This window comes from Balaenoptera musculus, chromosome 21 (assembly GCF_009873245.2).
Source record: "Balaenoptera musculus isolate JJ_BM4_2016_0621 chromosome 21, mBalMus1.pri.v3, whole genome shotgun sequence".
Lineage (NCBI taxonomy): Eukaryota > Metazoa > Chordata > Mammalia > Artiodactyla > Balaenopteridae > Balaenoptera > Balaenoptera musculus.
The window spans coordinates 29,937,826-30,078,395 of NC_045805.1; the positions used below are offsets into that span (position 1 = coordinate 29,937,826).

The 140,570-nt window shown below is 50.7% G+C and overlaps 5 protein-coding genes and 1 pseudogene across 13 annotated transcripts in view; 2 read left to right on the plus strand and 4 right to left on the minus strand.

The window, feature by feature from the left end:
• The first annotated feature begins 15,863 nt into the window (after positions 1 to 15,863).
• ADGRA2 (adhesion G protein-coupled receptor A2) lies at positions 15,864 to 50,293 on the plus strand. 5 transcript variants are annotated; one of them, XM_036838775.1, is made up of 19 exons: positions 15,866 to 16,541; positions 28,605 to 28,676; positions 38,229 to 38,300; positions 38,570 to 38,641; positions 38,783 to 38,854; positions 39,161 to 39,324; positions 39,721 to 39,934; positions 40,571 to 40,735; positions 41,223 to 41,517; positions 41,970 to 42,119; positions 42,248 to 42,409; positions 43,134 to 43,394; positions 43,541 to 43,757; positions 44,402 to 44,610; positions 45,391 to 45,518; positions 45,796 to 45,919; positions 46,364 to 46,509; positions 47,161 to 47,250; positions 47,505 to 50,293. In XM_036838775.1, the coding sequence occupies exons 1-19, from the start codon at positions 16,279 to 16,281 to the stop codon at positions 48,772 to 48,774; spliced, it is 4,146 nt and encodes a 1,381-aa protein (XP_036694670.1). In that variant the 5' UTR covers positions 15,866 to 16,278; the 3' UTR covers positions 48,775 to 50,293. The 5 variants fall into 5 exon arrangements, with proteins under 5 accessions (XP_036694674.1, XP_036694670.1, XP_036694671.1 ...); XM_036838776.1 differs by having other exon boundaries at positions 15,867 to 16,541; positions 43,134 to 43,358; XM_036838777.1 differs by having other exon boundaries at positions 15,868 to 16,541; positions 41,319 to 41,517.
• Positions 50,294 to 50,404: 111 nt separating this feature from the next.
• Positions 50,405 to 55,091, minus strand: BRF2 (BRF2 RNA polymerase III transcription initiation factor subunit). The gene is made up of 4 exons (XM_036838780.1): positions 54,848 to 55,091; positions 54,066 to 54,125; positions 52,580 to 52,901; positions 50,405 to 51,750 (listed from the first exon to the last, which is right to left on the minus strand). The coding sequence occupies exons 1-4, from the start codon at positions 54,999 to 55,001 to the stop codon at positions 51,012 to 51,014; spliced, it is 1,275 nt and encodes a 424-aa protein (XP_036694675.1). The 5' UTR covers positions 55,002 to 55,091; the 3' UTR covers positions 50,405 to 51,011.
• A 7,207-nt stretch (positions 55,092 to 62,298) lies between these two features.
• Positions 62,299 to 93,826, minus strand: RAB11FIP1 (RAB11 family interacting protein 1). 5 transcript variants are annotated; one of them, XM_036838870.1, is made up of 7 exons: positions 93,089 to 93,826; positions 77,820 to 78,265; positions 76,163 to 76,958; positions 73,353 to 75,149; positions 72,474 to 72,582; positions 65,217 to 65,465; positions 62,299 to 64,197 (listed from the first exon to the last, which is right to left on the minus strand). In XM_036838870.1, the coding sequence occupies exons 1-6, from the start codon at positions 93,463 to 93,465 to the stop codon at positions 65,247 to 65,249; spliced, it is 3,744 nt and encodes a 1,247-aa protein (XP_036694765.1). In that variant the 5' UTR covers positions 93,466 to 93,826; the 3' UTR covers positions 62,299 to 64,197; positions 65,217 to 65,246. The 5 variants fall into 5 exon arrangements, with proteins under 5 accessions (XP_036694765.1, XP_036694764.1, XP_036694766.1 ...); XM_036838869.1 differs by having other exon boundaries at positions 62,299 to 65,465; positions 93,089 to 93,825; XM_036838871.1 differs by lacking the exon at positions 93,089 to 93,826 and adding an exon at positions 92,800 to 92,909 and having other exon boundaries at positions 62,299 to 65,465.
• Positions 93,827 to 109,095: 15,269 nt separating this feature from the next.
• Positions 109,096 to 115,227, plus strand: LOC118887812 (annotated as a pseudogene).
• Positions 115,228 to 118,967: 3,740 nt separating this feature from the next.
• On the minus strand, positions 118,968 to 123,848 carry GOT1L1 (glutamic-oxaloacetic transaminase 1 like 1). Its single transcript, XM_036838968.1, has 9 exons — positions 123,647 to 123,848; positions 122,807 to 122,988; positions 121,928 to 122,039; positions 121,560 to 121,669; positions 121,256 to 121,348; positions 121,012 to 121,162; positions 120,359 to 120,524; positions 119,427 to 119,569; positions 118,968 to 119,165 (listed from the first exon to the last, which is right to left on the minus strand). The coding sequence occupies exons 1-9, from the start codon at positions 123,750 to 123,752 to the stop codon at positions 119,014 to 119,016; spliced, it is 1,215 nt and encodes a 404-aa protein (XP_036694863.1). The 5' UTR covers positions 123,753 to 123,848; the 3' UTR covers positions 118,968 to 119,013.
• A 15,936-nt stretch (positions 123,849 to 139,784) lies between these two features.
• Positions 139,785 to 140,570, minus strand: part of ADRB3 (adrenoceptor beta 3) — a 6,440-nt gene continuing 5,654 nt past the window's right edge. Inside the window, exons 2-3 of the mRNA XM_036838632.1 lie at positions 140,534 to 140,570; positions 139,785 to 139,813 (exon numbers count right to left, since the gene is read on the minus strand). The exon at positions 140,534 to 140,570 is cut by the window's right edge and continues 1,365 nt beyond it. Coding sequence (XP_036694527.1) covers positions 139,792 to 139,813; positions 140,534 to 140,570 — 59 coding nt within the window. The 3' untranslated portion in view covers positions 139,785 to 139,791. The remainder of the gene's footprint in view (positions 139,814 to 140,533) is intronic.

The following is a 140,570-nucleotide window of genomic DNA, read 5'->3' on the forward strand; positions in this document are numbered from 1 at the left end:
CTGTGCTCTCTGCCCCCCTTCCCCCAAGTGGGGACCTGGAGGAGGGAAGGTCTGGTTTGGATGAAAGCTCAGTGTCTCTAGCTGATGGTGCTAGGCAGGCTGCTCGGAGGGCCAGGCCTGATGGTTTCAATGTGTGGGGAAGATACAGCCAGATCTGCAGAGGGGGCCCTGCCAACGGCACTCCTCAGCTGGGCTGGCAGGCTCTGGGGAGAGGCTGGCCAGCTGGGCCACAGGCCCTCGGGGCTGCTGTCGATCCCCCAGGGCTCTCCACTGACACCTTTGTGCCCAGACAGCAGCCGTTTGGTGTCTGGAGCTCCAGCCACATTGATCTACCCTCCGGCGCTGGCTTCCTGCCTCCTGCTGGCTTCCACAGGGGGCATCTCCTCCCTCGGAGAAAGAGGGGGTGTTCCTCCACTGGGGGGCCTCTGGGTGAGCCCAGCCAGCTCACTCTCTCCCTTTTTTCCTCCCTGCATCCTACATCTATCTTTCCCTCGGATCCCCCCGCCCACCTTTCCCCCACAAAGCACTGGTGATGGCAAGGACCTCGAAACTGAGGACTCTTGAGCATCTTCGCTTTACTGCTTTAGCCATCCATGGGCAGGAGCTTGCTGCTGCGGGTGCCGGGACTTTGGGGCCCGCGCGGATGGTGGAGGGCAGCCCCTCTGGCAGGAAGAGGCTTCTGCCCGGGTATGGCCCGCTTCCCGTTCCAGATGTGCGACCAGAAGGTCCACAGGAGAGCCACATTCTTCCCCTCCCCGGGCCTCACAGCGTCTGTGTGTGCCTGTGTGACGGGTCGAGGGCCTGTCTCCATCACTGAGCACGCTGTCCGGCCGAGGTGGGCGCCGTCCCCGGCGTGCTCCACTCACCTGTGAGGTCCAGGCCCGCTTTGGCAGCCACTGTGCCGTTTGGCGCCCTGAACTGAGGCCCAGAGCCTCCCTCTGGCGGGGTGGGGAAGCGGGAACAGGGCTCTCACTGTGTCCGCTGCAAGGAACCCGGGCATCAAAAGGATTTTATGCAGTAAGTTTGGGAACACACTCCCAGGGAGAGGAGCTGCAGGAAGATGGGCAGAGGAACCACGCTGGGGCCGCGGAGCTGTGGGCGCACACACGCGCGTGCGCAAGCACGCATACACACGCACGCACACACGCACACGCACGCACGCACACGCATGGCCACGAGGCTTGCTCCAAGACTGACGCCCGTCTATCTGGGTCTGAATCCCAAATCTGGTCCTCGCCAGCCAAATTCCCGTGGGCCAAAGACTAACCCCCTTGGTGCCTTGGTTCCCTCATCTGTAAATAGGGCCTCATGGTGTCCTTGTGACCGAACCTGGCACATCGTAGGCGCTCAGGAAGCATCAGGGACCAGCACTGGACCCAGCCGGCTGGGCTTTGCAGTCTGTTGCAATCTCCACGGAGCATCGGGGCAGAGTGCTGATGGACGGAGCAGATAAGGACTGTCGGGAAAACTGCCGCCTTCCTTCAGAAATGAAACACGAGCCTCTGAGGCCGAGGAGGAAGGGGACCCTCCGAGAGGCAATCAAAGCTCGGAGTGCCCGGCAAGCTTCCCTCGTGGGTCTCTCACCAAGTCCTGCTGACATAAAGGGGCTGGATGGGAGCAGTGGAAGGGCCAGCTTCCCCTTCACAGGCTGGCCGAGCACGGACACCCAAGCCTCCCTTCCAGTCCCCCTAGCTCGAAAGGAAAGGCCCAGCTGGAGACTGGGGCACAAAAACAGCAAAATCAGCCCAGAGTGAAACCAAAACTAGACACTGGCTCACACACCCTGGGCGTCGAGGCTCTAGCCACACACCCTGGCTCTCTGAGTGCAGCCCCTGGACAGGAGGCCCAGAGCGAGGGTCCCACTACTGCATTTCTCCCCTCCACCCCCATGGGCCTTGCAGGGCCCCAAGGCAGCCTGACAGGTCTTAGGGAATAAAGCCCACCTCCCGCAAAGAAGCCTGACCTTGGCCTTCCAGAGAGAAAGAGAGAGAGATTGGATGTACTGTACAAAGAGGACAGGAGAGGAAAGGAGAAAGAAAAACACAGAGAAGGGGAAAGAAGCAGAGGGAGGTGACAAGACAAACGGCAAAGGGCCAGCTCCAGAACCCCCAGCCCCTGCCCCACCACGGGCCAGCCAGGCACCAAGAGGACAGCTGCCGCAGGGAACTGGGGTTCCACGCAAAGACTGACTTTTCCAGCAAACTGGAAATCCACTCTGCCAGGCTGTATGTGAGTAACGTTTCTCTGAGGCTCCCCTGTGACTGGAGGGGCTTCCCACGTGCTGCAAGCGGCGGGGAGTGACCCATGGGAAGGTGGCAGTAGTTTTGGGAGAGGGCAACAGTGGCCCAGAGCATCAGGCGTGGGAATCTAAGGACAGCTCCTGAAAGCTGGATTTGCAAACCCACGGTCACGCAGGGATGCTCTCCCAGGTCCGAGGCCTCCTGCCCCAGCTGCTCTTACAAAGAGCAGAGAACTAAAAGCAGGACCGGGTAACAGCTGCCTCTGGCAGCAGGACTGGAAAGAGGCCCTTGCTTTCCATTATAAGCTCTTCCGTGCTATTTCATTTTTTCACCATATGCGTGTATCTCTTTGATAAAAATAATTTTTGTAAATAGTGGTGAGGGCTGGAAGCAGGCTCAGCTCTAGACAAATGCTTGAGGTTTGCCTTGACCTCAGGCTCCCTGCCTCACGCTTTGCAGAGGGAGAGGCTCCACCTGGCCTAACACCCCAGGGTGACCCCAAACACTCCAGGCTAGTCTGGGTCGTCCTCCACCTCTCCAGCCACCCAGAATAATGCCCGCGACCTCCTCCAGCAGCTTTTTGCTCCTCTTCTGTTTTCTTCAGCGCCGCTTCAGGCCTCCCTGGGGTGTGATGGGCACAGATGTGTGAACCTCGGTGCTGGGGCGGGGAGACCAGAGACTGACACCCATGCAACTCATCCAACACAGCGCACGGGGGCAGGTGCAGCAGGTGCAGTGAGTGAGAGGGGCGTCCGGAGAGCTGGGGCCCAGCCAGGCTGCTCCAGTGAGCGCCCCTGTTACAGCACAGAAAGGAAGAAGACCAGCGAGCCCCCCCGCCACACACACACACACACACACACACACACACACACTTGGCCAGAGCTGCTTCTCCTCCCTCCAGGGCCTGAATACTCTGACCCCAGTGGGGCTCAGGGAGAGGGGTGCTGGCCTGCAACTGGGCCCCATCCTCTCGACTGCCTCTGGAAACAAAAGGCTATGGATGGAGCAGAGCAGAAGCAAGAATAACTACAATTCTGCAGCCTATGAAAGGAAAACCACATTCACAGAAAGATAGACAAAATGAAAAGGCAAAGGACTATGTACCAGATGAAGGAAGAAGATAAAACCCCAGAAAAACAACTAAATGAAGTGGAGATAGGAAATCCTCCAGAAAAAGAATTCAGAATAATGATAATGAAGATGATCCAGGACCTCAGAAAAATAATGGAGGCAAAGATAGAGATGATGCAAGAAATGTTTAACAAAGACCTAGAAGAATTAAAGAACAAACACCTAGAATAATTAAAGAACAAACACCTAGAAGAATTAAAGAACAAACAAACAGGTGAGCAATACAATAGCTGAAATGAAAAATACACTAGAAGGAATCAATAGCAGAATAACTGAGGCAGAAGAACTGATAAGTGACCTGGAAGACAGAATGGTGGAATTCACTGCCACAGAACAGAGTAAAGAAAAAAGAATGAAAAGAAATGAAGACAGCCTAAGAGACCTCTGGGACAACATTAAATGCAACAACATTTGCATTGTAGGGGTCCCAGAAGGAGAAGAGAGAGAGAAAGGACCCAAGAAAATATTTGAAGAGATTATAATTGAAAACTTCCCTAACATGGGAAAGGAAATAGCCACCCAAGTCCAGGAATTGCAGAGTCCCAGGCACGATAAACCCAAGGAGAAACACACCGAGACACATAGTAATCAAATTGACAACAATTAAAGACAAAGAAAAATTATTGAAAGCCACAAGGGAAAAACAACAAATAACATACAAGAGAACTCCCATAAGGTTAACAGCTGATTTCTCAGCAGAAACTCTACAAGCCAGAAGAGAGTGGCATGATATACTTAAAGTGATGAAAGGGAAGAACCTACAACCAAGATTACTCTACCCGACAAGGATCTCATTCAGATTTGATGGACAGATCAAAAGCTTTACAGACAATCAAAAGCTAAGAGAATTCAGCACCACCAAACCAGCTCTACAACAAATGCTAAAGGAACTTCTCTAAGTGGGAAACACAAGAGAAGAAAAGGACCTACAAAAACAAACCCATAACAATTAAGAAAATGGTAATAGGAACACACATATTGATAATTACCTTAAACGTGAATGGATTAAATGCTCCAACCAAAAGACACAGGCTCGCTGAATGGATACAAAAACAAGACCCATATATATTCTGTCTACAAGAGACCCACTTCAGACGTAGGGACACATGCAGACTGAAAGTGAGGGGATGGAAAAAGATATCCCATGCAAATGGAAATCAAAAGAAAGCTGGACTAGCAATACTCATATCAGATAAAATAGATTTTAAAATAAAGAATGTTACAAGAGATAAGGAAGGACACTACATAATGATCAAGGGATCAATCCAAGAAGAAGATAAAACAATTATAAATATATATGCACCCAACATAGGAGTACCTGAGTACATAAGGCAACTGCTAACAGCTATAAAAAAGGAAATCCACAGTAACACAATAATAGTGGGGGACTTTAACACCTCACTTACACCAAAGGACAGATCATCCAAACAGAAAATTAATAGGAAACACAAGCTTTAAATGACACAATAGACCAGATAGATTTAATTGATATTTATGGGACATTCCATCCAAAAACAACAGATTACACTTTCTTCTCAAGTGCACATGGAATATTCTCCAGGATAGATCACATCTTGGGTCACAAGTCAAGCCTCAGTAAATTTAAGAAAATTGAAATCATATCAAGCATCTTTTCCGACCATGACGCTATGAGATAAGAAATCAATTACAGGGGCTTCCCTGGTGGCACAGTGGTTGGGAGTCTGCCTGCTGATGCAGGGGACATGGGTTCGAGCCCTGGTCTGGGAGGATCCTGCATACCGCGGAGTGACTGGGCCCGTGAGCCACAATTGCTGAGCCTGTGCGTCTGGAGCCTGTGCTCCACAACAAGGGAGGCCGCGATAGTGAGAGGCTCGCACACCACGATGAAGAGTGGCGCCCACTTGCTGCAACTAGAGAAAGCCCTCGCACAGAAATGAAAACCCAACACAGCCATAAATGAATAAATAAGTAAATAATTTTTTTAAAAAATCAATTACAGGGAAAAAAATGTAAAAAATACAAACACATGGAGGCTAGACAATACATTACTAAATAACCAAGAGATCACTGAAGAAATCAAAGAGGAAATCAAAAAATACCTAGAGACAAATGACAACAAAAACACGACGATCCAAAACCTATGGGATGCAGCAGAAGCAGTTCTAAGAGGGAAGTGTATATCAATACAAGCCTACCTCAAGAAACAAGAAAAATCTCAAGTAAACAATCTAACCTTACACCTAAAGGAACTAGAGAAAGAAGAAGAAACAAAACCCAAAGTTAGTAGAAGGAAAGAAATCATAAAGATCAGAGCAGAAATAAATGAAATAGAAACAAAGAAAACAATAGCAAAGATCAATAAAACTAAAAGCTGCTTCTTTGAGAAGATAAACAAAATTGATAAACCTTTAGCCAGACTCATCAAGAAAAAGAGGGAGAGGACTCAAATCAATAAAATTAGAAATTAAAAAGGAGAAGTTACAACAGACACCGCAAAAATACAAAGCATCCTAAGAGACTACTACAAGCAACTCTATGCCAATAAAATGGACAACCTGGAAGAAATGGACAAATTCTAAAAAAGGTATAACCTTCCAAGACTGAACCAGGAAGAAACAGAAAATATGAACAGACCAATCACAAGTAATGAAATTGAAACTGTAATTAAAAATCTTCCAACAAACAAAAGTCCAGGACCAGATGGCTTCACAGGTGAATTCTATCAAACATTTAGAGAAGAGCTAACATCCATCCTTCTCAAACTCTTCCAAAAAATTGCAGAGGAAGGAACACTCCCAAACTCACTCTATGAGGCCACCATCACCCTGATACCAAAACCAGACAAAGATACTACGAAAAAAGAAAATTACAGACCAATATCACTGATGAATATAGATGCAAAAATCCTCAACAAAATACTAGCAAACAGAATCCAACAACACATTAAAAGGATCATACACCATGATCAAGTGAGATTTACCCCAGGGATGCAAGGATTCTTCAATATATGCAAATCAAGCAATGTGATACACCATATTAACAAACTGAAAAATAAAAATCATATGATCATCTCAATAGATGCAGAAAAAGCTTCTGACAAAATTCAACACCCATTTATGATAAAAACTCTATAGAAAGTGAGCATAGAGGGAACCTACCTCAACATAATAAAGGCCATATACGACAAACCCACAGCAAACATCATTCTCAATGGTGAAAAACTGAAAGCATTTCCTCTAAGATCAGGAGCAAGACAAGGGTGTCCACTCTCACCACTCTTATTCAACATAGTTTTGGAAGTCCTAGCCACGGCAATCAGAGAAGAAAAAGAAATAAAAGGAATACAAATTGGAAAAGAAAAAGTAAAACTGTCACTGTTTGCAGATAACATGATACTATACATAGAGAATCCTAAAGATGCCACCAGAAAACTACTAGAGCTAATCAATGAATTTGGTAAAGTTGCAGGATACAAAATTAATGAACAGAAATCTCTTGCATCCCTATACACTAACACCAAAAATCAGAAAGAGAAATTAAGGAAACAATCCCATTCACTGTTGCAACAAAAAGAATAAAATACCTAGGAATAAACTTACCTAGGGAGACAAAAGACCTGTACTCAGAAAACTATGACACTGATGAAAGAAATCAAAGATGACACAAACAGATGGAAAGATATACCATGTTCTTCGATTGGAAGAATCAGTATTGTGAAAATAACTATACTACCCAAAGCAATCTACAGATTCAGTGCAATCCCTATCAAATTACCAGTGGCATCTTTTACAGAACTAGAACAAAAAATCTTAAAATTTGTATGGAGACACAAAAGACCCCGAATAGCCAAAGCAGTCTTGAGGGGAAAAAACGGAGCTGGAGGAATAAGACCCGCTAACTTCAGACTATACTACAAAGCTACATTAATCAAGACAATATGGTACTGACACAAAAACAGAAATATAGATCAATGGAACAGGATAGAAACCCCAGAGATAAACCCATGCACCTATGGTCAACTAATCTATGACAAAGGAGGCAAGGATGTACAATGCAGAAAAGACAGCCTCTTCAATAAGTGGTGCTGGGAAAACTGGACAGCTACATGTAAAAGAATGAAATTAGAACACTCCCTAAATTGGGCAATTGGGATTGACATGTATACACTGATGTGTATAAAATTGATGACTAATAAGAACCTGCTGCATAAAAAAATTAATAAAATAAAATTTTAAAAAAACCATTCCATAATACCATACACAAAAATAAACTCAAAATGGATTAGAGACCTAAATGTAAGATCAGACACTGTAAAACTCTTAGAGGAAAACATAGGAAGAACACTCTTTGACATAAATCACAGCAAGATCTTTTTTGATCCACCTCCTAGAGTAATGAAAATAAAAACAAAACTTAAAAAATGGGACCTAATGAAACTTAAAAGCTTTTGCAAAGCAAAGGAAACTACAAACAAGATGAAAAGACAACCCTCAGAATGGGAGAAAATATTTGCAAACGAATCAACAGACAAAAGATTAATCTCCAAAATATATAAACAGCTCATGCAGCTCAATATTAAAAAAACAAACAACCCAATCCAAAAATGGGCAGAAGACCTAAATAGACATTTCTCCAAAGAAGACATACAGATGGCCAAGAAGCACATGAAAAGCTGTTTAACATCACTAATTATTAGAGAAATGCAAATCAAAACTACAATGAGGTATCACCTCACACCAGTTAGAATGGGCATCATCAGAAAATCTACAAACAACAAATGCTGGAGAGGGTGTGGAGAAAGGGGAACACTCTTGCACTGTTGGTGGGAATGTAAATTGATACAGCCACTATGGAGAACAGTATGGGGGTTCCTTAAAAAACTAAAAATAGAATTACCATATGATCCAGCAATCCCACTACTGGGCATATACCCTGAGAAAACCATAATTCAAATAGAGTCATGTACTACAATGTTCACTGAAGCTCTATTTACAATAGCCAGGACATGGAAGCAACCTAAGTGTCCATTGACAGATGAATGGATAAAGAAGATGTGGCACATATATAATGGAATATTACTCAGCCATAAAAAGGAATGAAATTGGGGCATTTGTAGAGACGTGGATGGATCTAGAGACTGTCATACAGAGTGAAATAAGTCAGAAAGAGAAAAAGAAATATCGTATATTAATGCATATATGTGGAACCTAGAAAAATGGTACAGATGAACTGGTTTGCAGGGCAGAAATAGAGACACCAATGTAGAGAACAAACATATGGACACCAAGGGGGGAAAGTGGAGAAGAGGTTGGTGGTGGTGGGATGAATTGGGAGATTGGGATTGACATGTATACACTGATATGTATATAATAGATAACTGGTAAGAACCTGCTGTATAAAAAAATAAATAAAATAAAATTCAAAGCAAAAAAAAATTGCTTAGAGATAATGGAGATAAATCTAAAATACAGTCAGCTATAAGAGTTGAAAATAGATGCCTCTGTGAAAGCGGAAATGGGGGAAAAGGTAGTGGACTGCCTTCTGTTTTCATAGAAAACCTTATAATACTTGTTATTTCTTTAAACCATGCATATGTATAACTTCTGTTTTTAAAAGAATATAAGTTTACTGATGGCAGGGACAAAAAAAAAGAAAGAAAGAAAGAAAAAAGGATGGAGCGGCCCCTGGGTCGCGGGGGGAGGTCCTAGAAGAACAGATCACAGACCCCAAGGAGCCCCGGAACCAGATGGGAAGCCAGGCCATGATGGGCACGGCCGCCCCAGCCCACCAGAAAAGCCCCTCCCCCCGTGACCTGACGAGAGGCCTCCGGGGTCCTGATCCACCTGGGAGACCCGGAGCAAGAGAGATGCAACTGTCCTGAGCTCTGAGGAGCCACGCAGCTCACCGCGGGGCTTCAGGGGCTGGCCAGGGAGAGGCGGGGGCAGGAGGTGCGCCCCCACCCCTCCCACCCTCCCCCTACTCCCTCGAGTGACAGAGGTCTGTCCTATCCCGGCCTCCCTCCTGACCTGGCCAAGGCCTGATTGTCCTCTGGGCAGCTTAGCCATTACCTCCTCAGAGGCCTGTCCTGATCGCCAGTGGAAACTAAGGGCCTTCCACCCCCATTATTCCCCCTAACGGCCCCCTTCCCTTCCCAGCACTCATCACGGTGTGTCATTATAGACTCATTTATGTCCTACTTTGTTCCATCCCGGCCTCTCCTGCTGGACTATCAACTCCATGACGCAGCAAGCTGGACCCCGAGCTCCGAGCACAGTGATGGGCCAAACTCTTGATTCTTTCCCCAGATCTGATCCTTCCTGAGTCTTCTCCAGCTTCGTAAGTGGGGATTCCATTCTCACAGCCTAAGCCAGACACCTAGGGGTCATTCTGGACAAATCTTTCTCACCCCACTCTCTGTGTCAGGGATCCCGCTGGACTCACTTTCCACCCACATCCAGGATCCAGCCTCCCCTCCACCTCCTTCACCACCTCCTCATCCACTGGACTGTCGCACTGGCCTCGGAGGTGGTCTCCCACTCCCCGTGCTCCTCCCGCCAGAATCATCCTCCGCCCAGGAGGCAGAGAGGAGATGTAGAAGTCCAATTCAGATCAGACCACTTTTCTTTTCAAACCCTCTAGGTTTCTCTTCTCATTCAGAATAAAATCCACATCCTTCCTGTGGTCTTCAATACCCAACATGATCTGGACACGAGGTCAAGGGTACTGTGAGGACACCGCCCTCTTTCTCTCCCTCTCCCTCCCTGTGCTGCAGGGAGCGCTCTCCCACGGTGCTGCCATTTACCATGGCCTCGGCATGGAGTGCTCTGTCCCCCAAAATCCATGGACCTGTTCCCTCATTCCTTCAGAGTTCTTCTCCAAGAGCCCTTGCTCAGAGAGGTCTTCCCCATCATTCTTTTGTTTTGTTTTTTATTGAAGTATAATTGATGTACAATATTATATAAGTTACAGGTGTACAATATAGTGATTCACAATTTTTAAAGATTATACTCCATTTATAGTTATTATAAAATAGTGGCTATATTCCCTATGTTGTACAATATATCCTTGTAGGTTATTTTACACATAATTTTACCTCTTACTCCCCTACCCCTATATTGTCCCTTCCCCCTTCCCTCTCCCCACTGGTAACCACTAGTTTGTTCTTTGTATCTGTGAGTCTGCGTCTTTTTTGTTATATTCACTAGTTTGTTTAATTTTTTAGATTCCACATATAAGTGATATCACACAGTATTTGTCTTTCTCTGACTTATTTCACTTAGTGTACTACCCTCCAAGTCCATCTATGCTGTTGCAAATGGCAAAACTTTATTCTTTTTTATGGCTGAGTAGTATTCCATTGTGTGTGTGTGTGTGTGTGTGTGTGTGTGTGTGTGTGTACACAACAGCTTCTTTATCCATTCATCTGTTGATGGACACTTAGGTTGCTTCCATCCTCCCATCATTCTTTGTTCCCTTACCCTGTTTAATTTTGCTTCATTGGTCTTATCCCCACCCACTAGATTATACATATTTATTGATTTATTTACATATTATCTGGTTCCCTCTGCTATAACATTAGCTCCATGAGACCACAAACTTTACCTTCTGTGCACTGACTGCTGTATCTTCAGTGCCCGAAACAGTATTGGGCACATAGTAGATGCCCAATAAATGTTGTTTAAATAAGTAAGATCTCAGGAACACTTTGTTGAACAAGTTAATTAAATGTCTCTTCTATTTGTTGGGCACTAAAACTGGCTGGGAATCATAGAAATAAGGAAAATAATAGCCTCTTCTGGGATCTTCCATCCTAGTGGAAGACTCAAATATGTAAACAGTGAACTATAACACAGGACAAAACTAAGCAGGTATCAATAACAAAAACAGCAGCAGGCCGTACTAACATTTACTGAGTACGTGAATGTGTCAGGCTGGCGTGTTTTCTGACTCCAATCAACTCTCCAATTCTCCAACACCTACTGGGTGTCCTATAATTTAATTCGATTTTGACACTGACTGCTTGGCACAGACCATGCAAGCTAAGGGCTCTGTCCCACAAGACTGCCTCCACTTCAGATGCCATTTACGAGTCCTAGGTCACCCTCCTGGCTTTAAATCAGAGATTTCCATGACCCCTCTTCAAGTTCGATAATTTGCTAGAACGGTTCACAGAACTCAGGAAAACACTTTACTCACATTTGCTGGTTCGTTATAAAGGATACAACAAAGGAACAGCGAAATGGAAGTGATGCATAGGACAGGCTATGGGGATAAGGGGCGTGGAGCGTCCGTGCCCATCCTGGGTGTGCCACCGCTCCAGCACCGTGACTGTTCAGCACCCCAGAAGCTCTCTGAATCTCAGTGTTCAAGAGTTTTTATAAAGTTTAATCTCCAGTTCCCCCATCCTGTTCCCAGAGGCCAGTGGGTGGGGCTGAGACTGCCAACCCTGGAATCACTAGGTCTTTCTGGTGACCAGCCCCCATCCTGAGGCTAAGAGTACCACCCTCGTGAGCAGAAACTCCGGTGTGTCCCAGAGAGGCTCCAGATGAAGAACAGAAGATACTCCTGTCATTCAGGAATTGCAAAGGGTTTTAGGAGCTGGGGGTCAGGAACAAAGACCAAATATATTTTTATAGTATACCACACAGGCACCGTTGACATATAACTGACATCATCATCACAGTCCTCTGAAGTAAATATTCTTTTTTTATCCCCATTTCACAGATGAGAAAACTGAGGCCTGGGTAAATTAAGTGAGTTGCCCAGAGTTACGTGATCCATAAAATGGAGAGCCCAGGATTTGAATCTTCAGAGTCTCATGCTCTTAGGCACGACACTCCTAGTGTAGGAGGTTATCCATCATCTGGGCGAATATGAGCAGATTTCATTTAAAGGGGAAGTCATATTTTCATGGAGACAGAGATTAAGACCCCCTCCTATGAGAGCGTCTAAAGTATACACAGGTACCCTGTATGGGGTGGAGTCTGATCTCTGAAGGGAAGCCCTTTCAGGCCCAAATATTTATCTCGGCCACAATTCCTATTCATTCCTTCCGGTTGAGGCATGAGTATTTCTCTGTCATGAACGCCCAGTGTGACTGTTCCAACAGGACAGGCAGCTTAGCATAGTCCCCACAGGGAGGAGAGGACAGAGAGCTCAGAGGACCACCCAGGAGAGCCATGGGGGTGGGGGGAGGTGGGAGAAAGGGGTGGGGTTCACAGGTTCTGTGCCTCCGTGTCCTTCTAAAGTAAGAGCTCTGGAGGGCTGTCACGTTTGCATGATGGATCCAGTTATGGGCCATGAGCTCATCCACTGTTACCCTGGGTCTGTGTTAGGATCCTGCCTCTGGAAGATGAGAAGGCACAGAGGGAGCCGGGAAACCTGATAATTAAATGTGAACACCCCGGGGTGGGGGGCACCCTGACAGCCAGGAGAGGAGACCAGGGCCTGGAGCTGGGCGGTGTTAGCTACTGCCGGCTCTGATTCTATACGTGTTTTTTTGTTTTTTGTTTTTAAATTTATTTATTTATTTATTTTTGGCTGTGTTGGGTCTTCATTGCTGCGTGTGGGCTTTCTCTAGCTGTGGCACGCGGGCTCCGTAGTTGTGGTGCATGGGCTTAGTTGCTCCGCGGCATGTGGGATCTTCCCGGACCAGGGCTCGAACCCGTGTCCCCTGCATTGGCAGGTGGATTCTTAACCACTGCGCCACCAGGGAAGTCCTCTATACGTGTTTATAGTCTCTCATAGTCTTTCGAGAGAGACTATTTTCTTCTAGCTGAGGAATGGAACTCCTTGGAAAGCTTTTGCCTTCCTTGACTCTGCTAGAAGAATTAGGGCTGGGGGTCCTGGTTCTACCACGAGCTATGGTTTGGGGGTGGACATCTGTAAAGGTTCAGCTCAGAGAGGGCCAGGGAATCAAAACGAGAAAACCTCAAGGGGAAGTGAGGGAATTTCTTGGGGTGATTATTGAGAGTCCCCTCCTCCCCTAGAAATTATAGAGCACGGCAGTTAAAACTGGACTCTGGAATCCAGAGTTGAACCAGAGTTCCTGGTTCAAATCCTGGTCCCATCACTTCTGAGCTGTGTATCCTTGGGCAAGTTACTCTTAAGGTGCCCCTTCCCCTCTTGTCTGTTAAAACAGCCATCCTCACCCTGTTGTGAGGACAAAATGAGCTAATTCTTGTAAAACATAGTCACAGGTGCCCAGCAGGCAACAGGCGCTCAGTAGGTGCCAGCTGGCCTGATGTGCAGGCTGTCCTGTGCTAGCTCTGCTCTGCTCTGGGCTCAGAGGGAGGGGACACCGACCGTGGCCCCATTTTCCACTCTCAGCTGTCCCCAGTGGAGGGTCTGGTCAATCGTGGGGTAAGAGGCCGCGGCCACTCCTTGACAAAGGGGAATGGATCAGCTTTGAAGTTGGAGGCGAGACAGACGTTGGCAGCTAGCACCCAGCAAAGGCCAACTTCTTTAGAGACGGCATAACGGATGTGAGTCCCCCAGGCCCTTAAGGGGACAATTATGGTCTAGTCGAGTCAGGTCGGTTACACTTCTGTGCGAGATTGGACTAAAGCTTTTGGTAAGCCCCCCTCCCTTGCTTCAGGCAGGATTAATTCAGCCCATCCCTATATCGTGGTAACTTATCCATAATTCAACGAAGAGTTTATCACACGAGATCAGGGCCAGGGTCAAGCTTCCTAACCAGATGTCGTGAGGGTGGGAATTAAGCCTGAGTCATCTTTCTATTGCAAACAAACTTCAAAACGTGTAGCCACTCATTCATTCCAGCCTGCACCTCTGAGAACAGATAACCAGGAAGGATTTTTATGCGAAAAGTTTTGAGTGGCTCAGAGAAAAGAGAATTTTAAAAGGAATCGGAGGAAAAGTTCCCAGCCCTGTCTCTTTATCTCTCAGCGATTTGGTTTCCTCATCCGTGTTTGTAAAATGGGGCAGTAACCCCTGCTCCACTCACCTTCCTGGATGGGTATAGAGACCAAAAGTGATGACCAGCAGGACAGGACAGTGTTTTGTAAATGTCTCCACCACGCACCTCATTCCCACCTGTGGGGAAGCATCGCCTCATTAAGTGTCATTTGGCCCTGATTCAGCCTCAGAGAGCCGGTGTTTCAGTGGAATTCCTTTCCATACTCAGAGTGTCTTCCATTTGCAATCACTGTTGATTTATCTTCGAAAGCTGAAGGAACCAGAGCCTGCAACTGGGAGAGACTTGTGGAGCCAGAAGAAGCCAGTGTCTGGGCTCCGCGTCTGCCGCCCACGCAAGGGAAAGAAGCCATTCCCAGTGAAGGGGGGTGGGGACCTGGCTGAAAGGCCACCGTGCTGGACAAGGTGCCGCACGCACCAGCAGGGCCAAAGGCACAGAAAGAAGGTGGCAGTCACCCGGAGGGACGACTTTGGTGGCCCAGTGAAGGATGGGGAACAGGAGCCCTGCCCAGGGATCCCTCAACCCGGGCAGCCTGCGTCTCCACAGCAAAGGTGCTGTGGCATTAAGCGGCAGAAAAGGCCGCCTTCATGGGCAAACTGAGGAAGCAGACACACTGGGCCACACTTCACTGTTCCCTCTATCCCCAGCCCGGTTCCCAACTTGCATTGCAGCCCATCTAAGACCCAAGGCAGTTTTCATACCCATCCGAGTGCCCCCCATCACTCACTCATTCTCAGGCCACAACTTGCAGGCAGGCAGGGCCTCATTTTGACCCCCGAGATTCGATACCCCAGGATGTTAGGGGCTGTGCCCTTTGTCAGCGCTGCGGAGAACGGACCCTCCTGACTCAGCGCTGTGCTCCTTCCACACCCAGCGGGAATCCCTGCTTTTCCCTCTGTGTTCCCCTCATTCCCACCTACCATCAAACACACACACACACACACACACACACACACACACACACACGGATGTGGAAAAGGTAGGCAGCCAGATCTGGCAGGCCTGCCTCGGCCTTTGACCCCTCCTTGGCCGAATGACATGCACCCCCCGCTGGGCGAGGTCACCCAGAGGGTCTGAGCCTCCTTAGCCTCCGCCTTGTCTCCTGCAGTGGCTGGGGCAGGGCTGTGAGAGCGAGCCCCGGCTTCCAGACTGGCCCATCAGGTCAGGGGGTCAAGGGAAGCCGAGTCTCAGCAGCCCCAGAGCGGCGAACGAAGTGCAATATAAAACATGGCCATCTCTGGCCAAGCCCGCGGGTCAGTGAAAGCCCCAGAAGCATCGGGGGTGCAGGCTGGACGGCACGAGTGAGGGAGGGTTTTGTGGAAAGTGATGGCGGTTGCCTTTGAGGTCTGAGGTGGGTTATGGAGAGGAAGATTCCTGGGTGCGGGGAGAGAGGCGCGAGGGAGAAGTCTAGGTTCAGGGCGGGTGCAGGGGACACGCGGGGCCTCCAGCCGGCTGGCCCGCTCTTGCTCCGAGGAGGGCAGCGGCCTGGCTGCGCATCGGGAGGCGCTAGGGCCTCGCGGACGGACGAGCTGGCGAGGGGAGGGCGCCCTCTCGGGAGGGCGGGCGGGGGCTGGCGGCGGCGGGAGCGGCGCCGAGCCGAGTTGCCTCCATCCATGGCACGGAGCGGCGGCGGCGGCAGGAGCCCGGCTCGATCCGCTAGGTCACAGCCCCGCGCAGAGCGAGCAGACGACGCGGAGCGGCCCGGCCACAACCGGCCCGGGAGCACCGCGCAGACAGTCGGGCCGCGCCGCCGGGGGCCGCCCGCGCTGCGCTGACAGCCGCGCCCGCGTCCTCCCCGCCGGGGCGCTCGCCGGACATGCCCCCGGGGCGCGGCGGCGGGGACCCCGGGGCTTGCCTCCGCCCAGGGCCCCCCGCTCCGCCCTCGAGCGCCCCGGGCCCCCGCTGAGCACGCCTCTCGCACGCCCGGATCCCTCCGGCCGGCGCGCAGACGGGCCCCAGCGCTGTCGGTCCCCGCGGGGCGATGGGCTGATGGGCGCCGCGGGACGCAGGATGCGGTGGGCGCCCGCGCGCCTGCTGCTGCCGCTGCTGCAGTGGCTGCTGCTTTTGGCGCCCGAGATCCGCGGCGCGCCCGGCTGCCCGGTCCCTATCCGCAGCTGCAAGTGCTCAGGGGAGCGGCCCAAGGGGCTAAGCGGCGGCGCCCCCAGCCCGGCGCGCAGGAGGGTGGTGTGCGGCGGCGGGGACCTCCCGGAGCCTCCCGAGCCCGGCCTTCTGCCTAACAGCACCGTTACCCTGTAAGTATCCTGCTTGGCCGGCCCGGCTCGAGCCCCGACGGGGGCACGAAAGGAGACCAGACGGGAGGGGTGGGAAATGGGGGACAGAGTCGATGTGCCACTTCAGAGACTCTAGGACAGGCCTGAGTCCAGAAGCCGAAAAGGGAGGCTTGAAGAGAAGTAAGGGAAAGATTAGGGCTCCAGGGATGTGGAGGGCGGAAGGAGCATTGCGGGGCGGGGGCTCCCCAAAGTGAGGCACCGCGGGCGCCCACTCACCTGCACAGGTGACAGGGAATGCGCGCTGGCGGGACGCCCGCGCCCCTTGAGTTTCTAGCCAGGGCTGGTGTTGCGGACCTTCGGGGGGTGGGATGAGGGGAAGGCTCAGGGGAGACCGACGCCCGCGGCCCAGTAGATGGCTGTGGTCGTTACCACCGCGGACGCGTCCCTGGCCGCACTGGAGGAGTCTCCCGGCTTCATCCAGACGGCCTGGCTCCTCCAGTGGGGGGCGCCCCATCGGGGCCCGGAGCCCGCCAGCCCCGCTTGCAGCCCGTCTCTCTAGCGCTGGCGGGAGGGTGGGCTCGAAAAAGTCTGTCCTTGGGGTGCAGGCGCTTCTGGTGTGAATGAGACCCCGGCGTCCCGATTCCCACTAGGGCCCCTCTCCCGCCGTGCGCATCTGTGAATTGAGCTCTGCTGTGGATCCTGCATCCCTCCCTCTTCCTCCCCTCCTCGGATATAAAGACAAGTGAACTTTGGCTGTTTCTCGATTGACTTCGCGAAAAGAGTGCAGAGAAAGAAACCTGGCCGAGGGGAGGGAGGGTGCCTCCCAGCCTCCTCCCGTCATACCCTTTCCCTCCTCAAGCCCGGGCCTTATTAAGCCCTCACTTTGCTGGCAACCAGCGCGGCCCGTTGCGCCCGCAACCCGACCCCAAGCCTCCTCGATGGGGGTCCGAAGTCCCCGTAACTGCAGGAGAACTAGCGACCCCTCCCCACCGCAGAGATTTCCTGCGCAGACCACGTGCTTGGAGCTCCACGCACGCCGTGGACCGGAGGGTCGGGCCCTGGCGGCGGCCCCTTCCTTTCCCGTCCTGGATCCAGCCTCCAAGCCGCTTCCCCTTCCCTGTCCTCCTGACCCCAGCGGCGACCGTTTCCCCACGGCCCCTTGCCCAGAGTTGGAGCTGGCTCACAGTCTGTCCGATTGTGTCCAGAACAATACAGTAACGCCTCTGGTTGGGTGAGTTCAGAGGCTCCCCGCTTCCTGACAGGACACGACTGGTCAGCCTCTGACGTTGTCCGCCTGGCCTGCATTTTCCCCAGCTGGGGTGGGTGTGTGCATGTGTGCATTAGGGGGGTGGAAGCCGTGTCTCTGCTCTCTCCCACGTCCCAGCAGCTCAGGGATACAGCCATGGCCTGGGAAGGCAGCTGTGGCAGCTGATTCAGGTCCCTCTGAGTGTCCACTGGGGTTGAAGTGTCCAGACAGGCCTGGGCATTCCCCAGCCCACTCAGTTCTGGAGGAGAAAAATGCTTGCTGTGTGGAATGGTTGGGCTGATGTCTGTGTGAGTCCCCGCTGGGCCACGATAATTCAGTTCCGAGAGGATCGTGTGTGCCCTGGATCCTGCAGCAGCCGTGCTCACACGCATGTGTTGGGATTAGGGAATCCTAACATACTGACGGCAGAAAGAAGGGGGGAAACATTAAGAGGTGGTTTTGCAGTACATTTTAGAATGATTTGGTAACTAATGCTTTCCAGCCACGGCTAATTCCCATCGACGCCACTCCAGGGAGAGAGCGGGGCCAACTCTTGGCGAGAATATATCAGAACAGGGTGGCAGCCAGCAGGACTGCTAGCTCACTGTCCCATCCCAAACCAGCCCCGGAGGAAGGGCCCTTCTTTTGTCCCAGGCCGCTGACCTACCTGGCTTAAGATACCTTCCAAAAGAACAGCCCCCCCCCCGCCCCCACAGCCTGGCTGGACATCTCCGCAGGAACAACAGACAGGGCAGGTCAGGCCGGAGCAACCCCTGAGAGCCCGCTGGCCCATCAGCCGGGGGTGTGACTAAAAGCTGCCACAGACATATGCCTTAGGCTCTCCCCACAGGCTCCACCTAATCCCGATCCTGACTGCAACCCCTCCCCCAAGCTGCCTTCTGAAGGAAAAAAGCGCACGTTCTTCTTCAGCAGAAGCTTGGCAGGGATTCTCTTCTGGGGGCTCAGTCCCCCCAGCAAACCCACCCCTACCCAGCAAGCATCTCGAGGGAAGAAGGAAAAGACGGGCTGGGAAGGGGCTTTTGCCGCTCCAGCCTGGCAGCAAAGAGAGGCTATGAGCACAAAAACCTTCACACTCTCCCAAACTCCTCCTCCTTACTCGTTTATTATTCTTTTTTTCCAAATTTCCCCTTTCCCCTTTCTGCCCATCACCTGGTGCAAACAACAGGACTTGGGCCAATAGTCTTTGCATTCTTGCTTTCCCCTCCCTCCGCCTCCCCTGTTTTCCTCCAGAATGGGCCACCATCTCCCAGTCCCCTCCACACACCGCCCTGCCCATGTGGGTCCTGGGGGAGTTGGGGGAGAGTCTGGCCTCTGCTTTGGGAAGCCCGGCTGACTGTTCAGGCAGAGGAAGAGCTAGATAAGGTGCCTGTCTGCAGAGAGCCTCCGTCTCTGCTCAGAAAGCCTCCAAGCCGTTGAGGGCAATCCTGTCGACAGCCCTGTGCACCTCACGGAAAACCCTTCCACCTCCACTCTGTTATCTCGGCTTCTGCCCTCTGGTTTCGTAGACTGCAGGCCCCCTCTCCCCACACTTGGCTTTTCTTTTTTTTTTTCTTCCTCTAATGGATTTTCGTTCGTGGTTTTCCAGGAAAGCTGAACTCTTGGCTTCCTTCCTGATCTGCCTGCCCCACCCCAGCCCCCATTCTCGAGGCCCAGTGCACAGGGCACGTCCTGTCCAGAGCAGGAGCCTTTATGGGCCTTCCCTGAGGGGCAGGGTCTCATGGGCGGCGGGGTGGAAGTGGCTTATCACAGGGAGAACCCGGGTGGAGGAGGGAGACGCAGACCACTGTCAACCCCCCCGCCCGCCCTGCGCAGCAGCTGATGGGCCTGCCCTCTGGTTCTGGGCTCTGGGAGTTTGAGTGAGGGGGATACTAAGGAATTCCAGGAAAGGGCTGATGATGGATAACTCTAGAAGGAAACCTCCTACGAGGACCTCCCAGGACATCTAAGCAGGCCCTCGGAGGATACCAGGCAGTGTCATAAATTCCTGGGCCCCTGGGCCGAAAGGGGCCTTAGGGACCAGCAGGTCCGGCCCCTAAATCAGCGTCTGACAGCTGAGCAAACTGAGGCCAGATGGGGAGAGGGCCACGTCTCGCCAAGAGCCACACAGCTTAGCTGACGCCAGCGTCAGGATTAGCTGCTTGGGTTCGTTTAGTTTTCCTCTCAGGTGAGAGACTCGCTGTTCACCTAGCTGGACTTGGGACCCAATGGACACAAAGCCTGCTTTAAAAAACCCGGTTCCTTCCCAGCAGGACCCAGGCCCTTTTGACCTGGGAACATTCCAAAGCTGGGTGAGGAGAGGGGCGGGCATGGGACGGTCCCTCGGTCCAGATTCTCCCAGGGCCCGCAAGCCCCCATCCCCTCAGCCTCCCATCTGGGGGAGTTGCCCGCCACGTAGGCTGCCCCCATAGGGGAGAAGGGGCAGTTCCCACCCAGATGTGCCTAGCGGAGGCCGGGGCCCTTTGCTGGGAGTTTGGTGGTCTTTGGGAGCCCCGGGGGAGGGGAGGGGAGGGGAGGGGAGGAGGGGAGGCCCCTTCCCAGCCCCACCCCCACCCCGTGCTTGGCCCAGCAGTTCTTGAGCACAGACATCCCTCTGGACCTCCAGCTCTGGACTGGGCCCACCTCTCAGTGCCCCTCATCCCAGCCCCCGGGATCCGCTTAGGGGGAGTTTGGGGCAAAGTGTGCCAACCGCCTGCACAGAGTGCGAGCGGAGGGAGATGGTGGCTGGAGGGGCGGGCCGCGCGGCCTCCCCACCCCCTTCCCTTCCACCCTCTTTCCCCCATATGGTTCTCATAAGGTCTGGGCTCAGAGACAGCAGCCAGAGGAAGTGGCAGTGTACAGAGAGCTTTTGTGCCGGCGGAGGGGGAGGGGGAGGGAGCGAGGAGAAAGAAGGAAAGGAGGGAAGAGGCTGGAGACTCCAACACACTCTCCCTTACCCTCCCGATGGTGCCGGGGGAGGGGCGGAGGGGGGGGTGTCTCAGCTGCAGCGCCCCCATGTGGGCTCCCGGACCCCCGCTGGTCTGAAGGGAGGGACTCAGAAGGAATCTCCCCGACTACCTACTGGAGGAGCTGGAGGCCACCAGCCCAGGCTCCAGGACTCATCAGCCCCTTCCTGGAGGTGTTAGGAGCCCTGCCCTGAGGGCTGCCCCTTGTGCAGGACGTCGGGGCCCAGGGGCCCAGCTCAGGGGAGCGCCAGGCGGAGAGCAGAGCCATCCGTGCTTCACCGGCTGAGTCCTTGCACCAGAGAGGCTGGACCTGTAATTCCGGCCCCCAGTGGGACCAGGACCCAGAATGGGTTATTTGGCCTGAATTTTTCAGAACCCATGCAAGAACCCAGCCACTCCTGACCCCTAAGGAAGTCCCTTCCTGCCGCCTACTGTGGATAACCCCTCTGGGTTAAGGTTGGGAGGGATGCAATCCCTAGTCCTGGTGAGTCTGCGAATCTCCCCCAAAGGCAAGGGCAGACCGGTGTAATTTGAACCTCACCGTAAATTGACCCTTAAATTTGGGGTCATGTTTTTAAAGGGAGCGAGTGTTCCTAAGTTTATGCCACATGGGAGTCATTGGGATAAGAACTCTTTCCTGAAGGAGAAAGAGTTCCAGCCACCTCTGAGTTGATCTCTGTCCTTCCTTTCAGTGAGCTCTCCTCACCAAAGCCCAGAGAGGGGAGGTGAGTTTCCCCATGCCACGCAGCGTGGACCAGGACCCCTCACTCCCCCATCACCCTGAGGTAGAGCCTTCGCCCCCGTGGGACCAGACAGAGAAGAGGGGAGGGGAGAGGAGGGAAATGGCCCTGGGCTGAGGAACCAGAAGGAAAATCCGGTTAACTGCTAGGAAGGGGCTGTTCAGAGGGGCTGTTTATTTTCATTCCCCCAGCCCAGCCGCTCCGTTCTATTTAGAGCTCAGACACTGACAGGACAAAGCTGCCTCCTCCCCTTCCTCCCTCCTCCTGGGGCCCCCATCCTTCCCAAACTCCAGAACATTCCTTTGCTTTTAGAACTGGGTGATGGGGGTGGGAGAGCAGAGACACTGTGGAGTGTAGCTAACGCGGGCAGCCCTCCCAGGACCCAGCTTTCCCAGCCCTGGGAGTGGGGAGAGGCAGGCTGGGGGAGCCGGGCTGGGGGAGCAAAGGGTGTGTAAAATGGATGGGACCAGGTGAGGGGCAGGGGACCAATCTGTCACGGAGGAGCAGGGAACCGGCTGCAGAGAGCGGCCCAGGAGGGAGTTCCAGCCTGAACTTGAGGGGCCAGACATCTCCCAGCTGGAAAGCGAAGGGGAGGTCGAAGCCCCCTCCTCCCTCTCCTCTCCCGGCCCCCCCTCCCCCAGGGCGCTTTGCCTGCTGGGAACTGTGTGTTGGAGCAGAAACTCTAGACTTCAGGAGACTCGGCATCCAGGATGGGAAAAACCATCAAACATACGGAGTGGGAATCTTCGGTCCAGACCCTTCTTTTACCGAGAAGAAAACCCCCAGAGAGGGGCTGAGTTTCTCAAGGTCACACAGCTCCTAGCCAGACCCTAGGGTTCCTGCTCCGGGTCAGCCCGGCCCCACACTGACCAATCAGAGCCGTCCTCCCTGGGGACAGGGCAGGGACATAACCGATCCGCTTCCCCCACGTGGATAGTGAGCCGGGGAAAGGGGCGCCACCCGCAACGATACATGTGTACTTAGGGGACCACTAAGTACAAAATCACTTCACAGAGGATTTGGTGGGAAGTGGAGGCAGGAAAAAATGCCTCCCGACTTGGGAAAATCGGGGTTCCTGGACCAACCCCACCTTCCCTGGGGCTCTGCCCCTCCAGACAGCCACCCACCGATTCCGCCAGTGCCTGTTGTGAGGTGAGAGAGCTGGCCTTTGCCCTCAGGGGCCTTGCAGTCTCACCCTGGCGACTGAATACAGGCTCACAAAGCAGGACAGGAGCAGGGCCTCCAAGCTCCCAAGGAAAACCTCTGGGCTGGAAGGATTAAAGAACTAATTTATACTTAGGAATAAAAGACCGATGACAGACAGATCCTTTCAGGTTTATTTGTATGTTTAAAGAAACCTACTTTCTTCACCTAAAAGCTTGGCTCCCCAGTGGTGAGATGTTAGGCTGTGGGTGCAGGAAGTGCTTAAGGTGGATTGGGAGTAATTTCCCAGCTTCCTCAACCCCCGGGGACACACGCACGCAAACAGTCCACCCGGTGTGACACATCTCCCTTCACCTTCCACGAGTGGGAGATGGTAAACACCAGGTCTCATTTGTGTTTGTAGTACTGATGTGTTCCACAAGGCCGAGCACACAGTAGGTGTTCACGTAGGATTGAAGACCAAATGAATGGATGCCCAGGGTGAACGATTAAAGCAGAATCAATTCCAGTGCTGGGGGCCACCAAGTCCCCATCAAGGCACACCGACCACCCACCATGAACACCAGTAGGTTAGTCCTTCCCATCCCCGCCCCAATTTCTTGGTTTCTGCCTAGTGACCACCAGGATGCCGTGACCTTGCAGAGAGGGTAGAGAAAAGGATCGAAGGAAGGCCCATGTGTAGGAGCCGTTGCAAAATAGTTTTCCCTCTTGACCTTGACCTCAGGCCCTGCCTGGACAGCCCGGCTTCAAGGCTGAGGTCAGAGGCTATCTCAGGACATGGCTCTCTAAAGTCTGGGGAAAAGATGTCCCACCTGGGTGCCCTCCTAACCAGAGGGGGGTTGACGGACAGGCTTCCAGCCAAGGGAAGGATGGCAGGAGGTGTGGGAGTGCTGTGTGTCCTCTCCAGCATTTATGTCCCCTGCAATCAGGCTCGGTAGACATGAAGGCAACCTTTAGCCTGAGGTGTGTGTCAAAGCAGGGCCTGTGGACCAGAGGTAGTCTCCTGTTTGGAGGTCCCACTGTCATATCAGTCAGGGGAAACTGCATCCACAACCTTTATGAAGCAGAACAGTTATTGCTAATTGGCATAACATGACATTTGGTAGTTCTATAGCTAAGTCTTCCTTAATTTATGTTTGTAGCATTTACATTTCAGTCGTGGTTTTTTTTTTTTTTTTTAGGTTTCAGATGCCCTTGTGGGCCCTGGAAATGCTCCAAGGCCCTGGGTACTGTGCCTGTGGGCGGGGCTGGGAGTACAGTTTCACCTTGATGGTGCAGCTGGTAATGGGCCTGAGGCCCTTCTGGTGTTAGCAAGCAAACCACCCTCCTCCCCTCACTGATGGTCTCCCGAAGACACTGCCGAGGTGCCAGCAGCAGGTGTTGGGGATGGGCCCCGCACAGCCCAGAGGGCCTTGGCAGTGGCCTAAATTCCAGGCTCAGAATTCCTGGAGAGCACGGGGCCACAGTGTCCAGGCCTGTGGTCCTTGCATCTCTGTGCTGGGGTGGGGTGGTGGGTCGGTGAGGGGGCTGACATGTATGACTTTTCCTGCACATGTGAGAACCCTTTTGTTCAGGCAGGTGCTGGCCCCGTGCCCAATGGGGCGGTGCCCATGTGACCCCAATAGGGTCATCTTTGATGTCGGACTGGGATCTGGCGAGCTTTTGCGGCTGCCCAGAGGCCACAGGGCCTCTGCAGACGCCAGCCACTCGCTCCCGTAGCCTCCAGCCTCATTAGTGGTAACTCTGCTTGCTGCTCTTCCCTAAAATAGGACCCGAGCCGGGAGAGAGTTCTGGAATGGACTCAGTGTGCCCCCTCTCCTTGGCCAGATTTCAGATTCTGGGGTAGAGAACAGGGGCCCCCAGGGACTGGCCCCCCTTCCTGTGAAAATGTGATGTTGGGTGGTAGACGCGGGAGAGAGGGAGGGAGGGAGAGAGAAGCCGAGGATGCTGGGTTGGGCGGGCCTGGGGTCTGAGGGGTGGGAGGCATGGTTGGGAAGCAAACCCACCTGGCAGGCGCCCTGTGCTGGTGCTGGGGGGAGGCCGGTGGGGCTGAGGCTGTCTGGGTGGGGTTGGGAGGCGATTAGGAGGGGGTAGAGACTGGTGTTGTGTCTGCGACTCTGGACAGAAGCATGGGGCCGCCCTGCCTGTTTTCCTCCCATGAGAGCCTAGCGTGGCGGGAACATTTTTCTTCCTATTGGATGGGGCTGTGTGTGTGTGTGTGTGTGTGTGTGTGTGTGTGTGTGTGTGTGTGTTTCATCTACCCCATTAGCAGCCCTGTAACTGCCAGCTTCCTACCTGCTCCAAACACTCTCCCAAATCCCTGCCCTCACCTCCAGAGGACTGAACCTACCAGCATCATTGAGGCCATTCTCCCCCTAATCTGGGCCTGAAGTAAAATTTCCTCAGCCCGATCTAGGTTGTTAAGACCAAAAGATCCAGTTCTGGGTATCTGGGGACTAAACCATACCGATACCTGCTGAAGTCTGTCCAAGAACTGGAGACGTGGCAAGAAAGGGCCCACTGGAGGAGGAGGATGCAGCGCTGTTTGCCTGGTGCCCCCGCTTTAGTGAGTGGCTTAGAGGGTGGGCGATCAGGAATGTGTTCTCGCAGTGAGAAAAAAATCTCATTTCAAGACTCTCCAGGATGGAGTTTACACTGGGCTGGCCGAGCCTGCAGCATGGGCCGCAGCCGACCCCAACGCCACCCCGCTGTACCCTCTCCTCCCCAGCCCGACAGAGGCTGCCTCAGAGAATGCGGGCCTTGGGGTGGCAGCCAGGAGATGAGCTGCCCTGGACCAGAGGCTTGTCCTCACCTGCCTTGGGGGCTGGTCCCCATGCTTTGCTCTGTTCCCAGGCCACACACACACACACACACCCCACCCCGGCCGCCTGAGTATCTCCCCAGCAGCCCAGACTTCCTCCTGGGGAGGTGCTGGCTACAAGGAGACTAAATCAGGGATAAGACTTAAAGCCACCGGCCCCATGTGACCCTGAGTACTTGCGATGTGGTTGGTCTGGGTTAAGTAAATTGTGCTGGAAGAGGAGAATCCACACCAGATTCCAAGACTTAGTACCAAAAAAGGGAAAATATCTCATTAATAATTTTTGTTATTTATATAATTTATAATATATGTATATTTATAATATATAATAATATATTTATTATGTGTTGAAATGATAACATTTTGGGTGCATTGGGGTAAATAAAGTATATTATTAAGATTAATTTAATTTTTAACTTTTAAACAATGTGGCTGCTAGAACATTCTAAATTACGTATGCAGCTGGCATTGTACTTCTGTTGGCCAGTTCTGGGTTAAATTTGGGGTATGTGAAAGGTGTTCAAGGGTTAAAGGACAAAGAGTCTGGAGAATGTGGGGTACCTATCCCCCCAACACTACCACTAGACTTGTCTGGATAGGGTTCTCCAATTAGGATCCCGGGTTTTAATATCAGGGATTCGGGAGTTGGAGAATTTGTTTAATTTTCTGTTTTCAATTCAATGGTCTTTGAACAAAAAATTTTTTGCCCATAGTTTTTTTTAAAATTTCTATTTATTTTATTTATTTATTTTTGGCTGCGTTGGGTCTTCGTTGCTGCGCACGGCCTTTCTCTAGTTGTGGTGAACGGGAGCTACTCTTCGTTGCAGTGCACGGGCTTCTCATTGCGGTGGCTTCTCTTGTTGCTGAGCACGGGCTCTAGGCAAGTGGGCTTCAGTAGTTGTGGCGCACGGGCTCAGTAGTTGTGGCGCACGGGCTTAGTTGCTCCGCGGCATGTGGAATCTTCCCAGACCAGGGCTCAAACCCATGTCCCCTGTATTAGGCAGGCGGATTCTTAAGCACTGCGCCACTAGGGAAGCCCCTTTGGCTATAATTTTGAGATAAGTTTTTACTAGAAGGTATTTTCACAGTGTTAAGATTTTCATTTCTAAAGTCAGTGTTTCTCAAACTGGGATCCTCAGACATATCTGCAGGAAATAAGATACTTTTCCCCTCCCTTTAACAGGTCTATACTCCACTCAAGTTTGGGAATGTTCTCAGGCTTCCCCCTTCGTGCACGGGGCTGTGATAACCTGGCTCCCCTGTTCCTCTAACCTTCCACACCCCCTACCTCTCCCCTGTGCCCCCCCATCAGCATCCCCATCCTTCTCCCTCCCCAAGACCCAGGGAGGGGCAGTCCCTGGGAGAGACCCTTGGGGTTTGGGGAGGCTGAAACAGAGGCCCTTTCTCACCCCCCTTGCTGACATTTCAGGACCCCTCCCGACATTACTAAGGATACTGAGGGGTCCTCTCGCCTTCTCCAACATTTAATGGAACCTCTGAACCTCAGGCTCTGAGGGTGTATGGGGGAATGAGCAGCAGATGAGGTGGGACGGGCTTTGATTTAAAACTCACACCATCAAGAGCCTGTCCCCACCCAGGGGGCCACCACAGCCCCACCAGGGCCTGAATGAGACCATTCGAGGCCCTAAGAACTGACAAGATAATTTATAATTGGCCACCACAGGTAACGTGAAATAAAACTATCCTAACCCATAAAATGAGAATAAAGGGGTTTGAGAAAGTTCTAATTATTCATACGATGACTACTGTGATGTGCTTTTTGAAATATCAAGACAGTGTGTGTGTGTGTGCGTGTGTGTGTGTGTGTGTGCGTGTGTGCAGCACTTTGGAAACCCAGCACTCCCTCGAAACCCTCCACACAGTCACCCTTGAGACCCTGCTGGGAAACGTCACCATTGGAAGGACAGTGAGGGGGGAACCCGAAGGGGAGGAGGGGCCTCTCTGGAGAGGGGAGAAGGGAGGAAGGAGATGAGGTGCCACATCTTCCCACTGAGCCACAGAGCCCCCTTCCACCCTTGCCTCCGTCCCGGCCATGGTCTGTTTTCCACGTGCCCTTGGGCGTGGTGTAGCACGGACGTCTGGGGTCCTCTCACTGCCAGTCTGGTCTGTGCACCCACCCACCTCCATTAAGCTTTGGGGCAGAGCTCTGACAGCCCCTCCCGGGCCCTGCTCCCGCCCCCTGCCCTCTCCCTTACTGTCCAGCCCAGAGGCTGCTTGCTGGAGGGGAGGCCCAAGGCCTGCACCTCTGGCCTTCCCAGGTCCGTTCTCCACCATTCAGAGCAAAGATGGGAAAACTTTTGCCTCAGCGCAGGGCAGGCAAGAGCTGGAGCTGAGAGGCTCATTAAAGCTTTTTAATAAGCAATTAACTCAAGGGATGAGCCCTCTGGCTGGTCTGGAACTCTCTCCTCCCAGCGGGGAGCCTGACAGAGAAAGGCTGAGTGGGTGGGCAGAGTGGGTTCGGTCAGGAGCTTGGGGCCCCTTTCTGCTTCCACAAATACAAACGAATAAATAAACAAGACTCCGAGTGGGCAGAGGCAGAGACTGAGGCCTGGGCTCCCCCGGGGCCGAGGACTCCATCAGCTTCCGGTCAAGGCTATAGACAGGCTTGGGGACGCATGGGCACTCCGTCCCTCTGAGTTGGGGGCCTTTGAGGGGAGGGAGGGGTCCCCTTCTGGTGAGGTCCTCAGCTCCAGGAGTGATGGAGACCCCGAGGAAGGGCAGGTCCTCCCACCTGCCTGACTTCCTCTTCTACCTGCCGGACCATTCTCCCCAGCACTGTCGTCAGATTCCTGGGCCAATGGCTTGAGCAAGTCAGAGCTGTGGAGGGCAGAAAGGGGTTGCCGCGGGCTCGGCCTGTGGTTCCAAGGTCAAAACGGGTCATCGCAACTCCACACCTGCTCAGCTCACCTGCGCACAGAGCCTAAGTCAGACCCAGGCTGTGGGGAGACCCAGGGCAGGCGACACGTGTGACCTGGCATTCAGTGGGCTGACCAGCCTGCCGGAACCGTCCGCTGGCTCCTCCCGTGGTCTCCCGGAGCCCAGGGTGGGGCTGCTCCTTGCCCAGCTTCAGGGGGCGCCGCTTACACAGAAGGCAACACTCTCCCGTCTGTGTTCTCCCCGTCCCTCCAGGCTCTTGAGCAACAACAAGATCACCGGGCTCCGGAACGGCTCCTTCCTGGGACTGCCCCTGCTGGAGAAATTGTAAGTGCTCGGGCAGGGTGGGGTGGAGGTCACGGGCAAGAGGTCGGGCCAGGGAGGGTGAGGAATCCTGGCTGCTGAGGGGCCCGGGACCTGCTGGCCGAGCAGGGCCCACAGTCGGACTCGACCACCAAGTGGAGGGCAGAGGGGCTGGTCCGGGAGGGAGAAACCAGTTCCCTCACCAGCCACAGCACAGAGAAGCGGGGACACCCGCGCTGGTCCAGGCAGGGATGGGGCCGTGGGAAGCTCATTAACACTCTTTAATGAGCAATTAGCTACGAGGGCTGAGCCCCTTAACTGTCCAGAAGCCGCCTCCCCATCCCAGCTGGGGGCCCAGCATAAAGGGCAGAGGGAGAATTTAGTGTGACTGAGGCCTCTTTCCTCCTTCCCTAAACACAGTCGACAAACAAAGCTCCAAGGGGCCAGAGCCCTGGGCTGAGGGTGGGGACAGCGGATCACATCCACTTCTCCCCACCCCCCCCCCGCCTTCCTCCCCACGGCCCTGGATTACAGCTGCGTCAGCAACGGCATCCTTGGCTGCCCTGTGGACCGACGGCAAGGGCCCTGCTAGCCCGAGAGAAGCTCCTTCCCAGAACTGGGGACCTGCCTCGGTCACGGGCAAGTCCGTGCCAAAGGAGGGGGTTGATTCCCCGCCTCTCGATTCCCCGTTCAGTTGGCAACTCCCGATCCACAGCCTGTACAACAGCTTTGGGTCCTGTCTCCTCCACGGGACCCCTGGGCCTGCTGTCCCTCCAGGAGCTGGATCCTTGCCACCTCCCCCACGTCCAGGCCCCTGTCTCCTGGCTCTGCTCCCACCTGCTGGGCGTTCCCAAGGCCTCCAACAGGGTCCTGCCCCCTCTAGTACCATTTTGCCTGAAAGGCTTGGATCAGAGCGATGGGGGATACGAACGAATAAGGCAGACGCCTGCTCTCAAACAGCCAAAGAGATCACAGTCTAGTGAGACCACAGACCTTGCCATATATATAGGAATGAAGTAGGTGGGAGTTGCTGTAAAGTCCAAAGGAGGGATCAGCGAAGGCTAGAAAGTTTAAGGGTAATAGAGATGCAGTATCGACATGATAGAGTATAGATCTTTAACCAGGACAACAATCTTACGAGGTTGTCTCTATTACACCCACTTCACAAGGGAAGGGCAAGGCTCTCCCCCAAGCCGCCTGTGGGGAAAGCTTGGTGGCCTGGCTGGGTTGGGGGCGGGTGGAAAGGGACACAGCCACGTTTGGCGTGGAAAGGTGGAGCACGTTCTGTGGGATCAGGGCATGTGGGGGGTGGGAGGGCTCCCGGGATGTTAGCCACGGTGCGCGCACACAGCTGTGACCAGGTCCCGCTGACTCTGCTCCGAAAGGGAGGAAGGGCTGCCCCCGAGCTGCTATTTAGAAGACTCGTTAGGTACCAACATTCTCCTCCACGAGCAGCTAAGCATTCAGGAGCTGTGATTCCTACGCTCAGCCCAGGCTTGGTCTTAGAGGGCTGAATGGCCAGAAAGCAGATGTTCCCTCCTGGGATCTTTTGGAGAAAAACTAACCGCAGCTGCCCGCAGTCCTTTGGCCCGGCCAAACCAGGGCCAGTCACCGCCCAGCGTCCGTCTCTGTTCTCCTTAGCACAAGCGAGAGCTGCCCAGAGCCTCCTGAGGCCTCTGGGACATCTTCCCATCTTTACCCTCTCGCCTCATCCGCCAAAAATCCGCTGGGTCTGCCCCCTTGCTGGGTCTGCTGGGTGGTCCTTCAATCTCATGAGGGTAGATTTTCTGGTGAAGATGAGACGATGGCCTTCTCCTTCCCCCCACCACCCCCACGCAAGCCTACCCAACTGGACCCCTCCCCACGGCACCAGGACCCAGATCACCACCCTGCAGGTGCACTCAAACCACGGGAGGCAAGCAGAGCAAAGTGGGAGAGGAGATGGGAATAATGACCTATGCTGAGGGAGGAGAAAGGGCACTAGAGTGAGAATTCTAGGTCCTGAGTTGGAGCCCCTGCCCTGTTAGGAATCATCTAGTCGTTCACTCTCGAGATGTTTCTTGAGCCCCCTCCGTGTGCCAGGCTGCGTGCTGGGCATCCGGAGTGAACGCGGTAGGCCTGGTGCCTGCCCTGGGGAACTTACCTGCCACTGATGGGACCCAGAACGCAGCAAAGAAATGTATAATAGGTCAGGAGACCATAAACACTGCAGAGGAAAACAAAGCAGCAGGGGAAGGGGGGCAGAAAGCACTGGAATGGGGGCCGCTATTTTATGTAATGAGGTTAAGGCCTCGCTGGAGGTGATGGAGCCCTAGCCCTAGGGAGGGAGGGAGCTGGCGGGCAGGTAGTTGTCTAGGGGCAGAGGCAGTAGCAGCGGGGGAGGCCCTGGGGTCCAGCCTGTCTGGTGAGCTTGAGGTGCAGAAGGGCAGCGTGACTGGGGAGTGGTGGGGGGTGGGGTCAAAGGGATGCCTCACTTTGGGGCCTCAGTTTCCTCATCTGTTAAAAGTGGGGGGGAGTCCGTGGCGGTCCAGTGGTTAGGACTCCACACTTCCCTTGCAGGGGGCACGGGTTCAACCCCTGGCCGGGGAACTAAGACCAAAAAAAAAAAAAAGTGGGGGGACAGGGCAGTTTGTAAAGTGCACTCTGGATTTAAAACTCTATGATCCTTGGGTGTGTGTGATACCCACAGAGCTGCAGGAGAAGGAAAAGATCAAAAAGCCCAGTGACACGGCCGGGCTTTCAGAGGAGGGGACGCTTCTGGGCAGAGGGATGCTGGGTTCAGCATCCTGGCCTCACTTCCCTGGGATGGAGAGGCAGTGCAGGGGCTGGAGGAGCCCAGGGTCTCCAGCCTGGCTGGTCACCACTGTATCAGTCAGGCTTCTCCAGAGAGATAGAACCAATAGGAGATGTATGTGTCTGTGTCCTTATATAAATATACAAAGAAATTCTTTCTTTCTTTCTTCTTCTTCTTATTTTTTTTGGCCTCGTCACGCGGCTTGCGGGATCTTAGTTCCCTGACCAGGGATCAAACCCAGGCCATGGCAGTGAAAGTGCCGAATCCTAACCACTGGACCACCAGGGAATTCCAAGAAATTATTTCTTTATAACGAAATTTACTTTAAGGAAATGCCTCATGTGATTGTGGGGACTGGCAAATCCAAAATCTGTAGGACCAGCCAGCAGGCTGGAGAGTCAGGCAGGAACTGATGCTGCAGTCTTAAGGCAGAACTTCTCTGGGAAACCTCGGGTTTTGCTCTCCGGGCCTTCAACTGATTGGGTGAGGCCCACCCATGTTAGCAGAGGTCGTCTCCTTTATTTAAAGTCAACTGACTGTAGACGGTAACCACATCTACAAAATACCTCCGCAGCAGCACCTAGATTAGTGACTGATTAAGTCACCGAGGGCTGTAGTCTGACACATAAAACTAACCATCACAGTCACTACCCACTACCCCAGAGGCAGGGAGAGGTACTGGGCCCGGTCCTGAAGATGCTAATTCATCAGGTCAGCAGGGGCCTGGGAATTGTTTACAAGGTATGTGGGCAATTCTCATGCTCATTGGGGTTGGGAACCAGTGGACCAGATGACCCCTGCACTGTGGGCCTATTCATCGCAAACGAGACACCGTGGCTTGGCGTGCAGTTGGTGCCAGGAAACACTGATCTCTCTGTCCTCTTGGACTCAGCCGTCCAGGCTGGGGCGGCTGAGCCTGTGGCAGCTTCACATCCCACAGTCCATGCAGCAAGTCCCATGCGAGTTGGCGGCCTGTCTGACAACTGAGTAAATGTGGGCTGCGCCAGAAAGTGCCAGCATTGCCCGCCCTGCTGAGCACCCCTCTGGCCTCTGCAAACAGGTGGGATGTAAGTGGGGGAGGGGATCCCCTGTTGTGCAGTGCAGGGCCCCGAGGCCGGGAAGGGGACACAGAGGGGGCCCTGAGAGGGAATGTGCCTGAGATGATCCCACGGGAGGACCCGTGCTCCAGAGAACGGGGGGATGAGGTGGGACGGGGGAGACACACCTTTATCAGCCAGGCAGGCTGAACTGGAGAATCTGAAACAGTCCAGCAGAGTTCAAGGCCAGCCCAGGACTGTGCAGAAGGGCCCAGAGGTGTGTGAGGCCCTGTCTCTGAGCCCTCCTTTGTGTCCCGCCTCCCTCAGCGTGGACTAGCCAGAGGAAAGGCTTTTGGAGTGAAGGGGCAGGCGATGAAAGGGCACAGGACTTCACCCTGGAGTGAAAAGAGACTGGGATTGAATTCCACCTCCATTTACCTTCTGGGTGCCTGTTCAGGCTCTCACCTGGAACAAGGGGCAAGGCACAGCTCCCTGACAGGTGGTCACGGAGGTAGATGAGTTCATCCAGGAACAGAGCAGGGGACACCTCGGCCTCTCAGTAAATGGCCGTCCCCTTCTCCTCGGAAGAGTTCCAAGTGGCAAGATGTCACACCAGCCGCCCCAGACCGCTTAGATTCGTCCAGAGCCCCCAGCCCCTGGCAGGCGGTCGTGTAGATGAAGTCTACGGGCGGAAAGGACTCGCTAGGATCATTCCTCGGGTCCCTCGCATCTCTGCCCGGAACCTCCCCGCGCATTCAGCAGAGGGCCGGCCACCTGAAGACTTTCCTGGCCTCCAGGGTGAGCCAGTCACAGTGAGAAGCCCCCAGAGCGTGGACCGAGCCGGCCACAGGGCAGACAGCCCCCAGGAGAGGTCAAGGGAGCCCGCGACTGGGCGTGCAGGCCTGCGTGTGGATCTGTGTGGACACACGCCCCCGGAGGCCTGTGCACGCCCGGAGGAGAGGGCCCGGGGCGGGAGCCTGGGCAGCCCCAGGATGATTTGTCATTGCCTAATGAGATTAATGAGCCCCGGGGGCTGGTATGCCGCGGTGCTGGGGCACTCATTAGACGCAGATGCTCACGGGAACGATGGTGGTGGGGGGGGCCTGGGGGCGGGGGCGGTGCGTGCGGCTCACCCGCCAGGTGGTTTCCATTAATCTGGGGGCGGGGCTGAGGGTACGGCGGCCGGGTTCTAGCCCTCCCCCGCCCCCGCCCCCCGGCGCTGGAGAGGAATGCTGCGCCGCCGCAGAGGGCGCGAGAAGGGAGGCCGGTGGGTCCGGGGACAGCCCTCCTGCTCGCTGTTGTAGGCCCAATGCCTGGCACCGGGTATGTGCTCCATAAATACCTACTGGATGAGATCAGAGACAAGAGGGGCCCGGGGCGTGGCGCTGCGAGGGAGCCTAGGACCGCCTGGGGTTTCCTCCTGGTCCCCACAATCTCTCCGTTTCCCCTCCCCCCAGGCAACCCCTGGACCTGCGGCGGGGGCTTCTGCCCACTCCTCAGCCAGCACCCCCCCCCACTTTCTAAGGAACCCTGAAAGTCCTGGAGGGCCCAGGGGAGCTGCTGTGCGGCCTCCAAACCTATAATTCGGTTTTCAAACCCACAAGCAGGGAGGTCTGTGGGGGCCAGAGGGAGCCAACTTCGTGCCGCCCCGCCCTGTGCAAGCGTGGGTACACACTCACACACACACACAAGCTCACACACACACACGCTGTCATACAAACTCACACACTCACGCTTAACAGCTTTAGTGAGACATAATTTACATACCGTAAAGTTCACCCGTTTAAAACGTAGGATCCAATGGTTTTGAGTATATTTACAGTTGTGCAATCATCATCATAATCTAATTTTAGAACATTTTCATCCTCCCCCAAAGAAATCTTGAATCATTAGCAATCACTCCCCGTTCCTCCCCCCCTCCCCTATTTCCCACCCCTAAGCAAACCACTAATCTACTTTCTGTCTCTATAGACTTGCCTATTCTGGACATTTCATATAAATAGGAAGCACACAGTATGTAATCTTCTGTAACTGGATTCTTTCAGCAAGCATAGTGTTTTCAAGGCTCATCCATATTATAGCATGTGTCGGCACGTCTTTCCTTTTTATGGCCAAATAATATTCCATTGTATGAAGATACCATATTTTGTTTATTCATTCATTAGTTGATGGACATTTGGGGTGTTTCCACTTTGGGGCTTATGAATAATGCTGCTATGAATATTCCTATATGTGTTCTTGTGTGCGTGTATGTTCACTTCTCTTGGATTTGTACCAAGGAGTGGAATTGCTGGGTCATATGGTAACTTTAACTGCCAAGCTGTTTTCCAAAGTGGCTGCACTATTTTACACTCCCATCTATAATATATAAGGATTCCAATCTCTGTTTTTTAAATCATAGCCATCTTGGTGGACGTGAAGTGGTCTCTCATTGTGGGTTTGATTTGCATTTCCCTAATGGTGTTGAGCACCTCTTCATGCATTAATTGGTCATTTGTGTATCCTCTTTGAAGAAACGTCTATTCAAATCCCTTGCCCATTTTTTTCAGCTGGGCTATTTGTCTTTTTATTATTGAGTTGTAAGAGTTCTTTATGTATTCTGGATAGAAGTCCCTTATCAGGTATCAGATTTGCAAATATTTTCTCTCATCCCAGGGGTTGTCTTTCAACTTTCTTGGTGGTATCCTTTCAAGAGCAAAAGTTTAACATTTTCAAGTCTAACATATCAATCTGCTCTTTTTTTTTTTTTGGCTGCGTTGGGTCTTCGTTGCTGCACCCGGGCTTTTTCTAGTTTTCGTGAGCGGGGGCTACTCTTCGTTGTGGTGCGCGGGCTTCTCATTGCGGTGATTTATCTTGTTGTGGAGCACGGGCTCTAGGCGCGCGGGCTTCAGTAGTTGCGGCACGCGGGCTCAGTAGTTGTGGTTTGCGGGCTTAGTTGCTCTGCAACATGTGGGATCTTCCCGGACCAGGGATCGAACCTGTGTCCCCTGCATTGGCAGGCAGATTCTTAACCACTGCGCCACCAGGGAAGTCCTCAATCTGCTCTTTTATTGCTTGTGCTTACACACTCAGTCTTACACATTCAGCTTCCTGAGCTGCTTTTTCCCCAGGAAGGACATAGGGCAAGATTTGCTCCCAGGGATCCCCCGCCCCCCAACTTCTGCCATAGGGTGTCCTTTCCCTCCATGTGGACATAGGTACAGGGAGAGGGGTCTGTCTTGATCCAGGAGCCTGGTCTGGATTAGGCGAGGGGATGTAGGGAGGGAGGCTCCACCCATAAGCTGCATTTTCTCCAGGTTCCAAGACCAGAGGTCTGTGGAAGCAGACAGAGGGCAGGAGATTCCACATCACAGAAGCATCTGTGCGTCCTTGCGACCTCACCTAAGGAATGAAGGAATCCAATGGGAAAGTCCAGAGCAGGGGTTTGTAACCTGGGTTCCACGAGCCCCTGAAATCAGATGCACAATGTTGAGGGTAGTGCATTCTTCTAGGGCAGGACTCCATAGCCCTCATCAGATACTCAAAAGGATATGCTAAGCAAGAAAGGTGCAGAACCACCGACCTATAGGGGCCTCCTCGCGGGTCCACAAAAATATCCAAGTTCTATGGTAGCATTTCCTCCTACCACTAGGGAGGGTACAGCCCCAGAGCTGCGTCCCCCACCTTAGGGACCAGGAGGCCTCAGCTGCCCAGGGGCCAGCCCCCATCGGGCTACCAGCTCAGCCAGGAGCCGCCCCTGGCCCGTGCCCCTCCGGAGAGGACCCAAGACTGGTTGGTCCAGGCCAGCAGGCCATCTCTGAGGGCACTCCTTCTGAGGGCTGCCTTGGTCACCCCGGAAGCCGCTCTGCGGGCGTGAGACAAGAGGTGAGGACCGCCGACACTTGCTGGAAGCTCCCCTTTCAGAAGGCCCTGGCTGGCCCGGGCTGCAGGAAACCCGGGGCAGGAAGGGGCTGGGCCCGAGCGGGCTGCCTTGCTCCCATCTGTAGAGCATCAGTGGGGCAGCCGGGCGGGGGTTCTCGAGGGGGGCCAGGGAGGAAATGAGAATAAACATAGTGAGCGGAGAGGGAAGGGGCGGGGGACTGCAGCCTGGGCCCCTTGGCAGCCCATGAAGGGAAGTGACACAATGAGGAATGTGTCTCCCTCTGCTCGTCCCCCGCACGGGTGGGAGGCGGAGCCCTGAGAACGGCCAGAGCCCAAGAGGGGCCGGGGCCGGCTGTAGCAGCATCGGAGGACGGGGCTGTGCGGGCGGGGGACCGGCAGGAAGGGCAACCCTGGGCGGGCGCTCTCCCGCCACCTCCAGCCTCCACTCTGCAGGAGCCTTCTAGGGGCTGCGTTCTCGCACATTCCCTGCCTGCATGCTGGGGATGGAAGTCGTCCCTCTAGGAAGCGGCCCTTCCGGGGGCTTCCTCTTCTTTCTCAGTGGGGCGCAGGGTTATGCAGCCCAAGTCCTTGGTATGAGAGGGTGCTGAGGTGTGAAGACCCCCAGCCAGGGGCAGGGCTGGGCAGGGGATTTGTTTCATTTCTCTCTGTCTCTCTGTCTGTGTCTCTCTGTCTCTCTCTCTCTGTCTCTGTCTCTCTCTTTGTCTCTCTGTCTCTGTCTCTCAGTCTCTCTCTGGGTGTTTTTGTCCCCAGCTGGGACTGTCTGTGTGAAAACAGACCCCCTGCTGGGATGGCACCTCCCCATCCTGGACACCCATTTCCTCTCCCCACAGCAGGGAGCTGGCTCAGTTAACCCCCTCCTGCCCATAATCCGGAGTTGCCCCTGAGACTTTGGCCTGCAGAGCCAAGAGGGCGGGTCTGGGCCGGGGGGTGGCAGGGCCTTGGAAAGCAGGCTGACCCCACCGGCCAACCTAAGTTGGTTATTCCAGGAACCCCCCACCCTTGCCCTCTGCCTCATGATCTCCTGGGAGCTTGGGTGGGCCCGAGAGGACGTTGGAAGGTAGGGAGCTAGCCAGGAGGCTGCAGCCCTCCCCGCCCCCCGGTGGGCAGTGAGGCCTCCTGGTAAGGTCTCTGTGGGCCGCGAGCCTGTTCTGGTTTGGCTCGGGAAAGACCCAGGTAGGCCTTGGGTAGGTGGGCAAGTGTTGGGTCAGCCTGGCGCCTCTCCCCATGGCTGTGCCCCACAGAGGACAGGGTGCTGGGGCACGCCAGGGAGCCGGCCATCGCCTTGGGCCTCAGTGGTCCCAGAGGGCTGCCGGGTCTGGTGGGGGGCTGGGGCCATGTGGGCACCGGCCGGTCCCCAGTGGGCCGGGACTGTCCCTTTGGCCCGCCCCTGCTGCCCCTGGGAGGATGTGACAAAGGGGAGGGAGGGTGGCACTCTGATCTGACCGTGTGGTGGAGTTTGAGCCACCAGAGCCTGGGACAGAAGCTACTCTGAAAACTTCCCGGCAGTTCGTCCCTCCTGGTGGGTGACCCTTGGCCCTGTGGCGCCTGGGGGCCAACTGCCATCTTCTGTCCAGTCTGTGACCTGCTGGAGCCCAGCCCGAGGTGGCACTTCCCCTGCCACCCTCTCTCTCATCCGAGGCCCTTCCCCCGGATCTCTCTCGGTGTCTGACCAGGGAGCCAGGGAGGCGGAGGGGGACCCATCTGAGAGGCCAGGTCCTTCATCCGGCCTCCCAGCCGCGCTGAGGCGAGCAGGGACTTAGAGGGAAACAGAGACCCCAGCAGTGGCGGTGGCAAGGCCGCCCGCCCGGGGAGCCCACGGTCCCGGAGCGGGCGAGGTGTGAGGCCCCCACTTGCTTCCCACAGGGACCTGAGGAACAACATCATCAGCACAGTGCAGGCGGGCGCCTTCCTGGGTCTGGGGGAGCTGAAGCGCCTGTGAGTGGCCTGGCCTGACCCCACGCCCCAGCCCCCCTCATCCCTGGAGGTGGTCCCGTGGATCCCAGAGCCGCCGCCCTCCCACTCAGCCTCCCTCACTGCCTCTCCTCCCCGCACGCAACAGGCTGGGGGCAGACACTTCATGCCCCAACACCATCTCCTCTTTCTCCGCTCCCCCCCCAAGCCCCGCCCACACGCGTGTGTCCCTCACAAGCGGATCCGTGTGCTACCACGTGGCCGACTTGCTGAGGTTGTGTGTGTCTCTCCAGAGATCTCTCCAACAACCGGATTGGCTGTCTCACCTCTGAGACCTTCCAAGGCCTCCCCAGGCTTCTCCGGCTGTGAGTGAGGGGCGGGGAGGCGGGGAGGGGGGCAGAGGGAAGGCTCCCCAAAGCCTCACGGGTCCCCGCATTCTCGTCCCTCACCACCCACCTCCTGTGGCCCAGGGAGAGCCTAAGATCCCCTCTCCCTGTTCCCTGCAGAAACATATCTGGAAACATCTTCTCCAGTCTGCCACCGGGGGTCTTTGATGAGCTGCCAGCCCTTAAGGTTGTGTGAGTATCCTTCCCCAGCCCGAGCAGTCAGGCCCCTGCTTCCTTCCTCTGCCCAGGAGGGAGACACATGAGCACCGTGCCCACGTGGCCAGCCTTCTGAGGAGGTGGGACAGACGATGGCTGGAGCTCCACCATACGCGCCTCCCCGTGCTTGCCGTGGCGGCCGTGGTGGCAGCAGGGCACACGTGCACAATTTTGCCCTCCCCGGCCCTCTCCAGCCTCAGTCTCTCCCTGGGGCTCCATCCCCACCCCGGGAGCCCACGCTCCCTCTGCTCTACCCTGTGGCCCCTCCACACCCCCCTGCAGGGACTTGGGCACCGAGTTCCTGACGTGTGACTGCCGCCTGCGCTGGCTGCTGTCCTGGGCCCGGAATCGCTCCGTGCAGCTGTCGGAGCGCACGCTCTGTGCCTACCCCAGCGCCCTGCACGCCCAGGCCCTGGGCGGCCTCCAGGAGGCCCAGCTGCGCTGCGGTGAGCAAACCCGCACCCTCAGGCTCCCTCCTGAGGGGCTCCTGCTGGCTCAAGGCTCCCTGTGCGGTGGGTTTGGTCTCCAGGGCATCCTCTCCCTCAAATCCCACCGGGGGCCGGTCCTCCATCTGCTTTTCTAAACTTCCTTTGGGGCCGCTGCTTTGTTTATGCTTTCATCTGGTCCCACCTCTTGGGGTGACAAGCGTGCAGTGGAAAGAAGCATCTTTATTCGTTCAAAACCCGCCTGCTCCTCTCCTGTGCTCTTATCTCTGGAGACTCTCCAGCCCCCATTCTCCTTCCGAGCTGGGGCGGGTTCCAGACCAGACAGAGGGGCCTGGCTCTGCCCCCACTGGACCCTCACCCATCGCTCGGCCTCACGGCCAGCGTCGCCTCCCACAGAGGGGGCCCTGGAGCTGCACACGCACCACCTCATCCCATCCCTCCGCCAAGTGGTCTTCCAGGGCGACCGGCTGCCCTTCCAGTGCTCGGCCAGCTACCTGGGCAATGACACCCACGTCCGCTGGTACCACAACCGGGCCCCTGTGGAGGGCGACGAGCAGGCGGGCATCCTCCTGGGCGACAGCCTCATCCACGACTGCACCTTCATCACCAGGTACAGGCCCTGCGGCCCCTTCTGGGCCCACGGCGCGGGCGGGGGTGGTGGCCACAGTACCCTCACGCACCCCGCAAAGGACATGGCCTGATCCTGGGAATACGTGCAGATCCAGGACTAAGTCAGAAATGGTCTGGGTGAGGGACACAGATTGAACGCCTGATAGAAAAAAACCGATTATATCTGACATTTCTTCAGTGCCTTTACAATGATATAGCGGCTCTCACCTGTTATTATTGGACTCGATCTCTCCAATAGATTTGCAAGAGAGGTAATATTATCTCTGTGATAAAGATGGGGAAATTGGGGAATTCCCTGGCGTTCCGGGGGTTAGGACTCAGCGCTTTCACTACCAGGGCCCGGGTTCACCCTGGTCGAGGAACTAAGATTCTGCAAGCCACATGGCACAGCCTAAAAAAAAAAAAAAAAGGGATGGGGAAATGGAAGCTCAGAAAAACACTAACGGAAGGCCAATCAGAGTTAAAGAAGTATGTACGTGTATCCCTGGCTCAGTTAAAGAAATGAGCCTGAAGCTGATGCCCTGCGTGCCCCAGGGCGGCCCCCGGGCGCTTGGGGAGGGTGGCGTGGCCGCCGGGAGCGCCTCCAGCCAGCCCTCGCCCGTCCGCCCGCCCACAGTGAGCTGACCCTGTCTCACATCGGCGTGTGGGCCTCGGGCGAATGGGAGTGCTCCGTGTCCACGGTCCAGGGAAACGCCAGCAAGAAGGTGGAGATCGTGGTGCTGGAGACCTCGGCCTCCTACTGCCCCGCTGAGCGAGTCGCCAACAACCGCGGGGACTTCAGGTTCGAGACCCAGGCCCCGGCCCACACCCCGCTCCTGCCCCTGGGACCACCGGTGACCAGTCCCCCACCCACTCCAAGCTGGAGAAAACACTGCCTTTTGTCATTCAGCTCCAGGTCCCGCTGGTGTATTTATAGAGACCGTATCCTTTCATATAAAATCACCCTCCAAATGTGCTGTGCAGAACAAAAAGGTTGTTTTTTTCTTCCTTACATGCATAGTTGACAAAGCTCTCCCACTACGGATGCCACACTTTCATATCCCAGTGGCCTCTCACTTAAGCAGGGAAGGAGTTATTCTCCCCATTGTACAGCTGAGAAGACTAAGGCCCAGAAAGCATAAGTGACTTGAACTCAGGACTTCAAGTCCAGCCTCGCAGCACCAGTGACAGCACTGTCCCAACAAACACAGCTTTAGAAAGAAGGTGGAGCTTGGGAAGCCCTTGAAGTCCAGTCCAAACAAACACCCTCTTCTGGACCCTTCCTGCAGCTCCCAAGGAGTCTGGCCTCACAGTTCTCAGGGCAGGGGAGGGACCCTTGCCCTGAGGAGCCCAGGTCATCGGCAACCTCCCGCCTGTGCCCCCAGGTGGCCTCGAACCCTGGCTGGCATCACAGCCTATCAGTCCTGCCTGCAGTACCCCTTCACCTCGGTGCCCCTGAGCGGGGCTGCCCCTGGCACCCGAGCCTCCCGCCGGTGTGACCGAGCTGGCCGCTGGGAGCCGGGGGACTACTCCCACTGTCTGTACACCAACGACATCACCCGGGTGCTCTACACCTTCGTGCTGGTGAGGCCGGGAGAGGGGAGGGGCGCGGGAAAGGGGGAGGGGAGAAGCCTGCCTCCTTGGGATGCATGGTGAGGGGCCACGGGCACCGTGTCTCATGCTCTTCTCCTCTAGCTTTCCCTCTCCCAGGGGATTCAGAACCCCAGGGCCACACTCGGGACACGTGGGCCACCCCAAGGTCCCCAATACAGCAAGGGCAGCCTTAAGCAGAAAGCAGGGACAGCGTGAGGTCGTCCCGTTGTCCTCAAGCAGTGGCATAACCCGTGGGCGGCCCTGAGTTGGGAAGGGCTCACTCCTGACCTTCGCCTCCTGTCTGGATCAGACCCAGCTGTGGGCTAGACCCTGCTCCCTAGGCCCCGTTGCTCTGAGCAGCAGCACAGGGGAGAGGGCCCCCAGGCTGTTTTGGGGGAGAAGGAGCCAGATTAGACGGTGCCCTTTCCTCCCCACACCCCCAGATGCCCATCAATGCCTCCAACGCGCTGACCCTGGCCCACCAGCTTCGAGTATACACGGCCGAGGCTGCCAGCTTCTCCGACATGATGGACGTTGTCTACGTGGCTCAGATGATCCAGAAGTTTCTGGGTTACGTCGACCAGATCAAAGAGGTGAGATTCGATCGGGCCCCTGGGGCCCCTGGAAATCACCTGCCCCCCACCTGCTCAAGCCGGTCTCGCCCCAGCCTCTGGGTCCCCAGCCCCCCTCCTGCCCTCAGTGACCCCGCCCCCGCCTCCAGCTGGTGGAGGTGATGGTGGATATGGCCAGCAACCTGATGCTGGTGGACGAGCACCTGCTGTGGCTGGCCCAGCGCGAGGACAAGGCCTGCAGCGGCATCGTGGGCGCCCTGGAGCGCATTGGGGGGGCCGCCCTGAGCGCCCACGCCCAGCACATCTCTGTGGTACGGTGGGCCAGCTGGGAGGGTGCCCTGCCCAGGGAGGGACAGGGAGGGACCTCAGAGGTGACGGGGGCCGGCCCTTGTCATCCAGGAGCAAGTCCTCCAGGTGTGCACCAGCCGTGCGCCCGGTTAGCGAGAACACCGAACGTGACCAGGGTTCCGTTCGTGTGGCATCAGATTCCAACTTGTCGGGAGTAGGGCAGAGGAGAGGGAGGCCAGCGACATGGGAGGGGTTACACAGGGCTTCGTGCGGGGAACCGAGTTGAAGGGCTGGCCCGACGGAAGCACGTGGGGGTGGGAAGGAGGAAAAGGACCAGCAGGAAGGCTTGGGAGCCAGGCAGCAGCACCTGGGAGGGAGCGAGGGTAACGGAGACTTCTGTTCCCTGAAGAGGGGGGGTTTCCAGTGGGGGGTGGTGAACCAGTTAGCAAGCTGCACACAGCATCTCCTCTGCTGGGTGCTGGGGGAGATACGAGGGGGGCGAGGACCCTGCTGCCCGGCGTAGTTGGGGCAGCAGGACTGGGGCGTGTCAACAGCTGAGCCAGCTCCGAGACGGGGTGTGAGTGAGTGGGAGGAGGGGCCGAAGAGCAGGGGTTTGGGAGACTCCCCGGCAGACGGAAGGCTGCCAGGCCCTGAGTGATGAGCAAGGATGGCGGGTCGGCCTGAGCAGGTTCTGCGGTCTCGAGCAGGAGAAGGCCAGGAGAGGGCTGACAAGGTCCCTGTCCCTAGAACTCGAGGAACGTGGCCTTGGAGGCCTACCTCATCAAGCCGCACAGCTACGTGGGCCTGACCTGCACGGCCTTCCAGAGGAGGGAGGCCGGTGCGCCGGGCACCCGGCCCTTGGGTGCCAGCCAGAACCCCTCCCCTGAGCCGGAGCCCCTGGCCGACCAGCAGCTCCGCTTCCGCTGTACCACGGGGAGGCCCAACGTTTCTCTCTCGTCCTTCCACATCAAGGTGGGCGCCGGGGGAGGGAGGACGCTGAGAGGGCAGGTACGAGGTGCAGGCGCCTGGTCAGGTGGGTGGTGTGAGGGGACGCAGTACTCAGACAGGGGGAGAGGGGACGGAGGAGGAGGGGCGGGCGACAGCGGAGCCCCAGGGACCCCGGGTGTCTCTGAGGAACTCCTGTTTCCCCCCAGAACAGCGTGGCCCTGGCCTCCATCCAGCTGCCGCCCAGTCTGTTCTCGTCCCTCCCGGCTGCCCTGGCCCCCCCGGTCCCCCCAGACTGCACCCTGCAGCTGCTCGTCTTCCGAAACGGCCGTCTCTTCCGCAGCCACGGCAACACCTCCCGCCCTGGAGCCGCTGGGCTTGGCAAGAGGCGCGGCGTGGCCACCCCCGTCATCTCTGCGGGAACCAGTAAGGGCCTGCACACACACACACACACACACACACACACACACACACACACACACACACACACACACACACACACACACACACACACACACCCGCCCGACCGCGCCGCCCGCAAGCCCTCCCCAGCGCCCCTGGCGCCCTGGTGGAGGTGGCTGGGGGCGGTGGTCCTGCACCATTTCCAAGGGCGGTGCAGGGCAGGGATGTCCCGTGAAGGAACGGACTGGTGGAGAAAAGGCTCAAGAGACCCTGGGTTTCACATCCCAGATTCGTCAGATTTCCGAAGGGCTATAACACAAACCCTCCACCCACCTGGGCCTCCTTCCGTCCCCCTTCATCACCTGGTGCCAACTTGCCCCTCAGGGTGCCCTCCTGAATCCTCCCTTCACGCGGGCTCCCACTCCCTCAGCGTCGCCTTCCACCTTCTCGTCCCCGACCCCAGAGTCCTCCCTTCCTGGGCATGTCGCCACGACTCATTTGGCACTTAGGTGGGCCACCACCTCCGGGTGCCTTCATTTTGATTCGTCCTTGTGTCTCCCCAGTTTGGCTGAGGCCCTGGGGGGGCAGGCCCGCACTTGGCATCTAACTCTGTTCCCCACGCCCAGCGCACGCCCCGGCCGAGCCTGAGTGGACCCCCTCCCCTGTAGGTGGCTGCAGCGTGGGAAACCTGACTGAGCCGGTGGCCGTCTCGCTGCGGCATTGGGCTGAGGGGGCCGAGCCCGTGGCCGCTTGGTGGAGCCAGGAGGGGCCGGGGGGACCCGGGGGCTGGAGCTCTGAGGGCTGCCAGCTCCGCTCCAGCCGGCCCAACGTCAGCGCCCTGCAGTGCCAGCACCTGGGCAACGTGGCCGTGCTCATGGTGAGGGTAGCGGGCACAGGGGTGGAGGGCAGGGGAAGCAGAATGGGTGCCGGGGGGGACCAGGGGCACTCTGAGCGCCTGGGGCCACAGAAATCCTCAAAAATCAGAGGCCTTATCGGGCCTCGTGACGGTCAGGACTCGCAGGGAAATAAATGGCCCTCTGGTCTCCCCCATACCTCTTCATCTTTCAGAAGACAGGCAGGTCCTCAGGCCCTCTATCAGGTCATCCCCATAATAGCAGCCCCAGAGCAAAAAAAAAAAAAAAAAAGACAGAGAGGTCCTGCCTCTACTCCCGTATCGAGAGAGATGGATCAGAGACCGCCCAGCCTGGGCTCCACATCCTGCACTCTCTGACACCCAGATTGTTGAAGTGAAAAAAAATCTGGGAACATTTCTCCTTCCTGGTCACCCTCCCCGCTCACCCCTGTGCAGCCCCCGTGCCCGCACCACACTTCACAGCCCACTTTTCCAGATCCTGAGCAGGCATGCGCTGTATGATAGACAGAACCTGCCCCTCTCCCCTCCTCTCTGATTTTTGGGCTGGGAACCTGAAAAGTTCCCAGAAAGGCAGATCATTAACGCCACCTAGACCGACTTTCTAAGAGAGGATGTCGTGGTGCCTACATCTTTGCTACCCAGATGGACCAAGGGCCAAAGATGGGGCCCAAAGCTGACTGGGCTTGGGAAGAGGAAAACTGGCCCGGGGGACCGGCCAGGACTCCACAGGGCGGCCTCTTAACTCCCGGCTTCCCCTTACTCACTTCTCTCTGCTCTTTCCAGGAGCTGAGCGCCTTCCCCAGGGAGGTGGAGGGCTCAGGGGCAGGCCTGCACCCTGTCGTGTACCCCTGCACAGCCCTGCTGCTGCTCTGCCTCTTCTCCACCATCATCACCTACATCCTCCACCACAGGTGAGAGCTCCTGCGGGAAGGGAGGGCATGCTGGGTGTCACTAAGTACTGGCAAGGCGACAGTGGGTGTTCCTTTCCCAGGCTCTTGCCTAGCCTTTCCTTCGAAGGTTCTGCAGTTGGAAAATGAATTTGGGGGTTAAGGTGTCCATCCCATTCACACCCACGCGTGCACACAGATATCTGCCTTCTCCTCTTTGACTCTCCCAGTGGCCTTGAGACCCCCATAGGCCTGACCTTGGGTTGGGTGGCCCATTTGTTAAAGACTGTTTCCGTGGCAGCTCCATCCACGTGTCCCGGAAGGGCTGGCACATGCTGCTGAACCTGTGCTTCCACATGGCCATGACCTCCGCCGTCTTTGCGGGAGGCATCACGCTGACCAACTACCAGATGGTCTGCCAGGCGGTAAGCAGGAGAAGGGCTGGGGTGGGGGGTCTCCAAGATCGGGGACGGCAGCCTAGGGTACAGGAGGGAGGCACGCGGGAGGAAGGGGGCTCATGGCAGTGGGCTCCCGCTCCGCTGTTCCGTGTCCAGCCTCGTGGGCGAGGTGGGCATGAGAGTAGGGGAGGGAAGAAGCAGAGCAACTAGGAGACAGGACAGAGTGGAGAGTGGGGTCCTGCCATGGAAGAGAGGTCGGGGACGAGCCAGGCAGCAACGACAGGGTCATGGAGAGTCCCTGGCATGGGGGAGAACCCTGGGCTGGAAGCAGAGAGGGTACTGGCAGGGATGGAACCCTGGGGAGGTTCTGGGTGGAGCTGGAGGCTGGGCACAAGGGAGGCACGGGAGAACACTGCGGGGCTGAGGCTCTGGGACGGCCAGTCCCCCAGCCTCAGTGCCTTGACCCCACAGGTGGGCATCACCCTGCACTACTCTTCACTGTCCACACTGCTCTGGATGGGGGTGAAGGCCCGTGTCCTCCACAAGGAGCTTACCTGGAGGGCACCACCTCCACAAGAAGGGGATGCTGCCCTGCCCGCCCCCCGACCCATGCTCCGGTACGTGCCTCCATCTGTCAGCTCTGCAGTGGGGAAGGGCTCAGGTGTGGGGGGAGGACACCAAAAGCTGTTCTCCCAGGGTGGATGCTCTCCCAGGGGCCCAAGGTCCTGGGAGATCACACTCCCAAGACAGAAGAGGTGGGGAGTTCCCTGGGGGTCCAGTGGTTAGGACTCAGCGCTTCCACTGCAGGGGGCCCGGGGTTCAATCCAGTTCCCTGGTCAGGGAACTAAGATCCCTCAGCCAAAATTTTAAAAAAAGGCAGAAGAGGCAGGGCCCTGGGTGGCACTAGGTTGCCCAATGCCGTGGAGGGGGTGCATCCTTGGGGTTTTCAGGCATGACAAGGCCAGGAAGGGAGCGACTTCAAAGGGCATTGGGCAGGGATCCTGGGAACCCAAGTGGCACCCCCTGGCTTCTGCACTGTTCAGGGTGACAGAAAGCAATTCTGGCCACTGTCCCTTAGAACAGTCTTGGCCAAATCCCTTAGGGACCTACTGACCGGCCCTGGAGGGGCATTGCATCCCTGGCTAAAAAACTCTGACATAATTTCTAGGGGAAAGAGGATAGAACAGAGACCCCAAGGTGAGGGTTCTGAGCACCTGGCCCCCTCCTTGTTCCCCAACTCTCTGACCCCCAAACCCATTCCTCTCCAGGTTCTATCTGATCGCGGGAGGGATCCCACTCATTATCTGTGGCATCACAGCCGCTGTCAACATCCACAACTACCGGGACCACAGCCCCTAGTGAGTGCACGGGCCCGCCTGCCCCAAACCTCCTTGCCCTGCCCGGGATGCCTCCTGCTCCGCCGCGGCGGCGCCGCCCACCCACCCAGCCCGTCGCCCAGCCCGTCGCCCAGCCCTTCACCCAGCCCGTCGCCCAGCCCCAAGCCCTGCTTGCTGACTGAGCCGCTTCCGCCTCTCCACTCACCATAGCCTCCCTTCCCGCCCACCCAGCCTCCGCGCCCCACCTCACGCGCGCCGCCTGTGTCTCCCCTCAGCTGCTGGCTAGTGTGGCGCCCAAGCCTAGGAGCCTTCTACATCCCGGTGGCTTTGATTCTGCTCATCACGTGGATCTATTTCCTGTGCGCGGGGCTGCGCTTACGGGGTCCTCTGGCACAGAGCCCAAAGGGGGGCACCAGCAGGGTCTCCCTGGAGCCAGGGGAGGAGCTGAGGGGTTCCACCAGGCTCAGGAGCAGCGGCCCCCTCCTGAGTGACTCGGGTTCCCTTCTGGCCGCTGGGAGCACAGGGGTGGTGACGCCCGGGCCCCCGGAGGAGGGTGACGGTCTCTATTCTCCAGGAGTCCAGCTGGGGGCGCTGGTGACCACGCATTTCCTCTACCTGGCCATGTGGGCCTGCGGGGCTCTGAGCGTGTCCCAGCGCTGGCTGCCCCGGGTGGTGTGCAGCTGCCTGTATGGGGTGGCGGCCTCCGCCCTGGGCCTCTTCGTCTTCACCCATCACTGTGCCAGGCGCAGGGACGTCAGGGCCTCCTGGCGCGCGTGCCGTCCCCCCGCCTCGGCCTCCCGAGCCTCCCCGCGGGCCGCGCCCGCCGCCCCCGAGGACGGGTCCCCGGCGTTCGGAGAGGGGCCCGCGTCCCTCAAGTCATCCCCGAGCGGCAGCAGCGGCCCCGCCCCGCCCCCGGGCCCCTGCAAGCTCACCAACCTGCAGCTGGCGCAGAGCCAGGCGTGCGAGGCGGGGGCGGCGGCCCGCGGGGAGGGGGAGCCCGAGACGCCGGGCCCCCGGGGGAGCCTCGGCTCGCGCCACCCGAACAACTCGCACCACGGCCGCCGGGGCCACAAGAGCCGGGCCAAGGGGCATCGCGCGGGGGAGGCCTGCGGCAGGAACCGGCTCAGGGCGCCGCGCGGGGGCGCGGCCGGGGCGGCCGAGTTGCCGTCGGGCGAGAGCGGCAGCCCGCACAACAGCCCGTCCGACAGCTACCCGGGCAGCAGCCGCAACAGCCCGGGCGCCGGCCCCCGGCTCGAGGGCGAGAGCACGCTCACGCCGTCGGAGGGCAGCGACACGAGCGCCGCGCCGCTCCCCGAGGCCGGCCGGCCGGGCCAGCGCCGCAGCGCCGGCCGCGACCACCTCAAGGGCGGCGTGGGCGGCGCGCTGGAGAAGGAGAGCCAGCGCCGCTCGTACCCGCTCAACGCGGCCAGCCTGAACGGCGCCCCCAAGGGCGGCAAGTACGACGACGTCACCTTGAGCGGCGCCGAGGCGGCCGGCGGCGGCTGCATGAAGACGGGGCTCTGGAAGAGCGAGACCACCGTCTAGGCTGGGGGCGGGCGCCGCTTCAGGACGCGCGGGCCGCGCGCGCAGGAGACCCCGCTTCCCGGGGGCCCTCAGAGACGTCGATCGGTACGTCCCCAGGATTGAGGTAGAGGTGGCTCGCTGTGCCCGGGCCCGCCAGCTTTAGTCCCGGAGGCTGGGGAAAGGACAGGCACAGACCCGCCACGGCCAAGAGGGCCATCCGTCTGGGGTAGCGACAGACAATCCCCGAACCGCAGACAGGATACGTTTCCGTCCCAGCGCAGGCTGGTTTCGGCAGCCCCTGCCGTCCAGGCTCGGGGGGAAGGTCCTGTGGGGCTGCGGAGTGAGCAAGAGCGGCAGGGACAGCACAGCTCAGGCGGGCTTCTCCTAAGGTACCCCCCGCACCTTCCGCCCCGCTCACGGGCGGCCGTCAGCCTTACCGGGAACACACAGGGGACGGGGGCCTGAGTAAGGTGTTCTCTCCTCGCTGCCCCCTCGGAATCAGTCACCCACCTGAGCCCAGATCCTAGGGCCTCTCCCCCACCCAGTTCTGGCTAACTAGGGAGCCAGCCTAGCAGATGAGCCAGGTGACCAGGACCGATGGGAGGTAACAAGGTGCTGCTTTTCGGATCAACTATGCAAAAGGAGAAGGTGGGGCAGTGTGAAAGGCAGCTGCAGGGATCACCCAGCCCTCTGGAAGGGGGGCAGGTGGAAAGGTGCACCATCAGGGCTGGAGGCCATTCCCACAGGACTGGGACACACACCACACGGCAGGGCTCAGAGGTGGCACTTCAGGACAAAGCCCAGGCCCTACACCTAAGAAGCTGCCTGCCAGATGCCTGGAGGTGATGTGAGGGAAGCAGGGAGAGTTAGTGCTTAGATCTGGGGCTGAAGCTCGTCCTGCCTTAAACCTAATCCTATTTAAAAAAAAAACACAAAAAAACGCTCTGAAGAGGGGCGCCACCGCCAGGCTGCAGGTGGTGCTGGAGAAGCACTTACTGTCCAATCACAGGCCCATATCCCCAGTCTCAGCCCTCCACCCCGAAGGACTGACAAAGAGCACTCCCTGCCTACATGAGGCCATAGAGGAGAGCCTTTCCAATGATTTGATCTCCAGCTCCATATTAGGGAGAAACCTCCAAAACATCAAACCAGCTTCCTGCCTCCCGGAAGCCCAAGCCAAGTCCCCGGGGCAGTGGGCGGGGCCCCCTGCAGCTCACCTGGGGCCTGCACGTTCACTGCTTTTAAACACCAGCACGCATATTTCTCCCAACCTTAAAAGCAACCACCAGCCTTTGGTTACAGGATGCAATGCAAGTGGAGGGAACCCTGGGCCTCATGAAAAGCCCCAGGGAAACCTCGCCATATCATATCACATCATATCACCCCAGCCTGATCACCAAGGCAAGAGAAGACAGAGGGGAAGGGAGAAAACCCACACGCCTTGGGATGCATCCTGTTATTTATGCTTGCTGCACAGACAATATTAGACAGAAAAAAAAAAGGCAAAAAAAAAAAAAAAAAGCTTCGTATTATTCTTCCACGTATGCTGGCTGCTGTTTACATACCCCGCCAATGCCTTAGCACTGGAGAGCTTTTTGCAATACGCTGGGGAAAGGGGAGGGAGGGGATGAAAAGTGCCAAAGAAAACATGTTTTTAAAAGCTCGGGTTTTATACAATAGAATGTTTTCTAGCAGATGCCTCTTGTTTTAATATATTAAAATTTTGCAAAGCCCTTTGAGCTATGAGCTTACTCCACCCCCGGTCCTTTTGTTAGGAGGGAGAGGATCTCTGACACTGTACACATGAACCCACTGAGGCCTGTGAATGGACGCAGGGCCGAGGGCTGCCCAGTTCCATCCTCTGAGGGCTGATACCATCGGGAATGCGCACTGCTCCACACCAGCAGGGAGGCCCCGCCAGCCCTACGGCTGCGGTGTATGCAATCTGAACCGAGAGCAGGAGAGCGCCTGGCACTTTCCCAACAGTCCAAGAGAAAGCCAGCCCACAGGAGTATGTGCGACCACTGTCTGGGACCGAGGGATGGGACTCTCCAACCCAGGCGTCCCATGCTCCTTCTGACTTCGACTCTGGGACCTGGGGCCCAATAACTGCAGAGCCCCTCTTGGGTCCCTTAAATGAGAACGGAGACACCTAAGGACTTGTATACACTGATTTCTCTGGTTACATCAGGCCTGTTAGCAAGCCGCTGTCAGATGGGGTTAAGCGCCCGCCCCACCCCCCAGACCCCGGCTGTGCATCAGGGAGGGTTAGGAACACTCGTGGCAGCCCGTCTGGCGGCCTGAGCTCTCTGGAAGTCCCTAACTTCCTGAGGGGTACGCAAATACTGCTCGATCTCACTATCAGAAATGTTCTCATCTCCAGTGACCGTGGAGACGGGGGGCGTGGGACAGACCCGCTTTGGGGGCTTCAACATGCAGGGTGGAAGGAGGAGGGCAGGGCTCGCTAGCCGCTTCCCTGCAGGCAAATCTAAGGAGCCATGGCCCCGGTCCTCCCTTCCCCATCCTTGCCCCTGCCCCGGCCCCTGCAGCTCCTCCTCCCCGGCGTCCAGCGCGCCTGGCTCTGCTGTTCCGTCTCGAAAGGCCTTGCGGACCAACATGTGGCGGTGCTGGAGAAGGTCGCCGATGTGCGCGACCACAGACCGCTTGTCAAGCTTCAGGACCTGCAACCAGGCCAGCTGCTCGGCCAGCCGCAGCAGCACAGCCAGCAGCTCCTGCAGGCGGGAGGAAGCGGGGTAGGGCAGGTCCACGTTCGCCAATTTACAAAACCGGGCAAGGGAACACGTCAGCCGATCTGAAGGCCGAAGCGACTGCCAAGCCAGGAAAGTGGCGGCGGTGATGACAGGCAAGGGATGCCGCCCGGTCACCAGCCACGTCTCATCTGCCAGCTCCACCAACTGCAGCGTTCGCGACAGCATCTTCTCCTTGTCTTCCACGTACTTGGCTGGCACAGACGGGGAGGCTTCAAACAGTTTGAAGCTGAAATAACCAAAATGAGGGTCTGGTCTCAATACCTCTGGGGGACCGCTCTTTCAAAGCGCGGAAGATGGGCAAGCTATGCTATCCTCCCGGGAACACTCAAGCTTGCTGGGCAGCAAGTTTATCCAGGTACCGAGAGAAGACAGGGTGAGTCTCCTGCTGAAGAGGTAAAGGGCAGGAGAATGCAGAAGGGAGCTAACATTTCTTGACAATCCCCCTCCGCCCACCCCATCAGCCATCATTCTGAGGGCTTCACAAATGTTCTCCTTTAATCTACTCCACAGCCTGTCACGTGCATTCAGAGTCAAAACACTTGCCCATAGTCATCCAGCTTGGAGGTAACCAAGCTTCACACGCAAGATTGTTTCACACCGATAGTCTTTGCTTTCTACCATATTTGTCAGAAAAAAAGAACACAGCTACTTATTTAAAAAAAAAAAAAAAAAAACAAACTGGCTTCTAACTCCAGCTCTGTCATTCACTAATATCCTTTCAGCTCTAATCACACATGATCCTGTCGAGGCAGGGCTGTTGCATCTAGCCAAGTAGGCCACACACAACATGAGTGGTGGAACCCAGGAGCCCCGTGCCAAGGCTAACACCTTCCTTCCTACATCATTAGGTTGCTGTAAGGGCAAAGGGATTTGAAAATTATAACATTCCAGAAATGTAAAACAGGATTAACCTGATTAGTGCTAGGCACAGGAGAGGGAGAAGACTTTTTTCTCCCATCCTTGTAGAATGGGCTTTGGTCAAAAACAGACAGCCAGAGGTAAAAGGATTCAGGTCTAAACCCATCCCATCCCCCTGTCTCCCACTAGGCAGGTACCTGCTACAGTAGGTCTTCACCAGGTCCACCAAGCACAGAGATGGCACATCCAGCCCCAGGAGCTTCACCATCTGCATGTAGGTGCCAGAAAACATATCCAAATCTGCATACAGCAGGGTGCAGATGGTTCCCATGGTCAGGGGCCAGTTACGCTGCCGGCAGGTGATTAAGACACAGCACCCGACCAACACCTCCTTCTTCTGCAGCCTGGCAGCACGGATGCCAGAGTGCTGGTATGCCTGTTGGTAGTAGGCAACTGCCGTGTCCTCAAATGTTGGTGGCAGTTGCAGAACTCGACAGAGGTCTCTCACTCGGCGGAGACCTAAGAGACCCACAGCAGGAGTTAGAGGGGTCCCAACAACACCTTAAAAGGATCATACACCATGATCACGTGGGATTTATCCCAGGGATGCAAAGATTTTTCAATATCTGCAAATCAATCAGTGTGATACACCACATCAACAAATTGAAGAATAAAAACCGTATGATCATCTCAATAGATGCAGAAAAAGCTTTTGATAAAATTCAACATCCATTTATGAGAAAAACTCTCCAGAAAGTGGGCATAAAGAGAACATACCTCAACATAATAAAGGCCATATATGACAAACCCACAGCTAACATCATACTCAATGGTGAAAAGCTGAAAGCATTTCCTCTAAGATCAGGAACAAGACAAGAAAGTCCACTCTCGCCATTTTTATTCAACATAGTTTTGGAAGTCCCAGACATAGCAATCAGAGAAGAAAAAGAAATAAAAGGAATCTAAATTGGAAAGGAAGAAGTAAAACTGTCACTGTTGGCAGATGACACGATACTGTACATAGAGGGTCAAAGAAGCCACCATGCAGCTCCTAGCAATTTCTGTTCAACTTGTCTCAGATACCAGAAGCACAAATAATGGACCTTTCTACAATGACAAGAGTGACACTTGGTGAGGTCATTCGAAAGGCACAAAGACATTTGTGGAAGGAAGTCACACTTCAGTGTCCCATCTTCTGGAGGCTGGTTTGATTTGTGGCCAAGCCAAAGTTTGATCTGGGTTCCTTGAGTCTACCTCAGACATATACCCCCCAAGCAAACCTAAACCTTCCACCTAATTGCTACCTGTCTTAGAACCATCTTCATTCTTTATTTCTAATTACCATTCTCTTCTTCTCTACCTTACCCAGTAATGCTGAAAACAGGAAAGACAAGCAGATGGGCTAGACGGGGTCCCCAACCCCCGGACCAACCACTACCAGTCCTCGGCCTGTTAGGAAATGGGTGCCACAGCAGGAGGTGAGCGGCAGGCGAGCCAGCAAAGCTCCATCTGCCGCTCCCCATCGCTCTCATTACTACCTAAACCATCCCCCCCCACCCAGTCCGTGGAAAAACTGTCTTCCACGAAACCGGTCCCTGGTGCCAAAAAGGTTGGGGACCACTGGGCTAGACCATCAAGAGAAATTTCTTTAAAGCCACTGTGTCATAAAAGGTTGATACTCACCTCGTTGCTGGCTGCGACTAACTTGTTCGTTTTCCCCTGTGCTTCGGGAATATGTTACTTCTGTAAGATAATGAACAACAAATAGCTCGTTTAGCCTCTATTCACCAAATCCCTTCCCTCCCACCACACAAAACCGGGGAGCAGAATCCCAATCATCATGCACCCACTCCTTGTCTCACAGAAGGTGCCCATCTTTGCAAGTTAAAGGTCCACCTGGTTTTCCATGACCACAAGCAATACCAAACACACAGAGACTAAAGAGGACTAGGACTGCCCTAAAGCAGCTCCAAGTGTTCCAAATTTCCAGCCGTCCCTCCTGTACATCCAGTTCAGGCAATTCTCCTGCCTGCACAGATTTTGAGGGCTGCATTGCTCAGGGACTTGGAAAGCAAAGTAAAGAAAAAAAAAAAAAAAAAGATTGCTTTTGCCAATTAGTGCTCAAAACTACTTCGGGATAATAGTATTTTCTGTATTCGTAATGAATTGATCTATCAATACAATTCTTCAACCATGCCCAGACTAGGTAAACCGAGTGGAACTTTGTTTCTGTTTCATTTATTCAACATTTGTTAATACCTACTACATATACCAGATATGGTGCTAGAAAAACACAGATAAATGGCGGTCCCTGACCTTCTGCAGCTCGCTCGTCCACTTTAGGCTGTTTTCTCTCATATTTAAGTGTGCATGTGACAGGGAGAGGGCAGGAGATAAGAATCTGACGTCAATCCCTCCACAGCCCCAGGCTGTATCCACGGCCCCGGAAAAGCCCGCAGAGGTACCTCGGAGGTTGCCCTCGTCAGTGTAGGTGGTAGTAAGGACTCCCTCGGTGACCACACAGCCGCAGTCGGAGCACACCAGCTGGTTCTGCGAATAGTGCGAGTCTTCCACGAGCTCAGTGGAGCCGCAATCGGGACACCGGCCTCCGCCCGGCATCTCACAACCCGTCCAGAGCCGAGGAAGCTTTCCGATACCCGCCCCTAACGTCGACAACAGCAACTGTGCGGAAGCAGGAAGTAGGAGCGGAGCCTTGTAAGGTCTGCACTGTTCTCTTCCGGCCAGCGTGATGGCTGTACTATAGGTATTTCCTCCGCGGCTGCGCGCCACTTCCGGTCCGCTCCTATTTGGACTCGGGTAGAAACGTGATCTAGGAGAGAAGGTTCCTGTTCTGGACTGTGTCTTCGGCTTCCCCGAAATCTGTAGTTACTTTGAGGTGGGCCAGACTGGGGGTTTGCATTTGAGTGAGCGTTCTACCTGCATGGACACGGATAACAGACAAGAAATTGTTGCCATCCGCAAACAACTCTTTTTTCTAAAGCGCTAGGGGAATCGCAGATTCTCCATTTCTCTTTGGTGATGGATGTTGATTTGGGCCGTAGTACAAAATCTGTGTCTAAAAGGGAGAGTAGTGTATCAAGAGAGCAGGAAATCGTGCTCTTTCCAGAGTGGCTTCCCCTCAAGCAAGTTGTTTCCTCTCTTTGCAGTCTATTTTCCTCCACTGTAGAATGAAGGAGTTGAATTAAAATCCAGAGTGGCAACCACGGATGCTTTCAGAGGCTAGGCAAGGAATGTCTAAGGGAGTTGGAGAGAAAGAATATGGGGTGGTGAGGCCCTCGGCAATCTGAAGGGTTCAAGCAGATTTGGATGTTTTTAAACGTGAGCTTTAAGATGCTCCAAGATTCTAGCTCCAAAGTTCCTAGCATGGGATAGTATAGATCAAAGAATCTTGAGCAAAAGAGTGCCTCTAGCAAGCTTACACATGAGAGATTTTGTATGTCATGTTTGAATATAAATTAAACATGACCAAAGAAAGTGTGCTTTCTCATAAGTAAATCCTAATTGCACTCATCAAGAATACAGGTTTTTGGGAATTCCCTGGTGGTTCAGTGGTTAGGACTCCGTGCTTTCACTGCCGAGGGCCTGCGTTCAATCCCTGGTCGGGGAGGTAAGATTCCGCGAGCTGCATGATGTGGCAAAACAAAACAAAACAAAACCAAAGGTTTTAACACTTGAAAGTTTTAGAATCAGTTGTGTCTGAAAAATAAGAAAATTGAGTTAAATGACAAAGAACCAAAGGCCAGTTCCTTCTGACTCCAAGACAACAGATGGAAGTCATCATAGCCAGTACTGAAAGTAAGGTGGGGAATTTCTGCTTCTCAGTCTGGTGGTGGAGAATTTCAGGCAGGTCCGGCATTAGCAGATCTTGGGAGCTGTTGTGGGCTCAATTTCAACTGTGCACTGGGACTTGGGGGTGAACGGTGAGCACTTCCCACTGAAAACAGAAAATGATTGGACAGCTCCTGCACAGACTGAATTGAGGAAAAAGGGTGTCTTGCCAGCCCCTTAACAGATAGGGATGCTCCCTTGAGGATTAAGACACAGGTCACAGCTGTCTTCTTTAGAAGACCAATAAAGTATGCGTCCTAGAGCTGAAAAGTTTTCAACAGAAAAATGGTACTTATTAGTATGAAGAGATGAGGTGACATAATGACCATGTACCCAGTGAGTCCTCAAACAGAGGATGTGAGCCTCAAAAAAAAAGGGTTCTGATCAGGCAGAGCTATAGGTTCTTTTGAAAGAGCTACAACCAGTGGTCAGGTACAGAGGACTCTATGCCTTAAGAGACTGTGAGTTCTCTGGACCACAGTGCAGAACAAGAGCATCTCTGACCAAAATAAGATTGCCTCTTGTCTGTAATCCACGCAGCAGCCTTCTCTGCTTCAAATGCCACTTTCCTCTAATATAAATTGGGAGAGAGGTGCTGTACCTTTCAAGAATTGTCCGTTCAGCCCCTCTGGCTCACAAGTCCCTCCCCTCTGCTCAGGGCTACTCCAAAGCCTCCCCTCCCTTCCTACTGCACAACAGAACTTCCGGCACCCTGGACCTCAGTGAACTGTCAGGATTCCAGGTATTAGCTGACCAGTGAACACAGAGCAGCTAGACTTCCAGTTTTTCATTTTCCACATCAGCATCACATGAGATGGTTAATGGGCTATACTGAAGGGTTGAAGAACTGAATGAGATTATAATATAAATGAAAACATATCAGTGAGATGGGAACTTTCATAAGATTCCCCTCACAGGTCAAGAGGAAAGCATTAAAAACCAATCAAACCAAACAAAAACACCTTCAAAAGGTGTCAGCGCCTTCTTTCCCACACTCTCCTCGAGTCTCTCTCCTCAATAGCCACATCTAAGGGTCCCATCCGGTCCCCCAGAGACTGCTTTCTCAGAGCAAGAGAACCGCTCTCCTAGAGAAATCCCATGCGCTACCACAGGGCTTGGTCCCACTGGAGGGATCCACCCCCTCTCCCAACCAAGGGATGCAATAATCTCTAACAGTCCATTCCCTGAGGTGTGAATTACTCACTTTAGCCCCATGCCATGCGAGGGCTTGAATGAGCTTTGGTGCCCCAAGTTCCCTCTTTCCTAGACTTCCCCACTACTGTGAGGTATGACAGGATTTATTTCTGGTTGTCCAGCAGATCAATACTGGGGACACACTTGTGTGCTCATGTGTGCACACACAGCTCTCAGAGACATCTGTTAGTTTCAGACAGTGCAGTCGACATCCTTACTGGGGATGGGAAACAGGTCCCTAAAAGCAACATAACTGGCACTGGGAGTAGGTGTTTTTTGTTTTTAATTAATTTATTTTTTGGCTGCGTTGGGTCTTCGTTGCTGCGCGCGGGCTTTCTCTAGTTGCGGCGAGCAGGGGCTACTCTTCGTTGCGGTGCGTGGGCTTCTCACTGCGGTGGCTTCTCTTGTTGCGGAGCATGGGCTCTAGGCGTGCAGGCTTCAGTAGTTGTGGCTCACAGGCTCAGTAGTTGTGGCTCGTGGGCTCTAGAGCACAGGCTCAGTAGTTGTGGCGCATGGGCTTAGTTGCTCCACGGCATGTGGGATCTTCCCGGACCAGGGCTCGAACCCGTGTCCCCTGCGTTGTCAGGTGGATTCTTAACCACTGCACCACCAGGGAAGCCCAGGAGTAGGTTTCTTTTTTTTTTTTTTTAACTTTTTATTTTATATTGGAGTATAGGTGATTAACAGTGTTGTGTTAGTTTCAGGCGTACAGCAAAGTGATTCAGTTATACATACACATGTGTCTCTTTGGGAGTAGTTCTTTACATTACCATACAGAACAGCATCAGACTCCTCTCATCCCCAGTTTTGTGCAGATCTTGAACTGAACTGCACTTTTTTAAAGTGGAATTTTACTACAGTCATCTACCTATGACAGAAGCCGCAAAATTCTGCTTTCCTCAACACTACTCACAGTAAAGTGGAAGAGCAGCTTTATGATTCTCCTACCAGCAACTCTAGGGGTGGAGGGGTAATTCTCTTCCAGCCACAAGTATGTGATAGTGTAAGAGAGCCTCGCCCTCAGACACAGACAGGCTAGGAGGTGGGCAGGACCCAGGCCAGAAGATGGCGCGCTCCACTAAGACATGCAAGTCTGGGGTTCACGTTCTCAGGAAGAAATCTGTTTATTTAGGAAATTTATTTGCCTTCCTCTGGGAAATCAGGACAGATACATCAGCCTCCGTGCCTTTCCTGCTGCTACATACTCTACTGAGAGTTACCATCATTCAGTGATAGTGATGATCTGTTTTTTTTTTTTTTAAGGGATATTTATTTATTTATTTTTGGCTGCATTGGGTCTTCGTTGCTGCACGTGGGCTTTCTCTAGTTGTGGTGAGAGGGGGGTTACTCTTCGTTGCGGTGCGCGGGCTTCTCACTGCAGTGGCTTCTCTTGTTGCAGCGCACAGGCTCTAGGCGCGTGGGCTTCACTAGTTGTGGCACGTGGGCTCACTAGTTGTGGCTCGCGGGCTCTAGAGCGCAGGCTCAGTAGTTGTGGCACACGGGCTTAGTTGCTCCGTGACATGTGGGATCTTCCCAGACCAGGGCTGGAACCCGTGTCTCCTGCATTGGCAGGCAGATTCTTAACCACTGCGCCACCAGGGAAGCCCATGATGATCTGTTTAACAGATGTTCCTCCAACCTCTCTCCCCTACTCCTCCCTGAGCCTGTGAAGCTGGAGCCATGCTTCTTGTCTGTAAGGCTGGAGCCCACATGGTATCTGGCACGTAGGCTTTTGGAATGCTGAGTGCCCAGGATGGGCTGGATTAGAGCAGAAAGCTACTGGGGAGGGGCGGCCATTGGAAAGGATGCCTCAGACATGGTCCAGATGTGAAATACTGACCTTAAGGCCAGAGTTCTTTCTAGAGAAGAGGCCAGAGAGGAGGGCACTGGTGGCCTGAAGGAAGCCCCCGGCCAGTCGTCCCTTGGTGACATGTGCATATGTGTTAGGGACCTACCTGTCTTTGTTACAAGTCTCCCTGGGAATGACCTGGCTTTCTCATCCCTGTGTCCTGGCAGTGCCTGCTACACTCCGGAAAGGCTGTCCAGCTGCGGTGGACACCTGTCCTGGGTGGGCCGGTCAGAAGCAACACATAGACGGGATTCCTCAGAGACAGGATCATTTCTAATCTGGAGCGAGTAACCAGTGGGAGTTGGGCTGCTCTCAGAGCCTCTCCCTGGGCTCCTTCCAGCTCAGATGACTCTAACCCAGTTTCACTCTGAGCCCAGAGGACCCCCTCGCCTCGTCACAATGAGTCTTGGAGACTTTCTGACTGTGTCCCCATCACCTCAGCTCTTCAGTAGACAATGATTCTTCTCTGACACCCAAGAGTGACACAGGCTCGGTACAGGGCACGGCCAGGACTTCCTAAACCCTTGTGCCAAGTCCCTGCCCTCACTCATATTCACTTTCCCCTTTCCTGTTGTTTATTGTGTGACCCCAATACACTTTCCCTCCCCTGGGCTGAGCCCCGCTGTGTTCGGTTTCCTGATCTCCCAGGAACAAAGGCACCTGGTAACTCTGAGAAGGAGGTCACAGGCCTAGAGCACGAGCACAGTCGCCTCAGAGGGACCTTCCGTCCTCGGAGCCGCGGCTCGTCGGGCCTTGACTTGAGGCCCTCCGTTTTCCCTGCCCATCCTCCAGGATTTCAAGTCACTCAGAATATTATCTCCTCCACCCCCAAGGCTAGAGGAGAGTGGGGCCTCCTAGTCTGGGGGCCTAGACTGGGGGTCAGCAAACTTTTTCTGTGAAGGGCCAGAGAGCAAATATTTAGGTTTGGTGGACGTGAAGGTCTTTGTTTTAAGCACTCAAGTCTGCTGTTGCAACGTGGAAACAGCTGTAGACAATTACCTAAATAAGCACTGCTGTATTCCAATAAAATTGCGTAGACACTGAAATTTGAATTTCATGTAATTTCCATGTGTCATGAAATATTATTTTGATTCTTTAATTGTTAAAATGTAAAAATCTCCAGTTTTCAGTGAGGTGTTGTTGACTGTGGTCATCATTCCGGCCACTTGTTCATCCCACATTAAAAAAAAAAAAGGAAAAATCATCGTGTTTTTTTTTTTGTTTTGGCGGTACCCCACACAGCTTGTAGGAGGCTTGTGAGGTTTTAGTTCCCTGACCAGGGATTGATCCCGGTGCCGCAGCAGTGAAAGCGCAGAGTCCTAACTCCTGGACCGCCAGGGAACTCCCGGGAAAAATTCCTTGGCTTGAGGGTTACATGAACAAAAGCAAAGCCATAGTTTGTTGACGCTTGTTCTAGGACCCCAGGTCGGACAGGTGAGGAGTTCAAATCCTTTCTTTACCTGCTGTGGGACCCCAGGCAAACTTAAGTTTTGATGCCTCTGAAAGTCTCCATTTCCTCATCTGCATAATGGAGATATTATCTACCTTGAGAATTGGAAATAGTACTCAGCAGCGCTTAGTGAATAAGCAGGAACTCAATAAACAGGCCTTCCTTTTGCGACCAAGTTTCAGCCTGAAGTGAGCAGTTGATATGCAAGAATGAAGCAGCTTTCTCTCAGCTCTGAGGGCTTGTCAGTGTCACCAGGGTGACTATTTCCAGGGCTTGGGATACAGGTGTGTAAAAGAGTCAAACGTCGAAAGGCTAAGTGAGGACATCCTCCCTCAGGAGATTCTGTGGCTTTGGGATCCGCTGGTCCCACAGAGTTCAGCTAAGCCAGCTTTGAACTTGAATGGGAAGTGATCGCACCCGCCTTCCCAGGAGGGGAAGCCTGCAGAAGCCAAAAGATGACACCCCCAAAGAGAAGCCCAGGGCACGGGCTCCATCAGCTTCGAGATGGGGTTCAAGGGCTAGGGGAGCGTGTGCTGCCAGTGCTTTGGCCACAGTCATGGTGGTAACTGTACCCTGTAAATGACATTTTCCACGGGGAGGTGGGCAGGGTGCCCCCTCCAAAAGCAAGGGAAATGAATCTTGGGGGAGAGTTGAGGGTCATTCGTGTAAACATTCCTTCCTTAGAGACTCTCCTTGGAGGGCTTTTTGTTTGTTTGAAGCAAATCTGGGAGGCTGTTGTTTCAAGAGAAGCCGCTTTTGTATCACTGTATGCGGTGGCCCCACTGTCCACATCTGGCTGGGTAACCAGGCCCCTCACCCAAACCAGGGAGGCCTTCAGGTAGCTCCCCCCAGCCCACCCAGGGGCTTCACGGGTGCTGCCTGCCTCTGTGCCTCTACAGTGTGACTTTCATCTCTAAGAAAGAGCATCTCCTCCCTTTTGAGAGGTTGGGACCCTTGGTTGAGGCAGGCAGACCTCTCACCTCATCAGGAAAGGGTGGGAGATTGGTAGAATGAGCTCAGGAGGAGAGTCCTTTACAGCCAGAATTCCCTCTACTCAGAAATGAATGAACTCAGTTGATAGAACCAGGAACCTAGATCTGGTACTGATCTGGGCATTCCTGAACCCAGTGTGAATTCAACTCATGCTCCAAAAGTCAAGATGTCACTCTCTGGGGAATCAGTGGGCCAGGGGTGAGGAGGTAGGGGGTGGCATGGGGGAGGGAATCAAGAAAGTGGCCTTGTTCATGTGATTAGCTGAAGGCGACCACTGCCAAGGAAAAGGTGGCAGCCTGTAGCACTAGGGACAGGAAATTCAAATCATGTTCATCTGGTAAACACCATAGTCCCTTCCAGGCCAAAATATGGGGTATGTCATAGGGAAGGGTCAGAGATGTCCCTACCTCCAAAGGAGAAAGGGCATTGGGGCCCCTGGGCACCAGACAGTGTGGCAGCCGCAGGAATCCAGGCAAGAGACCCTCATGGGGTGAGAAACGCCGGTCACACCCCCAAGAAAGGTTTTCCAAGAAGACAGAAGAAATTCTTATTGCACTCGTACGACACCACAGACACAAATCTTTGAAAGGTAGTGCCATTTTATTTAGTGTTGTAGGAAATTTTAGGTTACTTCTTAAAAACAAAAGCAAAGAAATTCAAAATTCCCAAAGTAACAAAGCAGGAAATAAGAATTCTATAATCCAAAGATGCTGGGTGAACTTTCAGTCAGAGGGAGGAAGAGGTCAAGTTAGCAGCTCACATGATAGATACTGAGAAACCACAGGGTTGAGGTTGGTGTGGAGGTTAAGCTTAACTGGAGGCTAAGCTCTCCGCCCACCTAAGGTAACAGATCCTTCAGCCTTGAGGGACCATTAATTAGCAGTTCTAAAAAAGAAGGGGCACAGGGAGGGAAGATCATGCCTAATTTAACATCAGGTTGCCCCTGGCCTTCAATCCAGCAGGTGGCTGAGTGTCGTGGACCCTCCTCCCTCTGTGCCCTTCCGAGCCCCCACTGTTAGCAGAGCTGGAAACCACACACGTATCCCACTCACCATGCACGCACCCTCCACTCAGGGTCAACGCTGTTTGTGTGGCAAAGGACAGACTTTCCTGCTCCTCCATTCTGTTACCCGGGGAGGCCGACACACAGGAAATAAAAGGGTTGGGCAGGACATCTGTCAAAGGCCAAGGACTGAGATGATATGAAACACCCGGGCAAAGGGTTGACATTTTTTTCCAGACGCTGACCTCCAACTGAAGTTCATTGCAAGGTGTTTGGTATTTCATCGGATGCTTCCCTGAAGTACTGACTGGTCTTCTAGGAGGTCAGCCAGGCAAGGCCAAGAAAGAGCTGCTCCTGCTTCTGCAGAGCACGGCCTCCTCCTAGGGCCCATCAGTTTGGTGAGCATTTTCAGCAGCTAGAGGCTAATTCAGGCTCTCCTGGTATAGACGGCTGGGTGTAAGCCCTCAGACCCACACCGGCTGCAGGAGCTCCAGCCCTCCAGTCCACCTGCCCCTGTGAACAGCTCAGAGCAGGCTCCAGCTCTCCTAGCTGAGCTCTCCCTCACAGTAGAGTCCTCAAGGACAGGTGTTAAACAGTGACCTTGAGAGGTGCAGGAATGCTACCTGGGGAATTTTTTTCCCAGCAGTGGTAGAAACCAGACACCCTTGAAGTAAATTGTCCTTCATTCTCCAGAGTTCTCGAGTGGCATACAGAGCAGAGGAATTTGCTCCTCCACCCGGACGTTCCTCTCAAACAGAGACCGGGTCCCATCCCCGAGGTCCTAGCAGCAGATCTTTCCACAACAACCAGCTCTCGGGAAGAATGCGGGTCTCCACAGCAGCTCTTCCGAGGAGAAACCACTCAGCGCTCCCGCCACCCAGTGCACGTGGGTTATCACCGTCAAAGTACATTGACATCAAGTAAAAAACATTGCAGAACAAATATATACACGTGCATCTGCAGAGTTCAAGCGAATATCCAGTTCTCTTTATAGGGATGTACATAAATCTCATAGCACTACAAAAATACAAGTCATCTGAGAAGTTTACAGTGGTCCCCAGTACTGTAGGAGGGTATTAAATAAAAGAGCTATCGATAATTAAAAGCAAATTAGCTAAATCAAGTTACAGTATCATCCTTCAGATTAAAGTGCTCTGATATTAACTAACGCGGCAGCAAACGTGATCCTGAAAAGGGATTCCACTGCCAATCATCTTGCCTCAACTTCAATATAACAAGAATGAACATAGAAGAGAGTTCCATTTAATAACCGCTCTCATCTCAACCCCTGCCCACCCACTTGGCCTGTGACATTCTTCCCCCAGGAGAGATGATGGGATTTGATGAGATTCTGTCACAACTGGGAGAATAAAATGAGTAATACGGAAAACATTCCAATTCCAATATCAGGTTACTAACAACGAAATTACCTGAAGACTCTGAACTGGTGCTATTAGTTGAGAAGGGGGCAAGTGTCCTAGTTTAAAAAAAAAAAAAAAAAAGTATGTTAATCTAGTTTTAAAAATACAGCCATCTAAAAATAGGTATCATCTTGCTCTTTGCAATTTTATAACAAGGGGTGGGGGAGGGAAATGCCAAGAAGAGCTGCCAAGGGAGCCAGGGAGCCGAGCGACGGCACATGGGGGAGGGCCAGTGGATGCCACTGCAGTTGCTCCGTACCTGGTGGGACTGTTTTAGCAAGTGCTTGGGTCACCCGATCCCTAATCAAGGCACTGACTCGGTCACTCCAGCCAGCAGGGACCCTGCGATCACAAGAGGAGGGATTTTGACCAACTGCCCCAGTGCACAGTGATTCTAGTTCCCCTGGTCTACTTTCCGTACCTCCACAGACAGCCCCTCTTGGTTGATAAAGAGCACACTTGAAGGCTACAGAGTAGTGGAGGCTGATGTCTGCAAAAGGCAGCTTGTTCCAAATCTCAGAGGCACACTCGGAGGCGCACCCTAAGCTCCTCTGCTCCAGTCGAAAACAAAAGACCAAGTCCGAGGAGCTGGGTAGGTTTACATAGTATCAAAACTTAGCATCTGCAGCCAAAACGCCACAGCTGAGCTACTCAAAAGCCAAGAAAGTATGTGCAGCACCGCACCAATTGCCTGGTCCTTGTCATCTCACCCTAAGCTTTAATGACTAGGGGAGACGTACTTTAAAATCTCAATATTAAAGAAAGAAAACCCCAATGTTAAAAATACATTATTACCCCCAGCGCCATCTGAACCTCTCGGCCAGGATCAGATCTAATGACCACGTCTCGGGTCAGGCATAAAATATTTACAACTTGGTTAAAGGCACAGTGGCATTTGAAAATAAAACCCTGGGAATGTCCAATAAAAGATTCATTGTAATAATTAACCTGGCTTCTGTGGGTGGGATTGACTCTTGCCAGATAACGCGCGAGGGAGATAGCGATTTGGAGCCCGGACCCTGGCTCTCAGGCACACCGAGTCCTCGGCCTTGGGAGCAGGCGGAAACAAACTCACACGAAAGTCTCAGTGCCGGAGGCAAGCGATTCACATCTTTCCTGCTTTTCTGCCGACCTGAGAGGGAACCCGGAGGATGCTGGGGGTCTCTTCCATGACCCTGACCAGCAGGTTGTCGATGTAGTCTTCCAGCTGGCGCACCTGACACTCCTTCTTGCTTATCGCTTCCTTCTGTTTGAGGACCAGCTGGATTAGCTCGTCGTGGGTCAGCTGTGCATAAGCAAACTCGGGTTCCGAGGGCTTGTATTTCTTTGGAGAGGGGAGGCGGGGGGAGAAAAGTGATAAAGTCAGTCAAGGAGTCAAACATCTTAAAGAAGTACAAAAGAGGTAGCTTTTAGTGACTGAGTCTGTGATCTGAGTGTCCTGGGAATTCGTCTTTGATTTCAGTGGAAAACTGATGACGGATGAACTTTTCTGTGAAAGGGCCAAAGAGTTAGTATTTCAGGCTGTGCAGGCCACAGGTGGCCTTGACTGCATGTTCGTCTTTGTGGTTTGGTTTGGTTTTTTGTTTTATGACCTATTAAAAACGTACAAACTGTACCCAGCTCACAGGCTGCAGACCCCCGGACTAGACTCTGGGCTTGGGGTTTAGAGATGTCATGACTGGTGGTGGCCTGTGAACCCTGGAGCTGGCACAACCAGATATCCAAGTGGAGCTGAGCGCCAAGCTAACGCGACCTGTGAAGAAACCCTAGTGGCAGACAGTGCAGGAGGCGACACTGTCCTCCCAAGACAACACGTGGCCGTTCATCCCAGAAGGCCTGCTACTGCCTCGGCTGTGCTCAGGAGATCTGGTGATTAGGAGGGTGCACTGGGAGACCCCACTGTAAGTCATTCCCCAAAACTATACAGAGTCAAAGCCAAGGGCCACCATCACAGCCATCGATGGCGCCCCCTCTGGGCACAGTGGCTGAGCGGCCCCGTCCTGACCAGAGCGGGAGCCCCGCGGAGTTACATTTACAATCTGGGATGACTCATGGCTGACTGCAAACTGCCCAGGCCCCAGCCACGAGGAAACGCAAGATAAGGATTACATAAAGCAACACGCTGTACCAAGTCTCTGGTGAGAGGGGAAAAAACCCCAAAGCTAACTTTTCCTGAATTCTGTGGCTCAGATTCATAAGTTTAAAGAGACGAGGTCATGGGGCAACCTCAAGACAGTTTTGCCGGCAGAACTCTGAGGTAATCACGGTTTCACTGTCGTGAGGGTCTAACGGTTTCACCGAGGAAGGCTCAGAACCACCTGCTTCAAGAAGCAGCTACGTCAAGAGCAGGGTCAACCCTGACACGACACAAGAGAAGGCCCTGTTCAGTGCAGTGATGCAAGCTGCCTGCACACCGGAATCCCGAAAGAAATCCCGTCCGTCTTGTCCTGGCTACAAAGAACAGCACGATGATGGCAACACTAGCTTAGAAACATGCCTGACACTTTCAAATAGGGTGTGTCTGTTTACATATCCTATCAAGGAAAAAAGTAGTCTTTGTAAACAACAGCCAAGAATACATCCTCAAGGGGTGTTAGATTATACCCCTGTCACAGAAGGATTATATTTATTCAAAAATATTGATTACATAAGATGCTCTGCAAGAGAGTCTGGAGATAGAAAGAAGCAGCAGCTGACACCTGGAGGGAAGGGCAGGCAGGTGCTCCTCGAGAGGAGGGGCCAGGTCCCCACAGTGTCTGACACACCTGGGGCTTCACCTGAGTGTCGGGGTCCAGAGAGATATGACATGCTCCAGCTGCTGAACAAACAAGAGACCATTGCTACATGCGTGATCAGGACAAGCTTCAAAGATGGAGTAACCTCTGAACCAGACCCTGGAGATGAATTAAAATTAATTTCCCCCCCCCCCCCAAATAACAGGATTTTGGTTTGAATTATAAAAGGAATATTTACTTATCATAGAAAATCTCAAATCCAGAAGAGGGAAAAAATTATTACCCATAGCTCCAACACCTAACACTGGGGTCTCTTTCTTTCTTATTCTTCCTGTTTTTTTGTTTTGTTTTGTTTTGTGGGTTTTTGTTGTTGTTGCTTTTTATTTGGTTTGGTTGATTTGTTTTTGTTTATTTGTTTGTTTGTCACACTGCACGGCTTGTGGGATCTTAGTTCCCTGACCAGGGATTGAACCTGGGGCCCCAGCAATGAAACTGTCAAGTCCTAACCACTGGACCGCCAGGGAATTCCCTTCCTGGGTTTTCTTTATGATATGTTTTACAACTTTAGCATCATACAATATCCAGTTTTATAGCTTTTGAAAATCATTATTTTGTGAGCATTTTCCCATCATTAAACTTTAGAAAAATTGCTTTTTAAATGGATTTTCTTTGTTTGTTTAATTTTATTTCTTTATTTCTTTGTTTTATCTTTGGCGGTGTTGGGTCTTCATTGCTGCGCACGGGCTTTCTCTAGTTGCGGCAAGCGGGGGCTACTATTTGTTGCGGTGCGCGGGCTTCTCATTGTGGTGGCTTCTCTTGTTGTGGAGCACGGGCTCTAGGCATGCAGGCTCAGTAGTTGTGGCTCGCGGGCCCTAGAGTGCAGGCTCAGTAATTGTGGCGCAGGGGCTTAGTTGCTCTGCGGACCAATCTTTCCGGACCAGGGCTCGAACCCGTGTCCCCTGCATTGGCAGGCGGATTCTTAACCACTGCGCCACCAGGGAAGTCCTAAGTGGATGTTTTAAATTTCATTATATTTTAACCATCTCTCTGTTGCTGGATATTTAGGTTGGTTTCAATTTTCACAGTTATATAATAACATTTATTTAAATGCGTGACCATAAATCTTTGGTCACATCCCTAAATGTTTCCTTAAGACAAATGCATAGAACTGAAGAGGCGTGCGCACTTAAGGTACTTCCTACAAACTGTCAAACAGCTCTTCGATTTGGATTCTGTAACCTAAAGAGGAAACTATGCAGGACTTTGAAACCATTAGAAGTTCCTATTCATGTGATGACTAAAAAAATTAAAAAGCAATCCAGCAATTACAGAAAGTGAGTAATGACCATGGAGAGGAAGAGGTGCAAAGAAAATACCCATTAATTCAAGAAACAATAGTGCCCAGTGTCACACATTTCCTTCCAGGATTTTTACATTGGATTTTTCCCGCATAGCTGTACCAATAATGACGTACATTCAGATTTGTATCCAACTGTTCCCATACAATATGACAGATGACTTTTGGATCTAGTTGGCTGTATTATTTTTAAATGGAAGTGTGGAAGGCACCTGAATAAATAATACATTCCTAGTTTTAATCATCTATAAAAGATGGCGGCCCTAAAACAATAACAACAACAACCAAAAAAGCCATTGTAGTAATGATTCAGCTGGTTTTTCGTAACTTTAGCGATGCAATTTCTTTTCCTAGCCTCTCTCTCACTTTGCAACATTCCAAAGCGTAGTTATTTTTATAAGCACTGTTTATGCCTTAGTACAAAGCGTCTATTCTACGGCCGGCCAGTAGCCGTCTCCAGGAACCTTTCCATGTTTACTCAGAGTAGTTACCAGGTATGGTCCAGGACCAACAGCTTTGTTGCATCCAGGCAGGGGGGCAGCAGCGGAACTTACAAATCATGAGTAGAATAAGCAGCCATTGCCTTTGTTTTAAGGCAAGTTACTCTCAGTCAGGGCCCGGAGATAAGCCCCTGATTAAATGAGCTTTGAAGAGTAAACATTAAACAAATGGGACCTAATGAAACTTAAAAGCTTTTGCACACCAAAGGAAACCATAAACAAGACCAAAAGACAACCCTCAGAATGGGAGAAAATATTTGCCAATGAAGCAACTGACAAAGGATTAATCTCCAAAATTTACAAGCAGCGCATGCAGCTCAATATCAAAAAAACAAACAACCCAATCCAAAAATGGGCAGAAGACCTAAATAGACATTTCTCCAAAGAAGATATACAGATTGCCAACAAACACATGAAAGAATGCTCAACATCATTAATCATTAGAGAAATGCAAATCAAAACTACAATGAGATATCATCTCACACCGGTCAGAATGGCCATCATCAAAAAATCTAGAAACAATAAATGCTGGAGAGGGTGTGGAGAAAAGGGAACACTCTTGCACTGTTGTTGGGAACGTAAATTGATAGAGCCACTATGGAGAACAGTATGGAGGTTCTTTAGAAAACTAAAATAGAACTACCATATGACCCAGCAATCCCACTACTGGGCATATACCCTGAGAAAACCATAATTCAAAGAGAGTCATGTACCAAAATGTTCATTGCAGCTCTATTTACAACAGCCAGGGCATGGAAGCAACCTAAGTGTCCATCAACAGATGAATGGATAAAGACGATGTGGCACATATATACAATGGAATATTACTCAGCCATAAAAAGAAACGAAATTGAGTTATTTGTAGTGAGGTGGATGGACCTAGAGTCTGTCATACAGAGTGAAGTAAGTCAGAAAGAGAAAAACAAATACCATATGCTAACACATATATATGGAATCTAAGAAAAAAAAAAAAAAGGTCATGAAGAACCTAGGGGCAAGACGGGAATAAAGACACAGACCTACTAGAGAATGGACTTCAGGACACAGGGAGGGGGAAGGGTAAGCTGTGACAAAGTGAGAGAGTGGCATGGACATATATACACTACCAAACGTAAAATAGATAGCTAGTGGGAAGCAGCTGCATAGCACAGGGAGATCAGCTTGGTGCTTTGTGACCACCTAGAGGGGTGGGATAGGGAGGGTGGGAGAGAGGGAGATGCAAGAGGGAAGAGATATGGGAACATATGTATATGTATAACTGATTCATTTTGTTATAAAGCAGAAACTAACACACCATTGTAAAGCAATTATACTCCAATAAAGATGTTAAAAAAAAAAAAAAAAGAGTAAGCAGAATGGGAACCAAGGGTCTTGCTCACTTCCCAAAAGCTAGGTGTTTGCTTCTCTTCGGAGCAAAGCTGCATGCCACAGTAAACGGAAGAGGGGACGGGGCGAGGGGGGTGCTAAATGACTCTAGTTTTCGTGATGGTCCCTTCCATGCTGTTCTTTTGCCCAGTTTCCCGGTAAATATCATTAACTCCAAGAGGACAAGTGCTGCCCCTTCTACACAACCACAGAAGCCAGCCAGGCTAGGCTGGCGAAGTTAGGGTCCACCTTTAGGCTTTGGGCTAAAGCACCGTAGGTACACAGTTCTGGCTACAGCTGATCATTTTGAGAATGATGCTTAACAGTGATGCCCCGTCAGCATGGACAACAGGGAAGAGAAGGCAAGACGGCCGGAAGATGCTAACTTGTTTTCAGCAGCAGGTCGTTATTACTACTCAGTCTCTCGACCCCAAAATCTCCAGCTTTGAGTGTACCTTCAGCGCAGCCCCTGGAGGCAAAGGGGCAACAGAGCCGTAGGTATCAGCCACCGCCTGGCACTTGCAAAACGCTTGCAGGAGTGAAGGAGACGTGAGCAAAAGTTTTATTTTAAAAACACAAAAACTATTTGACGTCCTGGAGTCCCTGGGACTGTAAAATCTATGACTGAATGTAACTTCTAGATGCTTGCAGTAAAATAGAAACAAAGTTTATGTCTCCCAACTGCGATCCCCAGGGGTGGGTTAGGAAATTCCTGTCCACGTGTCTGAAACATAACACATCTGAATCCCTCTGATTTTAGAATCAGAAAGGGCAGGATGAGGATACTCTCCAGCAGAGATCATCTGGGGGGATTGGTTTTGGTTTTAAGGGGAGGAGTTGGGTTTTTTTAGTGTTAGCCACTCAAGTTTTTTAAAGAGCAGAGATCTTCTCATCCAGCAATAGTCTTCCTAGGAATTTAGCTTACGGAAATCACCTGCAAGAAGGGACAAGTTCTATGCGAGAAATTATTGACGACAGTGTTATTCATATTGAAAAAATAGAAAACAAGCTAAATATCCACTAACCGGAGAGTGAGTAAGTAAAGACTGGCATAACCGTTTCAAAGAATAATTAAGTAGCAACATGCAAAAGTGTTTACGATATGATACTAAGTGAAAAAGAGGATTTCAGAGTGTTTCCACGCAGGTGATGGAGCTGGAGAACGATCATTTTGCTACCACCACGTTCGTCAGTGGAAACTGAGGCCTGCAGAAAGCTGATAAGGGGCAGGAGGCTTACACGGTCTGAAACGAACTCCCCACACATTTCTCACTAACTGTAAAGGGGAAAACTAGCAACTTTGCACTGGCGAGCCTAGCGGACACCACCTAACCTAAGCCATCAGAGTTAACACCCCACTAACAGCACAGGCCAGTGTCACGGGCTCTTTACACAGCGCACTGGAAAGGGCACGTTACCTCTCTAGTTAATTCCTGCCGAGAATGCCCAGCCTCGACCAAACCGCAGGGAGACATCAGACAAATCCAAACTGAGGAAAGTCCTACCAAACGACTGACTGAAACTCTGAAAAAGGTCCAGGTCTTGAAAGACAAACGAGGCCAAGGAACTATGCCAGAATAAGGGAGACTCCCGAGACGAGGCACTGAGTGACCCTGGACCGGAGAACAGACAGACAAGAAAGGGCACTACTGGGAAAACTGGTGAAGGTGAAATACGGACCGCAGATGAGAAAGTAGCGAGGCATCCATGTTCAATTTCTTCATTTTGATAAACGCCTTCATTCTTAGGAATTACGCACTTAAGTATTTAGGGGTAAAAGGAGCATGACGTGTGCAGCTTACTCTCAAATAATTCAGAAAAAAATATATACGTAGCTACAAAGAGAGAACGGAGTAGGAGAGGGTGAGGGTGATAAAGCAAATCTGGTGAAATGTCAACGGTTGGTGAATTGGGATGAAAGTATACAGGAGCTCTTTGTGCTATTCTTGCAACTTTTTTAAAGTTTGAAATTACTTCAGAATAAAGTTACAAAAAAGTCTATCTGCGCAATGATGACAACGGCGAGAATATTATATTCTTGCCAAAAGATAAGAAAGGACACGTGGGAAAAATGAGAATATCTGATTTGCATGGGCTGGAGGGTGGGTGACATTTTCTTCTCATTAAAAAGAGTACTGGTGTCAATCATGTTGCTTGACACACAACAAAATTCAACGACAGCCCAAGAACTATGAGGGGAAAAGTAAGTATCCCATGGAAAGTGTAGGGGCTTCCAAAGATCATCCAAAGACCGAGACGTGTGGTTAAGTCACCCCTGGCGTTACTTGCTGCCCCGGGAGATGTATGTCATGGTGACTCTGACAGCGGGTTTTCTAGATCCCTAACTAACCTGCCTCCTTCTGGAGAAGACATACCTTCATCATGGCTTCGTTGACCAAGTTCTCACTGATGACGGTGGCAGTTCCAGAGCTGGAGAGAGTGACCTTGGTGGCTGCCGCGTTCATCGGCTTCACGGGATGAAGTCTAAAGAGAAGGCGGAAAGGACACTTAGCTGTTTCCTTAGACGCTTACGTCACGGCAGAACCGGCAGAACTAGGGACTGCCTCTCTCAGACGTGGCCGCCAATGAGAGGTGACGGGGGAGTGGGGGGGACATGCGTGCTCACACCTGCAGTCCCACACGTGCCAACGTGTGGAAAAGGAAAGGAAAGCGGTCAGCGCGAGGAAGCCACGCGCAAGCCAACAAGGCACCACTTCCGGCCACGTGTCCTGACCTTCTCACAGGACCCTTGGCCTCGTTATCAACGTCAGGAGAACATTAAAGACGGTCTCCTATTCTCAGAGGCAGCTGCAGCCTAGGACTCCACTGTGGGAGTCCCCGCAGAGCCCTCTGTGCCCCAAGAGGGAGGAAAGAGCTCAGAACAAACAAGCCAGCTTCCCATCGGGCACTGCTTAAAGTAAGCTGTCCGCACTGCTGGGTTCTACCGCTGCATCTCAGCTGGCCTCCGAGACTAGGAAATAAGATACGGCTCCCGGTGCTTCTCTGCAAGGACAGCTCCAAATCAGACCGTGCAGAACAATTCCGAATCTATCTCTCAGGACCGCTGCTACTCTGTTCTTGCTACAAACGCAGGGGTGCCTGCGCTGCTCCCGGCCCAGGACACAGCCCTTCCGGCAACACAGGCGGACGCACCGTCAGAACAGCTGTGCGGTGAGCAAGCCCTGGCGTCTGGAGACAAGCAGCAGAGGGGGCGCGGCTTACACGCACGAGGACAGTCGTCCCCCGGCTCTCACCTGTGCTTGGCCGACCCGCTTCCAGCGCGTGGCTGAGCCGAGACTGGCTGTGTGTCTGAGGCTGAGACCCAGGCCTGAAGAAGCGGCTTCCTCTTGCCAGAATTTTCCACTTTACCCGCGGAGCCCTCGACTGCTGCTTTTTTTTGAGATTCTGCTGTACTGGTGTGGTGGGTGTCAGAGCGTGCAGAGGTGGGAAAAGAGCGTGTGGCAGGAAAGGGCTCAGAAAAGGGGGGAGTGGACACAAGGGAATCCAGGGCTGCGGCTGGAGGCTGACCCGGCCTCCCATCTCCCACTGGTTTTGCCTCCCCGCTGTCACCGGGGCCCGGCGACTGTGGTTCCTGAACCGCCAAGGCTGTGGTCTGCTCTGCAGAAGCGGGGGCGGGTGCTCTGGGCGCTCCCGGCCTGGGGTCGCGCAGGCCCCCTGCTGACCCGCCGGCCTCCCCGCTGGGCGCCCTCTTCCGCTCAGCACGGGCGGGCCACGTGCTCGGGGAAGAAGCCCCTCCTCCCAGAGCTGCCACCAGGGCCACCCCTCTGTCATCTTCAAGCTGATCTCCTCTCTCATCTTCCAAAGCAACTTCGGGGATGGAAGGCAGGGTCAAGTCCAGATGGGCCAGGGCTGGGGGCTTTGCCTCGCAGGCGGACTGAAGGCCGTGCAGGGGGTCAGACAGCAGACCCTCGTGGTCACTGGCTTTGCTGTGGTTCCGCGGCATCCGGGCGTCGTCTCCCTGACTGCCGAGAAGGGGACTGTCTCTCCCCGAGCTGGCCGCGTGCGCGGGGCCCCCCGAGCAGCTCCCCTTGGAGGACGGGCGGGGAGGACGAGCCGCCGGGGCAGCGGGCCGGGGTCCAGCCACAGCCGCCCCCTCCTGGGAGTCTCCCGTGTCCCACGCATTTCCGGGGGCGGCCCCTTGCGGCGTCAGCTCCTGGGGGTCACCTCTGTCCCTGCGGACCAGCACAGGGGCCTTCTCCCCCGCCCCTTCCGTAGAGAGCTGCTCGGAAAACAACACCTGCTCCTGGATTTCCTTTCTGCCCTCACAGGCATCCGGACCCATCTCTTCGTGGCTCTGCATCGCAGAGTCAAGTGGAGGCACCGACTCGCCCACGGGAACGGGGGGCACCGCTTCCTTAACTGCAGGACTCATCCCGCCACCCCCATCTGCATCCCCCACGGGAGACCTAGATGGACCCGCAGAGCCTGAGGCTCCCCGCCGCGGGGGCTTCCCGGCAGGGCTGCCCATCCCGTCTCTTCCGAGCGCAGTGGCGGGTGTTACTTCTCGGGCCTCGACAGATGAAGGGATGGCGCCTTGTTGTTTTCGGGGGGGAGACCCCAGAAGCTCTTCTTCTTCTCGCCCCACCTCAGGCTGCGTCCGGAGAGACTGTCCTGGGTCATCAGCGCCGGTCTTCCCCACTGGAGAGTCTTCCGTCCCTTTCCCCACTGGAATGGGTGTCTGCTTGGAAAGCGAGCCCACAGCACAAGGAACAGTACTTGGAACTTGTGTCAGACTCTCCTGTTCTAGCTCTGGTTCAAGGAGCGAAGGCGGTTCTTTAGGACTGGCCTCACCCATGTCTGCGGAAGGCCAGTGTTCAATGGGAGTGGATGTGGAAATGGGGGCCGCTACAGGAGAGGGGAAAGAGAAGGAGCCAGGAGGAGATTCAGAGGACTGTGTCTCTGAATCACGCCCCAGTTTAGAAGGGACGGGTGTCTGACCAGAACTGGAAGGGAGAGCAGAGAAAACGAGAGGAGAGCGAGTGGAAGGGGGGAGCCTGGGTGCGGGCTGAGCCTCTGGAGACACTTCCAGTCTGCAAAAAGGACACAATAAAATCTGCAGGTCAGTTGCAGATGCAGCATGAGAGGCAAAAGACATGTAAAAATACAGTCTTTCCAAAGGCGAGAACTCTTTTTTATATTGGGGGCAGTACCTTGAGAAGTTAAAGAAGGAACACCAATACTTAATCCACAAAAGGCACAATTTTATCACCAAGTACATCTGCCACAGAAAGGACTGTTGCAATAGAAACAGAAAGATCCAGGTAGAGCAACAGCCTGCAGTCTCTTCTGGTGATAAAGAAAAAGCACCTAAAAAGTGCAAAGCCATAAAAGGTGCACCACAAAGCAAGAGGCAGATTTTGAAGAGGAATACTGTGTGTGTGTGTGTCTGTGAAATCAAAGTAGGCAGAATCTCAAAAAAAAGTCTCTCCCACCCCCAGCCCACAGGAATATCGAGACTGTGTATGTGAGTCATGCTGAGAAGCAGAACACCCGGCTCGTGAGACAACGCGCAGAGGGAACACTCAGAGGACCCTCCCAGGCACACCTGACAGTGGACCAAGGGTCTCTTGTGCCAGCAAACCCGCACCAAAGTGCAAGGAGGAGAGATTACACCTGCCTCAAAGGGAACTCACGGGAAGAACCTACTAAACCCCGGTCTGCAGGTACCACCACCGAAACCTGGTATTGCTCCCAGACCACGACATTCGGAATCTGATACAACACCAGGGCATTCCACTGTGCTCTGCTTATCTCACTGAGATGGACAGACCAGTTCTAGGTACTTTCGCCAGAAGCAAAAACGTGTGCAGAGAAAACGCTTGCGGCAAACACGCCTGCAGGGAAAATGTCGGGCAAGGGGCAGACCACGCCTGCTGGCAGTGGCCCCGGGCTGGGGCACATCACTGCAGTCTCTGCAGGCGGGACAGGCCAGTGGTAGGGACTGGCCAAAAACAATTTCTGCAGGGACCACCATGGACCAACAAGCAAGGTCTGCTCTAATGTAGGCCTGGCTGCTGGGCCCTGGGGAGGGGCCGAGACTCACCGGGGTTTCACGGCTCTGGTCTGGGGAGCCCTGGGTGAGGGAACAGGTGGTGCTGGTGCAGCCTTGGGCTCTGGGTCAGCTTCTCGTTCTGGGATCTGCACGTCTTCAAAGGGGTTCAGGGCTCTGCCCCGTCCGGAGACAATGGCCGCAGTCTCTTTGTCCGATCTCTTCACAGGGTCGTTGACAGGCCCCGGCTGGTCCTCCCTGGCTTTGACCGCCACGGGTGTGCCTTCCCTCTCCTTCCCGGGGGCGGGGGCGGCCTGCGGGCTTTCACCTTCACTGCCCTTGGCCGTGTCCTTCTTCCCGGTCACCAGGGAGAGCAGAGAGGACTTCTTGTTCTCTTGTTTCTTGCTCTCTTTGGTTTCCTTTGCAGCCTCCAAGGTCACCAAAACCGCGTTCTCCCGAAGGTCCCCCCCGCTGACCCGTGGCTGGTAGGATGGCAGGGACATGGACTTGAGAGAGTCCTTTGTGGAAGACTCGGAAGGCACTGCACCTCCTTCCCCAGGCTCCTTCAAAGGTCGAGAGGCCAGGTTTTCTGTAGATGAGAACAAATGCTTCTTCCTGAGGCCCTGGGGGGACGGCGTGGAGGACGGGGAGCTGTCCTTGGTCTCGCTCTTGGCTTCGGGCTGCTCCACATAGACATGGTTCCCGTTGATACAAACATTCGAGCGGGAAAGGATGTCATTCTTAGACCGAAGGCCTCCCAGGAAGGAGAGTCCTTCCTTCTTGGGGGGGTTGAAGTTGATCTGGTTCAGCTGCTTAGGATCCACACTTGCCGTTCCCTTGTGAGACAAGGCTGTGGGAGAAGAACCGAGAACCAAGGGAGTGAGAAGCTACGGGAACGGTTCGCAACGCAGGGGGGCGGGGGGGGCGGGGCTTTTGTCCTCACGCATCTGAGTGCATTTTTGGTTGTCACAGCTGGGTGGGGTGTGCTACCGGCATCCAGCAGGTGGAGGCCAGGATGCTGCTAAAGATCTTACAGAGTACAGGGAGGCTCCCACAACACACAATTATCCTCCCAATGACACTCCGTGCGTGGAAGCAAGGAAAAGGGCAGCGCTCCTGGTAGAGGTGCAGAATCTGGCCAGTAATAGGGATCTGGTCACTGAGACTGAATTTCAAAATACCCAGTTAATTCAGAGTTAATGGAACTGGATTCCTCGGCTTTCATTAGGAATGTATTCCATGAGAGCTCAGTATAAGTACCCAACGAATTAATGAAATATCAGAATTAGTGTAAGGTTCCATGGTTTTATCCTTAATTAAAAAAAGAAACTCTGCATGCATTCATTCCGTGAGCCCCAAAAGCTTGTACTAACGTACGTCAGTTATAGAGCCAGACGTTACGGAAAAGGGATTCGCACGTTCCTAGAAACCAGAGGGCTTAGAAATAGAGAAGGCTTCCTAACCAAGGTTACCTATCATCATCATCACCACTACCGTGACCATCATGAGCAGCTCCAGCGCCAGCACCACCAGTAAAAGCACCATCACCACCACCCCCGCCATCCCCTCCACCAGCGTCACCATCACTGTAATAACTGAGGAGCTGAATTGAAATCTTTCTCCTAAGATTTGTTCGTTTCTTCTCTCCCAAAGCAAAGTAGGCTCAGCCGAGGGAGAAGGGCCGAGTAAGAAGGAGGAGAAGGAAACTCACCGTCCGAGGCAGAGGAGGACTTGTCCTCGTCATTTTCCTCATCCTCCCACTGGGACTGAAAGTCTCCAGGACGAAGCAGCACCTTGTCTGACTTTGCAGTCGGCAGGACAGACATGGACTGGGAAAGTGGTGTTCTCTGCAGATTGGACCTGGAAAACAAGGTCTTGAGCTTTGACTTCTTCTTCTTGTCTTTCGAAGGAGACTCGTCATCGCTGTCAGCCGAGGGCGTCACGCTGGGGATGATGGCGGACACGGTATCCGATGCGCTGTCCTTATTCTTCCCCTTGATCTTGTCCTTCAGTTTCCCAAATGGATTCCGGGACTTGTCTTTCATGGAAAGGTCAAACATGCTAGCGGTCATGTTGTTTCTCATAAACTGGATGTCAACCTCAATTTCTCCTCGTTCTTTATTCTTCTTCCCCGGTTTGGATTTCAAGGTATACCACCTACGAGGAGAAAGGCTGAGAGGTTACCTTGGAATGCAAGCGCCTAAAACGATGTTCACAGTGCCCGTTACCTGGCCTCTCCTCTCTGCTATCACCAGCCTCGTGTACAAACCCTGTGTTCTCTTCTTTGGGGCAGTGAGGGGTGCAGCGGGGGAGGGCAGAACTTGAAGTTTTATTTCTGAGAAGACACCTTCTAGGCAAAGATAGGATCTGATTCTGTACTTAGGGTAAGGTCACCTAAAATCTTGATTCGGTAAAGAGCTATTTCTAAGAATAAAATAAACATTCCATCAAATCGCTTCCTGTGACTGGTTTTTTCCTTCAACGGGGTAAAAATGCAAAGATCATATACAAACAGTTAGGTAGGTAGAGTGCAAATTTGCAAGAGAATCTCAGAGAAAAGCAAGGGTTTGTAGAATAGTCCCTGGCAGGGAGTAATGGAAACTGTAAGACAGAGTAAAAGAGATTTGTTAAAGAAAGAAAAAAAAAAAGAGCGAAATAAGCCAGCCACAAAGTGACAAATATTGTATGATTCCACTGACATGAGGCCCCTAGAGGAGCCAAGTTCAGAGACAGAAAGGAGAATGGTGGCCGCCAGGGGCTGGGTGGGGCGGGGTGACCTGGGAGTGTCAGTTGGGAAAATAAAAGTTTTGGAGTTGGGCGGTGGTAATGGTTGCATAAAAATGTGAAAGTACTTAATGCCACAGAACTGTGCGCTTCAAAATGGTTAAAATGGTCACCTTTGTTATAAGTATTTTACCACAATGAGAAAGAACGAGAAACTGAGAGGAGGCATTCATCCCCAGCTTAATAATCAGAAAAAGGAATATTTCAAGCATGATTCAAGAATTTCACTTGGTCATTTGCAAACTACTTCACGATATGGCAAATGATATTATATCAGCCCGACTCCATTGAAAGACGAACTGCAGAGAAAGGAAACCTCCCCTCGGCATTTTCCATCGGGTGAACCGCAAGAATGTGAGCCCGGTGAGTGGCGCAAGCTCTGCAGAACAAACAACTCCAAATACAGGGCTGACCCATAGCTGCCCCCGGGGTCACCCTCACATGCCGAGAACCACACTCTGATGTTCTTTTCCGTGACCTATTTAAGAGCTGAGGGCTGTGGACTTTAAGGACATGATGGTTTTGCCCAAATCAACACAATTTCCTCTTTCACCTTCAGCCTGTCCTGCCCCCAGGGCAGATCGCGCCCCCCACTATCTTAGCTCATTCTACACTTAAAGGGGCAGAGGGAAGCAGAAACACACTTAGAAACGTCCTCCTCTAAGTCTCACGAGAATGACATGAAGTGGACAGCATACCCACTTTACAGATAAGGAAATTGAGGCTCACAAGCTAGGTAACTGGTACAAGGCCTTGCAACTGCTAAAAGGCACAGTCAGGACTCTGAACCAGCTCTACAATTTCCCCAAAGCTTTCTCTTACACCAAGATTCCGGGTTGGCACTCCCTCTGAACTCATCTTTGCTGGGCCGTCTTTAACAACACATAGAAAAGAGGGCTGAAATTTAAATTCTTTTTGAGGAAGGCTTAAGCTTCCAATTTAAATGTCCTGAGATGAAAGAAGAGAAGGGGGAAAGCCCCCATAGCTGGCATCAGCCACAAATCATAGGGCTGCACATAAAGTTCAGATACAACGTCATCGAGAAGGACTTACACTGGATTTACAAAATACAGCCAAGATCTGGGAAAATGACATGAGCTACGATTTTGGACCTTTAGGAGAAATCTTTTATGATCTTTAAAACTACAGTCCACAGCTGGAGGAGGAGGGAGACGCAAGGTCTTTACAGGCAGCCTCACCCTGCCAGCCAGCCGAGTGTCTTCCCAGCACATTTTCCACAGCAGGCTGGGAACAGTTTGCATATTTGTCATTTAGATGTTGAGAGGATTATTTGTATCTTTCTCTTCTGACAGTCATGTGCTAAATGGTAGCCTTGGTGATGAGGGGTGGTTAGCTTTTGTAAATACCAAGGGTAGGCACCTGAAAAGGGGAAGTTGCTGAGAGCTGAGTGTGGAGGCTCAGATGACCACACCAGCCACAAGCAGAGAGCCTCACCTCTCCACCCAGGGCCTTCTCCCAGCTCTTCCACCTCTCTATTCACCCTCCCAGGGGATGCAAAGGCTCCCGACCTTCAAAGAATACCACTTGCCAGCTCCCTGAACGGGGCCGCCTTCCCCAAAGTATCGGCGCCGAAGTCTGTTTATTTTGAGCGAAGCTGCAACCAACTCTAGGATCCTCCCTGAGGGCCTATTATCACCTGATGCCCAGGTTCAGGCCCTGGGCAGTAGAGTGGGATTTATTTTGGAAACTTCTAACACCACTAGGAGGTATGAACAGGCACTTCAACTGTTCCTGTCATTTATTTTCACACGCAAACCTAAAACCAAAGACCAGGTAGCCAAGAACAGCCACAGGGCTATTTAAGGATGTGAAAAGCAGACTGAATTGTAGGCAGGTAAGTAACCACTGTGAGTCTGCTGGATTTATTAAAGCTGGAAAGGAAGACAGGCATTCTTCTAGCAATATTATCCTGATCATTAAATTCACACAGCTTAAGCAAGGGATCTTTTTCTTTGTTTTTGTTTTTTTTGTTTTTTTTTATAAATTTATTTATTTATTTATTTTTGGATGTGCTGGGTCTTCGCTTCTGTGCGAGGGCCCTCTCCAGCCGCGGCGAGCGGGGGCCACTCTTCACCGCGGCGCGGCCCCTCCCGTCGCGGAGCACAGGCTACAGACGCGCAGGCTCAGCAGCTGCGGCCCACGGGCCCAGCCACTCCGCGGCACGTGGGATCCTCCCGGACCGGGGCACGAACCCGTGTCCCCCGCACCGGCAGGCGGACTCCCAACCACTGCGCCACCAGGGAAGCCCCAAGCAAGGGATCTTTGACACAAGTATAACTTGATAGTTCATGAAAGCAACGATCCATGAACGTCTCACCCTAAGAAATTCCAAAGCAGGACATATTTGTGGGTTCCAACATTTAAGCATGGGTTCAATTTATCAGTGTTTCTGTCCGTTTGATTTTCGGTGCACTTAATTCCAGCACCTCACGGAAGTAGTTCGTATATAATCAGGTCCCAGCACAGCCACACAGCATGTGACGGCAGAGTGGCTGTGTCCCAGAACCACCATTCATGAAGGCCCAGAAAGCCTGACTTATCTCAGAAATCAGGGCTGGGTTTTCCCAGTACAAAGGGCAGAGTACAGAGAGAAAGCCATAATCCCAGTGTAGAAAGTTTATTTTTAGGCCCATATTCTAAAAAATCCTGCAACCTATCCAAAAAAAGAAAAACAAAAGGATCCCTTCTATAAGCAAATAGTCATTTTTACTTATAATTAAAACTTAGTTCTTCCAAAATTAAAAGGATCTCTGAATACACAGAAAGTGACGAGAAATGTATGTAAACTGTATTTTAAAGTAATAACACGCATAGGGTAACAATTCAAATCATACAAAGCAGTACAGAATGAAAACTTTAATCTCCATGCCCCTCAGTCAAGTGAGGATCTTGGGAATAAACATACAAGCAAAAATGCATATTATCCAAACAGGCTGCCCTACTGTTTGGGAGTTTTTTGGTTTGGGGTTTTCTTGGTCAAACACAAGACAAGGCAACAGCTAAAAATATAGAAAAATTCATTTAAGTCTTCTACACTTTCAGAAAGATGCCTTATTAAGAGCAGCAAGGGAAAGAAGGAATAAAAGTAAAAAAGCATGAACTGGGTACAGGAAGGAAAATATACAGGATGCAGGACACAGGGTCTGCTTCCCGAGTCGCCCGGCTGGGGAACTAGTGTCTGGACCCGCATTGTCAAATCTCCTGGGCTTTTTATTTATTTCTTTTTAATACATTTATTTATTTTATTTATTTATTTATGGCTGCGTTGGGTCTTCGTTGCTGTGCACGGGCTTTCTCTATTTGCGGCGAGCGGGGGCTACTCTTCGTTGCGGTGCACAGGCTTCTCATTGCGGTGGCTTCTCTTGTTGCGGAGCACGGGCTCTAGGTGCGCGGGCTTCAGTAGTTCCGACACGTGGGCTCAGTAATTGTGGGCTCAGTAATTCAGGCTCAGTAATTGAGCCCAGTAATTGTGGGCTCAGTAATTAAGCACAGGCTTAATTGCTCCGTGGCACGTGAGATTTTCCCGGACCAGGGCTCAAACCTGTGTCCCCTGCATCAGCAGGCAGATTCTTAACCACTGTGCCACCAGGGAAGTCCTCCTGGGCTTTTTAAACACTCATTTTGAGAACAGCTTAAACCACCCAACCATGCCCAATTCTCAGGGCTGGTTTGCCTCAGTACGTAGGTTTCTCAATACACGGAAAGCTGGTCCCAGGGGGCGCGGGGGCAGTGTGGTTCCTGCTCTTGGGAAATGAAAGGTCTCACAGTGCATCCCTGCAGACGTGCGGGATTACACTCGTAAAGGACTGACTGGTACGCCTCAAAGATAACCTGTCTGCAGCTGAAGCAAACATGTTTTTCCTTTAAAACATTCCAGAGGGGTAGATACAGAGAGAAAAAATGATGGCTTCAAAGATTCAAGACACAGAGAAACGATGGCTTCAAAGATTCGGTTCGGTTCATGTTTTTGCACGGCAGGCACTGGAAACACAAAACGAAGAGGCCAGATTCTTCGCTGAAAAGCTTACCCACCAGCAGAGAGCTGGCTCACCAAACATCACAAAGCGTTTATTACACTGAAACAACTGCTGCCTTTTCTTTCTGACTATGAAGTGTGAGAAAATAATTAGACATGAAAAGAAATTCCCGCTAAATTATACAATTTCATCACAAACAAGGACTCTCACACACAAAGAAGGTTCTCAGCTAATTGAAATCCGAAGGGGTTATAAGAACCACCTACTTAGGGACTCGGCAAAATGAATTAATACTGCACCCTCCCGTTAGACACAGGAGGCTCCAGGAAAGGCAAGGCAAAGGAAGACCACCAGCTCCACAAGTCACTTCATTTTAATGGGTTAGTATTCATTTCAAGGGGTCCTTGTCTATGGGTCTGATGTGGACTCCAGGGTCAATGGTGGACCGCCTACTTCCCTTCCTGCGCAAAAACTCAACCGTGAGTTATAGCATGAATCATCCCCCATGGTAACTAAACTTCATGACACAGGGGAGTATGGCCTCAAGTGAGGAAAGAAGCAGGAAGAACAGAATAGCACCTGAGTCTAATGTTTGAGATGGAGGACGCACTTGATCTTTCTTAGACGGAGAAATTTTAAAAAGCAGTTTATTCACCGTCTTCCCCAGGGAATAAAAATAATAAAAATCGGGCTTCCCTGGTGGCGCAGTGGTTGAGAATCTGCCTGCCAATGCAGGGGACACGGGTTTGAGCCCTGGTCTGGGAAGATCCCACATGCCACGGAGCAACTGGGCCCGTGAGCCACAATTACTGAGCCTGCGTGTCTGGAGCCTGTGCTCCGCAACAAGAGAGGCCGCGATGGTGAGAGGCCCGCGCACCGCGATGAAGAGTGGTCCCCACTTGCCGCAACTAGAGAAAGCCCTCGCACAGAAACGAAGACTCAACACAGTCATAAATAAATAAATAAATAAATAAAAGACCGTGAATTTCTTTTAAAAAAAATAAAATAAAATAATAATAATAATAAAAATCACGTGAGGGTAGCAGAGGAGGACATCTAAAAGGGGTTCTGAAAAAGGACTGATTCCACATGGGTAAAATGTCCAGACTTTTCTCTTGGTAGCCTAGAGGCAACGCACAGCAAACAGGGACAGAGATGTTTATGACCTATAAAAGGTTTGTGGTGTGTACCCTACAGAAGCTAAGTGGTTTAACAGGTTTTGTCATTGACCAAGGTAGCTAGTCCTAACTACCTAACTGTGAATACAGAATCACCGACCAGCCAGCCTTGCCTCCCAAAGTGGACCTTCCCCTCTGCCCATCATCAACTTCTTGGTGGTAAATCATGAGGGTTGCAAATGGCTCCTTTTTTACCCTAATCCCTAAAACAGACATTCTGGCAGCACTGAAAAGCTATCTGTAGTCACCAAATTCAATCCTAAAAAGCCAGTAAATGACATGGTAAAGGAGAGATCACAGAAAAAGCAGGTTGAAAACGCTTTTGATCTTCCTATACTATTTGCTCTACAGAAACTCCCTTAGAAAGTAATTAAAACAGGTTATAGAAAAATTTTTTAAATATTTTTTAAAAATTGACTTTCCCTCGTGCTAATTCAAACATTCCCTTTTGATGTATTTTCTTGAAGTCTTTTTCCCGCATAGTTCAATGATTACTAGCTGAGAGGCTTCAGACAAGTTACTTAACTTGTCTGTGGAACAGGGTTAAAAGCACCTACCTCATAAGGATGTAATGACGATTAAATGGCTTAATATATGTAAAGAGCTTAGAACAGTGCCTGGCACTTACACTCAGTAAGCGTTCGCTATGATTATGACTTGGTAGTAACCAGAGTACACGTGCAATTCTATTTGTAGCGTGTTTTTAAATATAATTGTCTTACAATCTCCATACCCACCATTTTTAACGGTTGTATGATGTTCTGTGAAGTGCATTTATACCATCGTTCACCCATGGTTCTCAAATGGGAATTTAAGATATCAACAGTTCTGACTGACCGTATTCCTAAGGATCCAATCTTAAGCCATCAAACACAAATAACAATGATTTGCATTTGAAGGGAGTGGGAAAAGACTCAATTATAAAATTAGTTTGTGGGACTTCCCTGGTGGCACAGTGGTTAAGAATCCGCCTGCCAATGCAGGAGACACGGGTTCGAGCCCTGGTCCGGGAAGATCCCACATGCCACGGAGCAACTAAGCCCGTGCGCCACAACTACTGAGCCTGCACTCTAGCGCCCGTGAGCCACAACTACTGAGCCCTCACGGCTAGAGCCCGTAATCTGCAACAAGAGAAGCCACCGCAATGAGAGGCCCACACACCACATCGAAGAGTAGCCCCCGCTCACCACAACTAGAGAAAAAGCCCGCACGCAGCAACGAAGACCCAACACAGCCAAAAATAAATAAATAAATTATAAAAAAAAAAATTGTGGGCTTCCCTGGTGGCGCAGTGGGTGGGAATCTACCTGCCAGTGCAGGGGACACGGGTTCGATCCCTGGCCGGGGAAGATTCCCACATGCCGCAGAGCAACTGGGCCCGTGTGCCACAACTACCGAGCCTGCGTTCTGGAGCCCGTGCTCTGGAGCCCGTGCTCTGCAGCAAGAGAAGCCACGACAGTGAGAAGCCTGCGCACCACTCGCTGCAACTAGAGAAAGCCCGCGCACAGAACGAGGACCCAACACAGCCAAAAATAAAAACAAATAAATAAATTAATTTAAAAAAAATTGTATGATACAATTTCCAAAATTAAAAAGTATATACCATTTTTTAAAATACCACGTTCGGTGTATAATTTCTATAACTTATCGTGAGATTTAATGATCCTCAGAACTCTGCAGGATTTCTAAGTAGGTGGGAGAGACAAGAAACAGAGGCCCCCAAACTACTTCCGACATATGCCAGGATGGCATAACTGACTGCAGATCAAGACATATTTTCTAAGTTGAAAGCAATACCAAACTCCTTGTAGGTAAAGACGAAAGGAAAAACCAAGCACCAGTATTTTAAGATTCTCTAAGAATTAGAAAAATTAACACGTTTATAAATAAGCATGTAAGTCTACCACTCCTGCCGTCATCTAGTTACCAAGTTTTTACCTGACCATATCTCAAAAAGCCACAAATGTTAATATTCTAACATCAGATCAGGTATCTCGCCTCTTGCCCAAAAGTAAATGCCACTGATGTAGTCTACGTGATCTGCCAAAGAACAGTCTCCGTGGGGTCCTCTGTCACTCATGCAAAGAGACGTTAAGGATGGGGAAAGAAAATGTGATGGTTTGGTTCACCACCTCTCGGCCAGGACAAAAGAAAACAACTTCAGCATGACAGACATCAAAGAACATTCAGTCCACTCTACCCCACAGGCAGACTCACACTCCTTTCTGTGGGAGCTCCTGGCAGGGAAGCAGAGCATCTGATTTATCTGGTAATCGGGTAAGTCCCAAGGAGGAGGACAAAACCCCATACCAAGAGCATTTCAAAATCCTGTTCTCATGACAAATTACCAGTAAAAACGAAAAGTTCCATTAGCGTAAAAGGAAACCCCACAGGACTGGTGCTGTAGGCGGTGACACTCTTGAAGAAATAGCTCAGGGCCCGCCTGCCGCTGGTGCCCCTCACACAGGACAGCTGTTCTTCAGGATCACAAGAGGCCTTTTCAGACCAGGCTTTCTGGAAGCCTTGGTTGTTCTCCCTCGGTTAGCCATGTCCTTTTTAATAAACAAGAATTTTAAAAGTGAAGTGTGCAGCGGTCACACCTCTAGAAAAGGGTTTTTCTGGGATTTCCTATAAATGCCTTCCCTCTGCTCCACTCAGAGGCCAGCACTCAGGAAAAGACACTTAATTACAGCTGCCTTTTTTCTCCCCACGGGCACATTCCTCAATGTGTCCCTCAGGGACACCCTGGAGACGAAAGCCCTTGATTTTTCTCTAACAGATCATCCCCAGACCTGTCCCAGCAGGAAAGGAATTTCTCGTCTCATTAGTGGCTAAAAGCGGCTCCTTTACCAAAGGCACCGTAAGCCCCAAGCTGCAGGTGACCTGCTTCTCCAGTGTTGAGCAGGGGTGCTGACGAGCAAGCCAGGCCGCACACTGGGAAACGGAGAGAAGCGGGGCTTTGACCTCATACCGAGGCCACCCCTAGTCTTTAATCCACTGGGCTAAATGTAAGATTAAACACTTCTCCACGTCCACACGGGCAAATGACCGCCTGCCCTGTGTCTACAGGGACCGCACTCAGAGACATCTGCGCACCTAGGCTGGGTCACACAGCAAACAACGAGATGGAAGTGGTCCCTGGCCAAGGGGAAAGCGGGGGAACTGGCCTGGTCTCCTGCTGAGCCAGCTGTGGCATGAGATCTGACCCAGGACCCCTTAAGGGGAGCACAGCCCGCTCACCAAGTTTTTTCCACACAGTGGATGTTGGCTTTCTTCAAAGGCCGATACAAGTGTCTGGGTGTTAATTTTGTTGGAATTCAAAGGCCCTGAGGGGGACTTCCCTGGCGGTCCTGTGGTTAAGAGTGCACGCTTCCAATGCAGGGGGGTGTGGGTTCGATCCCTGCTCAAGGAACTAAGATCCCGCAAAGCGCGGCCAAAAATAAAAAAAAAAACCCCAAAGGCCCTGAGGCTTAGAGATCCGCACCAGGCCCAGAACCAAAGGCCACCCAGGGCATGGCTCTGAGATGGAGAGAAAGTCTTAAATGCCCTTCTGTTGTTCCCACGTTTGGGCAAGGGCATCTTAATCCTCTGGAGCTAGGCCAGAGTGAGCGTCCCTCCAAAAGTATAGGGTGAGAAGCACAGTTTTCTCGGACGTATGGCAATTAAAATTGGAGCGGCCAAATGGATACCTAAGATTATTGTCCAGGGGGAGGAAGAGTGATGTCAGCAAATGCATGTTGGAGTTGATGACAGTTTAATAAGCACATGTATTGTTCTTAATGTAATCATAACATTTTTTAGTTAATAACTACAATTAAAATGACAGAGATACTATTTATAAAAGCCTTCCTCTGATGGTAGTTGTGGAAATACAACAGAAGTCTTTGTAATCGAAAGGAAGTTAAGCAAAACAAGGCTCTTTTGTGCGCTCACCTTCCCTGATGTGAGAAACCTTTAAATGGTTGACTGACTTGCCTCCAGAGGCGTAGTTTTCATCTACAGGTTTATTTTCCCTCGTGTTATTTATTATTTTTCCTTTTCTTAGTCCTGTAGTCCTCGCAGCAGTGACTCTACCAGCGTGTTGGGGCAACCAGTGAGGTCACATCGGTTACGTCATTACAAAACAAAGGCTTGGCCTGTGTTGAAACTGTAAACACTTGAAGACACACATATACACACCCTGGTTTCAATGGTGTTTCCTGCTCATTCACTCAGCGCACAGGTATCACTGCCGGTGTTGTCTTTGTAATGGTGACCTCACTCTTGTGTCACGGTGACTGCCAGGGAAAGAATCAGCCACCATTTCCTGGTTCATTTTCAACAGCAAGTTCTCCTTATTTTGTTTGTTCGTTCTTATCACTTCCTCTCACTCACCCCCACCCATACCCAATCCATCACCAGTCAGGCCAACTGAACCTCCGGAATACTTCTGAAATCCACCTACCTCTGTCCGTGACCAGGCCTGTCACCCGAGTCCAAGCACCATAACTGGTTGCCTAGATTCCTGCCAGAGCCTCCCACTTCACCCGTCTGATTCCAGGCTAGGCCTGCTCCAAATCTGCTCTCCACCCAACAGCCACAGTGATCTTTCACGAACTGCATCACATCACCCCTCTGCTTTCAACACTCAGTGGCTTCCACTGCTCTTCAACGAAGCGCTGCCTTCCTCTTCAGCCTCAGTGGAGGCAACCTCTCCAGCTTCCCAGGCGTGCCTGCCTCAGGGCCTTTGCACAGGCTGCTCCCCCTTCCTGTGCTTTTCCCTGGGAAAATTCGTCTTTATCCTTCAGGTCTCTGCCTCAGAGAGGCTACCTGCAATCTCCTGCTCTTTTCTCTTATGACACCCTGTTCTCTTCCTCCACCGCACTCATCCCAGTACAGGATTGCTCATTTATGTGCTCATTTGTTTACTGGCTATCTCCCCCACAAGGCTCTCAGCTTTCTGAAAGCGGGGATCATGTGTGTTATGTTCATCACTGTTTACACTGTATACCAAGTGCCTCGCGCATAGTAGGCATCAAAAAATAATTACCAGAAGTATGGATGAACGTTAAAAACAAGGGGAAAAAAGGCAGTTAGAACTTTCCCCATGCTAACTGTCTTCTAAATGAAATCATCATCAAATCGTATCACGAAAAACAGGAGGGAACATCTTTCACGTCGATGGAACTGTGACTTTGAGCCACCCTCCCCCTTCTTAGTCACTCCATTCCCCTGCTGTGAACAGGTTGGGGTTATTTATCCCAGAACCCACAGATCCCCATCCTGGACTCGAGCTATCAGGTTCCTACGCTGGGTGGGAGGGTTTCCAGTAACGCCCAATGTCATCTTTAGGGGGAATCCCAAGGAAAGAAAAACTTAAGCAGTAACAGCACTGCTCGAATTTTCCAGTCTGTTACAAAAAGCCGAAACGTGCTTAGGAAACCCAGAGGTATAAGCGCAAACACTGCCAGCTCAGATTTGTGAATTCGAGACCTCTGTGCTCATCTGTCACTTCTATGCCTCCACCTCTCCCAGAAAAACAACTGTCTAGCCCTCCTTAATCACCTGAATTTCCTTTGACAGCCTGTCACTCTTTCTTACTATACTTACAGTTCTTCAAAATGTCTAACCTTTATCAGTATCCAGATCTTTTCACGTGCAACCAAATTTTCTCGTGAATCTTCAAGAAATATGAGAAAATGACCCTCCATCAGTCTTCATATCTGGAAGGCTATCACAGTATCAAGTTTCATCTTATTTAGTTACACAATGGCCTTCCAGGCACCAGCCTGAATATTTATTTTAATCTGTCTTTAAGAGATTATTTCCCCCATTTTTATTGCTCTTAGTGTCCTAAAAAGATGTTTTGTTTTGTTTTCAATCTAGGACCCCAAACTACATGAGACCGGACAGCAGAGAAATCCACATGCTGGTCACCTGATTCTGCCTCCTCTCAGATTCACGTCAGTTTTATGATCACGGGACTTAACTGATTCCCATTTAACCGGGGCCCAGCTGAGACCCCAGATAAGTACACACGAGTCGGCCCTCTGTATCCACAGGTTCCACATGTCGGATTCAACCAACCTCAGATCAAAAATATTCGAAAAAAACATTCCAGAAAGTTCCAAAAAGCAAAACTTGGATTCATGCATTAGCAACTATTTATATAGCATTTACATTGTGTTTACAACTATTTACATAGCATTTACATCGTATTAGGTATTATAACTAATCTAGAGATTATTTAAAGTATACAGGAGGATATGCAGAGGTTATATGCAAATATTAAGCCATTTTATATAAGGGACTTCAGCATTCGCAGATTTTGGTATCCCGGGTGGGGTGGAGGTCCTGGAACCAATCACCCTCGGATATGAGGGACAGTTGTATAAGTGCAAAATCAATTCATTTCCATTTTTTCTTAACTAAAGGGGCCACTCTTCCCTGTTAAAAGGATCCTATCTATATGTCAGCCTCTGTTTAGTGCTTTAAAGATACAGATCATCACACTAAATTTGAGGTCTGCAAAATCTGAGTCATTACAAAAAGCATATTCTCTTGACTCCAAATATATGATACACGGGGGCTTATTAAGAGAACAAATGAAAATACCAGCACAGTTAGCTCTTAATGCCTTGAGTTTTAGCTTCTGGACCCATGGGGGGGAAAAATCATACTCTAGAGGAGCAACTGTTCTCTGTAGAGATGAACACACATGCACACATTAACACACACACACAAAACTACAGACCAAGATTTCAGCTTTTGGTTTGGTTTTGGTTTTAATGTCTAAGGTGGAGTCAAACCATTAATAGCTAGTTCAAATGATCTTCCTAGCCCAACCAGTTTCTTTCTGTTGAATTCCCACCTCTCAGCGTATATCTCATGCTCCAAATCACAGCTACCTTGGGCACCCAAGTGATGTACCAGGACATCAGACAGGCTTAGTTTAACTGGGTTTCCCCAGCACCTTGGAAAGTCCCAGGAAGTGACAGGTGGAAAGCTTGCAATTTCACCTACTGCTAGCAGAGCAAAGAAGGCTTCCTTTGCAGTTATTAAAAATCCATCAACTAAGCACCATTTTCCTATAAGCTGATATTCTGACTAAGTGGTCACAAGCTCATATGATAGAGACAGGAGTAATCATCTAAGTTTAGAATTACATCAGAGAGGATGAGAAAAATGGAGATGCGGAGACTGTACGCTTCCTGCAATAGGGAACTTGAGGAGGTTTTCATTCCTCCCAAAGCAGTAACAGAATCTTTTGAATCTATACACGGGGCTCCATTAATCCAGCAAGCTGGAAACATCTTATAAACATCAATTAAGTCTGGCCACAAGCTCCATTTATACATAGGGAAACTTGGCTATTTAGAGACCGAGCAGCCTGAAGCCCAGAAATGAGTCACGGCGAGAGTGGGCACCAGAGCCAGGAATCTGGAATCCCCATCTCTGGCAGGAAGATGCTATCTATCTTCTTCTATCTTCTATCTTTTTATTCCTTTCACAGGAATAAAACGTTCACAGAAGAAACAGATGGCAGAGACAAACGATAATATCCACACATCTTGGGATGGGACAAGACAAAGGATGGCCAATGGTGCCTAGTTGAAGCTGGAAAGGAAGCCAACCCAAGGCCCCAAATGTCATTTAATCAAACGGAAAATTAGCATTGCTTCAGCCCCAGCCCAGCAAAGACGCTGCTGCTCACCTTATGGCTTGTAAGTTGATGCCACAAAGATACCCCATCCATCCTCACCTCAAGGCTCTCTCTTTTTGTCTCATTTGAGTTCAGAAATGCCTGTTCATCTTTGGCCAGATAAGGGAAGCGGGTATTACATTTGCAAGCACCCTACAGAAAGGGGAGTCTGGTAACTTCAAATCCTCTGGCTCTTCCTGTCTCCTTCACAACGGGAGGTTGAAATACCATTTATATCTAAAACACACAACATGAATCAGAGTGCTTCGTAAACCACAGGACTGAGGTGATAACATGACTGCCTTGAATATTTAAGGTCCAGCAAAGTAACCAATTAAGCTAAGCGAGGCTAGTTGTCGGTACACTAGATGAGCATAATCAAATGTTCCATTCCAAACACCTGCGAAAGAGAACAAATAAATCGGTAACACTTTGGAGTGCACAGGGTTTCGCCCTGCTTTCCCTGCAGGACTGTGATACCCTAAAAGAGAAGTCTTGGGGGCGGGGGTGGGGCGGTGGCTACAGGTGAGCAGCCACCCCCTCCCCCCTACCCAGTAGGACCAGAGAGAACTTGACAAACTCCAGACAGAAACAATGCTTACTTTTCAGTTCAGCTCGGCCCAGGGCAGGCCCTGGCTCCAGCCATCAATGGGAAATCCTTACTCCTTTGGGGCCCGGGGCAAACACAGTTAGTACTTTTCGGTCTGAAAGCGAAGACCAAACTGTTCTAGCATTCTTGAGGGAGGGGCGGAGAGGAGGGCGGGGCAAATTCTCTAGACCAACCCCTTAGGCGGCTGTGAGGTGGGGTTGGGGGATAGCCCTCCCCAGGCAGCCCGCATTCCCCGTTCCCCAGTCCGCCCCGCGCTGTAACGCCCCAGCTCGGCCCCTGGGCGAGCCTCTAGGGCCCTAGTGTCAGCGGCTTTCACTGCTCCAGTGGGTCCTCCCTGTGCCCTGGCCCAGCCATTCTCAGCTCAGTGTCCAGTACAATGAAATACCCAGGAGGCTTTCCACGGAGGCTAATGCGTACATCAAATATACACGCTACTCAACTCAATAAGAGTAATTCGTCAGCCCACAGGTAGTTTCAATTCATCAAAAATTCATTAAGTGATTACTAAGTTCCAGACGCCGAGCGCCGTCCTGCAGATTCAAACACGCTCCAGGTACCCGAAGCCACACACTTGGGAGAGCCCAAGAAGGTGAAGCTAGGTGAGAATACTAGTACTGGCCGAGGGGATCCCTCTAGAAAGGCCTCGCTCCGTTCGTCCCCTTGGTGGGGACACACTCAAAAGGCTCTCGGCGCCCAAATCACGCGTCCTCGCCCCCGGCCCTTACTCACTGGGTCTTCCTGTGGCCCTGGTCCCGGTGCAGCTCCCGGAGGTCCACCTCGGCGCGGCCCAGGAACTTGTCGAGGCCGAGCAGCGCGCGATGCAGCACGGTGAGCTGCAGGGTGGCGGCGGTGGCGGACGCTGCCTCGGCCGACAGCAACGGCGGCAGCTCGAAGGTGGCCTCCTCCCGCCACACGGGCGCGCCCAGGCTGCGCTCCGACACGGAGGTGGCGTACTTCTCCTTGCCCACCTGGATCACCGCGTACGCGTCGCTCGTGCCCCCGGGGCCCTTGGCCCGCAGGCCCCGCGCCTGGAGCACCGTCACCTGCACGTGCGTTGGGGACCACACGGCCCCCGGGCCCCTGCCCGCCGAGGCCGCCAGGGACATGATGGCTGCGCTGCGGTCCAACCGAAACTGAGAAGATCGCCGCGACCCGCGGCCCCTACGTCCCGCCCCGCCGCGCCGGCCTCTTTAAGGTTTCCGGCCACGCCCCCTCTGTGCCACGCCCCCTCCCGGCCCCGCCCCGCCACCCGCCCCACCTGCGGGTGCCGGGCCCGCCTCCGCCGCGCAGGCCGGGCGGGGCTCCAGGGCGCCGAGGGCTGGGCGGGCGCGGCGCGGGTGGGGGCGGGGCTTGAAGAAGTCGGGTCTGAGAGGTGGTAGGTGAGGGAGGGCAGGGGTCTCCGACGGCCAAAGGTCTCCCGGCCCAACCGGAAGTGGCCAGAGCAGCTACTGGGGAGCCAGACGTCATTTCCAATCTGGCCTTGCCAACCGGCAGGTGTGTGGCCTTGCACAGATTACTTAATATCTTTGGGTCTCATTTTCTTTATCTGTAAAATGAGATAACAATCACCTCATAGAATTGCTATAAAAAAATAATGTTACCAGGCACAGGTTGAGTTCCCAATAAACGGTAGCTACGAGGGTGATTATGAATGCGTTCCCAAATTCGTTGCTCTTCCTACTTTGGCCGCTGGGGGCGTTGCTATGGAGGAAAGTGGGTTCGGGGAAGGTGCCAGGTGAGGGAAGAACGAGAAGGATCTTTTGAGGGCCCGAAAAGGGGAAGGGAAAGGCAGGGAGCGCCTGAGGCGGCGTGGAAGTGTTCTGTTTTGCCCCGCCCTCACCAAATAAGGTGAGGCCAAGAGGCTAAGTCAGGGAAGGGGACGAAAGGAGGAACTGAAAATGGGATTGCCCAACGGGGCCCTTCCCCGTAGTTCCCCTTTTCTCCCTGGCTGGACTCTCTGCAGTCTCTCCTCGCTCTTTATCTCTGAGCTCCCAGTCAGGCACTTCCTCGTTCCCAGTTTCCATTAGAGTGGCTGATTCTCTTCATTCCCAATATGCTACTTCAAAGACTCAAATATCTATTGATCATCAGATTGCAAAGGTCACTTTGAAGGTTTTTAGGTTTTAGAGTTAAGGAAAGGCCCAGAGAAGCAGAGAAGTGATTCGTTCAAGATCCTGCAACAGAGCCAGGACTAGAACCCAGGTGTCCTGACTCTCATCCAGTGTTTCTGCTGCATCCTTTGCTTCTTCCAGATCCTCAGAACCCCAATCTTGGATGGCTCAAGGCATTCCTATCTGGACCCCACCCTGATTCACTCTCCTCTATCTCCTGAACAAACTGTAGCCCAGATAATCTTCCCACCTCAGGCATGTACTCATTTGGCTGGCCCATGGCGGCCCCGCCCACCTTTCTGCCAACCCACGTTCAATCCACTGCAAGGCTTCACTCAGATTTCTCCAGGGTTTGGCTTCTGATAGCCCTCTACAGGGCAGGACCGGGTGGTGACTTGTCTCCTCCAGAGCCCCCAGAAGAAACCTGGGCACCCAGTGGGTACTCAGGAAGTGCTGTGGAACTGAAGAGTTGGCAGGTTATCCCAGCCAACCATGAGTACATAGTGTTTCCTTTTACCACATAAGAAATTACAAGACAGACATTATGCCTCAGGTTTGCAACTGAGGGTGGCTGCAGTGTGGGAAAGGCCTATTTACTAGGCCTTGAAATGTTTAACGGTGATCGGAAGGGGAAAGGAAAGGAGGTACCAGACCTGTAAGCGGTAGGAAAACCTAGCAGAACTCTGTTGTTTTGGTGCCATTTCCCTGCTTGATGATCTGTTAACCTCATTCAACCTTATGGCTCCATTCACTACTGTAAAGATATATTGAGAACTGACCTGGTGCCCAGCGTGTGCTAGGTGCTACAGACCGAGGGCACAAAACCCTTTGAATGAGACCCAGTCCCAAGGCATGCCCTGACAAATGCTGTAAAGGGAGTCCTGTACCAATAAAATGCTTTGGGTGTTTTGAGGATAGAGCAATTTCTCTAAGCTGGTGGATTTTTTAAAAAATTTTTTTAAAATTGAAGTATAGTTGTTTTACAATGTTAATTTCTGCTGTACAGCAAAGTGGCTCAGTTATACATATATATACATTCTTTTTTTATATTCTTTTCCATTGTGGTTTACCATAAGATATTGAATATAGTTCCCTGTGCTACACAGTAGGACCTTGTTGTTTATCCATTCTCTATAAAATAGCTAACATCTTAAGCAGGTGGATTTTTATGAAGGACATGGCATTGAGCTGGGCCCTAAAGGATATGCCAGATTTGAAAGGCAGAGAAGGAGGCGTGGAAGAAGAGCCTTTCAGGAGAGAACAGAACAGCTAAAGCAGAAGTGTGGGGGTCAGAGTACCCCAGTGGGGCTAGACCGTGGGATACTTCAGTAGGGCGTTGGGGGTAGGTGGTGGAGATAAGGCAGCCCAGGTAGGCCGGGCCAGATCACGCAGACCATGGACACCAGGCCATGGTGTGTATACAGAGTTCTGGACCAGGTGAGCCCGCCTCCAGAGGACTTTGAGCAGTGGTGTGATCAGGTCGTAAGGCAGGTATGAGCAGAAGCAGCCCAGCAGCCAATAGCACGGTAGGTCACAGCCAGAGACCCGCCTTCATGTTCACCTGGAGACTGTCTGCCTCGGGCCCCATTCCGCCCCACCCCTGACCCATCCTTGGTGACTATTCTAAGCTGATACTACAATAAATAAGGCTGTACCATACTCCCCTCTTGGTTACACTGCTCCACTGCCTCCCAGCCGGACAGAGTCAGAGATTTGCCATCCAAACTGATCCTAGGAGTAAAGTTTTTCATCTCCAGCCTCACCTCCTCTCCCCCCCCACACACGGTTCCCCGGGGGAGACAGAGCCAGGAATGAAACCCAGAAGCACAGCCCCACAGGCCGAGTATGACACGGAGCCTCCCCGCCACTCATGGAAAGGCTATGAGGACAGGGAGGGGTGTGGGAGGGGAGGAGAAAATAGGGTCACCCGGTGACCTCACGTGTTTGGGTTTCTGTGAGACACAGATAGGCTCCGTGGTTGAAGCGGAAGTGAGAGGTTGGGGGAGGACAGGGCAGCCTCGCCACCTCAGAGGAATCCCGCTCCCCATCCTTCTCTCCAGACACTGGACACGGGCAGGGGTTACCTCAGAGGAGTGGGGCTCACCGGAGGCGGGAATGGGAACCTGGTCGGTGGAGAGATGCCAGGAGGTCCAGCACAGGGCGTGCTTGGGAGCTGGCTGACCGCCCACCACACGCGTCGGGGTGGCTTTCCCGCCTCCCCAGCTGGAGCGCGCCGTCCCTCAGGCCTACCTACGGACCGCCCAGACCCAAGAGGCTGTCTTCTTCCAGCTTTGTAGACAGACCCTCAGGCCACGTGGGGCCGGGGGTGGGGGGGATGGGTGGAGCAGGCCCAACGACGCGACGCGGGCAAGGCTGGCGCTGGGCCCGCTGACCCCTGGCTGGCTCCCTGAATTCCAGGAGTGTTTGTAAACACCTCCCAGGGCCAGGGTGCGGAGGGATGACGGCTCTCCCCTCTTACCCCGCCCCGCCTCGGGCTCTGACTGGGAGAGGAAGGAGTTTCAGCAGACAAGGCGCCTGGCAGGTTCGACCGGAAGGGTCAGCCACCTGTCCTGCTCCCAAAGCAGCAGGGCGGAGAGCGCCTGGGCTCTGGCCTCTCGCCGGGCGGCGCTGGGCCTCGCGGTGGGGTCTGTAGCACAGATCCGCTCTTAGGCTCGTCTGGGAAGGTTTCCCCTCTAAGACATGGGGCAGAGCCAGGCTAGACGGGAGACAGGGCCTGTGGAGGGGCGGCGTCACTGCCCTGCCAGCGGCCGGCCTCCCTACGGCCCCTCGACATCCCCCGGCTGCAGGCACACGACCTCAGAGGTCATCCTGGCGACTCTGGAGGGGCCCACGTGCTCCCCCGAGGGAGGAAGAGAAAGGGCCTGATAGGGCTGCCTGTCAGCGTGTTCTCCTTCGCCTCAGTCCCTGGGGGGTAGCGACAACCTTCCACACACATGACTCATTCACTGGGGCTCTGCCTAAACAGCCCTCTGGCTGCTCCGGGTCCAGCTGCCTCTGCCTCCTCCTGCCCACTCGGTTGACCAAGAGTCCCTCCAAGGAGGAAGGGCTTCCTGCTTCTTCGTGGACTCAGTGAGCCCAGCACCAGGCTCTTTCCTGTGCCCCAGGGGCCGTGGCAGTGAGGAGACTGAAACCATGGCCCAGCGGACAGAGGAGGGTCTCAGCAAGCAGATGACTCAGCCATCTCCCTGCAATCTTGGTGACAGTACTACTTTGTTTAATGAAGCTTGCCTCACGGATTACGCAAACGCAAACGTATTGCCTTTGCAGCTTGTCAGGTCGCTTCGGAGAAGGCCCCCGAATCCCACAGCTGAAAAGCTCTAGGGAATGTGCAGCCCTCATCTTCCCACTTTCTGCCCAAAGCTTTCCCTCCCGCCGCTCCCATTCAGAACTGCTGCCTTTTCCTAGCTATTTTTTTTTCAGGGGAGGGAGACACGGAGGGGGCAGTGACCAGGTCGTATGCAGGATCTTAGTTCCTCCACCAGGGATCGAGCCCATGCCCCCTGTAGTGGAAGCGCGGAGCCTTAACCACTGGACCACCAGGGAATTCCCCCTAGCTTATTTCTTGTACTCGGAGTCAGCACTGGTTTTACTCACTTGCCAGCAGCTCGAAGGCAGAAAAAATGTGGTCCTCACCTTTGCCTTAACCATCTCCCAATTCCTTGCCAATGGAAGGCAGCTCAAGTTAAGTAGAAGAGACATAAAGGACTCTTGAACCTTCAGCATTAGTCCATTTAATCCCTGCTACCGCCACCTCCAACACTGCCCTGTATAACTGTCTTTTTAAAATATAAGGTTTAGGACTTCCCTGGTGGTGCAGTGGTTAAGAATCCACCTGCCAATGCAGGAGATACGGGTTCGAGCCCTGGTCCAGGAAGATCCCACATGCCACAGAGCAACTGAGCCCACGCACCACAACTACTGAGCCTGCTGCACTCTACAGCCTGCGAGCCACAACTACTGAGCCCATGCGCCACAACTACTGAAGCCCGCGCCCCTAGAGCCCATGCTCTGCAACAAGAGAAGCCACCGCAATGAGATGCCCGCGCACCACAACGAAGAGTATCCCCCGCTCGCCACAACTAGAGAAAAGCCTGTGCGCAGCAATGAAGACCCAACGCAGCCAAAAATTAATTAATTAATTAATTAAATAACTTATAAGGTTTACACTTTCTGAGTATAAAAAAATACATGTTCATCATAGGAGCCATTTTCCACCTTTCCAGAATCAACTTCACGGCACGTAGGGGCAAAGTAGAAGTTTTGAGTGTTTACTCCTCTTTGAATTCTCTCATTGGAAGCTGCCCCTCAGGATCTTGTTCTCTTCCTGGCATCTCTCCGAGAAGCCATGAGCCTCCACTTTCTCAACTGCCCCGCCCCCCCGGAACACTGCAGACCCCACCACAGCAGAGCTGGCCAAGAGGAGGATGTAAACAACCCCATCAACCCTTCACTCCTCTTCCCTTTTGATGCCACAACACATGGCACAGAGCTGATGGCTACGTGGACTTTTGACACCCTAAGGAATTGTGATGTAGACCTGGAAGCTTCAAGCCAACCCCAGCGCTTGATGCTTTGCAAGGTCCAAGGGGGAGCACCAGAATAAAGCCCTTCCACTGCAGGGAGAATGGGTTTGATCCCTGGCTGGGGAACTAAGATCCCACATGCCGAGCGTCACAGCCAAAAAAAAAAAAAAAAAAGGAAGAAAAGTGTTTATATAACATAGGAACAGATTTTTTAAAACAAACTTTATTATAGCATTACAGCATGGCTATAATCAAGGAAAGGAAAATGTACTGTAAACATTATATGCAGAAAAGTGCACAAAAGTTTCCAGCCTGGTGAACTTTCACCATCCAGATCAAGAAATAGAACAGGATTGGCACCTGCGGAAATTTCCCCTTGGTTCACCGCCAGTCACTAGGCTTCCCTCCTTTCAAAAGGTAGCCACTACCTTGACTTTTATCGCCAAAGATTAGTCTTGCTATTTTTGAACATTATGTAAATGAATCATATATTAGGTATTTATTTGGGGTCTGGCATCTTTACTTTTTTTTTTTTTTTCTCAGCTGTGCTGCGCAGCATGCAGGATCTTAGTTCCCCGATCAGGGATCAAACCCGTGTCCCCTGCAAAGGAAGTGCAGAGTCCTAACCACTGGGCCGCCAGGAAATTCCCCAGGGTCTGGCTTCTTTCACTCAATATGTTATGTTTAGGAAATTCACCAATGGTGTTCGTGCAGCAGTAATGTATTGATCTTTATTGTTTTGTAGTATTCCACAGTGTGACTATACCACAACCTATTTTTCATTCTATAGTTGAACTCCTGGCCTCCAGAACTGACAACGAGAGAATAAACTCCTGTTGCTTTAAACCACCAAGTACGGCAGCCACTGGAAACTGAGGCCTATTAGGAATAAATTTGCTGTACCTTCTCATATGTCTTTTGGTACATATGCATAAACATACACACACACCTAAGAATGGAATTGCTGGGTCACGGGGTGGATATATGTTTAGCACTGAGAGAGCACCATATCATTTTCCAAAGTAGTGATACCAATTTATCCTTCCATCCACAACGTCTGAGAGATCCTGTTTCTCCACATCTTTGTCAACGTTGGTATTGTCAGTCTTTCCTATTTTGTTCTTCTGGTGGCTGTGAAATGGTTTTAATTTGTATTTCCCTGATGACTAAGGGGCTTGTGTGCTTGTTTATTGGCCATCAGGATATGGTCTTTTGTGATATGCCTGTTCACTTCTTTTGTCCATTTTTCTTTTCAGTTGTCTGTCTTATTGATTCATAGCATACATATAATATATATGCGTATATTATACCTTTGTCCAAAAAAATCTCAAGCAAATATCCTCTCCCACTCTGTGGCTTGCCTCTTCACTATCTTAGTGGTGTTTTTGGGTGAAAAGAAATTCTTACATTTAATGAAATCTGAGTTATCAATTTTTTATGGTTAGTGCTTTTGTGTCCTGTTTAAGAAAACTTTCCTGCCTCAAAGTCATAAATATAGTCTCCTTTATAATCCTCTAGCAGCTGTACTGCTTTACGTTCACATTTAGGTTAGCAATCCATCTGGGATTAACTTTATTGTGAAAAGATAATCCTCCAAAATAAGATAAAACCATGACTCATACAGATATAAAAATGAACACATGTTAAATTTTTATTTAACTTATTAAGAAGGAAAAGTGGTAAGGTGTTTCAGCCTGTTCCAAGGTGAATCCAAAGAATAGACACATGTATAGATCAGGAATATTGAAATAGGGACCTCCCTGGTGGTGCAGTGGAGAAGACTCCCTGCTCCCAGTGCTGGGGGACCAGGTTTGAGCCCTGGTCAGGGAACTAGATCCCATGTGCATGCCACAACTAAGAGCTCGGATACCACAACTAAGGAGTCCGCCTGCTGCAACTAAGACCCGGTGCAACCAAATAAATAATTTTTTTAAAAAAAGGAATATTGAAATAAATGTGCAAACTGAGGCAAAACTGGTTTTTCCATGGTTGGGGGTGTGTTCCTCTACCAGACAGAATTTATTTTTATGAGCTTGGCACTGCTATCAGTTATCTACAAGTTACAGAGGTATTTTTGTGTGTGTATGGGGGGGTGGTTTGGCTCCACAGCATGGCATGTGGGATTGAACCTGGGCCACAGCAGTGAAAATGCTGAGTCCTAAACACTGGGCCTCCAAGGAACTCCCTACAAGTTGCAGAGTTATAAAATAGCTGCCATAAACTCAAAATCAGAGGAGATGCTACAGAAAATGCAGTTTTCCCTGAAGCAGAAAATTTTCCCTACCATATAGTATCAGATAGAGGTCAAGATTCTTTTTTTTTTTTTTTTTTGTAAGTATATCCCACAGATCCAGTGCCATTTATTAAAAAAACTCAGCTTTCCCCCACCAGCTCTACAGTGTCCCTGTGATGTGTGGATTTGCTTCTGAACTCTGTTCTGTTCCATTGGTTTATTAATCTATTCTTTTTTTAATTTTTTGAATATTTTTATTTATTTATTTTACTTTTTTATTGAATGAAAGATTCTTTAAATTCTACAGTGCTTTACAATTTTCCAAAGTTTCACACACGTGATTTCATATAATCTCATAATAACCCTCTTTTAAATCCCCTACCCTTATGTTGCCCCTCCCTGCTTCCCTCTCCCCACTGGTAACTACTACTTTGCCCTCTATATCTGTGAGTCTGCTTCTTTTTTGTTTTATTCACTAGTTTGTTGTATTTTTTAGATTCCACATATAAGTGATATCATACAGTATTTGTCGCTCTCTGTCTGACTTATTTCACTTAGCATAATGCTATTTGCAGCAACATGGATGGACTTAGAGGGCATTATTAGTCTCTTCTTGAATCAATGCCACACCATCTTAATTATCATAGCTTTATAATACATCTAGGTATCTAGTAATGTAAAGCCTTCAGCCTTGTCCTTCCTTTGGTTAGATTTCTTGGTTATTCTTGGCCCTTTGCATTTTCACAACATTTTAGAATCCACGGTTCATTTCTTAAAAAAACAAACAAACTCAAATTTTGATTGAGATTGCATTGAGTTTGTAGATTAATTTTGGGGAAATTTGACATCTTTACAATATTGAATCTTCCAAACAATGAACAGGCTGAACTACACTTAAACCATCCTACAGAGCATTTATAAAGTAAGGAGGACCTCAAGGTCTATCATCATGAGATATTTTTATTAAGCATAATTAAACATTCATATTGTACTGGGAATGATCTTTATAAAGGTTAATCCAAAAACAGAGTAAGATCTTCTTCTGAGAATTTATATCCAAGAGAAAAAAAATACAGGTAAACATATTTGATGATACTTTCCAAAAATTCATAAAGAAAGGGAGAAATGGTTACATGTGTCAATGGTCCTTGACTAGAGCTTTGGTCTCATATAGGAAGACAAGTAAAAACTTCTTACAAGTTGTGAAAAACTTTGTGTAGAAAGTAATTTACAAACAAATGTAAAAATGAAACCATGATCGGTGCTGTGGAGATATCTCTTGTCAGCATTTTTCAAGTGGTTTTGACTATCACTTCTCCATCAAATACAGTCTGTCTCCTCAGCACCTACAGGACCTAATACTCTATAAATTTCTCTGAGAGTAACATCTGGAGGATGAGTAGAAGTTAAGTGGGTGAAGAATGGTCCAAGCAGAGAAAGCAATATGTGCAAAGGCCCTGTGGCAGGAGAGAGCAAGTGATGGGAGGCATTGTAAAAAAGGCTAACTTGACTGGATCTAAAGAGCAAGGGCAATCATGGTGTGAGAGGAGGCTGGAAGAGTGCTAAGATACACACCGTGCACAGCCTCAGAGGCCATGGCAAGAACACTTTTCTTAGGGTCAGATCTGTGTTTTGAGAAGATCACTGACTAGAGTGGAAGACAGATAGAGGTAGGGCTGAGCATGGGTCAAGGGAGACTAGTTAGAAGGCTATTTCATTAGTGCCAGTGAGAAGTTATGTCAGGTGGACTGAGTAGTAATGGTGGAGAAGGAGGGAAGTGAATGCAGTCTAGAGACTGCAGGCAGTAATTAAATACCTACTCTGTGCCGTGCACTGTTCTAGTGCTTGAAGATACAGCAGAAAACAAGACAGGCAGGTGCCCGCCCTCAGGGAGATGATAATCTGGCTCTAGGTTCCTGGCTTGCATAACTGTGTGGGCGATGATGCCGTTAACTGAGCTAGGGAACGCTGGAAGAAGGACAGGTTTCCATTTTGGACATGTTGAGCTCTGGGTACATTTGAGACACCCAAGAGGATGGTAAACAGACTGGTGGATATATGGGTCTGGAGCTCAAGGGAGAGGTCTGGACTGGAAATGTATTTCCTTCATCAGACGTAGAATCAAGCCAAGGGTTCCCTATGAGGCTACTGTGGAAAAAAATGACTTTAAAATTCTTAAAAGCCCTGCCCTTTCACAGAAAAGATGAAAGTTGGCTTCATCTTTACCCTGAGGCTGCATTTTCATGACAGCACCATATATTTAATTGCCCCTCCCCAGGGCCTTTATAAATCTGAGAACACTTTGCTACCTGTAAACACTGTCATGAACACTCTATACTTCCTTGAAATTCTACCCGAAATACATACCAATTGATATAATGAATACAATGTGATTTTTTTTACTCTGTTAATATGATGGATTATCTTCATGGATTTTCAAATATTGAACAAGTCTTACACCACTGGAATAAACTCCATTTGTTTGTAGTGTATACTTTAAAATATATATATTGCTGGAAAAAAAGATGGAAGTAGTACAAGAATTCATCCCAAATAACATCATCCTTGTCTACTGGATACTTGGAATACAGTGGAAAATATGGCATGTATGTGAATGGGCAGCTGCTACATATCTACACACATGTATATACATACCCGCTATATACCTGTATACATGTAATTTGCTTGTATTTACTGATAACTTTCCTTATTTGTGTTACTATTATTTTTTCACACATAGTGATCCTGAACTCCTTTTTAAATTGTAACAATGTTGATCAAAGTCTGCTTTATATTAGCATTATTTAACCATGTCTACCCTTCATGAACTTCTAAAGGGTAGGACCAGCAATTCCCTAGCATCCGGTTAGGATTCTGTGCTTTCACTGCCATGGCCTGGGTTCAATCCCTGGTTGGGGAAGTAAGATTCCACAAGCTGCCCGGTGCAGCCGGAAAAAAAAAAAAAGATAAATAAAGGGTAGGACCACATCTAAATTTCACTGTTTCCCCTAATTCTGCATTCAATGCATGGATGGACTTACATTTCTTCTCCCTTAAGACACATTCATTCATTCCATCTACTAGCGGTCAGATTTGCTTCCATACATACCTTAAGACACCCATGACCAACAGCTAAAATTGTATACGTAACACAAAGAATCATTCCTCTATTACTTTAATTCCTAATTCTATTATCTTGCATGTGTATATATGTATTATGTGTCTGTGCGTATATATATATCATCTGCTTCTGTAAAGAAAATTCCAGGTACCGTTACAGTTCTTTTTTTTTTTTTTTTTAATTTATTTATGTTTTATTTATTTTTTGGCTGCGTTGGGTCTTCGTTGCTGCGTGCGGGCTTTCTCTAGTTGCGGGGAGGAAGGGCTACTCTTTGTTTCTGTGCGCAGGCTTCTCATTGCGGTGGCTTCTCTTGTTGCGGAGCACGGGCTCTAGGTGCGTGGGCTTCAGTAGTTGTGGCACGTGGGCTCAGTAGTTGTGGCTTGCAGGCTCTAGAGCGCAGGCTCAGTAGTTGTGACGCACCGGCTTAGTTGCTCCGCGGCATGTGGGATCTTCCCGGGCCAGGGCTTGAACCCGTGTCCCTTGCATTGGCAGGCGGATTCTTAACCACTGCGCCATCAGGGAAGCCCTGGAGTCATTTTCTTATATTAGCACAAGGTTCAGCCAATATCAGAACATCTAACCTTTTAGAGCCATGTTTTTCTATTTATTTGTACCCTGCCCTGTTTCCAAAAGGATTTAAGGCTGCTTGCAAAACCACATAATGGAGTTAAAGAACATAAATTAGAAGAGCAGGGGAAAGGCGAGGCAGAGGAGAAACAAGGGTGAGGGCATGAAAGTGTGCTAAGAGTGAGCGGCAGCCCAGGAGCCCCAAAGGCACGCGGGGCTCTGTCCTGCTGGGCTTTTTAAAACTTGCTGAAGCTGTCAAACCAGTGTTGTTTTCATTCCCCAGAATCCTGTCATTGTTGGGGACAAAGCCCAGTGAAACAATCAAATCCGGATTCCCAGGACAGAAGGAGACCTCTTACCTAATCCGATGCCCTAACCCACGTGGAAAGCACTGCAGTTCACCGACCGGTCCCTGTGCATGCTTTCTGGAACCTGCACTCACTGGACCAAAGCCCGACATTTAAAAATACATTTAAGGAGATGGCTTTCGAGTGTTTGCTCTGTTTTACTGCAGCGTTGCAGAATCCTCAGAGCAGTTTGAACTTCCTACGAAAAGGGGGGCTCCTCGGACCAGGGGGAGCAGGCAGAACCATCGAGGCTACCCCTAAGCTGGGTACAGGGTGAGTCAGCCTGGGTGGTGGAGGGGGGTGTGAGAACACCTCTGAATTTCCTTACCCCTCCCAGACAAGCTGCAGGTGGCCACCACCCAGGACTTCACCTGAACCGCATTCCAAAGACATCTGGGATGCCAACACACGTGGGAAGTACACCTGAGAGCAGATCGCAGGCCTCCTCCTCCCTGGGGCCGGCTGAGGAGTTCTTTAGAGGTCAAAGAGGAAGAAGATTCCCATCTCCCCCACCCTCCTCTGTGCTGGCAGATGGAAGGAGAGAGTTACCAGGCCACAGCTGCCCAACTTCTCAAGTTTAAAATTCAGGGTTCTTCTTCCCTGCTCCCAAGTTTGCTAAACAGCACCACCTACTGTCTCAAATGTCAGGAAACGGGAGAGAGCCGATGTGGGTGAGCCTCGCAGCGTGCTGTTGATAGAGTAGAATGAGTTTCCCTCCCACTGGGCCCCTGAGACCCTTGGGAAAAAGCAGAGGCAGAGAAGGACATCCCACAGGCCAGCTTTACACCCTCTCCTCCCTGCCTACCTCATTCCAACCTCTCCTCCACCAAAACCCACCAATTTCCCATAGCTTTATACTAATTCCATCCCCAGCACCACATCGACAATCCCTCGGACATCAACATACCATCAATAAGACAGGTCCTAAACCCAAATTCTGTCATTGAGCTTCTGCACTTCCTGGTAGGAAGGGGAGGTTAGCGGCTCAGGGTCTGATAGGGTAGACCCCCTAAAAGTTCTCATGGATGATGTGTTGTTGCCCTGTAACTTTTTTTTTTTGGTAGTGGTAAAACACACATAGTATAAAATTTACATGTTTTAAAGGAATTTTTTTAAAATTTTTATTTATTTAGTTATTTATGGCTGTGTTGGGTCTTCGTTTCTGTGCGAGGGCTTTCTCTAGTTGCGGCAAGCGGGGGCCACTCTTCATCGCGGTGCGCGGACCTCTCACCATCGCGGCCTCCCTTGTTGCGGAGCACAGGCTCCAGACGCGCAGGCTCAGCAATTGTGGCTCACGGGCCCAGTCGCTCCGCGGCATGTGGGATCTTCCCAGACCAGGGCTCGAACCCGTGTCCCCTGCGTCGGCAGGCAGACTCTCAACCACCGCGCCACCCGGGAAGCCCCTTAAAGCAATTTTTACTGGAGTCTAGTTGATTTACAATGTTATGTTGGCTTCTGCTGTACAGGAAAGTGAATCAGTTATACATATACATGTATCCACTTGTTTTTATTTTCCCCTATAGGTCATTACAGAGTATTGAGAAGAGTTCCCTGTGCTATACTGTATAAAGTTTACATGGTTTAAGCTGTACGGTCCAGTAGCGCTAAGGACATTAGCATTCTCATGCAACCAAACGAGCTCTTTTCATCTTGACCCCAGTACCATTTTCAACACCATTCTCCCCCCAGTTCTAACCTTCTTTTCTCTGTCTCATAGCTCGAGTTCTTCTTGATTGCCATTCGCATTTTTTTCATTGATACCGTAAAACCCTGTGTGAGGGCCCGGGAATCCTGCCCGGCAGAGGTACCTGTCTTTGGCTCTGAGGGAGGATTCAGGGAACGAAGATCACACTTAGATGCCAACCCTCTACCTTGACAGATTGGGGCTGCTGCAAGTAGCACAGATTTCTGCAGAACTGCCTTGTCCAGGAGGCGTATTCTGGTTCTAATGTTCTATGGAGCAAGGAGGCGATTAGTTAATAAAAATGCTATCACAGGGACTTCCCTGGTGGCGCAGTGGTTAAGAATCCGCCTGCCAATGCAGGGGACACGGGTTCGATCCCTGGTCTGGGAAGATCCCACATGCCACGGAGCCCATGCACCACAACTAGTGAGCCCACGTACCACAACTACTGAAGCCCGTGCGCCTAGAGCCCATGCTTGGCGACAAGAGAAGCCACCGCAATGAGAAGCCCACGCACGGCCACGAAGAGTAGCCCCCGCTCACCTCAACTAGAGAAAGCCCGCATGCAGCAACAAAGACCCAATGCAGCCAAATATAAATAAATAAATTTATTTTTTTAAAAATGCTACCACAAATATTTGTGATATTTTTATGTGCCCACTTGACAAGACAAATATGTCCCTTGCGCTATTTTACGTTAACCTGGCAAAGTCAGAGAATAAAGCAAAATAAATACAAAGTGCGGCCAGAAGCATAAAGGAAACAAGAAGGAAAGGAAATAAAATATATTTGTGGGGGGAAGGGAGACCTTACTTTGTAGGAGGGTTGCATACAAGTCTTTGGCAGGAGGGCGACATTTAAGCTGAGATCTGCGACACACACGATGAGAAAGAACTGACCTTGCAAAAAGCAGAGACGGCGTTACTGGGCAGTAGAGACTGTGCAAAGGCCCTGAGACTGGAAGACCTGTTTATATTGGAGGAACTGGAAGAAGACCGGTGTGGCTGGAGTGTGGTGAGCTAAGCGAGAGAATGGCGCTTAACTCCCAAATCACGGTGTGGAGCGAGGGTCCCTGTTACATGTCCACGGGAGAGGAGTAGGCGAGCCAAGAATTTGGCTTCGCCAGGAAGGCCCTAGAGCCCCGGCAGGAGTGGAATCGCGAGCGAAGGCGAAGGCCTGCTGGGGGCGCTCAGGAGCAGTTCCGAGTCCATCCTCCACCACGGCGCCTACGCCGCATCCCACAGCGGGTCAGCCCTCCAGGCCTTGCCCAGGGACCGGAGCCCCAGCCTTAGACCAGGGACTCAGGCCGACTCCTAGGTAAAGAACGCCTTTCTCCCACCTCTGGGTTCCCCTCTACCCGCTGGCTGGTGCTTGGCCAGGTGACCCCGCCGCTCGCGGTCGGATGCTCGGCCCCGGGTACCGCCCGGCTCTCCTAGGTCCGCTCCGTCCGGGAGGCTGCGCGCTTCCCCACCGTGGAAACCCATTCGCGACTTTCCTCAGCTCGAGTTGGGCGTCCTTCCAACCCTGGGCCCCCCAACACGCGCGCGCGCGCGCGCGCGCACACACACACACACACACACACACACACACACACACACACACACACACACACAAGGGATTTGGAGCCGAGCCTGGGGCCATCTCTGCCTGCGGAGAACGGGGTTTCCTGGAAGATGCGCCCAGGGCCCAGGCTTCTCCTCGTGCGTCTGCAGCCACTTGCCGACCAGGGAAGATCCGGAACAACCTCGCAAATTTTCTTTTACTACGAGGTCTTGCTGGGACCCACAGCTGATGGAGAAGGGGAGAAGGCAGCCCCAGAAAGCTCAGTGCGCGCACTACAAACTGCTGGGCTCGGCGCCCGCATCTGTGAGTAGAAACACGGGGACGCCTTTCCCCGGGATCCTCTGGAACCCTCTGGAATCCCAGCTTGCCCAGGCTTGGATAACCTTGGAGTCGCGGGCCACCGACAGAGGCGGATTCACTTGAAGACCAAGATCCCCGACAGCAGGTCGGGGGGCGGAGATGACTGCACTTTGGAAATACTGCCTCCCCGGCGCCCTCCTCCCCAACACGCACACATCAGATACTTGAAGAAGCCTGGGCCAGCCAGGTCCCCGGCGGCGTCAGCGATGCCGGGGAGGAACCTGCCCGGCACCAGGAAAGGCGAGGCCGCAGTGTCGGTGCAGAGCCGCCGGACCCGGGGCCTGGGACCTGGCCTCCCCGCAGCCTCGCCGGCCGCGACTGCTCTTGAGCGGCTGGTGGCGCCCGCGTCCTCGCGCATGGCTTTCCGGTCCTAAGAAAGCCTGCGAACCAGTCCCTCCCTCCTACCCGTTCCTTCGTCTCCCTGTCCTCACCGGCCCCACGATGAGCAAGCTTTCCCCTCTGCGCAGAGGACTACCTGCTCGGAGGGGACGCAGTTCTGCAACTCTCGATTCTCCGCAAGGCTCAGGCGGTACAGTTGGCTCCGGGCGCGCGGACCCTGGAGGCTCCTCTGGGCCCCAGCAGCCTCCCTCCCTCTGGGCCCCGCTCTGGGTGCTTATTACCTCCTCGGGGTTGGGGGCCAGAGCCCCTGGGGGACGAGAATGAAGGGGTGATGGGAGCAGCCGGCATGGGGGAAGGCAGCCCCTGCAGCAGGGGTCAAGGCACCGAGCACATGGACCCCTGCAGCCCTTACCAGATGTGTGCCCTGGGCTGGGCAGGTTACTGATGCTCACCGAGACTGTAAACGAAGGTGATAATGATAATAAAAAATAAAATAAAATAAAAATAACCTACCTGTTTGAATTGTTATGAGGATTAAATGACAAGATAGACATAAAGTGCTTAGAATAGTACAGTTCCAGGTAGCATGCCACAACCATTAGCTGTGATAGTAATGGTCATTGTTACAGTCTGGACTCCTTGGAAGAGCCAGATGCGTTTACTGACAATGTACTCAATCGAAGCTCCCATGTCTCCAGGGTCCTAGGCAAAGGAAGACAGGCTCCTAGGAACAAAAAATGAAAAAGTATTCCTTCCCGTGTTATTGCCATCCCAGTATGAAGAAATCCAAAATTGCCCACCTCCTACCATTCCTAAAAAATCACTATTTTCAGTCTTTCATATTATCCCTGGCTTACATGCATGGAATTTTGTGTTCTTTTATCACTTATTATATAAGTATTTCCCTGGTTGCATAAGTATACTACTTGGTATTGGTATTAATAACAATCATTTTAATGGATCATAATATTCCACTAAATTGATATGATTCCCTTATTGTTGGACTCTTAAGATGGTCACAAATTTTCATTAGATAATGCTGCTATGTAATCTTCGTTGATAAAACTTTTAAAATAAAAGTTAACAATGATTTATTTTAGTATTTTTCTTTTAAAGTTTATTTCTCCAAAAGCTATGCAAATCCGATCACTGAGAACCACCTAATACATAGTCTTTAAATAAAAGTAGTTTTTTATATGAATGTAATAAAAAGTTAAAATATATAAATAAAAAATGAATGTTATTTGTAATCCCATCACTCAGAGATGTCTTAGAAGCATATCCTTCCAGACTTTTCTGAATATAAATATATATTAATTTTTAATGTAATTTGCTTAGAAAAATGGAGTCCTATGGTACATACTGTTTTGTAACCTAATTTTCACTTAAGGCATCATAAATATTATAATAATAGCTAACTCTTAATATGGTGCTTACTATGTACCAAGCCCTATTCTAAAGTGTTTTACATATGTTAACTCATTTAATCCTCATAATAGCTCAATGAGGTAACACTTGATTGATATCCCATTTTACAGATGAGGAAGCTCAATCCTAGGAACATTAAGTGACTTGCCAAAGGCCACACATGTAAGAAGTAGCAGGGTCCACGTACTTAACCCCACCTTATGCTTCTGCCTCACTTTACAGGTCACTAAACTGACATTTATCTTCTCATTCTTAATGAGTGCATAGTATTCAGAAGAATAGATATAATTTATTTAACCAATCCTCTTGTTTAACACTTAGATATCAATTTTTGATCATACGAAACTTTGATAATAAACATATTTGTACACACATTCTTGGGCACTTCTTTATTCCCTTAGAATAAACTCTGAGAAATGGAATTGCTGGATCACAGAGTAATCTATTTAGGCAGGGTGGCAAGGAAAACCTCCCTTTTTCAGAACATAAAGCAAGACTTCTGCTTAAGAAGTGAGCGAATAGTCCTCCTGTACAGCAATATTCTCATTTCACCTGGCCACCTACTCACATGGTCACACCCAAGTCATTGCATTACCCGAAAATGCACTGCGACTGAGACACTGACTTCATACTTCCTGCCCGCAGACCATCTCCTTCTATACTTCTCTGATTTCAAGACCTCTAATTCACTAGCCCCCATGACTTTTTCATTCTTTATCACTCCTTTCATATCTTTTTTAAAAACTTGAGGTACAATTGACATAACAATAAACTGCACATATTTAAAATGTACAATTTGAGAAGCTTTGACATCTGTATTCACCTGTGAAATCATCACCACAGTCAAGATGGTGAACGTATCTACCACCTGCAAAAGTTTCCTTGTGACCCTTGGTAATCCCTCCCTCTCAGGCAACCACTGATCTTTTTGTCAGTAAAGATTTGTTTGCATTTTCTAGTATATTATGCAAATGGAATCATAGAGTATGTACTGTTTTGTCTAGCTTCTTTTACTCAGCATAATTATTTTGAGATTCATTCATGTTGTGTATATCGGTAGTTCTTTTTTTTTAAAATTTTTTGGCCGCACTGAGCAGCATGTGGGATTTTAGTTCCCCCACCAAGGATGGAACCCGCGTCCCCTGCAGTGGAAGCGCAGAGTCTTAACCACTGGACTGCCGGGGAAGTCCCTATATATCAGTAGTTCTTTCATTTTTATTGTTGAGTAGTGCCCCACGGTACAAATATATCACAATTTGTTAACCCATTCAAATCCATTCACCTGTTTATGAACATCTGGCTATTACAAATAAAACTACTATGAACATTCATGTATAAGATTCTGTATAGACATATATTTCCTTTACTCTTGGGTAAATACTTAGCAATGGAATAGCTGGATGACATGATAATTATATGTTCCCAGCAGCAGTGTATGAGAGTTTCAGTTCCTCTACTTTCTCACCAACACTTTAGTATGGTCAGTCTTCTAATTTGTATTTCCTTTTTGACTACTGATGTTGAACATCTTTTCATATGCTTTATTTGACATTCATATAGCTTTGGGGGGGGTGTGAAGTATCTGTTCAAATCTTTTGCATATTTAAAAAATTGTATTATTTGTTTTCTTGTTACTTTTTAAGAGCTATTTATATATTCTAGATACCAGTCCTCTACCAGCTCTATGATTTGCAAATATTTTTCCCAGTCTGTGGCTTGATTTTCAGTTCTCTTAACAATGACTTTAAATAACAGAAATGTTTAATTTTGATGAATTCGAATTCATCTGTTCTTTCCTTTATGGATCATGCTGTGATGTTGTATCTAAGAAAACTTTGCCTAACCCAAGGTCACAGAGATAGTCTCCTTTGCTTCCTTCTAGAAGTTTTATGGTTTTAGGTTATACATATAGGCCTATGATTCATTTTGAGTTAAATTTTTCATTCAATATATTTTAGTTTACTGAAAACACTTGGAAATAATGACTAATCAATAGCAATGAGAACCTTAAGAGCTCAGATTGTGGTGTATAAATACTTGTATCTGCTAAAAATGATTAGGGCTCCTTTGAGAAAAGACTGATTCCAGGACTGGGGCAGAAAATGTTCAAATTTTCCTGGAATGTCTTGTCGTGCCAGAATCTCTCAAAAATCTTAAAGAAGATTTAAGATTAAGTCTTAAAGAAGCTCTCAAAAACTGCTAGGAGTCTATCAAAGATCTTGGAAACTAATTTGAATTGGCTCTGACAGGTCAAAGATGGGACATTTTTAACATCAATAAGGATGATGGTCACAGTAGACTACAACACAAATCGTTTTAAATCCATAAATTCATAAAGATTAAAAACACACCTTATCAACCACCTTTGGGGATTGCTAGTATACCAATTCATTAATTTAATAACTGGTAAAGAAAGGGAAAGAATCAAAACTAATTCTGCCTTTCCTATAGAAAATATACCTCACATTAAACAAATCACAGTGAGGGGAAATTTCTATTCATAAAAGTATTCCAGCTAATGAATAAATGATGTTAGAATTAGAATACCTGTATCACCATTCTTCAACACTGAATTAATGGAGCTCGGCAATGATCCTCTATGACTGCTAACATCACAGTAAAACAACTAGCATCACCTGCTTCCTGATAAAACACAACATACCATCTGTGATGTGGCCTTGTCAAGACAAAAAAAAAAAAAAGCTGACTCTGATCAAGCCTCTAAATTTAAATTCTTATTTTCAAAAATACAGGGTGAAGAAGAACATGTTAAATAATACCAGAGGGATGAAATTAGCAAAGTTCAGTCTGTGAGAAACCTTACAGGACAAAAAAACCCAGTTCTTCAGTTTTTAAAAAAAAGATGCAAGGGAAAAGAAAAAGATGGAAGAGAAAACTACAGATTAAAAGAGACATAAATGACAAAATAATTGTTCCAGCTATCTTTACTAGCATAACAAATCACTCCAAAATTAGTGTCTTCAAACAATGACAACATTACATTTGCTCATGAATCTGTAGTTTGGGAAGGGCTCAGCAGGACAATTCATCTCTGCTCCACTCACTTAACTGGGATGGCTTGAAGGTTGGGGGCTGGAATCAGTACACGTCTAACGGTTGATTCTGGCTGTCCCCTGGGACCTCCTCTGGGTCTAGAGCCAGACCACCCACCCATGTCTTGCCTGCAGCCCGACTGCTGAGTTCCAAGAGCCAGAGCCCTAAGAGGTAGGTAGGTAGGTAGGTAGATAGATAGATAGATAGATAGATAGATAGATAGATAGATAGATAGATGGCCAGTGGAAGCTGTACCACCTTCTATGACAGCCACAGAAGTCACGTAACATCACTTCTGTTGTACTCTATTTGTTAGAAATTCTCCCAAGGCAAGGAGAATTCAATTTTACATTTTGATGGGAAGAGCATCAAGGAATTTTCAGAAAAAAATTTAAAATCCACCACAATAACTAACTACAAAAAAAAAACATCAAAAAAAAAGAACAATTAGGACGATCAGAGCAATGTAGATAAATGATACTACATATATAGACATATGACATTGAACGTATGATGACATTAAGTAATTGTTGGCTTGGAGGTGTGTGATGATGGTATTGTGGTTATTTTAAAAGGGGAGACCTTGTCTTTTAGAAGTATACACTAAAATATTTACAGATGAAAATATATGGCAATTTGCTTCAAAATAATTTGGAGGAGTGCATGGAGATATAGAAGTAACAAGACTGGCCGTGCTTTAATCATTGGGTGCAAGGGGATTCGTTATATAGTTCTTCCTACTATGTTTGAAAATGTTCGTAATAAAAAGTTTAAATTCATTAATACTTTAAACAAAGAGCAATCAGCCACCTGAAACTAACTTAAGAGGGATCGCGCCCCTCGTGTGCTGGGCCGGAGATGTGCCGGCTGTGTGGGCTTGGGGGCCCGGGACCGCGGGGACGTCGCCATACCAGAAGTACCGAACGGAAAAAGTGCAGGACAAGAAAAAAAGTCATCCACCTGTATAGTAGAAAAGCGGCTCAAATTACGAGAGAGACCCACAAGCAAGAAAAAAAGTAAAAACTGAAGAATGAAAAGGCGTTGCGTCTCAACCTTATTGGTGAAAAACTGCAGTGGTTTCAAAATCATCTTGATCCCCCAAAAGTAGGGTATTCAAAGAGAGATGCTTGCGCATTAACTGAAAGGTATTTAACTCGATTCAGCAGTGACCTGGAGCAGATTGAGTTACATAACAGCATGAAGGACAGGCCAGGAAGGCAGCACTGTTCCCGGGAGACGGTCATCAAGCAGACCATGGAGCGAGATCGGCCTCAGTATGAAGGATACGGCCTGAGATTCCAGACATTTTAAATGCAGGTAATCTGAAAACTCTTAGGGAATAGCATTTTGATCTGAAGAAGGTGCCAAACATTGAAATGAGAAAAATCTGTGCTAATGATGCAATGCCTAAGAAGTGCAAGAAGAAAACTGTTACGGCTGTAGATAGAGATTTAGGGGAATTGGAACTGAAAGATGAATCAGGTGACACGGACAAGGAAATGACTGCAGTGGCCTAATTGTCTTTACTTGAGTTGAAAATAAATAATTTAAGAACTTCAAGTTACACTTGAATTGATTATGGTAAATAATTGTCTAGATACAAGAATTTGCTCTTTAGCTTATTCTCTTATATGATGAGAATCCCATTTCCAGTTTCAAAAACAGTGTTATGATTTTTACTTAAAAATGAGTGTTGCTTTTCATTTACATTAAGTTGTTAGAATAGAGAGAAATGATCAGCAAAATCCATTTAATCTGAATTTCTGGGGCTAGGAGAGCAATATGAATGAGGACAAAAAGTGTTGTAATTTTTTTCCTGGTGTTTACTTAGAATCACCTAATCTCACATTTTGGGGCATGGGCAGCAACTGTTTGCTAGAAGGTTACTGTGGGTACTTCTTGAACAGTGATGATAGCAAAATTGCCTTTTATTAATATGTTTCACTGTTCTTCCTCTTACACATGAAACTTATTTTCTTTCCTTATAAAATAGGGAACATGTGATACAGAATTTATATACTCTCATGGATTGTACATTGCTGTTATTTATTATCTTTGAACCACAGTTAGTTAAATGGTTAAAGAAAAACCAGTAACAATTCTTGTTATGTTGATCTCCTGCACTTAACCTGTTATCTTGATAAAGGGGATAAATGATTTCAGGTTAGATCTTTTGGTTTGTATATTATTTTTTGCTTTCTCATTGTGAAAAGTGATAGGTTTTATTTGTGGAAACAGAACCAAAGATTAGAGAACTAGTTATTTCACTTGTGTTAGTTTTTCTTCTAAGAGAATTCAATTGATATGTAATATCATTCAATATTTCCAGTATCACAAAAAACATGGATGTGGTAGAATGTTCCTCACAGAACTTGTTAAATGCAAGTATCTTCTAGTCTAATTTCTTTTTTTAAAATTTATTTTATTTATTTTTATTTTTGGCTGTGTTGTGTCTTCATTGCTGCGTGCAGGTTTTCTCTAGTTGCAGAGAGCAGGGGCTACTCTTTGTTGTGGTGCGCGGGCTTCTCATTGCGGTGGCTTCTCTTGTTGCAGAGCACAGGCTCTAGGTGCGCGGGCTTCAGTAGTTGTGGTGCGCAGGCTCAGTAATTGTGGCTTGCAGGCTCTAGAGCAGAGGCTTAGTAGTTGTGGCACACGGGCTTAGTTGCTCTGTGGCACGTGGGATCTTCCCGGACCAGGGCTCGAACTTGTGTCCCCTGCATTGGCAGGCAGATTCTTAACCACTGTGCCACCAGGCAAGGCCCTAGACTAACTTCTAAAGAATGCAGTGCAAGTGTATTTTAGTATTTTCAAGAAAGAAAAAAAAGCTGTATGAGGTAACTAGATATCAACTAAAAGTCTTGTTAACAGCTTTTTTACTTTGGAAAATTAAAAATAAAACTTATTTCTATTAAAAAATTAAAAAGAGGTTATCAAGGCAGAAACTAGTTTTAAGGAAGTCTTAAATGAACATCAAAGAGATGTAAAACGGAGACCTGAAGCCAACTAGCAACAAAGAGTGAAAAGATATTCTCTTCCCAAATCCTGCTGGGATTCTGGGCTGGGGGTACCAAAAGCCCGCATACCTCATATAAGCTAGTAGGAGAGGTCACGGGCAGTTCCAAGCTTTGCTTGTTCAAAGCTTTCTTATCTACATAAACTGAAAGTCACTAGAATTATTTTATTAGGCTCAGGAGGTTGGAGAGAACCTGGCTGAATAAATTCCATCCTCATGCTTTGAGAATGGTTAAAAATGCTACCCACAGGCACTGAGGGTTCCTCTAGAGATCTTCTGACATTGAGGCTAGAAGCCCTTAGAATCTGGGGACAAGAGAATCTTCAGAAGACCTGAAATAAGAATCTTCATCTGTGGGTAAACACAGGAACTCAAGATAAATTCATCTCTAAGCATCAGGAAACCAAAGGATATGGCCTCATTTGCTCCATGAGCTTGCTTGCAATCCTCCTCAATTATGAGACCCGTAGACAGAACCTCTGCTTCCTCTCATAAGAATTACAATTTATGGAAAAGGTATTATTTATTTTCCAGGAAGGAGCCACCAGCCTTGATAGATAGGTTTGGATATCTTAAGCCCAACCCCATGAGGCTGCTCACTTGTCAGCACTCCCTGTAAGAACAATCTTCAGGGAATGCAAGGAAGCTGAGAATGGACTTGCCTAAATCCTTGTGCTATATGCAGCTCTGGGACTTCCCTGGCGGTCCAGTGGTTGAGAATCCATCTTGCAATGCAGGGGACACTGGTTCGATCCCTGATGGGGGAACTAAGATCCCACATGTGGTGGGACAAGCAACTAGAGAGCCCGCATGCCACAACTAAGACCCGATGCAGCCGGAAAAAAAAATGCACCTCTGTACCTAATTTAATGTGTGTTTCAGGAGTCCCCAAGGTTCAATGATTCATTAGAAGGACTCACAGGACCCAGTAAAGCTGTTACATTCATGGTTACAGTTTATTACAGTGAAAGGATACGACTGAAATCAGCAAAGGAAAAAGGCAGATAGGGTGGAGTGCAGGAGATACCAAGCACAAGCTTCCAGTTTCCTGTCCAGTTGTCCTGTTCCAGTTGCACAGACAGTGCTCAATTTTCTCAGCACCAACGTGTGACAACAAGTGTGAGGTGCTGCCAAAGAGGCACGCCAAGACTTTGATATCCAAAGTTTTTATTGGGGGTTAATCACATGGACATGCAGTGCCTGCATAACTCACCTTAACTACTCAGTCTCCAGCCCCTAGACTTCAAACTGACACAGCATGACCCAAGGGCTCCATCATAAAAACCACTCTTGTCAGGCAGGAAACTCCAAGGGCTCAGACTTCATTTCCCAGTAACTGGTCAAGGGCCAGTCCTGAAGCCCCTTGGAATGTATAGAGTTTGGGCAACTAAGTCCTGCTGTGTTAACCTTTTCCTGAAACTTACTTAGCACTTATTACGTGCCACCTTTTATGATTAACTTCTTTTTTACCAAGTGAGTTGTATTTCCCCAGCTGGGGTGGAGGACATCATAAGAGCAGCAACAGTGTTTCATACCTTTTAGTATCCTGGGGGCTTGCAGAGTTCCATGTATTAACAGACACCCAATAGTCACTTCTGTTTCATGTGATTAAGGCTCATCTTCCAACTAGACTATAAACTTCCAGAGAAAAAGAACTGGACTGTGCCTGTTTTTTGCATACCTTTTGATGCCCAGATGTTATGGTCTGAATGTTTGTGTCCCCTCAAGATGCATATGTTGGAAACTAATCACCAATGTGATGGTATTGGGATGTCATTAGGTCATGAATGTGGAGCCCTCATGGATGGGATTAGCGCCCTTATGAAAGATGACTCAGAGATCCCTCACTCCTTCTACCATGTGAGGTTACAGGCAGAGGTGCTGTTTATGAACCAGGAGGTGGGCTTTCACTAGGCACTGAATCTGTTGGTGACTTGATCTTGGACTTCCCAGCTTCCAGAACTCTAAGAATCTTAATGAATTTCTGTTGTTTATAAGACACCCAGTCTATGATATTTTGTTATAGCAGACCAAATGCACTAAGACACCAGATCAGGGCCTTAATATGGTAGGTGCTCAACAAATATGAGATGGTCAATGAACGTAAACATTCCCTTTTTCTCTGGGTCTCTTTGCTGAGGCCAGACTAATGCTTCATAAATTGATGGAGAGAGAGAGAGACAGAGAGTGTTTTGCAGAGAAATGAATTGCAGCAATGAATAATCAGCACAGGATTTTTTTTTAAAGACCAAAGCTTTTATTCCAATCAGGAGTCATTTACTTTTGGAAGCTATTTCTCTGAGTCCTTTGTGAAGAGGACAGCCTCAGTGATGCTCTCAGTGATGTAATCTATGTTGTAGGAATTGATACAGGTGAAGTTGATCCGTCCATTCTTGGGGATGTAGATATGCTTTTTCTTGATCAAGTATTCCACCTGTTGGGCTGGTGATGACCATAGGGTCTCAGATCCTGAGGTGGCCACCTCTAGCTCCCTTCTAGCCTAGGGTGAATTATGGAGGACAGGGAGTGTCAGCCTTTCTGGGGATCCAGAAGAATCTTTAAAGCAGCTCTACCTTCCTCAGGAAAGGATCAAAATCTGGGGTGAAGCTAGGGACTGGTCACCTAGTCCATGAAGTTTATGCTCAAATACAAGCCCAAATACAAGGTCAGAAAGGGGGGAGCTGTCCCTTCCTAGACACTTACAGTTGAGTCCAAGATAGCTATGGGACCCCTTCTGCTCAGTGATGTGATCCCAGGAGCCTGGGGTACCCAGGAGCCGGAGCTTCTCCTTCACTTTTTCCTTGGTCATCATGATGTTCTCTACAACCCCTTCCAGACTCTGTTTCCTGCCAAGAGAAAGACATCAAGAAATTAAGAGAATAAGGTCTCCCCGTGCTCTCAACCTCCTCATTGCCTTTCCCCTCTTCTCCCTTCAAAAGTGGTGGAGCCAGGCATCCACCTGGGATGGTTATAAATGGGAGGGGGTTTCAGCCCATATTAATGTAAGCAAGTGAAGCAGACTCTCAGGCAGACTGCCAGAGTAGCAGGCCCTTGGTGCTTCCTCATCTCCTCCTGCAATCTGGGAATGCTCAAATAATTCAATAATAATTTGACCTGTGTCCAAAAAGAGCATCCTATTACCCATTGCCCCAAGGCTGGGCAACCCTCAGCATAGCCGCTGCCACTGGTACACAGTAGCTCCTCAGTAAAGAGTAAAGAAGCAATGTGGGGGCTTCCCTGGTGGCGCAGTGGTTGAGAATCTGCCTGCCAATGCAGGGGACACGGGTTCGAGCCCTGGTCTGGGAAGATCCCACATGCTGCGGAGCAACTGGGCCCGTGAGCCACAACTACTGAGCCTGCACGTCTGGAGCCTGTGCTCCGCAACAAGAGAGGCCGCGATAGTGAGAGGCCTGCGCACTGCGATGAAGAGTGGCCCCCGCTCGCCGCAACTAGAGAAAGCCCTCGCACAGAAACGAAGACCCAACACAACTAAAAATAAATAAATAAACTTATTAAAAATAAAAAAAGAAGCAATGTGGGCAGGAAGAGAAGCAGCCACTGCATCCTGTGAGTCAGCAAGTCTGTGGGTATCCAGAGGCTCTGCCCACCCGTCCTGCCCCACCCCTCCCCCTTACCATTCTCCCTGCATAGCCGGGTTACAGAGGACAGAGGTGATAATGCGAGCACCCGTGGTAGGAGGGTTAAGCCACAGGGCCCGCGCGAATTTCATCAGCTGCGAGAGGACGCGGAGCAGGAGCTGGTTATTGAGTGCCACCACCGCGAGGATCCCCACTCCTTCGTCTGCAGCATTGGGACAGACAGCCTGTCTCAGCGCCCCCTCTGCCATTCCAGGGCCGTGCCCACAGTCTCTGCCTCTTGCCTTGATGAAGAGAGGGATGGACTGCGGCGCCCGCCACCCAGCCCAGCCAAGCTGGCATCCACGCCCCGGGAAGCTGCCACAGGCTCCGCTTGCAGGAAAAAGTAGCCACAGGTAAGAGCCTTAAAGGTGGAAGGGACTTGAAAGATCACTAACTCCCACCCCTTGTCTTATAGTGGAGCAAGCAGAAGCCTGAGAGGCGTGAAATGAGTCAGCTAGAGTCAGTTTTGGCAGCTGAGCTGAGACCATACCACAGAACCTGACTGGTAGCTCAGTGCCCTTCCCTTCTGCCACCGGTGCCCCCTCTGGAGGCCTGGGCTCTCTCCAGAGGGTAGGAGATGTTAAACGGGTCGCTCGTGCCCAGGGTGGGGCACCACCAGGCCTTCCCTTCTCCTCCAGCCCACGTCATACCATAAATACCAAAATTCTTGGACAGAGACTGGCTGCAGAAGAACTCAAAGCCTTGAGACACAAAGTATTGTAAGAATCTAGAATCTTCTTCCAGGTCACCAGTAGCTAAACCTTGATAGGGAATGTCAAAAAATGGAAATATCTGCTTGCTCTGTAGGAGAAAGGAGAATGAGAAAAGGAAGGGACTGATGGAGGCACGGGAGGTGGTGAGAGGGACGGGAGCCAGGCGGGAGGGTGGGCTCACCTTCATGACGACCATCAACTGTGTCCACTGACCCTGTGTCAGCTTGCAGTTGCCGATGTTCCCGATCACGAAGATACAGCCGTGCGGGGCCCGCTGCGGGTAGAGACTCTCTCGTCAGGCGCTTCCTTGACCACGTAAGTCGTGGCACCAGGACATTGGGAGGAGACGTGGTCCTCTGTGTTGGTTCCTACTAAAGGGCTACTAATCCAAGCCTAGAAAAGGCCTTGGTGATTGAAGGGGGCGGGGAAGGAAAGGAAAACTGTGAATCAAGTCTCGGGGGGTGCATCTGAGCGGGCACATCTACCTCCACCACATCGAGGAGCATGCTGGGGTCCAAGCGCAGCCGTGCAGAGTCCCAGAAGTTGTGTTCATAAACTGTAAAGCCCATGTCCTGGAAGACGAGTCCATGTGGTTCTGTGGGAAGACATCCCCCACCAGCTGGTACCCGGCAAGTGGAAAGATGGAATCAGACACACCAGAGAGTGAGCCTGAGGGGGAGGGTCAGTGGCCGAAGGCAGGACAATAATAGGAGAGGGACAAGCATACCTTGGCTCGTCCACCATGTTTCTCATGACAGAGAGTGAGAAGGACAACAGTGAAGATTGCAAATGGGGTAGGAATCAGGAACAGGGGACGGGGGTCTGCTGTTGCCCTCACTTGCCTAACACTCACCTTTTTGAGAAGAAATGATGTAAACTATTTGAGAATCCCGACGCCAAGTTTTGAGGAACTGGGCCCCCAGTTGGAAAGCACTGCTGTCACCTACCGTGTGCACACCCCCTGCCTGCCAGCAAAACAGAAGCAGAAGTAGCACCTGCAGGCACTGATGTTTCCCAGAAAAAGTTGGGGAAGGAGGGTCACTTCCTCATGGAGGTCAAAGCAACATTCTCCAACACATACACCTCTGTTGACGCATTCAACCAGATTTACCGAGCACCTACTATGTGCCAGACACTGTAGTAGGCACTTGGGATGCATAAGGGAACAAAAAGAACACCCTCCACCCCCATGGTGCTCATGTCCATACCAGGCATGGGCAGCCTTTGTCTACAAAGGGCCAAGTAGTCAATGTTTTAGGCTTTCAGGCCATATAACTACTCAACTCTGCCTTTATAGCAGAAGGCAGCTCTTGACAAGGCAAGCAAATGATGATGGCCATGCACCAATAACATTTTCTGGACACTGAAATTTGAATTTCATATAATTTTCATGTGTCCCAAAATATTATCCCTCTTTGATTTTCAACCATTAAAAAAAAAAAAAAAAAGAGTGATGGTGATACCAGCCCCACTTCAGATTCAGATCATCCCCTTCTTAAAAGAGCTTGCACATATCATCCCCTTCTTAAAAGAGCTTGCACATGATCGTGTGGGCTGGTGCGAGAGCCCTGGTTTTGGGTCCTGATCCTGGCTCTGCCCTCCAGTGACCAAGCTTGGGACTCTTTGAGCCTCAAGGGGCCCCTCCAGGTTTCAGGTTTATGATTGTACATCCCCGATCCCCAATCTCCGCTCCTTGTGTCTCGGTGAGTAAGGAAAGGGCCCTGTTTCTCACCCTGTTCTCCATAATGACTTGGCTGTTCTTTCCAAAGAGGAGGTTCAAGGAGGCCTGGATGAATGATTTCATGCCCATCACTGGCGTGTACTCAAAGTTCAGGGAGGGATCCTGGGCGATCTGCGTTCGGGTCTTGCGCACGACAGAGGACACCCAGGGTTGGCCTTGGCTGGTCATGCAGACTGTGAGGGTAAGGGAAGAGGGGGCTCTTAATGCCCACCTCAGCATCTGTGAGTTTGGGCTCTTCAGAAAGCCCACAGATCTGTCCTGCCTCTCTTGGGGCTTTGGGAAGTCACCTAGGAAAAGACAACTTTCCTTTTCTTTTTCCCCTTTTATAAAAACAATGTGTTGTTAGTGAATGTATCTAATTTTCATCTCTTTAAAAAAGGCAACAGAAACCTATGCCATTTAAAGGACAAAAATGATAGACAACGTGAGAGTTGTAGGTACATGAGACTGAACAAAGGTGACACTGACTTTCACCACGGCAAGGGCTGGCTGCATCCCCGAACAGTCCATTTTAGGAGCCATTCTCAGTTCAGGAGCGGAGGAGGGAGTGGGTAGAATGTAGAGGCTTAAGAAAGTACAGTGTCCTCGCAGGCCCCAAGCGTAGAGCTGGGGGAGAGGATACAGCTCTTACCAAATCCTGGGAAACCCGCAGAGAAGGGCAGAGGGCACAGAATGACCCAGGAGGTCTTCTGCTCTTTTACCCACTGGGCAATTCTGTTAACAGGAGCAGAGCTGTCTGTCTGGGGAGGCTTGGGCTCTCTCCCGATACGGCCCTCCTAGAGGCAATGATGGTAGACTAGGTCTCACACTCCAAAACTACGAGGTACCTACCTTTATAGGCCAGGAACATCTTGTTAGGGTGGTCATCTTGTTTGTAGGTCTTCAGCAAGCTGCCTTCTAGCTTCTGGGCTAGGGGCACATCCGTGAACACAGACATCGTCGAGGGAAAGTAGAGCCAAGGCTATGCTTCCGCTCTCAAAGGCTTCTGCTCTGCAGCATTCCTCCAAGTCTGGACCCGACAGACCAGCCTCTTCCCAGAACCTTGGCAACTCCAACGCAGAGGCTCCGGACAACTGGTCACCAGAGCGACAGAACCCCACCACTCACTGTCTCCGCGGTAGCCATCCTCCAGGGCTACGGGAATACTGCAAGAAAACGGGGGAGAACCCTCTGAGACAGGGGGCCGGGGGAGAGCGTAGGGAGGACCTGGAATTCCCAGGCACCTCTCCCTAACTCACTGGCTCCTCTAGTCACCTAATCCAAAATAACAAGTCAGCCCCTTAGAAGATGGGGCAACGCAGGCAGCCGTGAGCCCGCTGAGGGCTCCTCCTGCAGATGGGAAAATCTCTGACCTAGCAGTAACATGAGTCGAGGGATAACATTTTAAAAGCTTCTACTTTCATTTTGCTCAGGGCTCCAGTTCTTTTTTTTTAAACAGAAAGAAATCACTGTTTTCATCTACAGTTATTTTCATAAAGAGTCCTATGTTTAGAACGGTATAATTTGCAACTCTCTAAGCCAGTCCTATTTCTCTGTTATTTACAGTCAAGACTTCTACATTTGCAAACTGTTTCAGTGGTGGCCGAGCAGCAAGTGTCGAAGGCAGAGGTCAAAGGCGGAAAGCGTTGGCCCCTGCAGGATCAGTCTTGCATTTTGCTTTCTTTCTTTTTTCCAAATGACTTTGTGATCCTTGCAGACGTTGTTGGTATCTCACTCAAATACCTTTGCCAGCCCTGTTGGTGGATAAGGCTTATCTTTCGGATCTACCTTCCAGATTGTCCTTGGCAACAGGAAACCACCTGGCAGGTTACACCTCCATCAGCATCACTTACACCCCGAGGACTGCCCGATCCTGGCATACAAAAAGCCAGCCCTCTTGCCTTGGAGGATGCATGTGGCTCAATTTGCACTTCAGGGCCCATCCTCCAATCAGGCCAAGTCCCCCATCCTTGCATGGCCCCCTCTCCTTCACAATCCTGCTTCCCTCACTTCCTTACAGGTTCCTCCTACAGGGCACTCCCTCTGAAAATCATGTGCCCCAAATCTCTGTCTCAGCCTGTGCTTCCAGGTAACCTGCCTTGAGACAATGAGAGTGGAAGTTATCCTTATTATTGTAGAAAACTTTAAAATGTCAAAAAACAATCACAAAGAACACCAATGTCCTACAATCAATCCACAACCACAGTTAACATTTTGGTGTACCCCCCTCTGGTTTCTTCTCTAAGATGTTTATATTTTAAGATGATGGTTATTGGGACTTCCCTGGTGGCGCAGTGGTTAAGAATCCGCCTGCCAATGCAGGAAACACGGGTTTGATCCCTGGTCTGGGAAGATCCCACATGCTGTGGAGTAACTAAGTCCGTGCACCATAACTACTGAGCCTGTGCTCTAGAGTCCGCGAGCCACAACTACTGAACCTTTGTGCCACAACTACTGAAACCTGCACACCTAGAGCCTGTGCTTCGCAACAAGAGAAGCCCGCGCACCGCAAGGAAGAGTAGCCCCCACTTGCCGCAACTAGAGAAAGCCTGCGTGCAGCAAGGAAGACCCAACGCAGCCAAAAAAAAAAAAAAAAAGATTATGGAGATCAAAATTGCCGTGTCATTTTTCATCATACTTTTTTTCACTACACATTTCAGTTGTGAGAATTTTAACATCTGTGCCAATGAGAACTTTTCATGCAGCACGTAATAAAAAACCCAACCTAAACTAGCTTGAGAAAGAGAAGGAATTTCTTGGCTCTATAACGGGGCAGGCCAGGGTACATCTGACTTCACTCATCGTTCAAGCCAGAGCGTTATGACTTGTCAGGGTTCCAGCTCCATTTTCTGTGGTTCCCTTGGCTCTGCTCTTCTGGATGTTTCTCCTTTGTTCTCTGGCTGACTCTGGGCATGGGAGCAAATGCCAATGTAGCACATGTGCAGAGGAAACGCATTTGAGGAATTTACATTGCAGCTCTATTTGCAAATAAACTAAATGCCAATTACTGAAGGAATGTTTACATTAATAATGGGATATCCATATAATGGAATTCCATGCAGGTGTTAAAGGCAGCCCTACGTGTACAAATGTATAAAAATATTCAAGACACATCATTAAGTAAGAACAAAGGAGGTACAAATAGATAGCAAAGTGGGGAATATTTGGGGGGATATATCAATAAAAGATGCATTTGCATGTATATGCATAGAAAATCTCTGGAAGGGTGCATGAGAAGCAGGTAACTGTAATCACCTCTGCAAAGTGGAACAGGCTGGCTGGTGAACAAGGGCAGGGAATAACCCAGACTTGCTTTCCACTGGACACCACTTTGTCCCTTGGAAATGTTAGACCACCTGCGTATGATTTGTCATTTAAAAAGTGTTTATGTTTTCAAACAATGGCTGCAGCCTTTCCAGACGTTACATCCTCACTATCCAGGAGAAGAGAAAGCGTCTCTTCTCTTGGCTCCTGCAAGAACGAGGAAGTTTCCTTCCTCGAAGCCCCCAGCCTCCTTTCTCTGGCTGCAGTGGGTCACTGGCCCATCCCTGACCAAGGATGGGATACTCTGGTGAGTGTAAACCAATCACCTAGAGCTGAGGGAGGGTGTTCATCCCTCCCAAACTGCACAGCTAAGAATGGACAGAAGCATTCCCTAAAAGAGATGCCAGGTGTTCTCAGAAATGGGAGAGGGGAGAAGGGATGCTGGGAAGGCAGTCAGAGAGTGTTCGCTGAATCATCCATTCCCAAGGCTTAAGAACCACTATGTTTTTTGTTTTTTTTTTTTAATTTTGGCTTGCAGCGCGGGCTTAGTTGCCCCACAGCATGTGGGATCTTAGTTCCCCGACCTAGGGATCTAACTCACGTCCCCTGCACTGGAAGGTGGATTCTTAACCACTGGACCACCAGGGAAGTCCCCAAGGACCACCACCTTTAATGGCTATTTTTATGTGTGTTGGCTTTGTGCTTCCAAACCTGTTAAACATCCACGGTCCCCATTGTTGTCTCAGCAGCAGAGGGAAGCAGGGAAGGCTCCTTTCTGGTCTACCCCAGGCTACGGAGAGTGACAGCATGTGGGGAGTAACGGAGGGGGCGGTCGGCTTGTGCCTGAGGCTCTGCCTGGAAGCTGATCAGCCAATAACTGGGGATGGAGTGTTTGTGGCCCCAAGTTCTGACCATTCCTAGGGTGTTCTTGCATGACTCTGGGGCTAACACTCTTACGTTCATCCAGTCCTAGCCCCTCACTGACACCTGTTTCTCAGGATGTCATTGGGTCCAGCATTTCCGCACTGCCACAGGTACTGGCAACCACGCTGATATCCACACAACATCAGTGTGGATGCCAAGGGTTCATTCTTCTGAAGCCTCTAAAGCCACAAACTCGCACCTGCCAAAGCAGCCAGCACATACCTGTCACCCTCTGCGTCCCCTGAAACTAGTTCCTTTGGTTTTTACCTATCTCCCCTCTTGGCCACAACATTGAGACCCCTAACTAGAGCTTCATGGTGTTTGGACAGAGGAGGGTCTTTGGTCCTAGGCTTTCTGTTTCAGCTCCTCCCCTACATGGCCTTATTTAAGTCACATAAAATCTCTCCATCTCAGTGTAAGCATTTTTAAATGGGAATAGCAAACATTATAGAATTGAGTGAAGTTTATTATGGAAATGGGCCATTACAAAGAAAGAAGAACTACAAAATTACGGTCTACATGCAAGAATTTTTGATTATAGAGTTTATGGTATAGAATTTTTGGGAGGGCTCCTGAAATAAGATGGACATTTGAACAAACAAGGGCTTTAACATTTTCCCCCAGAAAATTGCAGGCCCACCTACAATCTCCAGGTTCCAGTAACTATACTCACAGAAGCTAGCTGCTAAAATGGAATAGCCCCACCTGGCAATCTTCCCATAGCCCATCTCAGGCTCAGCCAAGAAGGACAAAGGATAAAGGAAATTCCTAATGGGAGGTTGGAGGAGAAGGATACCCTCATTAACTGATCCAAAGAGCTCACTCCACTGCTAGGAACGAGAATCCAAAAATGGTTGCACCTTATGTCCATGTCCACATAGATGTGGTGTGTGCTCTTGACCAGTGACTACTGTTTGTCACTTCCCTTCCCCACTTTTCTAAATGGGGGCTTTTTAGCAGTTTTCCTCCCAGCATTGAACATTAGGTGTCCTGGGGAGTGGGTAAATTCATTTTGAGTCTATAAGCTGCATTATCATTAGTAGCCACTTTCAGATGAAGAAAAGGCACCTTACCTAGGGATCCAACTTTGAGTTGGATATTGCATGCAACTTTAGGTTGTTCCCTTTGGGGAGGAGGGTGTGAGTTTTTTGTCATGGAAAAATTGCATCATGTTAGGTGAGACAATTCCTGGAATTACATGTTTGGGGAAAAGAACTTGGGCTGATGAGTGCCAAAAGGTAGAATGTGGTGGTGCGTCACAAAGTCCGCCCAGAACCGCCTTTCCTACTCCTTCTGGTAACAAATCCCACCCAGCTCCCCAGCCTCGGTTCCCGAATCCTGAGTCACAGGGCTTGCTCTGAGAAGAGGCATGCGGCTGAGCCTGGCCTGTTGGAGTCCTGTTGGAACTGGCAGAGAATAGCCTTTCATTACCCTCTAGTCATGGAGTTCTCAGGAAATGACCCCAAAGCTTCCAGAACCTACTGGCCCCTGACATATGGGAAACACTGAAAAATGCTGCCAACTGCGTGAGGGAAGAAGACCGTTGGCGGACTCCAGCCTCTAGTTCCTGTCATATCAGTTTGGATTTTTGGTTTCAAGCAACAGAAACTGACTCTGACTGATGGACGCATCAGAGGGATTTATGGAAAGGGTATCTGGTAGCTCGCATACTTGATGGGGAGGCTGGAGATTCTGGGGCAGGAGCACGACCACGATCAGACCACAGAGGGAGTCAGGTGAGGATGAGATAGAGGAACAACAGACAACGCTGTGACTAGCTCCACCCTCACGTTCCTCTGCTGGCCCCGCTGCCCCTGCAGGTCTCACAGATGGGTCTTGGCCGCCACCATCCTTCCTTCCTAATTTCAAGTGTTCCCGAAGCACAGACTAGGAGGCTGTTCTGATTGGCTGAGCCCACTCACGTGACACACTGGCCCCGGCCCATGCTTTAGCCAAGAGGTGGAAGCAGTGAAAGTCTGTTCCTTTCAGCTTCAATCCTGAGAGGTGGGCTCTGCCTCCTGCCCAAGACTCAGAAAATGGAGAATTCTCCAAATCTTAGAAAGAGGCAGCTGAAAAGGACACATTTTCACAATTATATCACAACTTCTCCTCTCTATTTTTTAAAATTTATTTTACTTTAAATTTTATTTATTTTTTGGCTGCATCGGGTCTTAGTTGAGGCATGTGGGATCCCTCATTGCGGCACGCGGGCTCTTTGTTGGGGCGAGGGCTTCTCTCTAGTTGTGGCGTGCCAGTTTTCTCTTCTCTAGTTGTGGTGCGTGGGCTCCAGGGCGCATGGGCTCTGTAGTTGAGGCGCACGAGCTCAGTAGTTGTGGCACGTGGGCTTAGTTGCCCCGTGGCATGTGGGATCTTAGTTCCCTGACCAGGGATCGAACCCAAGTCCCCTGCATTGGAAGGCGGATTCTTTGCCACTGGGCCGCCAGGGAAGTCCCTCCTCTCTCTTTAAATATCCCACACTGCCTCCCGGTAGTCTCACTTACTGATCTTACTTCTTTTCCCAGAGACAGTAGAAGTAATTGGAAGAAAGTGAACAAATTCTATGAACAGGAGAGAAGACTGAATTAACTAGAAGAGAATTAAATGATCCTTAAATAAAGTAGTGATTAGGTAAATTCTAACTTTAAAAAGATGTGATATCACTGTTCACGCCTAATGATGGAACATTAGAAAGTTGCATAAAATCAAATGTTGGACAGGAAGTGCTAATAGGTATATAAACTGGTATACACAATTTTTGAAAGCTGTCGATGTTAACAAATTAAGTATTATTAAATTTTATGAGAAAGCAAAGCCACCCATGTTTATATTACACAGCCTATTTGGTTTCCTATAAAAGAACACACTGAAAGATGTTCATTTTATTGGTGTTCATGTTGGTGGAAATGGAGACAATCTCACTGTTCATGAGGGAAATAACTAAATAAAGCGTAATAAATGGATATTTTTGCAGCTGTAAGAACCAATCAACTGAATTTTATTTTTTATAAATTTATTTATTTATTTATTTTTGGCTGCATTGGGTCTTCGTCGCTGCGTGTGGGCTTTCTCTAGTTGCAGTGAGCAAGTGCTAATCTTCGTTGAGGTGCGCAGGCTTCTCATTGCAGTGGCTTCTCTTGTTGTGGAGCACGGGCTCCAGGCACGCAGGCTTCAGTAGTTGTGGCTCGCAGGCTCTAGAGCGCAGGCTCAGTAGTTGTAGCGCACGGGCTTAGTTGTTCCGCAGCATGTGGGATCTTCCTGGACCAGGGCTCGAACCCATGTCCCCTGCATTGGCAGGCAGATTCTTAGCCACTGTACCACCAGGGAAGTCCCACGTACTTTGCTTCTAATAAACACTTTTATCTTTTTCACAATCTTGGTCTCTTTGCTGAATTCTTTCTTCAAAGAAGACAGGGACTGAGGCCCTTCTTCCAGCTCTTCACTGCTGGAATCAATCTGTCAAACTTACTGTTGAGCTGCACCCACAGGCCTGCAAGCCCTGTACTTGTCCAGTCTCAAGAGCCCAGAGTCAGCAACAGAGACATCAATGGTGTAATGGAGGAGAGGGATCTCACATGTCTGAAGCAAGGTCTTGGAGCTACACCCCACTGTGTGTGGCAGACGGCAGGCAGGACAAGGCAGTAGTCTTCGCTCCCGGGGTAATAGAGAGATTACCAGTTACAGGGGACTTGACGTCAGGTTGGCTCATCAGTTAACAGGGAAACCAGCAAAGGGGTGCACCCCTCATGGCCCCTTTGATAAACTATCATAGTTGAAATAGTTCTGATCTAAAGATTAGAACAATCACTAGCTAGGGCCGGGGTAAGTACATAGGCATTTACTGATGAGGCTCTATGATTAAGAGGGAAGTTCAGTCAGGTGAGTAGGGTGTAGGTGCGGCAGGGACTGGCCCAGCAGGGGATGTACAGAAAGCAAGACAACAGCCATCTTGGGTGGCCTGACCATACACTTATATATCCGACTCCAGCTTCTTTCCTAACTTCCGACTTGGAAATCCAAATGCCTACATAATATTCCAATAAATCATTCATAGACGTTTCAAATGTACTGTATCCAAAAACTAACTCATAGTTTCATATACTCCCATCATGTCTCCCCATTTTAGTAAGTGGCAAGTCCCTTCTGCCAGGTTCTCAGCCCAAAACTCTTGGTCTCATCCCGGATTTCTCTCTCTTTCTCTTATACCCTACCTCCAAGCCATCAGCAAACCCTGTCAGTTTTACTTTGTAACATACTTAGAATCTGTTCACTTTAAAATTATTACTTATTGCTGGAAGGGATGGGTGGGTGGATGAGCGGAGGGTACAATCTGTGTTTGGATGGGCGACAGAGGGTACAGTCTGTGTGAAGGTACGAAGAAAAATTAGTTCTTTAGTGAATTTAAATGTCGTTGGGGGAATTCCCTGGTGGCCCAGTGGTAGGACTCTGAGCGTTCACTGCTGAGGGCCCGGGTTCAATCCCTGGCTGGGGAGCGAAGATCCCATAGGCTGCGCGGTGTGGCCAAAAAATAAAAATTAAGTGTGGTTGGAATAAAAGTGTATGGGGGAGAGGAGTGGTGTGAAATCAGGTTAGGAAGGTAGGCACTTGTCCATCTAATGCCAGGCCCTTGCATTAAGAGGTCTGAATCCTACCCCAAACGCTTCAGAAAAATCACTGAATGATTTTGAGAAAAGGAATGACACTGTCAGATTTATACTTTGGAAAAATCCATCTGTGGGCTTGTGGAAGATGAACTGGAGGGAAGCCAGAACTAGGCAAGAAGGCCCAGTGAAGACTATCTGAGCTAATCCGGTTAAGTGATGAAGGCCTGAGATATGCTGTGGCTAACGGGTAAACTCACCAGATGTCCTCCATAAAAATACCAGGCACCACACCAAGCCTGGAGGGAGATGTCAGTTCTGCAAAATATCTGCTTAATTTAAACAATATCTTATGTATCATTAATAATATTCACTTACTTTTGTCCAACTTTTCTACCTTTTTTTTTAAGAAACAGATCTTTTTCATTACAACTTGCAAGAAATGTTAAAGGAAAGCAAGGCAAAGTTTTCAAAACTGTTTCATTCTACAGGGTCAGAAGTGCAATACCAGAACAAGTCAAACCAGCTAGCCAGCAAGCCTACCAAGGGGATGGGCATGAGGGTTAGGGTTAGGGAGTAAGGACTAGTGTGCTCTTAAAATGTGTTCTTCCCTCTGGGCCTTCACATAGCGGTGATGTTTGCCACCAGCCTCATATGTTTCTCCTTCCCCCCAAAATGGTAAGAACTTCTTCATTGGGAAAGCAGCTGCCTGTGGCTCTGGGAGAGTGTTCCGACGTCAGTTAGATTCAGACTTGGGCCCAAGGGGAGCCCTCAGAGGAAGGGCTCAGTCACATGATCCAGTGACTGGGAGAGAAAACAGAGAAGCCGTGGGTGGCGCTGAGCTGATGCAAAGCTCTCCCATGCCCAGCACTCTCTTCTCTGGGAAGAACTGACCCATCCACTTTTCCTTCTGGGAATACCAACAGCAGAAGCAATAAGACTTCATCTTGTTTCTTGCTGAAGAGGCTTTGGGAACTGTGTTTACTGTGTGTTATAAAGTATGGCTCCTCACTAGCAACTCAGAAATGAAAACTGTAGTGAAATGGGTTCTTTAGCTCCTAATTTTCTTAAAAGGCTGGGGAGAAAGAATCATAGAATGACTGGTCATTCCCTCAGGAGGGAAGGACGGAGGCGGAGAGATGCTCTTCCTGGACCAGACAAGCAAGAGTTTCCCAGAGTCCTTTGGGGAAGAGCAGGCCATGGCAGATCAGGGGACCTTCCTGAGCTTGGGGTCCCATTGTATTTTGGTTTCTGATAGGAAATCTTTAAAAACAGGACCAGAGAAGGACTGTTAGAAAGAGCAGCCTGGAGCAGAATTGGGAAGTATGTTTATATTTGTTTTCTATTATTGGGCCACAGATTACCACAAAGCAGCTCAGAACAACACACATTTATTATTTCACTTTCCATGGGTCAGGGGCCTGGGTCTTCTGCTCAGGGTCTCACCAGGCTGCAATGACCATGTTGGCCAGGGCTGCAGTCTCACCTGGGGCTCAGGGTCCTCTTCCAGGTTCACACGGAACCCATTTCCTTGCAGCTATAGAGCTCACCGTGGCTGGCTTCCTCAAGGCTAGCAGGACCATCTCTCTTCTCTGCCCTCTGACCTTCTTTTAAAGGGCTCACCTGATTAAGTCAGGCCCACCTGAGGATAATCTCCCTTTCTGTTAACCTAAGTCAATTGATTAGGGACCTTAATTACATCTTCAAAATCCCTTCCCCTCTGCCATATAACATGACATAATCACAAGAGTAACATCCCATCACTTTTGCCATTTTCTATTTGTTAGAAGCAAATTACAGGCCCCACCCACATTCAAGGGGAGGGGATTATATAAGGACATGGGTCCTTGGACCTCATCTCAGAATTCTGCCTGCCACAGAGTCCAAGAGCTTCTGGAGAAAACAGCCCTTCCATGAGGGGTGACTGGAGTGGATGACAATCTCATGAGATCAGAACTATTCGTTAAAGAGTTCACATGGATCTCTCACTGTAATGGGTTGAACAGTGCCCCCTACCAAAAGATATGTCAACCAGAACCTCAGAATGTGACCTGATTTGGAAGAAGGGTCTTTGCTGGTATAATTAAGGCAAAGATCTTGAGACGAGATCATCCTGGATTAGAATAGGCCCCAAATCCAAATCCGATCTGTCTCTTACAAAGACACATCTGTGCCTTTATAAGAGACAGGAAAGGAGAGGACACACAGGGACACCGGGGGGAAGTGAAGACAGAGGTAGACATCAAAGCTATGTGTCTGTAAGTCAGTGAAAGCCAAGAACTGCCACAACCATCAGAGGATGGGAACGGGGCCTGGAATGGACTCTCCTTCAGGGCCTCCAGAAGGAACCATCCTTGTCAACACCTTAATTTCAGACTTCTGGCCTCCAGAACTGTGAGAGAATGAATTTCTGTTGTTTTAAGTCACCAAGGTTGTGGTCATTTGTTGCGGCAGTCTTGGGAAACGAGCACGCTCACTGATCATTGTCTCCATATGAATTAATGTCAAGGAGATGGGCTTGGTGGCCACAGGTACGACAGGAACTCAGACTCTACAGAGATGCCAGTTCCCAGAGATGCCCTAGGGGAACCAAAGCAAGGCAGCCTTGTAAACCAAGCCACATTCATTACAGAATGTAGGAGATGCCCATTCATTGTTACCCTCTTGTTGCCTCCCTTCACCGATGAATGTGTTTGATTCAGCTGCTGTTAAAAAAAAAAAAAAAAAGGCAAAAACAACTATAGCTTAACAGGATAGACGTTTATTTCTCTTTCATTTAAGAGTTTTAAACATAAGCAGTTCAGGGCTAAAAAGATGACTTCACACCGTTAGACACCCAGGCTCCCCATGTCTGGTTCTTCTGCCATTGGCAACACATGGTTGCCATCTCATGACCCAATGTGGCTGCTTTAGTTCTTACCATCACATCTGCATTCCAGCCGGCTGGAGGTGGACAAGCAGACATGGGGGATACACCCTTTCCCTTTCATATGTGGAAGCTGCACACTTCAATCAGCTAGGACTTAAGTCACTTAGTCACACCTAGCTGCAGGTGAGGCTGCAATGTGTTTTTAGGGAGGCCACGTGCCCCAGTAAAACTTAAGGGTTCTGTTACTCAAGGAAGAAGGGAAGAATGGAGAATGGACAGCAAATTCTGCCCACAGGAGGCAACAAACACAAGGTCTGACTTGACGAATCGCCTCTCAAATCTGGGGCCCAGGGAGATGGGAGGAAAAGCTCGTACATGGAAATCCAGGAGTGCATAGCATGCCCACTACCCTTCTGACTGATTACAGGATGAAACAGAGCCTGGGAAATGTGGGTCTGAGACAGCAGGAATAAGATGAGCATGGAGAGTAAGAGTGTTCCTGCTTCCCCATCACACCCTCAGCTGTGGGTGGAATTGTGTCCCCCTAAAAGAGATGTTGAATCTTAAACTCTGGTACCCCAGAATGTGACCTTATTTGGAAATAGGGTCTTTGCATGTATAATCAAGTTAAAATGAAGTCTTACGGAATTAAGCTGGGCCCTGACCCAATGGCTGGTGTCCTTATAAGAGGAGGGAAATTTGGACACAGACACGCGGGGGAGAAGGCCAGGCAAAGATGGAGGCAGAAGTTGCAGTGAGGCAGCTACGAGTCAGGCGACGCCCAGGCTTGCTGGCATCCACCAGAAGCCACAAGAGGCAAAAGGGGATTCTTCCCCCAGAGCCTTCAGAGGGAGCGTGGTCCCGCCAACACCTTGATTTTGGACTTCTAGCCTCTAGAACTGTGACAGAATAATTTTCTATTTGTGGTGATTTGTTACAGAAGGTTTAGCAAACTAATATACCATCTCCCTCTTCCGGTTCCTTAGGGTACATTCTCATGAATGTACCATAAAGCACAGACATCTAAAAGTGCCCTCTCTCTTAAACCTTCTGTCCATCCTTAAAATTACCTCATTATAAATGCTGCACCCCAATGATAGGGTGAGCCAAACCGCGACCAAACGGTCAGGCACAGGCCAGATCAGGGTGTGAACGTGAAGAGAGAGCTGGAGGGGGAGGTGTACAGTGACATGGAGGTGACACCAGTGCAATCAGCCTGAGGTAGGGATGAACCTGTGGAAGAAAGACCAGGCAGGACATGCCCACAGTGACCAAGGGCAAGTGGGTCCAAGATCCAGGCTGTCAACAGAAGCAGGACCAAACAAAGACCAAAACCAGGAGACCTGAGACTAGTCCGAGCTCCGTACTCCATGACACCCCTTACACTGGAGGAGCCCTTTCAGTTTCCAAATCTTTTCACATACAGCCTCTCATCTGAGCTTCAAAACCAGTGTGCAGGAACTGAGCAGAGTCGTAATATAATCTCCGTTTGATTCACAGGCAAACAGAGATGTTACATCACTTGCTCTGTGTGACATGGTGAGCAGTGAGTGCAGGGAAAAGAAAGTGAACTTGGGAGTCTGGTAGACTGGGTTAGAATCAGCACAGCAAGCTCTTTGATTTCTATGCAGCTGTATTTTTTCTTTGTTGTCACTACAACGTTAACATTTGGAGAGCACCTCTTACAGTGTTGGCATATTTATTGATGCTCCCTAAAGGGTCATTTCCTTCCTTCCTTTTTTATTTGTTTTTTCCAGCTCCAAATTCCGTGCAGTGTTGTCTTTCATTGACTAAGGTAATCTTAGTCCATTTTATCAAAGGATTGGGCTAAACCATTCCTAGGGTCTCTTCAAGTTTTTGCAAGTCAGGGCAACTTGCAAACTCTGTCCACACCTGTTGTACCTTAAACCGCCATCAGGGGGCGCCTCGCACCGCTTATGCCTTGGATGGAGCACAAAAGCTCTGAATAAACGCTGAAGCTGCAAAGCTCTGCCTAGGGCTCCCCAGACGTCGATGAGAGCCAGCCATCCCAGTCACCCTCATTCCCCTTCTAAAGGCAAGAGAGGAGAGAAAGGGTTATTCTCCGTTTATTTTATAGATGAGGAAACTGAGGAATGCATTTTGATTTTCCTTAATCCCATAATAGGATGAGCTATGAAAAGAGTTGACGGCCTCATGGAGTTTCTGCTTATCAGACAGTTGAGCATCATACTTCAACTGCTCACTAATTGGCCTAAGGCAGACTAACCGCAGGGCGTTTGGCAGGGGGCTGGGGCGGGCATTAGCACATCTGTACCCCCACTGCCAGCTCCCATTTTTCCCCTGGACAGACACACAAACACAGACATACTCCCTCCGCCAAGGGGGTCTGAGAGGGAGCCTGGACCTCTGGCTTTTAGGATGGAACCATAAAGGACGCTGTTTCCATGGCCTTCACCTGTGGCCCCAGGACGACAGGGAGAAGCTGCTCAACTCTGTAAGGGCTGAGGAATGAAGCTCGTGTGGAATGATAGCCCCGTGACCGCCCACAAGGACCACAGCCTGCACTTACCATCATTCCGCAGAAGAATCTACCACGGGGAGAGTCCTAGGAAAGTCTGTTATCAACCTCCCCCTCCCCCTAATTCTGCCTGCCCCTCAGCAGTCCCACCTGATGCAGAAGGAAGGTTCCCTCTGAAAAACCCAGTCACCCCTCATCCCCTGTCCTCCAGCTCAGCGCTCTCCTCCCCCTCCCACCCCCTCGCTTCTGCCCACGCCCAGGCAGGGCCAGCTGTTCCGCGGGCCCTTCTGTTCTCACTGGTCTGTAAGTCTTCACACCCCTAGGCTCAGAGGATGGTTGTTTGTCTTCCACAGTTCAAGTGCGCAGGCCCCGTGCTAGCGCTAGCGAGAGCAGCCCGCTTGACATGCAAGGATGTAAGTCTCCCTCAGCCTGACACCTGGCCACAAGGTGCTGGAGAAATGACCAGAACAGCTGGCTGCGTCTCCATCTGTCAGATGCACCAGGGACAAGTCGCAGACGGAGTCCACAGCCCCGGAGCAAGTCTAAACACTCCAGAGGAGACTGACAGCTGGCACACGGGTGCACGTCGAGCAAGACTCAAGCCTTGGGCTTCCCTGGTGGCGCAGTGGTTAAGAATCCGCCTGCCAATGCAGGGGACACAGGTTCGAGCCCTGGTCCGGGAAGATCCCACATGCTGCGGAGCAGCTGGGCCCGTGTGCCATGACTACTGAGTCTGCACTCTAGAGCCTCCGAGCCACAACTACTGGGCCCAAGTGCCGCAACTACTGAAGCCCACGTGCCTAGAGCCCGTGCTCCGCAACAAGAGAAGCCACCGCAGTGAGAAGCCTTCTCACCGCAACAAAGAGTAGTCCCCGCTCACCGCAACTAGAGAAAGCCTGTACGCAGCAATGAAGACCCAACACAGCCAAAAATAAATAAATAAATAAATTCCTTTAAAAAAAAAAAAGACTCAAGCCTTATGAGCCCCTGGATAGCGTTCAAGGACAATTCTACAAACCAGAGCACCCTTCCTCCCCAAAATCATTATTCTCCCCTGCCTAGCACTGACTGGGCAACTTCCCTCAGCGATGCTGGGAAAATATCCAGACATGGGGAGAGAGCGGAGGTCCTCTTACTTATCCCCAGGCTAAAGCAAGACTTCCTTCTCCCCTAAGGGTTCAACAGTTGAGTCCTTGCCAAGAAACTTTCCATACCTCAGACACCAGAGATCTCACACTGCTCTGGGTTGAAAAGGAGAAAGTCATCTTTGGTATGCAAACATCCTAAGAAATAAAACCTGGACTCCTGGACAAAAGAAAGAAGCTGAGGCCAGGTCCAATTCACAGGGAACAGCCATATGTGGAAATCCACCGAGCTTATCCTCAGGGCAGATCAGAGTTTTATATCCCTGGAGCCCCTGAACTTAGCCAATGCATTGTATGCTGCTGTCATCCAGCACGTTAAACTTTTGATGCTTTACTGGCTGTCCTGTAAATCAGCCCGGACAATGGTCTCTGCTCATGGAGTTTAAATAAGAACCCACAAAATGACCCAGGGATTTCCATAGCAATTTTCTTTCCATAGGAAACTGCCTGATAAAGTTCATAAAAATTGAAACAAGGGAAAAAAATTATCAACAAGCTCAAACTTGTAACTCCAGTTTTACTTCAAGAGGATAATATAGATTCCTGCCTTCCAGGAAAGGGAGTGGGAAGGTAGAGGTTATGGAAAGGATGGGAAATGTCAGAATATATTTATAACCCAAGACATCTGCCCAACACAAACAATGATCTGCATGTCCAGACACACACACGTACAGCACCAAACAAAACTGGTTCCTGAATCCACCACCGGCTTATAGCACGAGAGCTGCATATGCCCTGACCCCAGGCACAGCAGCCCCATCCTCCTGTGGACACACTGCTCAATCCCGCGGGTAGAATGGCTTCCAGGAATTTTGGAAAGGGTGGGGAGACAGGCGTGTCAAAGGCTCAAACTCTATCTCCTTCACCCAAACAGACTTCATTTTTCGTTTCATGAGGATTAAGAAGAAAGGGGCAAGGATTAGTCCAAATTTATTGCCTCGGTCAAAAGCCAGCTCTAAGAAGGAAGAAAGTAGATTATGCAAAGAAAACAAATGGAGAGAAAAGAGGGCAATGGATAAACTGCATTCAGTAATATTTATTAATTTGATTTTAAAAGGAAAAGAAGGGATCCATTCTAATGGTTCACCTTCCCACGAACCCAGGAGCCCCCCCAAAACTCTAAAGCAGTCCTTCTGACCCTGCTGTGAGGTAGATCAGAGCTGTCCTGTGTCTAAAGTGAGGGAGGCTGGAGCTTAGAGGGCTGTAGTGAGGGAGCCAGGAACCAAACCCCAAACCTTGACCTTTTTCTAGCTGCTTCTTCTCAGCCTAGGTCGCCAGGGCCTCCAGTACACTGCCTGGTTCATCAGGGTCTGGGTGGCAGAAGGAATGGAACGAGAGTGCTCTCTTTGCCCTAAGCACACAGCACACAAGTGAGCAAGGGGATGGGTGCCCAGCCAAAGCCAGCCCGGCTGCTGCCAGGGCAGCCAGATACTCAAGCTGCTGAGGTAGTGGTGAAGTTCAGGGGTGGGGTTTAGAAAACATCTCTCGGAAGGAAAGAGAGAGAGAGAGAGAGAGAATGGTGAAAACCCACTTGGTAAGGATTCCCCCTCCCAAGCTATACCCCCTCCCCCTCTCATGGCCCAGTGGTGAGGTTCCAGAGGGCAGAGTTTTCCAGCTGGGAAACTCCACAGGGCTCATTCCGAACAGGCCAGAGGCTCTCCAAAGGTTCTGGATCAATGGAGTTGTTTCTTCAAGGCCTAAGAAAGTCCCCAGGAAGCCCTGAAAAAAATGGAGATGAAAACCCTTCGCCTTGGCTGAAAATGGAGGTATCTTGGGATGAGGGGGCAGAGGGTGGGAACAGGAGCACTAGAGGGAAATGGGTGAAGGTCAGGGACCTTGAGGAGCACGTGCAGTTACACAAAAGCCTCGGGGACCCACCCTGCCACAAAGCCCAACCCAACTTCAACCCGGCCCGGTGCCTACCCGGGAAGAATTCGCACTCACACGTTCCTGAGCCTGTCTAGCCTTCATCCCAGAAGTGGATTCTCACCTTCATAGCTATCAAACCTTTCAAAGAAACCAAAGCTGAGCCCAAGGGCTTTGGGGGGCCTCTAGTCTTCTAGTCAAAGCCAGCCCAAGAGGTGGCAAGAAATCTGGGCAAAGGAACTGAGCTAGAACACCAAAACTAGAGCTGACCAGGCGAGGGGGGCCCTCGGGCACAGCGGGACACCCCCCTCCCGGGCCCGCGCTTGCTCCTGGGGTGGAGAACAACCCGCCCGCCCTCCTTTGCTTCAACCCCAGGGCAGGGTGGGTTGGGATGTGGGAAAAGAAAGGGCCCTGGGTTCCACTTTGGTTCCCTACTCCGTGCCCCCCTTCCCTCGATGCAGAGACCCCAGCCCCATCTTCTCCTACCGAACCCCAAGCTCAAACAATTGACCGTAGGAGATACCGAGTGCTTCCTGATACCGAGCCGCCAACCCCTTCGCCTGGGCTACCTACCAGTCGAGCGGTGGGCGCTGCCTGGATTCTGCGGGGC

Coding starts and splice junctions, on each gene's coding strand:
- BRF2 (XM_036838780.1), bottom strand. CDS start 55,001: ATGCCGGGCGGAGGCCGGTGTCCCGATTGCGGCTCCACTGAGCTCGTG. Junction 52,902..54,065: donor TAGTCGCAGCCAGCAACGAG/GTGAGTATCAAC, acceptor TGGGTCTCTTAG/GTCTCCGCCGAGTGAGAGAC. Junction 51,751..52,579: donor GTGAAGACCTACTGTAGCAG/GTACCTGCCTAG, acceptor TGGTTATTTCAG/CTTCAAACTGTTTGAAGCCT.
- GOT1L1 (XM_036838968.1), bottom strand. CDS start 123,752: ATGTCTGTGTTCACGGATGTGCCCCTAGCCCAGAAGCTAGAAGGCAGC. Junction 121,670..121,927: donor CATCATTTCTTCTCAAAAAG/GTGAGTGTTAGG, acceptor GTCTTCCCACAG/AACCACATGGACTCGTCTTC. Junction 120,525..121,011: donor CAAGAATTTTGGTATTTATG/GTATGACGTGGG, acceptor CCAATGCTGCAG/ACGAAGGAGTGGGGATCCTC.
- ADGRA2 (XM_036838775.1), top strand. CDS start 16,279: ATGGGCGCCGCGGGACGCAGGATGCGGTGGGCGCCCGCGCGCCTGCTG. Junction 38,642..38,782: donor CTCCCCAGGCTTCTCCGGCT/GTGAGTGAGGGG, acceptor TGTTCCCTGCAG/AAACATATCTGGAAACATCT. Junction 38,855..39,160: donor CTGCCAGCCCTTAAGGTTGT/GTGAGTATCCTT, acceptor ACCCCCCTGCAG/GGACTTGGGCACCGAGTTCC.
- RAB11FIP1 (XM_036838870.1), bottom strand. CDS start 93,465: ATGTCCCTGGCGGCCTCGGCGGGCAGGGGCCCGGGGGCCGTGTGGTCC. Junction 75,150..76,162: donor ACCAGAGCCGTGAAACCCCG/GTGAGTCTCGGC, acceptor TCCTTTTTGCAG/ACTGGAAGTGTCTCCAGAGG. Junction 72,583..73,352: donor AGCGGGTCGGCCAAGCACAG/GTGAGAGCCGGG, acceptor CCTTCTCTTTAG/ACTTCATCCCGTGAAGCCGA.